A 131,548-nucleotide genomic window follows, 5' to 3' on the forward strand; every position below is an offset into this window, starting at 1 on the left:
ATGGGTTCAAAGCATCTGATGCCAATAAAATGTGATCACTGTTTTAATATAGAAGTCCACGTGCATTTTAAACTAGGACTTTGATCCACTCCATGATGGCTTGGAGCTCAGTTAAACTGTCCTAGAAAGCTGTAAACACTTAACAATTGATGCATTGTTTAGCCTCATTATTACTCGAACTCAAAGAAAATGGAACTCAATTTTACCACTCTGCCAGCCATAATATAGAGTTGGCTGGCTCTCTGCCACTGAGCTATAACAATGCCATGCTGTGTTAAAGAACGTAAAGCATGAATTCAATCATGAAAACATCCAGCAGCAGAATGCAAGGTCTTAATTAAAATTCCAATATCGCATTTTACAAAAGATACTATTTTAATTCTGATCACTCTATTCATTTAAAGTTTTCTAAGCAGTTTTAATGAGTATCAGTAAGAAAATTGTGACAAAAGTGTGCTTTGGAAAATATTTTCCCGAAGAAATGTCACAAGAGTATGTAAACTGAAATCCTGTGCATGATTCCAACAGCTGCTTTTATTACCATATTACCCACCATACTTTGTTTAGATGGAGTTCCCAATTAAATTACTGATTGACAACGAGTGAGATAAACATCAAAACATACAAATGCAATTAATTATGTATTATTTCTGGCTAGAAGTATGTTGCTTCCATAAGACCATAAGACATAGGAGCGGAAGTAAGGCCATTCGGCCCATCGAGTCCACTCCGCCATTCAATCATGGCTGATGGGCATTTCAACTCCACTTATCCGCATTCTCCCCGTAGCCCTTAATTCATTGTGACATCAAGATTTTATCAATCTCTGCCTTGAAGACATTTAGCGTCCCAGCCTCCACTGCACTCTGCGGCAATGAATTCCACAGGCCCACCAGTCTCTGGCTGAATGTCTCCGCGTTTCTGTTCTGAATTTACCCCTTCTAATTCTAAGGCTGTGTCCACGGGTCCTAGTCTACTCGCCTAACAGAAACAATTTCCTAGCGTCCACCCTCTCCAAGCTTCCTTCTGATTTTGTAGGAGACAACAGTAATATTGAGAAATTAATGACTATAGTACGCATTATTTAATTCCATTTGAGACTCTTCAGATAATGAAACCATCCATGCAAGATCACATGGACTGCAGTAATCTTTGGAGCCAGGATACCATCACTTTGTCAAGGAGAGCTAGAGTTGGGCAATTGGAGACCAGGAGTGTGTATGATGTGAATAACTGGGGCTCATCATTTTGATAGAGCTGGGCACAAGCAATACCGCCCTCAATATGTTTGCCAAAAAAAACCCCAGCCTGGGCCTTGCGCTTAGGGACAAAGTTCAACTCCTGAAATGTGGTTGTCCAAGAATAAGAATCCAAGTCTCTGTTTTGACAGAATGCATTCTGGATGATATATCATCCTGGGTCACACACTGACCCTCCCACACAGGCACTACAGCATTGAAGAATAACATTGAGCAATGTACAAAAGGCCATAATTCAGGATAGGGTAGCTGTATCATGTGGGAGCCAGCTGATCCCAGTGTGAATGGCAGTGATCACATCTGCAGCAAGCGTTCATTGCTGGAAGAACTCTGGATCAGAATTGATGATCTGGAATCTGAGCTTCAAACACTGGCACAGCCAGGAGGGGGAGAGTTACCTGGACGCTTTGTTTCAGGAGGCAGTCACACCCGGTAGATTAAGTTAAAAATCACACAACACCAGGTTATAGTCCAACAGGTAGATTAGGTAATTCAAATTCAGTTAATGATCAGCAACAACTGTGACTGTAAGTGAGGAAGGTAGGGGGTATTCTGATTTCAGGAGTGGAGGAGCCTCAGTCGTTGACCTTGTCCAACAGGTATGAGATTTTTGCTCTCTGTACAGATGAGCAAAAGGGCTGTGGACAGGATGAGCCAGCTGACCATGGTGCAGAAGGCCATTCAAGAGGGAGGAGCAAAAAGACAAGTAGTTGTTTTAGGGGATTCTATAATTAGAGGGACATATAGTATCGTTTGCAAGCTGGATCAGGAGTCCCGTATGGTGTGTTGCCTGCCTGGTGCCTGGCTTGAAAGGATATTGGAGCGGGAGGAAGAAGACCCAGTTGTTGTGGTCCACGTTGGCACTAATAACATAGGCAAGGCTAGGAAGGAGAACCTGTTTGGGGATTATCAAGCATAGCGTCAGAGATGTACAGCATGGAACCGGACCCTTCAGTCCAACCTGTCCATGCTGACCAGATATCCCACCGCAATCTAGTCCTACCTGCCAGCGCCCGGCCCATATCCCTCCAAACCCTTCCTATTCATATTCAGATCCCCCCCCCCCGGTTTTGGAACCGGGGTGGGGGGTGGGATCTGTACCAATGGGACGGTATCCACCTGAACCAACCTGGTAAGTGTTCTAGCGAAAAAGATAAATAGGGTGGTCACGAGATCTTTAAACTTGTGAGTCGGGGGAATGGAAAGGGAAAGCAACAGAGTATGGAGTCAAGTAGAAGGATATGCAGCAGGTTAGCATATGAGCAGGGTTTAAGTTCAAGGCAGACTAGGAATGTAGCAAGAAGGAAGGATAGCTTAGGACATATTACTAGAGATGTTGGAAATCATGAGGAAAGGAAAATTAGCATTAAGGTGCTTTACCTGAATACTTGTAGCAATCGTAACAAAGTAGATGAATTAATGGCATAAATCATCGTGAATGATTATGACGTGGTAAGCATCACAGAGACATGGTTGCAGGGGGTTCAGGACTGGCAGTTAAAAATCCAAGGATTTACAACTTATCGAAAAGACAGGGAGGTGGGCAGAGGGGGGTGAGGTTGCCTTGTTAGTTAAGAATGAAATTTAAATCTATGGCACTGAATGACAGAGTCAGAGGATATGGAGTCTATGTGGGTGGAGTTGAGGAACCACAAAGGCAAAAAAAAAATCATAATTGGAGTTATGCACAGACCTCCTAAGTGGTCAGGACCAGGGGAGCAAAAGATGTCCCGAGAAATAGATAGGTCATGTCAGAAAGACAAGGTCACCGTGATCATGGGGGACTTCAATATGCAGGTGGACTGGGTAAATAATGTTGCCGGTGGATCCAAAGAAAGGGAATTAATGGAATGCCTACAGGATGGTTTTTTGGAACAGTTAATGATGGAGCCCACAAGGGAGCAGGCTATTCTGAACTTTGTGCTATGTAATGAGCCAGACTTTGGAAAAGATCTGAAAGTGAGGGAACACTGAGGAGGCAGCGATCATAATATGGTAGAGTTCAGTCTGCAGTTTGAAAGAAAGAAGGCAAAACCGGATATAGTGGTGTTACAGTTAAATAAACGTAATTATAGGGGCATTAGAGAGGAATCAATGAAAATCGACTGGAAAGAGTTTCTGGGTTTAATTGAGGACACAGTACAGAGGTTCATCCCAAAGAAGAGACTCAGATTCAATTCCCGCCTCAGGCAACTGTCTGTTTGCACATTCTCCCCGTGTCCGGGATTTAAATCTTTCCTCTGGGTGCTCCGGTTTCCTCCCACAGTCCAAAAATGTGCAGGTTAGGTGAATTAGCCATGCTAAATTACCTGTAGTATTAGGTGAAGGGGTAAATGTAGGGGAATGGGTCTAGGTGGGTTGCTCTTCTGAGGGTCGGTATGGACTTGTTGGGCCGAAGGGCCTGTTTCCTCACTGTAAGTAATCTAAAAAAAAGAAAGATTATTGGGGGCGGGGGGTGGGGTAGTGGATTAGATGGTCATGGCTGACAAAGCTAATCAGGAAGTATATCAAAGAAAAAGAAAGAGCCTATAAATTGGCTAAGAGCACTGGGAAATCAAGATTGAGAAGACTACAAAAACAGAGGAAAACAACGAGAGAAATAAGAAAGAAGAGGACCAAATATGAAGGTAGGCTTGTCAGTGATATTGGAAATGATAGTAAAAGTTTCTTTCAATATATAAGAAACAAACAAGAGGCAAAAGTAGACGTTGGACTGCTCCAAATTGATGCAGGAAGTCTAGTGCTAGGAGACAAGGAAATAGCTGAAGAACTTAAATACTTTGCATCACTCTTCACAGTGGAAAACATGAGTAATATCCCATCGATTATGAGAGTTAGGGGGCAGAGTTGAGTATGGTAGCCATTACAAAAGAGAAAGTGCTAGAAAAGCTAAAAAGTCTAAAAATGGATAAATCTCCTGGTCCCTATGGGCTACATCCTAGAGTTCTGAGGGAGGAGTTGGTTGTGATCTTTCAAAAGTCACTGGAATCAGGGAAAGTCCCAGATGATTGAAAAATCACTGTTGTAATCCTCTTGTTCAAGAAATGGTCAAGACAAAAGATGGAAAATTATAGGCCGATTAGCCTAACTTTGGTTGTTGGTAAAATTCTAGAATCCATCGTTAAGGATGAGATTTCTAATTCTTGGAATTGCAGGGTCGGATTAGAACAAGTCAGCATGGATTTAGTAAGGGGATGTTGTACCTGGCAAACCTGTTAGAATTCATTGAAGAGGTAACAAGTAGGTTAGACCAGGGAAACCCAGTGGATGTTATCTATCAAGACTTTGAAAAGGCCTTTGATAAGGTTCCTCATGGGAGGCTGCTGAATAAGGTGAAGGCCCATAGTGTTTGAGCTGCTGGCATGGATTGAGGATTGGCTGTCTGACAGAAGGCAGAGAGTTGGGATAAAAGGTTCTTTTTCAGAATTGCAGCTGGTGACAAGTGGTGTTCCACAGGGTTCAGTGTTGGGCCGCAGCTGTTCACGTTATATATTAATGATCTGGAAAAAAGGACTGGGAGCATTATGGCAAAGTTTGCCAATGATACGAAGTTAGATAGACAGGAAGGTAGTACTGAGGAAGTGGGAAGACTGCAGAAAGATTTAGACAGTTTAGGAGAGTTGTCTAGGAAATGGCTGATGAAATTCAACGTGAGCAAATGCGAGGTCTTGCACTTTGGAAAAAAGAATACAGAACTATTTTCCAATGGTGAGAAAATTCATAAAGCCAAAGTACAAAGTGATCTGGAAGTGCTAGTCCAGGATTCTCTAACGGTTGATTTGCAGATTTAGTTCGTGGTTAAGAAAGCAAATGTAATGTTATAATTTATCTCAAGAGGGTTGGAATATAAAAGCAACAATGTGCTTCTGAGACTTTGGTGTGGTTGAGGAATACCTTTTGACAGGCTCACTTGATCAGTCTACCAAATGTGGTGGCGGATTGAGTCCACCTGAGTGGAGGAGACAGCAAGAATGGTTAAGGCTGGAGAGATGTAGAAAAGGTAGAAGCTGAAAGAGAGGTTAAATAGGAGGTCAAGGGAGATGAAGGGAAACCAAAGTGCAATGAGTTGTTGGAGCAATAGGCTGCAAGGGTAACGGAATGCTGTTTGTGGACCAGGGAGACTGCATGGGAATGGGTGGAGAAGGAGAGACTGCAAGGGAATGGGGGAGGAGAGACTGCAAATGATTTGGGCAGAGGTGGCTAGAGGCAAGAATAAGTAGCAGCAGGTACACCGCAATTCAGGTGAGGGTGGGATAGGAGACAGCATGGCTGCAAGATAGGTGAGATAGAGAGAGGCTTGTTGCAAAGAAGAGATAGCAGTTTTAAACCAGTCAACAAAAGTAACATTCCAATAACTGGATTTGTAATCCAAAGACTCAGGGAATGTTTTGGTGATTTGGATTAAAACTCCATTATGGTAGGGGGTGTTACTTGAGTTTAATAAAATCTGGAATTAAAAGGTGTTGAATGATGACTTGCATTGTTGACGATTGTCATAAAAACCCATCTGGTTCACTACTCTGATGCCATTCTTACCAGGTATGGCCAAGATGTGACTGCAGATTAACAGCAGTGTGGTTGACTCTTAATTGCCCTCTAAATAGACTAGCAACACACTCAGTTTTGGGCTGGCACGGTGGCTCAGTGGTTAGCACTTGCCTCACAGCACCAGGGTTCCAGGTTCGATTCCAGCCTCGGGTGACTGTCTGTGTAGAGTTTGCACATTCTCCCTGTGTCTGTGTGGGTTTCCTTCCAGTGCTTCGGTTTCCTCCCAAAGATGTGCAGGCCAGGTGAATTGACCATGCTAAATTGCCCGTAGTTTTAGGTGCATCAGACAGAGGGAAATCTTTGGAGGGTCGGTGTGGACTTGTTGGGCCGAAGGGCCTGTTTCCACACTGTAGGGAATTTAATCTAATCTAAAAATGCTTAAAGCCTCCAAAGAAAATGAAACCGAAGGACCACCTGGCATTGACCTACACACTGAAAATAACAACAGCAAGCTCAGCCCTGTCAGAGCTGCATAGTCCTCCTTACTAACTTGTGGGAGCTAGAGTCAAAGTTGGGGCACTGTCTCTCAAGATAGTGACAGCTATGTTCTCAGAATCACACTATACCAGGTTCCACACACCAACACCATCCTTGGTTATGTCATGAAATCAGTGCAGCACAGGTGGCAGTGCAGCAGTACAAAGGAGAGAGAATGTTGCTCTGGAAGTCTGCAATGTTAACACTGGATCCCATTAAGTTTCATAGCATCAGGCCAAGCATGAGCAAGGAAACCTCTAATTACCATATACTTCCACACGCTTGCCAACGGATCAGTATTACTCCATAAGGATGAACACTTGGAGAAAACATAGGTGGCAAGTGTCCAAAATGTATTCTGGCTGGGGGACTCAAACACTCATCACCAAGTAGCTCAGCAGCAGCATAATTGACTAAGTTGGTCAATTCCTTAAAAGACAGTTGTAAGACTGGATCGTCAGCAGTTGGTTAGGGAACCAAGAGAGTGAAAAACCATCCTTTAACCCATTCTCACCAATGTGCCTGTCACAGATGCTTCTTTCCATAATAGTACAGGTAAGAGTGCCAACCAGTCCTTGTGCAGAGCAAGTCCAAACTTCACATTCAGGATAGCCTTCAAGGTAATGTGACACTATAACTATACTAAATACGATTGGCTTTGAACAGATCGCACAAGACAATCAGAGGTACTGTGGGCAATCAGCTGCAGCATTTAAATTCCAACACAATCTGCAACCTCAAGCCTGGTGCATTCCCCACTCTAACATCATCAAGCAAGGGGATCTTAGTTCAATGAATGTATAAGGGCATACCAGGAACGGTGCCTAAAATAAGGTGTCAATCTGATGAAACTACAACACTTAGATCACATACATGTTAAGCATGAAAGCATTAAGTGATATGCAGGGTTAAGTGTCTCTACATCCAATGGATCAGATCAAAACTCTACAACTCTGATACCAGGCAAGAATGGTAGTGGACAATTAAACTCACTGACTCTATAAACATCTCCTCCTTCAATCATAGAAGAGACCACCACATCAATACACAAGTAAAGGCTGATGCAGTTGCAAAAATCTTCAGCCAAAAGTGATGAATGGATGTACCATCTCAGCCTCTTCAAGAGATGTCTAGCATTACTGATGACATTCTTTAACCCATTCAATTCATTGCACATGCTATCAAGAATGGGCCAGAGTCACTGGAATCAGAATGTGTTCTGACAATATTCCAGATGTGTGCTCCAGAACTTGCCATGCCCTTAGCCAAGCTATAACATTGGCATTTACCTGACAATATGGAAGATTGCCCAAATATACCCTGCAAATAAAAAGGACAAAGCCAAAATGGCTGGTTAATACACTATTAGTAAAGTGATAGATGACATCAATAGTGCTATCAAGCAGCACTTGCGAGGCAAAAACCTGCTTACTGACACTCAGTTTGGATTCTACCAGGGCAACTTGGCTCTTGAACTCATTACATCCTTGAATCAAACACCGACACAACATGGAGGAGATCTGGGCTTCATTAGCAGGCCAGCATTTACTGATTATCCCTAGTTGCCTTCAAGGTGTAGCCGTGAACTGCTTTCTTGAACCATTGCAGTTAATTTTGCAATGGCTTTCCCAGTTTACATATTTATAGTGTGTAGAAAATGAATGCTCATGTTGTGGCCTTAAATTTAATAGAGGAGATGCTTGTGGATATTGTTGAACTTGAATTCTGCTGCGGTACGTATCCAAATGCCCCCTATATTAACACAAATCATGTTACTATGTGACTGCATCATCTAGGAAGTCTTTGTGAGAATCAAAAAGGAGCCACTGAAAACCAACAAGCACCCCCCAAAAATCATAAAACAACCTTCGAGAAAATCTTAAGGTCATCTCTCGGTGGTGGGTGGGGGGAAAACTCCAATTCCAGTGCTGCAGTATTTCCAGTACTCTCCTCTTATTTGCTCCATGCTGGGCATTCGCAAATGTAGCTAGTTATAATTTCAAATGAGAAAATATTTACCATTCAATTGCAAAGGTTACTTTTTCTGTTACCAAAGCCCAGGTGTGGAAAGAAATAACATCATGCAAATTTATAGCTTAGTACTACTGTACTGAAATTATTTTGTCATTTTGAAGTAAATCAGGAGTCATGTGATTATAGAATATATCACTCTTAATTCAAGATATTCTCAGTTATCATGCAATGGTTGTTTGCTGTGGTAGCTGCAAGGTTCAAGTTTTATAGATGATGTAATATGGACAGGTTTAAAAAGCAGCAGAGCTGGATGAAAATATGAATGACCCAATTGTGTGTAGTTCTCAAAGGTTGTTCATACTGAAATTTCAGTACTCAAATTAGTTTGTAAATAGAACCATGGAGTGCAGAAATGTAGAAAGTATTGAGTACAAAAACCTATACAAAACATTTCAACTCCATTGTGACTGTTTTCCAATTCTCGCCACTGAAAGCATGTGAAGCAGTGGATTAAACATTCAGATAGTGATAAGGGAACAGCCGGGGCGCACAATTTATCTCCCTGGCTCTATGGCAATAAAGGCTGGCCTAGCAGCAATGCCAATATCCCACAAAAATATAAATGAAAATTACTTTGTTTACTTCTGTTGTATATGTGATTATGCCTAGGTTTGTAGATGAACAGGCTATACTCCAATTCGTTTTGCCCTGATAAACAATGTAGCCACTCAAGTGTTCACTGCTACAATTTACCATGTGGGAACCAATTGTTCTTACAGTTACTAATACACTATTTAAATAATTAATTCATCATTAAGTATTAGCTTCTAAAAAGATAAAGCTTTCTCAATGCATCCACACTGCAGTTTGCGAAAATAACTACATTCAGGTTCTAGTTAAGCATAGCTTCATTTAAGATGGCTGTTGAAAAATCTCAACTAGTCGATAAGCTATCTGAGTACTTGGGTAGACAGGATGCAGCTCTCTTCAAAAAGCTAAAATCAACGTTCAGAAATAGGGAGGTGGTGATCCTGTGACATTCTTATGTTCTATTTGAATATTTAAATAAGCAATGGGAGCATGAATCGAGCAAATTACCTTTGACCTTTCCCCAGAATTCAATAGGATTATGGATGCCCTGATTTTGAACTCAACTCCACTTTCTTGTCTGTGCCATTAACCTGTCACTTTGCAGATTCAAAATGTGTCTAACTCAGCCTTTAACATATTCAGTGACCCAACTTCCACTGCTCTCTGGGGTACAGATTTCCAAACATTACCTCAATCTTCTGTTTCAATAGGATCAGTTTTCAATTGTCTAGGAATCAAAGTTATAGGCCTGATGTGTACGTTTCCTCATTAAGACAAATCCTTTATCCCAGGAATCCGCCTAAGCCTTCTGTGAACTCCCTCCAATGCAAATATATCCCTCCTAAAATAAGGAAACCAAAACTGTATGCTGTACTCGAGACACGGACTCAAGCAAATTTGGGCAGCACAGTGGCTCAGTGGTTAGCACTGCTGCCTCACAGCACCAGCGACCCGGGTTCGATTCCAGCCTTGGGTGGAGTTTGCACATTCTCTGTGTCTGCATGGGTTTCCTCCAGGTGCTCTGGCTTCCTTCCACAGTCCAAAGATGTACAGGTCAGGTCTATTGGCTATGCTAAATTGCCCATAATGTTAGATGCATCATTCAGAGGGAATGGGTCTGGGAAGGTTATCCTTCGGAGGGTCAGTGTGGACTTGTTGAACCAAAGGGTCTGTGTCCACACTGTAGGGAATCTGATTTTTTTTTTTAAAAATCGATATCCTCTACATTTTAGTACTATTTATAATACTTCTGTATTTCATTAGGTGGAAAAGCTACTGAGCATTGTGAAAATCTGATCTGACACCATACTGGATTTACCAGTCAGTTTGTCTAAGTAGTGTAGAAAAAGGTCTTCCAGGTTGAGTGTCCCTATGCTTCTCCTCCTCCCACCCCTAAGAGTCAGATCATGTCGCTTTTCTTCCCAGGATATTGACATTAGTAGTTCAATGTTTGCAATGAATGCTAAATTATTTTGCACTCATACAAAATTTATCAATGATATCAATGCATTTATTTTTCACCAAACGCACAGACATAGTAAGTTGGACAGTAGGCCATCCAGCACTTCAAGTTTGCTCTGCCAGTGTGATCACGGCTGATTATCTAAATCAATGTCCTGTTCCCACTTTTTCTTCATATCTGTTTAAACTCTTTATAGAATTAAATCTTTCACCTTCTGCAAAACATTCAATGCTTTGGCTTCAACAACAGTGCGGCAGAGAATTTCATAGCTTACCAGTCTCTAGGTGAAGAAATTTCTCACACCTAAATGGCCTACCCTGAGTCCTTAAACTGTGACCCCAGCTCTGGACTTCCCGGTCATCCGGAACATCTAACCTGCAATTAACTGGTTTAGTCCTAATAGAATTTTATATCTTTCTAGGAGATCTCCTCATTCTTCCAAACTCCAGCAAACATAGACCTAACCAATCCAGTGTCTCCCTATATGTCAGTCCTGCCATCCTAGACATGCATGGTACAATTAAGATTTCAGACTATGTGGCATTTCTGGCCTGTACTTTATTTAATTATTCAAATGGTGTTACTGAGTGAAATACAGGTATGGCACCTCAAGTAAGACTATGTTGGGACAGAAACCATGCTAATCGGGGCTCAGTGGTTTGCACTGCTGCCTCACAGCCAGAGACCCAGGTTTGATTCCAGTCTCGGGCGACTGTGTGTGTAGTTTGCACATTCTCCCCATGTCTGCATGGGCTTTCTCCCACAGTCCAAAGCTGTGCAGGCCAGATGAATTGGCCATTGTAAATTGCCCATAGTGTTCGGTGCATTAGTCAGAGGGAAATGGGTCTGGGTGGGTTACTTTTTGGACTTGTTGGGCCAAACGGCTTGCTTCCACACTGTAGGGGCATCTAATCTAATCTAATCTAATCTAATCTAATCTAAATTTCGAGACACAACAGTTTTCACTGGCAAACTCTGTTGCAATATTGTAACAGTCCCAAATCAGATGCTCTTCCAAATGATAAAACACGCAAATGCATTAAAATTTCGTTTAGGAATTAATAGATCTGAAACATTTAAGATTAAATGTTCTGGCCCTTAAGAGTTTGATTGGAGGAGTGCATTTGAGATTCACTTCAGCAATTAAATCAATAACTCACTTTTAATCAGCAATTATCGCAAAAATCAATCTTGATTATATATAAAATGGAAGGTCAGTTAACACTTCTTTATAATAAGAACATATCATTTGGCTCAGTTACACACAAAATAAATTGCAATTCATACTGAAGTAGAGTATTTGCTTAGGAATTAATCAAATTTAAATAAAAAAGTTGCACTATACTGTTCTTCAATATGGAAGTGTTCCAGAGCCAGAAGCAAAAAGAAAAATAAGCCAAAAAGGATAGACAATTATTACTAAGCAGACATGTTGTCTCTATAGTAAATTTTATTCACAAAAATGAACCATACACAAAGACATTTATGCCAAAGAAAATGGCAATAAATACAAAAATGAGGAGAGATTCCTACATGGATAAAATATGGCACATAAGTAAAATACATTTAATCTAGAGCAAAAATGGGAAAAAAGCACTGCATTTCATAAAGTCCCTTTTTAGTACAGAAAGCTGTTCAATCAGGTAACTTTGCAAATTATTCCGGTCACTTTATTTGGTTAAACATAATGAGAAGAATGATTTCAATTTTCAAATACATATTTTTGCCTCCACACAGACAACATCCCAATGGTACTAAACAATGCATTACATTGAGGTGTATTGTTTTAAACTTAAACTTAAACTTATTACCCTACATATTGCATAACTAGATTTTTGTCTTAAAAATTCAGGACGTAAAGGTTTAAGGCGGGATCAGATTTTAAGATTTGTAGCCCAGTACTTTAATTTTGATCCCATTGTAGTTTTGAACAGGCCCTTTTCTTATTTGCAGCTGTCATGTGCCGTTTCATTTCTAACCTTAGAAGAAACCATTATCCACGAACAAGACATTCTTCATAGTTTTTATTTTACGTTGTGCATTTGAAATGGAATTGGTCCCATACAAAAACAGTTATGAGAAGTTAGAGCAAAACTTAAGACTAAAGGATATGACAAACAGCTGGCTGTAAATGCAGATTTAAAATGGTTTCAGCTCTTAATATTTGAAACTACATCATAGCTGATAGCAACTTGGTGTAGCAAATGTAGACTGTGTTTCCTCCCAAAACCCAAATCAAACATACTATGCAAGATGACAGCAATTAAAGTCAAAGCAACAATTTTTAATTGTAGAAAGGTGCCAGGTATTTCTAAATGCTGATTTTAGTTTTTTTCTTTTAAGTCCAAGTGAAATAGAATTGTCTCCAGTAGTTAGAAGTGGTAATTACTGTCACCAGCAAGTGGCAAGTAAAAGGGATAGAAAAGCAAGACAGCAAATACTGCTTTTATGGATTAGCTGTGCAGAGAAAAAGGCAGCAATCCAATCTTTTGGACCTTTAAATTCATGGAAGACTGTGTAGCAAAACCAAAGCTGTCTAGCTAGTTCACAAAAGGCATAATGGGTCATAATACTGCTTTTTAATAATCAACACCGTGATCGGAATAGTCACCACGGTAATCTCCTTGGTACTCATCCTGATACTCTAGGGGATAGTCATCAGGGTATTCACCTTGGTAATCTCCATCACTGTATTCTGAACCATTTGTTCCCTGGCTTCCATTGTGGATTATAGGCTCAGTTGGTGTGGCACAATATTTGGAGTCGTACACCTGCCGTCCAAGGCCATATACAGTCATGCCTGTTTGAGAGGCCCCTTTATTAGTGCCCATCTGCAGCGATATTGTCGAAGTATCACATTTCTCTGTTGACACCTTTTGGTCATAGATGTGTCTTCTGGTACCTGGGGCTGTCATACCAGCCTAGAAACAGTAGAAGACATTGGAATTATGCATACAAACATGGCATCAATATAGTTGTGAAATAAGTGGTAGCCACAACTATGAACTGCAACATGAACATACTGGCAGAAAAATCCATGATTGCCAAAGCTAGAAATACAACATCTGAATTTTCCCAAATTCCCAGACTTAGGTGCAAAAGTATTCTGCCATCAATCACTGCTTTTCATAAATAGTTCAATAAAACATTGTGTAAAGATTACTTAACACACTCACGCACACAATCATTTCGAAGCTTAAATGTTTGGAATGGAGCTCTCAAAAGATGAGTAATCGCACATTAGGCTTTGAATATAGCATCATCATGACTGTCATTGGAGTCTATTACAAATATATAAACTTCAAAGGATTCAAATTTCTTGCTGTCCAAGAAGCTGTAATAAACCTTGGGATGAAAGAGTGGAAGAAATCCAAACAGAAACTGAGCACATTACTAACAGCGCATTTTCCCAGTTTAGCAGCGCTTCTCTTTGCAGGCAAAGGAGGTGAGGTGGGAGGGTGAAATCTAAATGAAAGAAATGGCTCCAGTTAACTGCCATCATTATAAGCAGCAGTATCAACCGCCTGGAGACTGACCAAACCACGAAGGATTGGAAACAATGTTTTCAGGCACGCAAAGACCCTTCAGCACTCATATACAGTAAATACTCCACTTCAGCTCAATACAGTAAAATCTACACTTACCTGCAAAGAAAATTGCCTTACAGAGTTGGACCGAAGGGTCTGTTTCCGTGCTGTACATCTCTATGACTATGACTCTAAAATGCCCAATTCACATCATTCCCTGAAACATAAAAATTCTAACACCATCTCAAATTGGAGACTGCTCGGGAAAATTAAAACTCATGTGGCAGGGGAACATGCGAGTTGGATGCAAAATTGGCTATGTGATAGTAAGTAATTAAGGTTATGGCCAACAGGTGTTTTTGTAAATGGAAATCGATTTCCAGTGGTGTTCCACAGGGGTCAGTATTAGGTCCCTTGCATTTTTGCTTATTAATTTATCATTTAGACTTAAACATTTTAAGCATTATTTGGAAATTTGCATATGACAAAATTCATCATGTGGTTGATAAAAAAGTGGGTAGTTGTTGACTGCAGAATATCAATAGTTTGGTTTCATGGGTGAAAAAGTGACAATGGAATTTAATCTGGAGAAGTACAAGGTCATGCATTTGGAAAAGCAAATAAAGCAGAAGTGGGACGGTGTTCAGATCAGTAAGGGGGAGGGGGGAATGAGCCCTTGCAGTGTATGCCCACAGATCCCTTAAGGTAGCAGATAGGTGATAAAAGATGCAATATGGGATGATTTCCTTCATTGAGTGAGGTATTGAATATAAAGCAGGGATACAATGCTGGAACTAAATAACACTATGGTTAGGCCACAACTGGAGTTGTGTGCAGTTTTGGTCACCATACTCAGGACGTATGTAACTGCTTACAGTACAGAACAGGGGAGATTCACAAGAGTGTTGTTAGGGGTTGAAACCTGCAACTATGAAGAAAGATTGGATAGACTGGGTTGTTTTTCTAAGAACAGAGGCGGCTAAGGAGTGAATTAAGTGAGGTGCACAAAATAATAAAGGGCTTGGATACAGCAGACGGGTGAGTCATATTTCCTCTAGTGGAAAGGACAGGTCAATTACTCGGAGGCACAGGTTTAAGACGATTGGTTGAAGGATTGGAGAGAACAAGGATAAATCTTGTACAGAGAAGGTGGCGGGTTTCTAAAGTTCACTGTCTAGTTTGGTGATTGATGTGAAAACCCACAACTCATTCTTAACAAAAGCCTGGATCCACACTTGAAGCACTGTAACCTGCAAAGCTATGGACCAAGTGCTCTTAAGTAGGATTAGAATAAGTTTATTTAGATGAGACACATACAGCCTGAACAATCTCTTTCTATATCATAATTTTTCTATAGTTCTATAATACATCAACTATAATACATAACTTGCATTTCAAGATATCTCAGTTAAGCTGACAAAGCTAAGTCAGAATTTTAGTTTCACGTGTTTTGCAGGCACATAAATCACAACCCTGATCACAACATAGATTGATCAGAGTTAAAAATCACACAACATCAGGTTATAGTCCAACAGGTTTAATTGGAAGCACTAGTTTTCAGAGCTCCGCTCCTTCATCAGGTGGTTGTGGAGGACGCAATTGTAAAACACACAATTTATAGCAAATAACCTGGTATTGTGTGACTTTTAACTTTGTACACCCCAGTCCAACACCAGCGTCTCCAAATCATGACTATATTGATCAGTTTTTTTTGCGGTCTGAATGTTAGGTGTGGACCATACATGCATCATTTTAGACAGGATTATACTTTAAAAATGAGACCGACATCTCCTACACAATAAAGCTGCAGAATGGAATATAAATATATGCAAATCTCACAAAAATTAAATACTAATTAACAAAATCATCATTCTTCACCTTTCCCTGCCTGACAGCAAAGTTCCAATTTCACTGAAGGATTTCACCATTCAGCAGTAATTATCACAGTGTACAAAGAGGAGTAATGTGCACAGCCCTCCTTGTGGGGGGGGGGAAAGAGGGTGCAGGTTGGGTAAGGAAGTTACCAACTGTTCATAAGGTCCAGATGTGTTGCACTCCAATGACCGGAACAGTTTAAAATTAGACTGAAATCAACAGTCAGCAAGTAGAGCAGAGAATGTAGCACCAGCAATTTCCTACTTGCTCATTTGAGTATGGAGTGGAGAAGTCTCTGGAGCCATCAGGATCCACAGCTCAGCAGCTTTTACACTTCCTGCATCATTTGCAAACATTCAGTTCTGATGAAGGGTCACTGGAACCAAAATGTTGACTGTTTCACAGATGCTGTCAGACCTGCTGAGTTTCTCCAGCAGTTTGTTTTAATTCACAAATCTAGTTTTGTCAATGAAGATTCCTACCAAACATCTAGTATCAACAGCATCATCCTTCAGTGGTTCTTATTGCAAAGAGTGGGAGAGCAGATGCTGGGATAAAGAGACATCTTGGTGTGAAAGTAAAAAGCAGTTACTGAGCAGGTATACAGAAAGTTTGTAACAAAGAAAGGTGTATGCACCATGTTATTCAAAAGTGGGTTGCAGTCAGTTTTAACTGCAGCGTGTCATAAAACTGAAACACACTGGGTAACTTACCTGACTGGCACCTTTGTTTGTTCCCATCTGGAGGCTTATGGTTGTTTGATCGTAAGGTTTTTCGGTATGAGTCTTCGGATCATAAAGGTGTCTTCTAGTCCCATAGGCAGTCATACCTGCTTGGCTAGCACACTTGTTGGTTCCCATCTGAAAACAAGTAAGTTTGTTTAATGTTACAAAAAAAGAGAACATGTGCCTTAATACAAGAATGTCATCTACATCTCAGTTGAATTCAGACAACATTAATCTGATAGCAGGATTCCAAAGAACCATGTCTGGAATTTTGCTGAGCCTGATCCACTGGTCAGAAAACCAGTAGGGGGAACTCACTGAATTTCCTCAGGGCAGAGTAACAGAAGAGAGTGAAAGTAGCCTGTCAGAATCAAGTGGACATGAATGGGCATCCATAAAATAAAGTCCATGCCATTGCCATTGTCACCTGCAAGAATGGTGGCAATGGATAGCAATGCATCTGTCAGGTGACCAGGCCATCACCTTGGATCCTCCAGTCAAATGGTGGCACGGAAGGGGGTGGCAAGGTAGGAATAATCAACAACCATATAGATCAAAACTGAGGAAACAGATCTGACATCAGTGCTTTTCAAAGATTTTCCCCCTATGTGCTCACGTTCAGACTTTAAAGAATGGGATATTTTTGTTTGGTGGTGGTGATGGAGATGGAGGTGGAGGAAGAGTGATGACAGTAGAAAGATATTTAACAGCCTTCCTTCTCACAGGCCTTTTTGCATCAGAAATAAGGCCTCAAAGTTTGATCAGTTAGGCTACGCCCATTACTAAACGAGTACTGTGCATCAATATTCACTAAAGAGAAGGAATTGGTTGAAGATGATCTCAGTGAATGGAGTGTCAAGTTTCAAATCAAAATTTCTATTAAAAAGGAAAAGGTTTATGCATCTTAGAAGGTATTATGGTAGATAGGTCCCTGGGTCCCGACAGAATCTGAAAATATGGAGGGAGGCAAGAGACCAAATTGCTGGAGCATTGACAAGACATCTTCGTATCCTCTTTGCCCACAGGTGAGGTCCCAGAAGACTGGAGGATAGCCAGTGTTATCCCATTGTTTAAGGAGGGTAGCAGGCTAATCCTGGAAGTTACATGCCTGAGAGTCTCACGTTGGTGGTAGGGCAATTATTAGCAAAGATTCTCAGGGAGAAGATCTACACACATTCAGAGCAAATGGACTTTAGCGATAGACAGCATGGCTGTGTGTGGGGGTGGTTGTGCCTCACTAACCTGAACGAGTTTTTTTTGAGGTGACAACAATTAATGAGGGGAAAAGCGGTTGATGTTATCTACATGGACTTCCGTAAAACCTTTGACAAGGTCCCTCATAGCAGACTGGTACAAAAGGTGAAGTCACATGGTATCAGTGATGAGCTGGCAAGATGCTTACAGAACTGGCTTAATCACAGGAGATAAGAGGATAGGGTGGAAGGATACTTTTCAGAATGGAGGGCTGTGATAGGTGGTGTCCCATGGGGATCAGTGCTGGGACCTCTGCTGTTCGTGATCTATATAAATGATTTTGAGGAAAATGTAGCTAGTCTAATTAGTAAGTTTCCAGACGATACAAAGATTGGTGGAGTTGCAGATAGTGAGGAGAATGGTCACAGGATACAGCAGGATATAGATCAACTGGAGGCATGAGCAGTAAAATTGCAGATGGAGTTTAATGTAGACAAATGTGAGGTGATGCATTTTGGAAGGACAAGTACAAGTTGAAAAGTTTATACTGAATGGCAGAACCCTTAGGAGTGTTGATATGCAGAGGTGTGCAGGTCCACATGTCACTGAAGGTGGCAGTGCAGGTAGATAAGGTAATAAAAAAGACCTATGGCATTCTTGCCTTCATTGGAAGAGGCATTGAGTAGAAGGATAGACAAGTTATGATGCTGCTTTATAGAACTTCAGTTAGGCTACACTTGGAATATTGCATAAGGTTCTGGTCACCACACTACCAGAAGAATTTGGATGCTTTGGATAGGGTACGGAAAAGGTTTAACAGGATGTTGCCTGGAATGGAAGATTTTAGCTATGAAGAAAGGTTGGATAGACTGGGTTTGTTTTCACTGGAACGGAGGTTGAGGGGCGACCTAGTAAAAGTTTACTAGATTGTGAGTGGCATGGATAGAGTGGAAAGTATGAGGCTCTCTCCCCAGGGTGGAGGAGTCAATTACTAACAGACACAGGTTCAAGGTGCGAGGGACAGGGGATGTTAACAAGAGATTTGCGAGGCAAATTGTTCACACGAAGGGTGGTAAGTGCCTGAAATGTGTTGCCAGAGGTGGTGTTGGAAGCTCACAATAGCAGCATTCAAGAAACACCTGGACGAATATATGAAGAGGAAGGGAATAGCGGGGTACAGATCATGTAAGTGAAGACAGGTTTAGTACAGAAGGGCAAAATGGGGCGATGCAGGCTTGGATGGCTGAAGGGCCTGTTCTTTTGCTATATTGTTCTTTGTTTGTTACTACAAACATACAAGGATTTTATAGGGCTTTGTAACTATTAACACTTGAGCAGAGCAATGCAGCCACAGTGGCTAGCTTTGAGCGCACCAGGGGTTAAAATATTTTTTATTCATCAAGGACCCCTCGAGATTTTCTTGTGGGCTACATTTTCATTCTCCCTAGCTCCTTTATTAGGTGATACAGTCACTTCTTTATATGTGCTAAGAGTATTTGAACTCACTCAGAAGCAGAATTAGGAGAATTTAAAAAAAACATTACCACACAGTTAAAACTCAAAACCATACCAGTGCATTTAAATTGGCATATGATAAGAAGTACAAGTTAGCAACAATTAAAAAAAAAGACAGCAATACACAAAATGCCATCTCTGTAAACATGCTAACTATGCACTGGGGAGGTTACAGGTGTACAATTGCATGTTTATTTCTAACAGTCACTGGACTCCCCCCTTGCTTGATCTCACCTTTTCCAATGAGCTCTGCCCCACTGGGAGAGAGAAATACCTTGCAAATGCAAATAATCAATGGTTACCTGAAGTCCAATTACACTTTGTCCAGCTTTCAGTTTTTCCTCCTTGAAGTGCCTTTCCTGTTTATCTGCATATTTAACGCCAATGTCCATTCTTGTGTGAAAGCCTTTCGTTTTTGCCTGCTCAAAAGAAATCAAATATGGTGACATTAAATTCAAGCCTGAAGGTAACTGTCAATTCAAACAATGCTTCCTGCTGAACAGGATTTGAAAAGCAACTTACAAACATTAACAGCAAAGTTACACATGGAAATGAAGACTAAACAAAAGGAGGAATTAAGTCAAACAAATACAATTTTGCAAAGTAGTTGTTTGGCAGAACTGCTTCAGAATCTTCAGGTTAACTCCAGTAATGAATCAGTAATATTCCTGGTTTATAAATCAAAACTTATCTTAGTTCAATCAAAATTACACTTTAATCTCCCCCAGTGTTCTCTACCACCTTACTACATGTTCTCTAAATTTAAGATTAGATTAGATTACTTACAGTGTGGAAACAGGCCCTTCGGCCCAACAAGTCCACACCGACCCGCCGAAGCGCAACCCACCCAGACCCATTCCCCTACATTTACCCCTGCACCTAACACTACGGGCAATTTAGCATGGCCAATTCACCTGACCTGCACATTTTTTGGACTGTGGGAGGAAACCGGAGCACCCGGAGAAAACCCACGCAGACACGGGGAGAATGTGCAAACTCCACACAGTCAGTCGCCTGAGGCGGGAATTGAAACCGGGTCTCTGGCGCTGTGAGGCAACAGTGCTAACCACTGTGCCACCCACAACTAACAGAAATATTCTTTTTGCGAAACTACTTAGTTAAAAACCTAATAGCAACTTCCTTAGATAGACTTTGAAAGTAGAAATTTCAAACTTGCAGATAACACGGATTTATTTTAAACAATTGTTGTTAATTGATGTTTAATTGCCTGCCTCATTTTAAGCAAATATTAGAACACAATTAGGTTTTCTTAGTCACCCAATTCCGCCTGCTTGTTATGATCCCAGCTGAAATTACTACTGGACAAGTCAGATCTCAGAATGAAATCTGGCTTGGTAGGTCATATCATATCTACTTGCTTGTTTAAAAACAATGACTGCAGATGCTGGAAACCAGATTCTGGATTAGTGGTGCTGGAAGAGCACAGCAGTTCAGGCAGCATCTGAGGAGCAGTAAAATCGACGTTTCGGGCAAAAGCCCTTCATCAGGAATAAAGGCAGTGAGCCTGAAGCGTGAAGAGATAAGCTAGGGGAGGGTGGGGGTGGGGAGAGAGTACAATGGGTGAGTGGGGGCGGGGGAGGGTGGAGTGGATAGGTGGAAAAGAAGATAGGCAGATAGCACAAGTCATGGGGACAGTGCTGAGCTGGAAGTTTGGAACTAGGGTGAGGTGGGGGAAGGGGAAATGAGGAAACTGTTGAAGTCCACATTGATGCCCTGGGGTTGAAGTGTTCCGAGGCGGAAGGTGAGGCGTTCTTCCTCCAGGCGTCTGGTAGTGAGGGAGCGGCGGTGAAGGAGGCCCAGGACCTCCATGTCCTCGGCAGAGTGGGAGGGGGAGTTGAAATGTTGGGCCACGGGGCGATGTGGTTGATTGATGCGGGTGTCCCAGAGATGTTCCCTAAAGCGCTCTGCTAGGAGGCGTCCAGTCTCCCCAATGTGGAGGAGACCGCATCGGGATGAAGGGCTTTTGCCCGAAACGTCGATTTTACTGCTCCATGGATGCTGCCTGAACTGCTATGCTCTTCCAGCACCACTAATCCAGATATCTACTTGCTTGTCATTTAATATGGCAATCTTTCTCTGAAACGTGAACACGACCGCAAATTTGTTTTCAACAATAAAACAGAAGGTTGAAGACCAAGAAAAATAAAATTAAGATCAACTGAAGCCAAGCTAAATAAAGTTTAAAAGTTGTCTAAACATGGCAAGACAAAATCCTATCTATACCACAATATCATCGCTGGACAGTTACTTAAAATCCACAGAAATTTTTCTTCCCTGTTCAATCTGTAGATTTGACCCAAATGCATTTCATTCCTGTCCTGTAAGCTGCAAAGTTTTTTTTCCCTGGAACTCTCAAACATGTAATAGCATAAGATTTGCTCAGGCTTTCAATAATCTGCAGAGTTCTAACCCAACACTCCTCACCAGGATGTTTCACAAACTACAATCTTACACAGAGGCAACTTATTCCCATAACTGTTATAAAGAATCTCATCTTTTAGGACAGACTATTCAACTTCAATCATCTGCTTCCAACTGAACCAATTTTTTGAATTAAATTTAAAACAAGTTGCTCAACCTAAATTCTGTTGAAGCTAATAGATTAAATGTGTTTGCTCTCTTACCATAAACGTCAGGAGTCCTTGCTGCTCTCTCTGACATATACAGGGTTTCAGGTAATGGTTTCAGAAAGGCTGACCCCATTAAAAGACCATTACAAAAATAGCCAAACTAATTTAAAACCCAAACCCCTAAACATGTTACATAAAAATCTTAAATCTTTCACCAGACCTTCCCAAAAGAGGAAAAATTTATATTTTGAGACAAAGTTTCATTTTCCAGCATGGGTTCAATTCCCAATCTGTCGGAGGTTACCACGAAGGACGATTTCTCAATCTTTCCCCTCGCCTGAGGCATGGTGACCCTTGGGTCAAGCCATCACCAGCTGTTGGTCTCTAATGGACAACAGCCTATAGTCTGATAGGACTATGGAGAGTTACATCAAATGAATTTTATGGTAACCATATTTTTTACAAAAGTCCATTTGCATTCCATTTCCTTCATACTTGCTCTTGATAAAGTGTCCACTGTAACACTGATTTTTCCAGGTGCACGAGTGATTTTTTTAAGTTGTATGGCTGAATGACTAAGTTTCTTTGAAGCAACTTCAAATTTCTGCTTTCCAAAAAAAGGTTTTGGCCCAAATGGATGAGAACTTCTCCCGCATTGCTGGGAATGCATAGTTCACAAACATAAATCAACACAAGACTGTCTCCTTCACAACCAAATATTTTGGTTGTCATGAAGTCAGTTTCTTAGAAAAACTGATATGTCGTTCGATTCCCATGTCATCATCTCGTAGTAAAATTACATCTGCACCATTATCGATGATATCAAGTCAATTTGAATATATATTTCATGTATATTCTAGCACTGCCAACCAATGGTCAGCATAGCGTTCAAGTTGCAAAAGATACTGACATTCAAACTCCCTTTCACAAATTCAAAGGAGCCATGACAATGAAGAAGTTCAGAACAAACATTCAATAATACTTCACAAAATTTTAATCTTGTCCTAGGCACAATAAAATCCAAAATAGCCCCGACTTGCAATTCTTTTGGTGCTGCTTGGCTTTGTGTAACAGTCTGGCCCAAGTCATCTTTGCTCGTACAAATTCACTCAGTCAGATCTTTAACCAAACGTGATCTTTGTAGCTGATCTAAATAGGTTTCCCCAGTTTGGCAACTGGTTGTATTCAGGCAATTGAAATCACGCAATTACTTTACTGTTTAATCATAAGGATGTTGCGAGCACATATTTTACCTCAAATTGCCTGACTTTTGCACTTTTGTTACAAAAGTTGACATCTCTTTGGTGCTCTCAATGGAACTTTGCCTGCGTCTTTTTAGCAACTTGGTTTTGGTGATGTATTGTGCACATAGAATTCTTTCAACATAGTCCTGCAATTATGAAATTGTGATAAAAACAGCCTGTACTTTTTGTGTTTACTTTGCAATAATATCTTTCTGAATTTCTGCTGACTCATCGGTTTTTACACCATCAGAGATGAGATTTGCCAATGACTTAGTTGTATAATGGCATTGTTCACCATAAACTTGAGCAAATTTCTTTTGACTTGAATCTGTAAAATGCTGTTTTATAAGTACTCATTCTCAATTCTGATATTTTTATTTCACTTGCATTCACTACCATCATAATATCTCTAACAGATTAAAATGAGACACTTGCCAATTATTAGCTCTGCCCAGAATACTCACTACATAATTCACAATGAGTCTCTGATTTCATAAGGTTCAGTGAATTTTGCTTTTGAATAGCTCCCAGAGAAATGTGTTAGTAGTAACACCAGCAACAAAATTTCAAACTTTGTTCTTTTTATCTGCTCTAGATTTCATTGTTTACTGAGCACTTTTCAAACACTTCTCCATCAATTTTCATGCTTTGGACAATTTCTCCCAAACTCAAAAACACAGACTCTAAACATAGTCTCTAAGTTTTTGTTTTATCAATTTAAGTGGTCTCTTCATGTCCACATTAGTCCAAAAGGAATGAATTTGGTAGACTTAAGAGCATGTCGAAGGGTGAACAGTAACAAGGGGATTTCTGTATCCCAATTGTTAGGGTATCAACAGCAATAAGCTCTAATCAACGCTGTCAAAGTTTGATGCAATTGTTTCCATGCAGGAGATTAAGATTGTGGGTAATGAGCAGATGATGCAAATTCTCATTCCTAAACTCGTCATCATTTCTTTAATTAACGGTGCTGTAAAATCTGAACCATAATCTGATGCTTTCTTTTGGGTAATTCAGATCTTGCATAAAAAAAACTAACTTATCCACTGTGATTTTTGTAGCAACTTTTCCTAAAGGCACTGCTCCAGAAAGTTTTGTTGAAATGTTCAGAACCATTAAAAGATACTAATTCATATTCCTTGTTTTAGATAGGGATCCTAAACAAGTTATAGGACTCTGCTAAATGGTTTCTTTGAAAGCTGGTGACAGAGTTAAAGATGTAGGTTTAATTGAAATTTCCCCATTGTTTGACATGGCATGGCAAGCAAAATCTGACCACAATTTTATGCAATCCTGACCAATAAGAATGTTTAATATTTAAGCATGTGTTTTCCTAAAATCTCACTAAACTCCACTGGAATTTTGTGAGCCATTTTGAAGATTTTATAAAACTCAGATGGAACTTCCATCTGGTGGACCACTGCCTGGTAGACCCATGAGTTTCTCATCGACAGATGGATTAGGTGGTCTCTATCTCCTCATTAGTATTTGTCTTTCAAGTAATGCTTGGCTCTGACTCAAAAGAATTCCAAGTGGGTTGTCTGCTATAACTCAATTCAGGAAAGATTTGCTACATTTCTATTAAAGAAGATGGGTCAAACACATTAGTCTCACTTTTTACCTGCATCTTTTGAGTTAAATTCTCAAAAGTATCCAATAACAAATTCCAAATCATTTTCTTGTCTCGGATTCCTTTTCTTCCTGTTTACATCAGTAAACAATCCAGGAGGTTCTTCCTGTAACACATCTTACCTCCACTGGTTGTTCCACTACTCTCCTGAGGCACATATGCTTTTGTTAAATTCATTTTTGTGGGATGTGGGGGGTCACTGGCTGGCTAGCATTTATTGCCCATCCCTAGTTGCTCTTGAGGTGGTGGTGTGCTGCTTTCTTTAACTGCTGCAGTCCACCTGCTGTGGGTTCACCCACAATGCTACTAAGGAGGGAATTCCAGGATTTTGACCCAGTAACAGTGGACAGCGAAGGAATGCAGATATATTTCCAAACCAGGATGGTGAGTGGCTTGGAGAGGAACTGGATATCTGCTGCTCTTGTCTTTCTAGATGGAAGTGGTTATGGATTTGGAAGGTGCTGTCTGAGGATCTTTGGTGAATTTCCGCTGTGCATCTTCTAGATAGTGCACACTTCTGTTACTGAGCATCGGTGGTGGAGGGAGTAGATGCTTGTGGATACAGTTCCAATAAATTCTACCACAGAACACACCAGATGGCCTCCTTCTTTAGAGACCGTAATTTCCCTTCCCACGTGGTTAAAGATGCCCTCCAACGCATCTCGTCCACATCCCGTACCTCCGCCCTCAGACCCCACCCCTCCAACTGTAACAAGGACAGAACGCCCCTGGTGCTCACCTTCCACCCTACCAACCTTCGTATAAACCAAATCATCCGCCGACATTTCCGCCACCTCCAAACAGACCCCACCACCAGGGATATATTTCCCTCCCCACCCCTTTCCGCCTTCCGCAAAGACCGTTCCCTCCGTGACTACCTGGTCAGGTCCACGCCCCCCTACAACCCACCCTCCCATCCTGGCACTTTCCCCTGCTACCGCAGAAACTGTAAAACCTGCGCCCACACTTCCTCCCTCACCTCTATCCAAGGCCCTAAAGGAGCCTTCCACATCCATCAAAGTTTTACTTGCACATCCACTAATATCATTTATTGTATACGTTGCTCCCGATGCGGTCTCCTCTACATTGGGGAAATTGGGCGCCTCCTAGCAGAGCGCTTTAGGGAACATCTCTGGGACATCCGCACCAATTAACCACACCGCCCCGTGGCCCAACATTTCAACTCCCCCTCCCACTCTGCCTCCCACATGAAGGTCCTGGGCCTCCTTCACCGCCGCTCCCTCACCACCAGACGCCTGGAGGAAGAACGCCTCATCTTCCGCCTCGGAACACTTCAACCCCAGGGCATCAATGTGGACTTCAACAGCTTCCTCATTTTCCCTTCTCCCACCTCATCCTAGTTTCAAACTTCCAGCTCAGCACTGTCCCCATGACTTGTCCGGACTTGTCCGTCCTGCCTAGCTCCTTTTCCACCTATCCACTCCACCCTCTCCTCCCTGACCTATCACCTTCATCTCCTCCCCCACTCACCCATTGTACTCTCTCCCCACCCCCACCCTCCCCTAGCTTATCTCTTCACGCTTCAGGCTCACTGCCTTTATTCCTGATGAAGGGCTTTTGCCCGAAACATCGATTTCAAAGCTCCTTGGATACTGCCTGAACTGCTGTGCTCTTCCAGCACCACTAATCCAGAATCTGGTTTCCAGCATCTGCAGTCATTGTTTTTATCTGGATGGTATCAGGCTGAGTGTTGTTGGGGCTGCACTAACCTAGGCAAGTGGGGAGCATTCCATCATACTACTGACTTGTGCCTTGTAGATAGTGGACAGGTTTCGGGTGTCAGAAGTTGAGTTACTCACTGTAGCATTCCTAGCCTCTGACCTTCTTTTAAAGCCACTGCATTTATGTGGTGAATCTAGTTGAGTTTTTAATCAATGATAACTCTCAGGATGTTGATGGTGGGTGGATTCAGTGAAGGTAACGCCATTGAATGTCAAGGAGCAGTGATCAGATCGTCTCTTAGAACATAGAACATTGCAGCGCAGTACAGGCCCTTCAGTCCTCAATGTTGCGCCGACCTGTGTAAGCAATCTAAAGCCCATCTAACCTACACTATTCCATTTTCATCCATATGTTTATCCAATGATCATTTAAATGCCCTTAGTGTTCCACACCCCTACTACTCGAAGTAAATAAACTACCTCTGACATCTGTCCTGTATCTATCACCCCTCAATTTAAAGACATGCCCCCTCATGCTAGCCATCACCATCTGAGGAAATGGCTCTCACTGTTGCGGATGAGTTGTAGGATGGTGCTCAGAGGAAGGCAGGTACTCTCACAATAAATTGGTGATGGTCAAAGCCTGGCATTTGTGTGCATGAATGTTACTTGCCACCTTTTAGCCCAAGTCCAGGTCTTGTTGCATTTGGACATGGACTGCTTCAGCATCTCAGGAACCATGAATGGTGCTGAACATTGTGCAATCAGCGATGAACATCCCCATTCTGACCTTATGATGAAAGGAAGGTCATTGATGAAGCGGCTGAAGATGGTTGGGCAGGACACTGCCCTGAGGAACTGCGGCTTGAACCTGCCCAAAATTTTCCAAAATCAAATCAATTCCATATACAGGAATTTATTTCACTACTCCAACTATAGCTTCTCCAGTTATTAACTCACACTTTATTCCAAACCTGCATAATTGGACTAGTTTTTAAAATCTGCATATACCTCCAAATCAACATTTCTTCTCTCAGTAAACCCTCTAGAAGGCAAACATGATCATAATCCAGCAACAGTGACTGACTGGCACCAATGTGCATCAACTTAATGGGAGTAATAATTCTCTTTTTGCAATAAAATAGTCAGAACCTCCGGTGATGGGTTTCAATTTGAAAACTATTTTCCTAATATCGACACGACTGTCCAGAGTCATCCTTCTCTCAGAAATGTTGCCATAATTCCACAAAACCAAGGGTTGCTCTCTCAATAAAGAGACCAGGGGACTAGGGATGGACATGAGGGACAACACATCTCAGGTGAAAGGACAGGTTGAGAAAGGAGAGTCTTTTAATGGTAACCTCAGCTGATGCTGAGCCATAAAGACACTAGTGCACAGTTAGGCCATTCAGCCCATCAAGTCCGCTTTTCTATTCCCTCTGGACTTGCTTTCTTGCCGTAACCTTTGATCCCTTTATCAATCAAGAACCTGTCCATCTCGTCTTAAATGACCTGGCCTCCACAGCCTTCTGTGGCAATGAATTCCACGGATTCCATAATCTGCTGAAGAAATTCCTCTTCATCTCAGTTCGAAAGAGTTGTATTTTTTAATCTGAGGCTGTGCCCTCAGGTCCTAGTCTATCCTACCAGTGGAAACATCTTCTCCACGTCCACTCTATCCTGACCTCAGTATCCTGTTGTTCATGATTTCAATTGTCAGCCATGGTTGTCTTGCCCTCCCTTAGTTATACCTTGGGATAAATTTCTGCTGTGTCTCCCAAATTACTCCCAGAAACTCCTGCCATTGCTGTTCCACCATCTTCCCTGCTTAGTTCCCCTTCCAATCAACTCTGGTCAGCTCCCTCCTAATGTTTTTACTGTTACCCTTGACTCAACTGTAATACCATTATATCTGATTCAAGCTTCTCCCTCTCAAACTGCAGGGTGAATTCTATCACTTTATGGTCACTGCCCGCTTAGGGGTCCCTTCACCTTGAGCTGCCTCATCAAATTTGCCTCATTACACATCACAAAATCCAGAGTCGCCTGTTCCCTAGTGGGCTCCACCACAAGCTGCTCAAAAAACAAACCAACACGATTTTTTCCCCAGTCCACCTGCATTTTAACGTTCCCTATGATTATTATCATAGCGCCCTTCTTACATGTATTTGCTATTTTCTGATTTCTTTCCTTCCCCGCATCCTAACTACTGATGGGGGACCTGTACACAACTCCCATTAGGGTTTTTTTCCCTCTGCAGTTCCTCAACTCTACCCACACAGTCTACACCTTCCAAATTTATATCGTTTCTTGCTTTTAATTTCTTACTTCAACCCCACCACCTCTGCCTTAACTCTGCCAATCCTTTCGAGAGGACATGCATCCTTGGATATTTAGATCCCAGTCCTAATTTTAACAACTGAAACCAGTGAACCCACTGAATTTCTTCCATTTTTGCAAATTTGACAAATATTTTATTAGATTTCTTTCAGAGTCCTAAATTTTTAATTTGATAAACTTCCAGTATAGCATTTTTAACAGTTTCATAATCACTGTTCTTCTGACAAACTTACACACACACATAAACATACAAAGTCATATCAGTACTTGTCAAAACACTACAGCATTAAAATCCAATCATTTTTTTGTGATCTCAGGTGTCCAGCTACTTTCTTAAATGAATCTTTTAGAATACAGAAGAGTGCAGAACAAGTACAGTCCCTTTAGTTCACCACATCTGTGCTGACCATGATGTGATTCTAAATGAACCCCATTTGCCCGAAAAGGGTCCATATACCTCTACTCTTTGCCTGTTCATGTGCCTGTCCAAATGCCTCTTAAAACTCAGCTATCATATTTGCTTTTACCACTTCTTCTGACAGTGCATTCCAGGTTGCTATCACCCTCACTTGCCTCACACATCTCCTTTCAAGTTACTTTCCCTCACCTTAAACCCATGCCTCCTAGTATTTGATATATCTACCCTGGGAAACAGACCCTTGAAAATCCATCATATCCACATCACTCAATTTTACATACTTCCATCAGATCACCCTCAGTTTCTGACACTCCTGTCAGAACGATCTAAGTTTGTCCAAACTCTCCTCACAGTGAACACACTCCAATCCGGGTAACATCCGAGTAAGCATCTTTTGCATCCTCTTTAAAGCCCCCACATCGTTCCCATATTGTGGTGACCAGAACTGCACACAACATTCCAAATGTAGCTTAACTAAAGTTTTACACAGCTGCAACATGACTTGCCAAATTCTGCACTCAATACCTCAACCTATGAAGGGAAGCATGCACGACACCTTCTTTACTACCTTATTCACTTGTGTTGCCACATTCAGGGAGCTTTCAATATGACCCCAAGATCTCCCTATATATCCCAGGACCCTGCCCATTGACTGCATACTTTCCTCTTGCATTGACCTCCTAAAATGCATCACCTCATCTCTGGTTTAATCTGCATTTTCCTGTCTAGCTTTCCTACTCATCTGTATCCTGCTACATCCTTTCTCACTAAACACAAATCCACCAATTTTCATGTCAAAGTCATCCTCAATAAATCTAGGCACTAATGACAAATTCATAATTAAAACCAACATCTCATTGGAATCAGAGTCACCTTCTAAACAACTGCCTCTCGTCTTTCTTTACTTAAATCAGCTTGTTTAATTTCTCTCTCTCTTTGGAGGCAAGTTTTTAAAATTCTATTCACACTAGATTTTTTCCCCCAATCTTCTCTTTCCAACTTGAGAATTTTCAATTCAATGTCCCTTTCCATTTTCCCACTTATCTTTTCATTCCTCTTTCTCAAAGATTTATAAATACAAAATCTATTATTGTATCTTAGCTAATTATAGCAGTGACATTTCAATTTTAGGTTTTCATTCCGATTATAAATGCTCAGTAATCTCCATCTCCTTCCTAAAAGATTTTGATTTTATTTCTACCTTCAGTTTATCTACTCACTCTCTCGTTTCAAATAATCTATTATTACATCATCTACAGGTTGTTCTGCTATAACGCACGTTTAGTTAAATGCAAATTTGCTGTAACACGACTATGAATTGGGACACTGCTTCTAAAGCTAACACGTGTGTTGGCTGTAACACAATTGCATCGCCAACAGTTTAAGTGCTGTTTCTAAAGTGCGATTTTTTTAATAATGCGGGGTTGCACAAGAATGCAACCATCCCGTTATAGAAGAATTACTTGTATTTCAAAAAAGCACAAGCAACATTCAAAGATATTTTCAAAATCTATTAAATAAACTTGACCAGACAGCCGTTTATGTGCAGAATCTCCACGTATTTGTTTCTGTAAATTCTATGGACTAGACCAGACCCCTCAAAAATATTTTAAGAGGGGAAAGTAGACCCCCAACTTTTTCTTATTTTAAAGGTCGGTGTGAAATGCCGTGCTCCAGATGTGATTCAACTGGTCAAACTTCTCACAGTCAAGCAAAACACAATTTATTTTAACACTATAGTTAAAGTATAAACAAAAGCAAGAGGAATTTAGAATAATCTAATTATTGGACAACTTAACCGAATAATAGATTAATTACATATTACTAATTAATTGTTTCAATATAGTAACATCTCAAACACACCCCTTGGCAAAAAGGCAAATTCAGACATAGATTCTTGCATGTAGATCTCCAATCCAGGAGGGAAAAATCATCAAGAAAAATCTCAGAGAAAGTAGCAGCTAGGAATCATTCACTGAAGTTTCCCATTCTTCTGAGACCCCAAGCAGGTTCTGACTGCTGAAAAAATCAAAACCCAGTAATCCTGATCTATGAGAGCTAGCCACACCCATTCAAGCTATTTAAAAAACCCAAGGCCTCAAGTTGTTTACTCTAGTAGTACTGGTCAACTGCTCAGTGTCTCTGCCTTTACAACCTCTCAAAATAAAGGACAAAATTACCTTGTGAAGTGACAGCATCGTCACACCCCTAAGTGAGAGTGACTGCCCTTGACATCAAGGCCACTTTTGACTAAAGTGTGGCATCAAGGAGTCCCAACAAAACTGGAGTCAGTGGACATCAGAAGAAAAACCTTCCACTGGTTGGAGTCATATTTGGCACATAGGAAGGTTTTTGAGGTTGTGGAGGTCAGTCATCTCCGCTCCAGGACATCGCTACAGGAGTTCTTCAGGGGTGTGTCCGAGGCCAAACCATGCAATTCACCTGCAATTTCAACAATCTTTTGCCATTAAGGTAAGAAGCGGGGATGTTTGCTGATGTGTGCACAATGCTCAGTATTTTTGGCAACTCCTCAGATACTGAAGTAGTCAATGTCCAAATGCAACAAGACCTGGCCAATATCCAAGCTGAGTCTGAAAAATAACAAGAACATTTGCACCACACAACTGCCAGACAAGGACCATCTCCAATAAGAGATTATCATCACTGAATCTCCCATCATCAGCATCCTGAAGGTGGCCGTTTAAATACAACAGCAACAAAAGCAAGTCAGCGGGTAGGTATATTTCAGTTAGTAGCTCACTTCTTGACTCCCTGTCCATCATCTACAAGGCACAAGTGAGTGTGTGATAGAATACTCTCCACTTGCCTGGATGAGTGCAACTCCTACGGGACAAAGCAGCCTGCTTGATTGGTTCCACATTCAGAAACATTCATTCCCTGCATCACTGATGCTCAGTAGTAGCAGTCTGTGCCATCTACAAGATGCATTCCAGAAATTCACCAAGGCTCCTCAGATAGCATCTTCCTTACTCACAACCACTTCCATCTAGAAGGAAAAGGACAGCACATACATGGGAACACCATGATCTGGAAGTTCCTCACCAAGCTACTCACCATACTCACTTTGAAACATATCACCATATCTGCAATGTCATTATATCGAAATCCTGGAATTCCTTCCCTCAAAGTATTGCGAGTCTAGTGACAGTACATGGACTGCAGCAGTTTACCACCACTTTCTCAAGAGCAATTAGAAACTGGCAACAAACGCTGACCAATACAATGATGCCCACGTCCCACGAGTGAGTGAATCATGCAAAAATGAAGAGTCCTTGTCTGTTACAGCTCATGGCTTAATATTTTCACTCTCCTGTTATTAAACCACCACAATATAAACAGACTTCCAATAATACCCCAGGGGATCTTGCAGTTACCTGCTCTCTCTGAAACATACTGGTTTCAAAGTCATCATTGTTGAAAGACTTTTTAAAACCCCTTCACAAAAATAGAACCACCATCCATATGTACTGGTTTAAAATTTAAACTCTTTAAAAAAAAAAGTCACACACCCCATTTCACTTGCTTCAACTACATATATTCTCTTCTGCTATGAATTATGCACCTATCTTGCTTCCCTTTAAAACTCAATACTATTCTACTTAACTAACCATGTGTACATAGCCCCACATTTTACCATTCCTGGCTAAATAAATTTTTCCCGCGTTCTCTATTGGACTTATTATTAATATCTTCTATTTACAGCCTCTAATGCTGGACCTTCTCAACCTGGAAATATCATTTTTCAACCAGTCCTTCAAATAGCTTTAAGACTGACATGGCCTCTGAGGTCACTCCTCAGTCTCATCTTTTCTACAGAAAGTAACTCACCCTTTTCGGTGTTTACTGAATATTCTAATCTTTCATTTATGGCATCATCCTCACTAACATTGTTTGCTGCTGTAGCACCTCTATCTTAATTGAACACCATCTCATTAAGGTTCTACACATGTTTAATATGAAATGCAGGGACTCTATTCCTCTAGAAATGAGGCCCATTATTATCGCTGTATTTTTAAGGTTTTTTAATATGTGTGTGGCTATTAAAAATACTTGCAAATGTGCAATCCTAGATCTTTTTACTCCTCTACTTCGACCACTCAGATAATTGCATTCCAAGGATGGCGTGGTCTCTGCATTCCTCTTACTAAAATTAATGACCCCACACTTGCTAATTTGTATTTACATGCCCATTATTTAACATCTTGAATTTTGTAGCAGTCCCCCCTCAGTCTTAAACATACTAATTTGATGTGAATTGTAAATTTTGAAAATATTGATTCCTGTGAGACACCATTTCTCTCATTCTCAGTACAATCAACTCTTCTGGAGACATTAAGTTGAAACATTTTCAGTTGATCTTCATTTCTAAATCTTACAGGCAACTAACACATTTTAGCCTCATTAAAATGGCTTTGTGTTAACTGAATGCAACGCTATATACATCTATAGTTTAAAAAGCACAAGTAACTTATGATTAGCTACCGCCCATTCACATCTAACTGCATGCTTTCAGTAGTCATGCCTTCCATACTCAAGTACAGATATAATGTGGGGGTGCCGGTGTTGGACTGGAGGGTGGGGGGTAGAAAGGTCTAAAGTCACACAACACCAGCTTATATTTCAATAGGTTTATTTGAAATCACACGCTTTCAGAGCACTGTCCTCTGTCAGGTGGAGTGAGCACCCTGGCACAGACTTTATAATTGAGGCAAAGAGATAATTACAAAACAAATTAGTATAATATGGTGCTAGAGACAAACCAAAAGACTGGAATAACATGCTAGGTATAAGAGTTGAATGCAGAGGGTCCACACCTAGCATGTTATTAGAGTCATTTGGTTCGTCTCCAGCAACAACTTAATATATAATTTCTTTCTGCCTCAATTAATCAAATTATAGGTCATCCCTTCACTTGCTATTCAACTTTTGACACTTTACTCACACTGTCTGAAACTCTTGATTACCTGCAGAGACCTATTATTCAGCCCGTCGACACTCCACTCATCATTTGCATGATCTTTTGATCTCTGATTATAAAGTCTGCGCCGGAGTGCTCTCTTCACTTTAGGGCAGTGCTCCAAAAGTTTGAGATTTCAAATTAACATGTTGGACTATAACCTGGTGTCATGTGACTTTTGATCAAGTGTAGATATTAAGTGTTTCAACACTTTTCCTGTAACAATCAAAACCAAAAAAGTGGGAAACAAAAATACTTAAAAGGCTCGTGAACCAAAACAAATCACAGCTTAGTTCTTCATGATTCTGTAATACAAACACTGAGTCAGGAAAATTGAAAGAAATAAGGATCATGCAACACCACTGTCAATTAGAGAAGACTGAAGTGGGAGAGCCGACGGGAACATAGGGAGAGGTGTGTTTAAGATGGTGATGACAGCAATTATCCAGAAGAGAAACAGATTTTAATCCATCTGAAGATGAGCAATTCTGATTTTTATGCTCCAACATTGTAGGATTACCAGTGCAGAAAAGCGATTACTTAAGAAAATATGAGAGAGAGAGTGAAGCAAGAGAGAAATCAACAGCACAATGAAGAAACCAGATGCACCACAGGAACATTCAAGCCTACACACGGAAGAGGACACTTTCTAACAATTTTTAAATTTTCAGTATATGCAGACCGAGGCATTATGATACAAGTTTAATTTTAACCCTGGGATACTGTGCCAAATTCTATAGCTTTCAACAGCATTAAGAGGTGAAAGCCTCTGCTGTTCTGGAACACACTTTGTAATTTATTGCCACATAACAAGTGTCAATGAAAGGATCACTGTCCACAGATAAGATCGAAAGCTTGTTGGAAAATCTTCAGCTTTTCAGTGCGCAATGGGGTAAATCAGAAGATTGTCATTTACAAGATCCAGTTGGGAACCAAACCTAGGGGAAAACAAAGATTTATGTCATGGTTGGCACACAATGGTGACACCAAGAGACCTGCCATATCAGCATCTGTGCACACCTTTCCTAATGTAAATTTTTCTATCATTCATTCAGGAGATGTGAGCATTCCTAGCATTGGCGTGACTGGCACTATTGTCGATGCACAGGCAGCCCTTGAAATATGATGGCAACATGTCATGTGTGTTATGGACCAGACAAGATAGACACACATACACCCACTGCTCCCAAGAGTACTCTAAGGACATAAACCCAGACCCTAACTTTTATATTTAAAGGCAAGTGTAAGGTGCTGTTGTTCCACATATGATTTGAGACTTTATGCCAAACACTTTATTCTCACAACATAGATAAAATACAAACAAAAAGAAGAACTGGCAAAACTAACTCGATGGAAATATTTAACAAGGTAATATGCGATTCAACCACTAATCATCAATTGTTCCAATATAGACAATATCTCAAACACACCCTTGGGCAAAGCAATTTAGCAAAACAGTTAATATTATCACTTCTTATGCTTTTTTTTGTTTAAAATACAAATCACCTAGGAATACCTACAAGCGGTTTACTTACTGCCTTTCTCTTTTTGGGCAGAGAAATTAGAAGTTTGGAGAGTTATTTTTTAAATGAAGCTTGACGAGAGGAGGCAGAGGATGTTTTCCCTTGTGGGAGACACAAGGAACAGAGGCATAATCAGAATACAAAATCACCCATTTAAGATAGAGATGAGGATTTTTTTTCCTTAGGTGATCAATCTGTAGAACTCTTCACCACAGATGGCTGTAAAGACCAAGCTACTAAGTATGTTGAGATAGACAGATTTTTAGTCAATAAGGGAAACAAAGGTTATGGGGACAAGGAAGAAAAGGAGAGCTGTGGATTATCACATCACTCATGGTACCACTGAATGGCGAAGCAGACTTGGTGGGTGGAATGGTCTACTTCTGCTCCTACATTTTATGGTCTCGGTGAGTTGCTGTAGTACGCTGTGGAAACTGAACATGTTGAGAGTACATGTTGAAGGCGGATGCAGTGCCCATCATGGGCACTGCCTTGTCCTGGACAGTACCAAGTTTCTATTGGGTCTCCATTCATTCATGCAACTGAAGAGTACTCTATCATGGGTTAATCATCAACCCTCCGTGCAGGTGACCAACACTACTCACAAAAAAAGACCAAACTTTGGAAAGTTGGGTGGAGCACTTAAACCACATTCTCAAAATTAGCCTGAGCTGTTAATCAATGAAAAAGCAATTAACAACCTTCCACAGGGCACCATTAACTGCTTTCTTGATAATCCTCCAAGCCTGTTAGATACAACAAATGAAATCAAATTCCTTTAGCAAAGAGTGTCTATAAAGCTGGACATTAATGCCTGGTCAAGAATCTCAACTTCTTTGACTTACACGTGAAGCAACAAACCATTGTGCAAGAATACAATGAGGCCTTCATTGTGCACCTGTGTAAATAGAAAAGAACAATATAAATTTTGCAACTGGCAGAGAAATCTTCTTCATCATCCTGAAAATCACCAGAATTCGTTGAACAACTTAGTGCAACGTCTCGACTAAAATCTGCTGCCAAAGAGTCAGCAATGTCTAACAAAAAAGCTGGAGGAACTGCTACTTGCAAAAAGACAACTCTGTGAGTAGTATCAGAAAGCAGAACAAGGATAATGACACCACATTGGTTGGCCTGACTAAGGCTTCTGACAAATGCATCGTGAGAGCCTTTGAAAGATTATGAAATCTAGCTCTGATGTGGAGGAACCGGTGTTGGACTGGGGTGAACAAAGTTAAAAACTCTCAATGCCAGGTTGTAGCCCAATAAGTTTATTTGAAAGCAAGAGCTTCAGTTGAAGCAGCAACGCACTGAAAGCTAATGCGTCCAAATAAATCTATTGGACTATAAGCTGGTGTGAGATTTTTTAAAAGAAATTTGGCTACAATGATACACTCACTTCCATGGTTTGGCAGTTCTGTGACAGCATTTTCACATGTCATGGAAGATGATAAAACCTTGTGACCAATTCCCAGCCGCTAACGCAAGTGATAGAAATGCAGGTCCCTTTAACACTCAAAAAGGAAGACGCCAATGTCTTTGAGATCTGGTGTTGCTCACATGATTTTGTATTTAAAAGGTAAATCCATCCCCAGTAAGAGTGCTGACTACTGGATGGGAAAAGATGAACTGACTATTTTGCCAAAAAGCTATTGTAGATTAACAATAAAATCCTTGTAAATCTCAATCTTTCCCTGCCAAATGCAATTTATGGATATTGTTATTTGAAACAAAGACAGCAGAGGGTTAATCTCAATCTCCTTGGCTAGAAAGATGAAGAAAGTAGAAAGTAATCCCTTTTTTTTTGGCAGCCCCTTTGTAGTTTTCAGAAGTGAAATGACCGAGTCATACTGCAAGATCACAAATTATGATTATCCACTTATGTTTTCAAAACTAGAGCCATACAAGCGTATGGGGACTCGGGTCACTTCTCTATCAAAGAGACAGAAAAATAGAACTTTACCTTTACAGAATTAGGCATGAAGCATCTCCGGAACTAATGTAACAGACCTTGATACTGAAGCGGGATTGGTGATTCTTATGAGGTACAGACATGGAGAATGAACAGGTACTGGCACTTGGTAATGCAATACAACGCACACTTCACAGGACCCAGACATTACAGTATTCTGCTGAGGAAATCTGGGGCTTCTCATAGAAAAGTAAAGAAGTGTTCTTGATATCTGCAGAGAAACTGCTGACTGATGATAGAAGGATCAGATGGAAATTGGACAAACATTAAGATTCCCTTCAAGAACAGACCTGATATATTAAATATCAAAGACATCATCTATTGCAGGGGTAAGTGCTGCTTCAGCTCAAGGATTTTAATGAAGTAGTAATGATGAACCTGAAAATATGGAAGATTTGAATGCTTCTGTATTACATTCTGTAAAGATGACAATCAGGTTTAGCATGTCCACCGTGACAACCATAAGGATAGGGACTATAGTGGACATAGTCACTGAAGTATAGGTGAACACTGGCCTTAGGATATCAGCAGAATGCTTACTGGAAAACAGATGAATTTAGGAAAAGTGAGATTTAAGACATGTGCAAGAACATCAATCTTATAAGAATGCACACTCCTGCAGAAAGTCTGTTAAGCAATGACTTTTGTGAAAGAAGTCATGCAATAACTAATAATATGTTGCACAAAATACTGACAGAACATCCAAATTTTAAGTTACAAACAAACCAGCACGGATAGTACATGTAAAAAGATTCCTTAAATCATTGGGGTGGGGTGTGTATAGCCCATACCAACTCGTACACAGGCAGAATCCAAAATTTACCTTCAATACAGCATGACGATCCTACTGCACAAGGAGGAACAATGATCAGCTTAACTCACTGCATTCATCTAAATGCATTACACCACATTAGAAAAGAGTATTAAAGCAGAGGCATCAGAGAAATAAATAGAACAGCATTCAGACATTGCATCAAACCACCTAGGGGAAATTTCAGATCTGGTAACCTGGTTTCCGACAAGAGAGAAAGACCCAAAGAATGGAATGGGTCAGTAATGGATCCGGGCATGCCATGAACAATTTCTTAAGGTAAAATGGAAAATTAGACTATAAAAGGTGCATCCCTTTTAAGTAGTGGGGATGAGTTTTGAATTTTCAGCCTCTTAAAATGTTGAAGGTAGTGTTAATGAAGTACCACGTACTTCACATAGAAGAGTTGTACGATTTTGAACCAGAAGGGCAGAACGTAAGAACTCAGGAAACGCATACATACATGCACTGACCACGAAGAACATGAGAAAATAATCCTATGTAGGGATTGCTTGCCTAGAGCAGTTTACCAGCCTGCAAGGTCATATGACTAGGAGTGGCTACAATAGTGGGGCATGCAGTACAAGCTACAGAAAAATATAAAACTGGCTAAATGCCCAAGATAGGGGACGAGAAGTGAAGGCCATGACTGTGACCAAGAACTAAGAAAATGCAGTTCCAGTGCTGATTCAGAGGATACATTTGAGGAGGAAAAGGTCACGATCTGTAAACAGAATTTCTTGTCAATGCCTCAGTGATCATTCAAAGATTTCAAAATGAGAAAAGACACCACAGACAAGATGAACAGGTAGCACTGGTAATGAAGAATCTTCTTGGGCAGTGGATAAAACACTGAAACCCCATGATTGGGTGATGCTCTAGCAGAATGCAAGATAGCTTGATTTATCAGCCTGAGCTAAGAGAGTTACAGAACCAGAAATACTTCAGAGCCTTGATAAAAGAGGTCATTCTGCTTTATCATACAAGTGGATCTTGTAAGGAAAAGCTTCCAGTAGAAGGGACCGATAAGGTTAAGAATAGGTTTGCACTTACAACCTTTTAGGTTGGGATATTTTGGTAAAGAGAAATTACCAATAAACTTGCCTATGGATGGGAAATGGTAATTTTTAAAATCTTCTGTTGTTTTAACAATTTTCTTGGAATATCAATTTCATAGTGGAGTTTCTTTAGAGTAACTTGTTCGAGTGGGGTATTCTTACAGCCCCCAAAGCAAGCTTCACTTACAAGTTCTGATGTTTGACTTCGAATCCTGGGATAGGCTCATACAGCATTGCTGCATCTCATACAACCAAATAAAATGAAATGCAGCCTCCCTCAAAAACAAGCGTAGATCAGATGCAAACATAAAATCGTTGGAAATGAAAATGCAGGCCATGTACTTATCACACCTCAAATGACTGGTGTAGCCTGGCCTATTTTCAGCATAACTTTTGAGGCACAGGTTGACATTGACAATTAAGTATCTTGACAAAAGAGTCAGCTTTGAAACCATCGTTGATATTTTTATTGAAGTGGTCCTACTTTTTAAAATTGCCATCCTATGCTATTCCATCCTTTCCAAGTCATTTCTCTTGTGCTACAACCAGCTAATTCCTCTCACCCTCTCAAATCGTCCCCACCACCCATTTCACACCTCCCATGCATCCAAAACCCCTTCTCAGTCCCCTATTCCTCCAGTCAACATAAAATTTGGTTATTATGCTACCCTCGTCTTCTGCTGTTTTCTTCTTCCAAACTCTTACTCCATTGTCAGCAACCATCAGCAGCTACATATGCTCCAGTCAAAATCACATCAAAGCACCTATACTTCAAAGCAGTGACTGCTAACTAAAGTTCCAAGGAAAGTAAAGCCATATATTTTCAGTATCTGCAGACATTAGTTCCAGCCTTGTTTCTTCACAGTGGAAGACATGAGTAATATCCCAATAATAATGGAGAGCCAGGGGGCAGAGTTGAGTATGGTAGCTATTACAAAAGCGAAAGTGCTAGAAAAGCTAAAAAAGTTTAAAAATTGATTAATCTCCTGGCCCCGATGGACTATGCCCGAGAGTTCTGAAGGAGGCGGCTGAGGAAATAGCAGAGGTGTTGGTTGTGATCGCTCAAAAGTCACTGGAGTCAGGGAAAGTCCCAGATGATTGGAAAATCACTGTTGTAACCCCCTTGTTCAAGGATCAAGATAAGATGGAAGACTATAGGCAGATTAGCCTGACCTTGGCTGTTGGTAATATTCTATAAACCATTGTTAAGGATGAGATTTCTAAATTCTTGGAAGTGCAGGGTTCGATGAGAACAAGTCAGCATGTCATAGAGTCATAGAGATGTACAGCATGGAAACAGACCCTTCGGTCCAATCTGTGCACGCCGACCAGATATCCCAACCCAATCTAGTCCCACCTGCCAGCACCTGGCCCATATCCCTCCAAACCCTTCCTATTCATATACCCATCCAAATACCTCTTAAATGTTGCAATTGTACCAGCCTCCACCACATCCTCGGTAGTTCATTCCACACACGTACCACCCTCTGCGTGAAAACGTTGCCCCTTAGGTCTCTTTTATATCTTTCCCCCTCTCATCCTAAACCTATGCCCTCTAGTTCTGGACTCCCTGACCCCAAGGAAAAGATTGTGTCTATTTATTCTATCCATGCCCTCATACTCTCATGCCCTCAAGGTCACCCCTCAGCCTCCGACGCACCAGGGAAAACAGCTCCAGCCTGTTCAGCCTCTGCCTATAGCTCAAATCCTCCAACCCTGGCAACATCCTTGTAAATCTTTTCTGAACCCTTTCAAATTTCACAACATATTTCCAATAGGAAGGAGACCAGAATTGCACGCAAAATTCCAACAGTGGCCTAACCAATGTCCTGTACAGCCGCAACATGACCTCCCAACTCCTGTACTCAATACTATGACCAATAAAGGAAAGCATACCAAACGCCTTCTTCACTATCCTATCCATCTGCGACTCCACTTTCAAGGAGCTATGAACCTGCACTCCAAACTTTATCTGCCACTTCTCAGCCCACTGGCCCATCTGATACAGATCCTGTTGTAATCTGAGGTAACCCTCTTCACTGTCCACTACACCTCCAATTTTGGTGTCATCTGCAAACTTACTAACTGTACCTCTTATGCTCGCATCCAAATCATTTATGTAAATGACAAAAAGTAGAGGGCCCAGCACCAATCCTTGTGGCACTCCATTGGTCACAGGCCTCCAGTCTGAAAAGCAACCCTCCACCACCTCCCTCTGTCTTCTACCTTTGAGCCAGTTCTGTATCCAAATGGCTACTTCTCCCTGTATTCCACGAGATCTAACCTTGCTAATCAGTCTCCCATGGGGAACCTTGTCAAATGCCTTACTGAAGTCCATATAGATCACATCTACTGCTCTGCCCTCAATCTTCTTTGTTACTTCTTCAAAAAAACTCAAACAAGTTTGAGAGACATGATTTCCCACAAGCCATATTGACTGTCCCTAATCAGTCCTTGCCTTTCCAAATACATGTACATCCTGTCCCTCACGATTCCCTCCAACTTGCCCACCATCGAGGTCAGGCTCACCGGTCTATAGTTCCCTGGCTCGTCTTTACTGCCCTTCTTAAACAGTGGCACTGCATTTGCCAACCTCCAGTCTTCCGGCACCTGTGACTATCGATGATACAAATATCTCAGCAAGAGGCCCAGCAACTACTTCTCTAGCTTCCCACAGAGTTCTCGGGTACACCTGATCAGGTTCTGGGGATTTATCCACCTTTAACTGTTTCAAGACATCCAGCATTTCCTCCTCTAATCTGGACATTTTGTAAGATGTCAAGATCTAGTTCCCTACAGTCAATATCTTCCATATCCTTTTCCACAGTAAATACTGATGCAAAATATTCATTTAGTATCTCCCCTATTTTCTGTGGCTCCACACAAAGGCCGCCTTGCTGATCTTTGAAGGCCCCTATTCTTTCCCTAGTTACCCTTTTGTCCTTAATGTATTTGTAAAACCCTTTGGATTCTCCTTAATTCTATTTGCCAAAGCTATCTCATGTCCCTGTTTTGCCCTCCTGATTTCCCTCTTAAGTATACTCCTACTTTCTTTATACTCTTCTAAGGATTCACTCGACCCATCCTGTCTATACCTAATATATGCTTCCTTTTTCTTAACCAAACCCTCAATTTCTTTGGTCATCCAGCATTCCCTATACGTACCAGCCTTCCCTTTCATCCTGACAGGAATATACTTTCTCTGGATTCTTGTTATCTCATTTCTGAAGGCTTCCCATTTTCCAGTCGTCCCTTTACCTGCAAACATCTGCCTCCAACCAGCTTTCGAAAGTTCTTGCCTAATACCGTCAAAATTGGCCTTTCTCCCATTTAGAACTTCAATTTTAGATCTGGTCTATCCTTTTCTATCACTTTTTTAAAACGAATAGAAGTATGGCTGCTGGCCCCAAAGTGCTCCCCCACTGACACCTCAATCACCTGCCCTGCCTTATTTCCCAAGAGTAGGTCAAGTTTTGCACCTTCTCTAGTAGGTACATCCATATACTGAATCAGAAAATTCTCTTGTACATACTTAAGAAATTCCTCTCCATCTAAACCTTTACAGATAGCTGAGATCTCCTTACAAGTTTGTTTCTCAATTTCCCTCTGACTATTGGGGGGGGGTCTATAATACAATCCCAATAAGGCGATCATCCCTTTCTTATTTCTCAGTTCCACCCAAATAACTTCCCTGGATGTATTTCTGGTATTTAGTAAGGGGAGGTCGTGCCTAACAAACCTGTTAGAATTCATTGAAGAGGCAACAAGTAGGTAGATCAGGGAAACCCAGTGGATATTATCTGTCTAGACTTCCAAAAGACCTTTGATCAGGTGTCTCACGGAAGGCTGCTAAGTAAAGTGAGGGCCCATGGTACTTGAGGTGAGCTACTGGCATGGATTGAGGATTGGCTGTCTGACAGAAGGCACAGAGTTGGGATAAAAGACTCTTTTTCAGAATGGCAGTCGGTGACAAGTGGTGTCTCGCAGGGTTTGTGTTGGGGCCACAGCGGTTCATTTTATATATCAATGATCTGGATGAAGGGACCGGGGGCATTCTGGTGAAGTTTGCTGATGATACGAAGTTAGGTGGAGAGGCTGCAGGAAGATTTAGACAGCTTAGGAATACGGTCCAGGAAATGGCTGATGAAATTTAATGTGAGAAAATGTGAGGTCTTGCACTTTGGAAAAAAGAATACAGACATAGACTATTTTCTAAATGGTGAGAAAATTCATAAAGCTGAAGTATGAAGGGATCTGGGAGTGATGGTCCAGGATTCTCTAAAGGTTAACTTGCAGGTGGAGTCAGTGATCAAGAAAGTGAATGTAATGTTGTCATTTATCTCAAGAGGGTTGGAATATAAAAGCAGCGATATGCTTCTGAGACTTTATAAATCTCTAGTTAGGCCCCATTTAGAATACTGTGTACAATTTTGGGTCCCACACCTCAGGAAGGACATACTGGCATTGGAGTGTGTCCAGCAGAGATGATCCCTGGAATGGTAGGCTTAACATACAATGAACGGCTCACGATCCTGGGATTGTATTCATTAGAGTTTAGAAGGTTGAGGGGAGATCAAATTGAAACTTACAAGATAGTGCATGGCTTGGAGAGGGTGTACGCTGGGAAATTGTTTCCGTTAGGCAGGGAGACTAGGACTTGTGGTCACAGCCTTAGAATTAGAGGGGTGAATTTAGAATGAAAATGAGGAGACATTTCTTCAGCCAAAGAGTGGTAGGCCTGTGGAATTCATTGCCACAGAGCGCAGCGTAGGCTGGGTGCTAAACGTCTTCAAGGTAAAAATGGACAAATTCTTGATCTCGCAAGGAATTATGAACTATGGGGACAGTGCGGGTAAGTGGAGTTGAAATGTCCATCAGCCATGATTAAATGGCAGAGTGGACTCAATGAGCCGAATGGTCTTACTTCCACTCCTATGTCTTATGGTCTTTCACTTACTGATTTTGCAAGTGAAATGTTGCAAGCTAGGAGCAGAGAGTTGAAGAACAAGGAATGGCAGCAGAGCGGGAAAAATCAAATGAGAGTGCCACATCAGGCTGGCTCTGGAGGTTCATGGCCCTTGAGGCTTTGACAGCAGTGGGGAAGCCAAGTATGAGGCTTGCCCAGCCTTTCAAGTATAGAACATTCAGTGAGCCAGAAAGGGAGAAAAACCATAAAAAAGAGAGAAAAGCCAGAAAGGGAAAAAAAAGGCCATAAAATTAAATCAAAACACTTTCACCGCATTTCAATTTAGCAATTCAAATCACACGAATGTGAAAAGCTCGCTTACACTCCATACCAAAACATTAAAACACTAATATTAATTTTAAGTGATCTGTGCTGCATTAAATCCACCAATTAATAACCTCCTAGAATGGACTGCACTTACCAGACTAGCAAGTGCCAAAAGTGTTGTCTGGACTTGAGTCATGTTCCCATTCTCAAAAAGATCATTTGCTTCAAAAATGTCATGTGGCTTCATCCCATAAGACTGAATGGCTTTAATAAAGTTACCAATATTCTCCAGCTGTAGAAAAATAAACCAAATTGTTAAATGATATAGAATGTATAGCCACTTTGAAAGATCTACAGTTTTACTAATATCTCAAATTCTTTAAAATTCTCATCCTTCTGAAAGCACTGTTAGTTCAGGCATGATTCATTCCATGCCACTACAGTTTAGTTGGTGCCTCTTGAAAAATATCTGAAGGTTATTCAACCATAAAGATCACCTCATAAATTCCAATCAGGCAATGACATCAAAATCTAGTACTGTCAATAGGAATCATTCAAAGATCCTTGAAGAGATTTATCAATTACGGGATGCAGGATTTTAACTACAATGTAAGGTGAAAACTTGAAACAAAGGAACTGGAGGGGGATTGCACTGATATGCATAAGACAATAACAGGCTTATATATAATGGACAAGGAAAAGGATGAGAACACAAAGTCCAGAGGGCACAGATTTAATATTTGAAAAGACATGGAGGGGAGTACAAAGAACTTTTAATTAAACACAGCAAATGGCAAAGGCCTTGAACTTCCTCCCCATGAGGATTGTGGAAGTTGGGATCAATGCTGAAATAAACTTGCAAGACTAGGAGACCCTTTTAATTCTTTCCCCTCTCACTTTAACTCTGTGCCTTCTATTTTGGGACTTCCCTACCCTTTGCTATTCACCTTATCCATGCCAGTCATGATTTTGTAAATCTCTAAATGGTCAGCCCTCAACCTCCAACACTTCAGTGAAAAAAGTCCCAGTCTATCTAGCCTTTCCTTCTCACTCAAACTCTCCAATCCCAACAACATGCTGGTAGATCTTTTCTGAACTTCTCCAATGTAATAATATCCTTCCTTCAATAGAACAACTAGAACTTGACACAGTCCTCCAAAAGTGGACTTGACATAGCTGCTCCACAGAAAGTAGCAAAATTATGATTGACTGAAAAGCCTCCTTCTGTGCTATACATATCAACTGCAAGACTTTGTTCACACTTCATTCCAAAACACCAGCTTGCAGGGTGGCAAACTATACTGCTAACCAAAGTATGGTTACAAATGGATGGTAGCGCTATTTCAAGAATCAATCATTTTATAACCTCACAGCTCTGCACTAGCATACAAAACAAATCAAAACAAAATTGGGTATTAAACCAGGTAATTAAACAAAATTGCTTCCTTTCCCTACTATTAGCCCAGCAGCTGTATGGAAACTTTTGAACAATATCAGAAAAATAATTTGAAAATGAATTAACTAAGCAAGCTTAGCACTCATTTGGGATATAACTCTCTGGGTATCCAGTACCCTGTCCAGTTGACAGTCCAACAGCCAGTGCCAGCAGCTTATTCAAACATATCCTAGAGAATATGTCATCCAAACTAATTTTGAGAGAACAGCAGGTTAGAAGTTTGTCAAGGTCATCACTACATATTTTAAGATTAAACTCAGGATGGGATTGCAATTAAAAAGTTTTATTTCTTACCTGGTGCCAGTTTAATTTGGATTCATTTATTTTCTTGATTGAATTGGGTTGCAACTTGTTCATGAGCCTGAAAAATTGATTGAGAATTTAGTACAGTTTCTGACCATTGGAACGATTCAATTATGCAAGAATGCCAAAAATTTTAATTTAAAGACCTGATGGACCTTTCCAGAGTCGCTGATCTTCCCTTTGTCATACTATCAATTGACTGCATTCCTTTGCTCATTTAACACATTCCAAAATACTTGCCTTCAAAACGATGTTATACTGCTAATCAGCAACTTCATAGAAACACAACGATCAGTTCAAACATGATCATAGAACTACAAATGATTGGTCATCCAACTTTAGGAATTAATTTGTTTACAAATAAAACTGGACTAGTAACCAGATATCCAGTAGGATACCTAACCAGGCTGATTACCAACCTTATTATTATTGCAGTTTTTCTGGCTTTGTTATAAGAAGAATGTCAAGAAGCTGAAAACGAACCAATTCAGAAAGGGCAATACCTCAAAGCTAGAGGTAAAACGTTCAAATGGTGCAATTTGTTCATGTGCATTTAGATTGGTTTTACTACAAGTAAAGGAGATAAATCGTAAATAACTCCACTAAGAAATAAAAAGTCTAACTGTCTGAACGTCAATTAAAGTGTTCAGATAATTCTCCAGAATTAGGCATTTCCCAGCCACAGTAAAAAATAAATTTTGACTTTTTGTGTGCTAACAAGAAACAATCCTGATACGTGCAGTTTCAACCAAGAGAAGGAAACTGCAGAGTTTCAATGAATAAATTGGAATGCTGATGTGGTTTCTTCAAGCACACTGGACATATCCAAAGCCAACCTCATTGACAATAAAAATGATAGAGGCATCAGTTATGGATATTCTGGAAAAGACGCATTTGAGATATTACTGGCATGGGCGACACGGTGACTCAGTGGTTAGCACTGCTGCCTCACGATGCCAGGGGCCTGGGTTCAATTCTCGCTCGGGCAACTGTCTATGTGGAGCTTGCACATTCTCCATGTCTGCTTGGGTTTCCTCCGGGTGCTTCAGTTTCCTCTCACAATCCAAAGATGTGCAGGTCCAGGTGGACTGGCCATGCTAAATTGCCCGTAGTGTTAGGTGCATTACTCAGGGAACGGGTCTGGGTGGGTTACTCTTTGGAGGGTTGGTGTGGACTTGTTGGGCCGAAGGGCCTGTTTCCATACTGCAGGGAATCTAATCTAACCTAATGAAGTCCTGATTAGAGTAAACTAAACTTGAAGAATTTATAGGTTTTCCATCAGAACTCCTAGGGAAGCTGCTGTGAGCAACTCAAACCAATTTCAAACAGCACACCCAGATGTGCAGATCTACTTTGTCCATCTCACCAATGTAAATATCACAGTCTGGTGCCGGTGTGGGGAACTCTTGCCTACTTTAGAATAACCGTAACTAAAGAAAACAAGTACGTTCTAAATGCTGAAACAACTTTACAGGTCAAGGCAAAGCATCCAATGTGGCAAAGGCTCGCTATATTAAAAAAAACTTGCATAAATCTTCACCTACATTTCCTTAATGATGCGTCACTACCGCCAAAAACACATGTCCAGTGGGGAGATGGAGACTGTTTAGATATAATGTACTTAAAGCTCAGTTAGTTGTAGGTTGAAGAAAATCAGCAGGGAGTTTCATGACGAGGTGTGAAGGGGTGAAATTTAGGCCCAGAGTCTGGGAAAGGACTTTGCATATTTAAACAACCTTCAATTAAGGGACCCATTTTTTCAATCCACAAATAATTCACAAAACAAACTTTTGCTTTGTCAATTGTTGATTTCTCTTCTACCATTTTAATAATCTCACTATGGAAACCAGTCTAAAATTAACACGTACACATTTTACTAGGGATGGTCACTAGTCACCTCTCCTTCCAATCAAGTTATTAGCTGGCCTATAAACACATATGTTCAACGTTCCTTTTCCAACCTGACCCCCAGTTCATTGTGCAGTATATTTGTTAGAACACTACATCACTGTACACCAATCAGCAGCAGTGAAGAAATTACAGGTAATGTTTTAGGTGTACTGGATTGTAGGTTTGCTCGCTGAGCTGGAAGGTTCATTTTCAGACTTTTCGTCACCATACGAGGTAACATCTTCAGTGAGCCTCCAGACGAAGCATTGCTGATGATTCCTGCTTTCTATTTAAATGTTTGGGTTTCTTTGGGTTGGTGATGTCATTTCCAGTTCTTTTTCTCAGGGGGTGGTAAATTGGGTCCAAGTCAATGTGTTTGTTGATAGAGTTCCGGTTAGAATGCCATGCTTCTAGGAATTCTCATGCACATCTCTGTTTGGCTTGTCCTAGAATGGATGCGTTGTCCTAGTCAAAGTGGTGTTCTTCCTCATCTGTACGTAAGGATATTTGTGAGATGACTGCCAGACTACTCAGACCCCTTGGCATCATGGTAGCCCACAAACCCACCAACACGCTAAAACAGCAGCTAATGAACTTGAAAGACCCTATACAGACATCAAGCAAAACTAATGTCATTTACAAAATACCGTGCAAGGACTGTAACAAACACTACATTGGACAAACAGGCAGAAACCTAGCCACCAGGATACATGAACATCAACTAGCCACAAAACGACGTGACCCTCTCTCACTAATATCCTTACATACAGATGAGAAAAGACACCACTTTGACGGAGACAACACATCCGTTCTAGGACAAGCCAAACAGAGATATGCATGAGAATTCCTAGAAGCATGGCATTCCAACCGGAACTCTTCTCAAAAAACACATTGATTTGGACTCGATTTATGACCCCCCTGAGAAAAACAGGAAATTACATCTTAATAGGAAATTACATCACCACAGGAAATGACATCACCAAACCAAAGAAACCCAAACATATAAATAGAAAGCAGGAATGATCAGTAATGCTTCATCCAGAGGCTCACTGGAGATTTTACCTATTATGGTGACAAAAAGTTCCAGCTCAGTGAGCAAGCCTACATCCAGAACCTCAACCTAAGCTACAAATCTTCTCAAAACTCGTACCAGGTGTATCTTGTGTATTGTTAGTCAATAACTTAACTGGCTATGAGAAAAACAGGAATTTGAGCAAACTTACAAAAACAAATGTTCTTATTTCAGAATTCCAAATTTGTAATCTGCCCTTTTTACTTTTTAGTAGTGCCATTTATTCATCATATACAAAGTTCTAATCAACCTGTTCTCTTTTGTCTCTTTTACATGGCTGAACTGGACAGCTATTCTTTGAACGAACTAGTAAATTTGCATTTTATTAAGTATCACCTAGGCAGCTAGTGCTAGCAATCTTGCTTTGAGTTAGGCTGATTTGGGTAAAGTTCCTCTTGAAAGACAGGCACAATACTCAGCTGTCATTCTCGTGTAGTAATGAAGAAGTGTTGCACTATTTAAGGTGCTGTCTTCTGGATATGATGTGAAAAATGGACCTCATGCCTCGCCCCTTAAATCAATATAAATAATCCCATGGCATTATTCAAAGAACATAATGGAAGTGCTTCTGATCTCCTGGCTAATATTTATCCCTCAACCAAAAACTAAATAGATAACCTGGTTATATATTTCAGAGTTAGTTGTGCAATCTTGCTGCACATGCAATAATTGCCATATTTTTCTATATTATAATGTCAACTACACTTAAAGGTAATTCCTTGACTGTTATGTGCTATGAGACATCCTGGAGGTGGTAAAAGGCACTATATAGAATACAAGTCATTCTCTCTATTGTTTATATTCAGTCCCAATTGTTTAAAATGGTTAAAACATTTATGAACGTTGATTATAGTAAAGCAAGTGCAAATATCTAACTGAAAGTTTGCTTCCTGATTCAAAGAATGTAACTTTCCCCCACTAACATACTAATGGATTCTCCTATTCACAGTTGCATTGCTTCTGACGTATAAGACGTCACCAAATCTTTGACTGGTAACCTAATAATTCCACTGTTGGTAAACAATCCCATTCCTAGAGCTTCCAATTTTAAATCACTCACACATCATCCTAGCAATTTTATACTCTATTATCCATTATGCTGAATGCGATCTTTGGAGATTGAAGAAAGAAACTTCATATTTGAGTACCTCATTCACATCCATCCAGTCTTTCTTTCGAACTTTGTTTGTTAACCACCAAAGCTCCAAGCAATCTTTTCATAGAGATCCCTTCCCACTGCCTGAATTCAATAATAACTTTTACTGCAAAAGTTATTTTCAGCTTTCATCCAAATCATCCAGGTTCCCTTTCCCCAGTTACGTGTTTCCCTGTCATCAGCTACTCCATCCTAGGCTGCCTACACAACTCTGCCATCATAAAACCATGTTATTTTGCGTTTTTTAGAAAATTATTGTCAGATTCATCTTGGATTACTTCCCCATCACTCTCACCATCCATTATTATCAACAGACAATAATACAATTCTCATGAAAAGTTCAATAAAAATGGAAATTCTACCTTCTCTGGCCATCCACATAACATTACTGCCAGTGTTTACCAGTCCAACTAAGTACACTTTACTGTGCCATCAGAGAGAGCTTTTTTGAATTCACAGAATGGTAAACAAGGAGGATTGATATGTAAATACAGGAACTTATTATGTAAACTAAGGCTTTATTTCCGAGAACAGTGGTCAGACAAACTACTTGAATCTGCTCCAAAGCCCTTTAAGACATCTTGAGCTTATACAAGTTGCCTGAAAATTGCTAGTTCTCTCATGCTTTTCATCAATCGAGCAGAAAATAAGAAATCATACAACAAAGAAAGCTGGAAATACTCAACAGACTCGGACATTTGTGGAGAGACTAAAACCAGGAGTGAATGTTTCAGGTCAACAACCTTTCATCAGAACTCATGGTTTCCAGCAACTGTATTTGTTGTGTTACGTATGATTAGTGCAAATTTAAGTCAGAACTAGAAACATTAATACTTCTGAGGTGAGCCCAAGGGAAATTGCACCAGAGCTAAGTGCAACATTCACAACAGCATAATCCACACCAATGAGAACAAGACTTAGTAAAGCAGTCAGCTACTCACATGCAAAGTATTACACCATCCTTGAGGCTAAGTTGGAAGTTCTCACCCAAACGTCTGCCTGTAACTTCTTCAATCCAGACTCTCAATTCTTCCTCTTTCTGAGGGTCATATTTCTGAAGAATCTAAGAGGAAAAAAAATCTATGATAAGAACAAAGAACTGCGGATGCTGGAAATCAAACAGAAACAGAAATTGCTAGAGAAACTCAACTGGTCAGGCAGCTTGTGTTAAGGGAAAACAGAATTAACGTGGAGTCCCATGAACCTTCTTCAGAACTCTACATGAAAGTCACATTACCACAAAAATCAAATGTACATTCGAGAATAATAAATATCGCGACCTGATTTTGAGATTTGTACAGTGCTCCAAGCCTACTCAGGTTTTCTATACAGAATTGCAATCATGCTAATTATTGGCATGATTATTGCTAATCATACTTTACCTCATGGAAAAAGATGGCCATGGCTGACTTGCACAAGCTGAAAAGATTAAATGAGGGACCCCCCCCCCCCCTCTCAAAATGCTATTCCAGTTAATTTAATGAAAACTGACAGATTTTGTTCATAAAGCCTTTTAATTCAACATATTTTGTTTAGATTTCGGAAGGAATGTCTCAAAGAATCCAAAGTCTTAAGTTAGATTAGGTTTTGCGTGAAGAACCTTAGCTACAAGTTGATGTAATGAATGAATAACAGTAGACAGTTTCCTTTTACAAGTTCAAGTTCATGGCTAGGCTTTAATTAATATTGAGAATTTCAGCTATCTTCCTACTCTGAGGAGGAGATGGCACAAGATCAAAATTGATCGAAACACTCCATTATGTACACAATGGTACAAGATACAACATGCTCTTTGACCGCACCATCTAAGCCTGCAACCCCTGTCACATGGAGTACAAGAGCAATAGATGCTTAAGAATACTACCACCTGCAATTTTGCCTCCAGACTCGGAACTAAATCATTGAACTAGTGATACTGAATAAATAAAATCCTGGAACTGACTGTTGGACAATAGCGACTCAGAATGGCAGTTTCACCTTAACTCTTCAAAGTAAATCCAGGGCAAGGCTTGGGTCAACTCATTTCTGGATTGTGGAATTTCAGGATTTAGAATAACATGAGCATTCCAAACGATAAGTGAGCGACCTGGTTACAAGTAGTAATCAAGTCATAAGAATGAAAAAATAGAAATCAGTAACGAAAATGGTTTAATTATTCCAAATACTGCATATTTCATTTCCATAATATTGGTACTGTACTGAAATATTGAAGATCATCAAGGGAACAGCTGATTTCACGTGGCCCAAAATTTCAAAATGGTAGCAGAGTCAGATGTTCCAGCCAGAGCTCCATAAACGGCGACATCACAAACTTTTCACTGCACTCATTCAAATGCATGTGACAATAAAGTTAATTCAAGTCAATCAATACTAATATGATTCGGAGATGCCAGTGTTGGACTGGGGTGTACAAAGTTAAAAATCACACAGGTTATAGTTCAACAGGTTTAATTGGAAGCACACTATCTTTCGGAGCGACACTCCTTCATCAGGTGATTGTGGAGGGCTCGATCATAACACAGAATTTATAGCAAAAATTTGCAGTGTGACGTAACTGAAATTATACATTGAAGAATTGATTGTCTGTTAAGCCTTTCATCTGTTAGAATACAGTGATAGTTTCACTTCTTTCATGTGTAAATCACAAAACCCTTTTTTTAAAAAAGTTAAAAATCACACAACACCAGGTTATAGTCCAACAGATTTAATTGGAAGCACACTAGCTTTCGGAGCGACGCTCCTTCATCAGGTGTGTGTCTATAAGGGTGTATGTGGGTGTCTGTGTGCGCGTCTGTGTGTATCTGTGTCCGTGTGTATGTGAGAGTGTGTGTGTGTAGGAATATCTGTGTGTGTGTGTATGTAGTGCAATGGTGATCACCTGTAATGTGACATGAACCCAAGGTCCCGGTTGAGGCCCTCCCTATGGGTGCCGAACTTAGCTATCAGCCTTATAGACACACAGACTCCCACACAAGCACCCCCTCACAGACTTAAGACACTCTGCACTCACTACACACACACACACACACACACACACACATTCTCACACTCACAACCCCCACCCCAGACAGACACACACACAGACAGACAAAGACCCACATGCACACACATATTTTGTGGGGTGAAGTTTTTTGGTACTTTCAGAGTTACATTGCACTTTGCTCAAAAACCACATACATTCATGTAGAACTCTGAGCTCAAAAACTGCATGAATTTATGTAAAACTCTTATCTCACTTTTTAGATTGGAATCAATCTAAACATCAGGTCATAGACAGAGAACACAGGGGGCTAACACCTTCAACATATTGTCTAGCTATCACCATTGTTAACAGCTAACCCGAGAATGCAACTTTGTGATTTTTAACTTAATATTAATATGATCAGGCTGGGTAAGTAGGATATGGTTACTTACTAAACATTCAATACAAAAACTGAGAACAATTTCCCTTCTGCAAAGACTGACAGTTCAACAAAAGTATGAAAAGGTTTTGATTGTTAATTTTTACCCAGTTAGCTAATTTACTGCTCTCCATCTTCATTTTCCTACAGCTTTACAACCGAACCATCCAATGACTGTTACAAAACAGTTCACAAGAATAACCCTACATGTCATAAAAAGTATTATTTCACCATTGCTTTGCAGCAACAAGCAGCAAGTCCGTCAGCTGCATGGGCCGAATCAAAATAAAATTGAATTGAATTGAATTTATTGTCACTTGTACAGAGGCACTTGAAAAGCTTTGTCAACAATATATCTCAAATCAAGAGGTCAAAGGATCTCATCCAAAGAGATCAGATTTCATCTGCTAACTGATCAACAGCACATTAGGAAATGATGCATTGTTTTCTAACAAGCATTTACAAACATTTATAAAGAAATACACATTCACTTCCTCAGTTAGCCTTTGTAGAACATTCCAAAGGAGAAAGTGAGGACTGCAGATGCTGGAGATCAGCGTCGAGTGTGTGGTGCTGGAAAAGCACAGGTCAGGCAGGCAGTATCCGAGGAGCAGGAGAGTCGACATTTTGGGCAAAAGCCCTTCTTCAGGGATTGTACAAGAACATTCCCAGTCTCATTTCCATTTTTACATATTTATTGCAAAGCCGAAAACCTGTGTTTGGCTAGGCAAAAGGAAACTTTAGCTGATTGCAGGTGATACGTTCCTCAGCATTCACTTAAGCTGTCACTACAGACACATATATTGCAAGTCAATATTATACAGATTTTTCACAAAAGGTGTCTGTTGAACAAGATTAACCAGCTGACTTCCAAACTAGACAAATGCTGTTTGGAACAGAATGTGCCAATATTCATAATTTCAAAGAGGTTGCCAGACAGTATAATTCTTATACATTCATGTATTTTCTTCATATCTCAATATTTTAACATGGATCAATCCCTTAAAAAATGAAAAAAGCTATATTAACAATGAAACTGCTGGTGAGAATTTCAATGGCTGGATTTTCTAAGTGTAATGTTAGTGTCACACAGTCAGAGTCATACAGATGTACAGCATGGAAACAAACCCTTCGGTCCAACCCATCCATGCCGACCAGATATCCCAATCCAATCTAGTCCCACCTGCCAGCACCCAGTCCATATCCCTCCAAACCCTTCCTATTCATATACCCATCCAAATGCCTCTTAAATGTTGCAATTGTACCAGCCTCCACCACTTCCTCTGGCAGCTCATTTCATACCCGTACCACCCTCTGCATGAAAAAGTTGCCCCTTAGGTCTCTTTTATATCTTTCCCCTCTCACCCTAAACCTATGCCCTCTAGTTCTAGACTCCCTGACCCCAAGGAAAAGACTTTGTCTATTTACCCTAACCATGCCCCTCATAATTTTGTAAACCTCTATAAAGGTTTCCCCTCAGCCTCCAACGCTCGAGGGAAAACAGCCCCAGGCTGTTCAGCCTCTCCCTACAGCTCAAATCCTCCAACCCTGGCAACATCCTTGTAAACCTTTTCTGAACCCTTTCAAGTGGCCCAACAAGTCCACACCAACCCTCTGAAGAGTAACCCACCCAGACCCAGTCCCCTATCCTATTATTCTACATTTACCCCTGACTTATGCAACTAGCCTAAACATCCCTGAACACTATGAGCAATTTAGCACGGCCAATTCACATGACCTGCATATCTCTGGATTGTGGGTGGAAACCAGAGCACCCAGAAGAAACCCACGTGGACGGGGGAGAATGTGTAACCTCCACACAGAGTCACCTGAGGCCGGAATCGTACCCAGGTACGGTGAGGCAACAGTGCTAACCACTGAGTCACTGTGCTACCCATAAGCTGTCAGCAGTCACCATTCTCACCCTGGGAACTAACTGGAATATCACATAAACAGCTAGAGGCAAACTGATTCATTCCCACTGTCTTGGAAGTTCCCATTGTTAACTGTATCAATTGCAACGGGTAATTGGGATAAACAATAAATGCTGTCCTCATTAGCGACATCCACATCCCATAGGAGAATAAAAAAAGTTGAGATTAAGTATTTTGAGGTGGAGGGCAATGATTGGATAGTCACTTTGAAAATGTGTATGGGTATAACCAGGCAGAGAAAGAGTTAAGTTCTGAGTTTTGAGAAAGAAGAGGTTCAACTGAACATGACTCAGATCAGATAAGAACTTGCAGTTAACAATGGGGTACTGGAGGCAAGGGTAATGGGTTAACAAGGTGGAAAAGCATTAATTACGTAGAGCCATTGAACAACATTGGAAGCATTCAGTATGTAAGGACAGTTTGACAAGGTGAAAAGTATTCATTATGTGAAGCCAGTTAAGGTCAAGAACATTCACTGTATAAAGCAGATGGCTTAATCTTTGCTATTATCACTTGCTGATTGTAATGGTCACCCAATTAATATGCATGTTGTCTTATATGGATGCTCCTCCATATAAAATGACTATATAATTCATTAAGAAACTGCTATTCCAGAGAAGACCATGAAGTCGTGTCCCTGTACATATGGGTGATTGTTCTTTCTCCCTTCAGGGCCCGGGATCAAGATAGAGGTAAAACAAAACTGTGTCTCTGAGCGTTTTGCTTCTGCCGGCGGGCGGGCGGGGGTGACAACTTGAGTTCATTTAAAGAAATACTAAGGAGTTCTTGTGATGCACCAGTAGCACTCCTACCTGGGAGCCACAAGTTCCACCTGCCTTGGAGCTATGTCATAACCTGTTTGGACAGACAAGTTTTGTATAAAAACACATTTACTGATCTCAAATCATGGTGAAGCTAGGCGGTATACACCTGCAATGATTCAATCTATACCAAGACCAGTTCTGTTGTTTCTTTCAAAACTAGCTACCAATCTTTAGAAGTCAGTCAAGTAGTGAAAACCTTCCATTAATGTTACTAAGAGGCAACTGAAAATATTGCACCTTGTATTGCAGGATGTAGTTGGTTTGGCTTTTAAAGAACATATCAAGACATAACTTTAGAACAATCTCTGGCCCAGAAACATTTTTGTGTTTCTGTAAAGTCAAATTATCCATTACGCTAAAAGTGCCATTGCTTTAATGTAACACCATATTTTAGTCTACAACATGCAATTTCCAATCTTTATTTTGCTACCTGTAAATCAAAGAAATTTTGGAAGAGATTCAATATGCTTTCCTAACAGCAAGAAATCCATTTACACTGTTTGGTGTTATCACGGATGGTAATGTCTAATTTTCCAAAATAGTCTAAAACTTGGACTTATACTGAATACTTCGTTTCCTCTTCCAATTTAACTCTAATCAGGCTCCACCACTGTATTACTGTTTCTCTGTGCAGAGGTAATTTTACCAGCTTTGTCATCTAAGAATTGGAGTGGAAACATGAAAACAACTTCATTCAATTAACATATCTCCTACATCACCTATGTGTATCTTATGATTGCGACAGCAAATCAGAGATCCTGACATGTTCCCTTCAGTTTTAATCGTGCCCTCCAGCATCCCCTAGACAATTTTATATTGGAATGAATTTTCAACCTGTCATCATCTACTCAAAACTGTGAATTTATTGCCTTCATTATTTAATTTTGCCCCCTTTCACAGTACTGATATGATTCAAGTTAGAAGTCACATGATACCAGGTTATTATCCAACAGGTTTATTTGAAATCACAAGCTTTCAGAGCACTGCTCCTTCCTCAGGTGAAATGGAAGAAAGCACACAGGCACAGAATTTTCATGCATAGACCTCCATGATATGATACAAGAGCTTTGGCAGCAGCAGATACATGGGAACACATACAAGCTCCCCATCAAACCATACATTATCCTGACTCGAAGCTAAAAATCAGCATTACTTCATTGCTGCTGGGTTCAAAACCTTGGAAGTTCTTCCCTTTGTAACAGCACTGAGAGTGTCCCTCCACCACAGCAGTTCAAGATGGTAGCACACTACCACCTGCGCAAGGGGAATTCCAGATGGACAATAAATGCTAGCACACATCATATGAACAGCTTTAAAAAAAATACAAAATCTAAAGCTTAAGGCTATGTAACTATTCCCTGCTTCAATTTTTAAACCTCCCTTTTGCTGTAAGCTAATGGCCACAAAACCTTAAAAGTTCTCTTAACTCCTCTTACCACCACTTGAAAACAACTGCTAAGTCATTTTTAAAACAAAATTCAAATCGTTCCACATAAACTGATAAAATACTCAACATAAACATAGCCAGTTAAAGTGATAAGACTAGGTTTGTTGGACTGATACAACGTAATTTGCTAAAGTCATAGTTCTCCTTTCCACAAGAGTATTAGAACAGTCTGGAAACAGAACTAATTGGAATAATAACTAGACTCCACATTTGCACCAGCTGGTAAAGATATATAGATCACTACATTTCTATGTTTAACAAAATGTCAGAAAAGAAACAAGTTCTGTTTTCCATTCAAGTTCACCATTAATTATCATAAAGAAATCACAGCTCAAATTATTTTATATGTTCTGAAAAATAGGTGAACTCAAGACTTGTTTTCGTACATTTTTTAAAAAATTGAACACATGCACACATAGACACAAAAAAATTCAAGCTCCCATGAAGTCGAAGGAGTTATTAGAGATTTCTATGATTTGTCATTTTTAAAATTCTATTAACAATTTTTGTTTGGAGCGGTGAACTTGGAGTGTGAACTGTGAGTTAAATATAATTTTTGGACTGTGAGTAACAGCTTGTGTTAAAACAAAAACAAACAGGCCAAACAAGCTTTTGTTTATTCGTCAGATCAAGCATGGAAATTAATTACAGGTTCGTTCATAGAATCAAAGATGAACAGAACGGAAATAGACCTTTCAGTCCAACTTGTCCATGCTAACCAGTAAAACTGCTTTTAGATTTTTTCCTAATCAACCCGTTCAGAAGTGTTTTTATGCATGCCTGGAGCCAATGGGACTTGAATCCAGTGTCCTAAGGACTGGACCACTGCACCACAAGAGACACCCTGGTCAAAAGATTCCGCATTTTCTGTCACCAGGAAAGAGTATTACAAATAAACAGAGAGCAGAAATTGGCTATTATGGAGGTCAGAAACCTGAAAATTGTAGTCTGGAAAAGATCTTGCACAAGCAGATGGCAGATGTTGAATGATAATTGGGACTTTGTGGAGATGGTCAGTCTATCAGGAATTGGTCAGAGCTTGAATTGAGTTTGGACTACAGTCTTAATGAAAAAGGACTCTGGCTGCTGATGCCACAGCATCAAAAGCTCCCTGCCTAAAAGCTCCATTGAAAGGTCCCTGCCTAAGATCCCTAGACTCATAGAAACTTAGTTTTCTACTCTTAAGTTACATGTGATGTGGAGGAGCTGGTGTTGGACTGGGGTGGACAAAGTTAAAACTCACAACACCAGGTTATAGCTCGACAGGTTTATTTGGAAGCACTATTCTAAAAGAACAACCAGTTGATGAAGAAGCAGCACTCCGAAAGCGAGTGCTTCCAAATAAACCTGTTGGACTGTAACATGGCATTGTGTGACTTTTAACTTTATTCTAAAAGATGAAAGGCTTAATAACAATCTAGGTATGTTGAATATATAAAATTTCAGTTGTATGACTTTGTAATCTTTTGCTATAAATTCAGTGGCATATGGTGTTGCTCCACAGCTACCTGAAGAAGAAGCAGCACTCCGAAAGATGGTGCTTCTAAATAAACCTGTTGGACCATAACCTGGTGTTGTGCTTTTTAACAAAGTCATATGTATTACTGCCTTTATTAGAATGAATTGTAAAGTGAATTGTGATTATGACAGAGATCTTCAGCAAGTCAACCAAGAAACTATCATTTGTGCCTGTGGAACAATGCATCACACTTAAGTACCTTTCAAACTGAGCAGTTTTGTTATTTTTGTTTGTTTACCCCTTAACTCTTTGTTTGTTTATCTTTTGTATTAATAGGCCTGAAAATAAAGGTTTGAGTTTTTAGAATACTTTGTTTAATTTTGCTCTACTGAAAATATTGCATTGTTAATAATTTGCTCAGTCTTTCGTTTAAGATACAAATTGGTGTCCAGTATTGATTCTCTCAGAATCGGAAACTGCTTATTCAAAAATTTGGTTAGGAACCATGGGGCTTAATTTTGAGTTTTTGAAGGTTTTAATTTTACTGTGTTGTGAACACAAAGCCGGAAAGGCTGATTTGGTTCAACTGTGTCCATAACTATCAGCAATTGGAAATATTAAAGTGTATTCACAATTAAGAATACTTCACCTTGGAAACTGGTCCAGTGGTATAATTTGCAAGAAAAATTATGAGGAGAAACAGAATTCATAGGTAGTTTTGGAATTTTGAACATAGAAACATTTTGAATTCAATAACCTGGAGCAAAAGTGTTGTGTATTTGCCTTTTAGACTAATCACATGATATTATGAGGTCATCATCAGCCATTTAGGAAGAAACAGCTTAATCTTGCCTTGCTGCTTGCAGAATGAACATTGAGTCATAGAGATCACAGCACGCAAACAGACCCTTCAATCCAACTCGTCCTAAATTAATCTAGTCCCATTTGCCAACATTTGGCCCATATTCCTGTAAACCATTCATATTCATAAGCCCATCCGGATGTCTCTTAAGTTTTGTAATTGTACCCGCCTTCACGACGGTCTCTGGCAGCTCATTCCACACGTGCACCACCCACTAAAAGTTGCCCCTTAAGTCCCTTTTAAATCTTTCCCCTCTCACCCAAAACCTTTAGTTCTGGAGTCCTCCCCACCAGAGGGAAAAGATATTGTCTATTTACCCTATCCATGGCTCTCATGATTTTATCAACCTCGATAAGGTCACCCTTCAGCCTCCAACACACTAGGCAAAACAGCCCCCGTCTATTCAGCCTCTCCCTATAGCTCAAAGGCTCCAGCTCTGACAACATCCTTGCAAATCTTTTCTGAACCCTTTCAAGTTTCACAGCATCGTTCCAATAGGAGGGGGACCATAACTGCACATAACATTCCAAAAGTGGCTTAACGAATGTCCTGGACAGCCACAACATGACCTCCCAACTCCTATGCTCAATGCTTTGAACTATAAAGGTAAACATACAGAACACCTTCTTTACTATCCTATCTACCAGAGACTCCACTTTCAAGAAACTACGAACCTGCATTCCAAGGTCTTTGTTCAGCAACACACCCTAGGACTTTACCATTAAGTGTATAAGCACTGTCCTGATTTGCCTTTCCACCTCACACTTATCCGAATTAAACTCCACCTACCACTCCTCAGACCATTGGCCCAGCTGACCAAGATCCCGTTGTACTCTGGAGGTAACCTTTTACACTGTCCACTACAGGTCCAATTTTGGTGTTGTCTACAAACTTACTAACTATACCTATGTTCACATCCAGATCGTTTATATAAATGATGAAAACCAATGGAACCACCACCAATCCTTGTGGCGCACCACTGGTCACAAGCCTCCAGGCTGAAAGCCCAACGCTCCACCAACACCCCACCTCTCTCTCTGACCTTGGAGTCAATTCTGTATCCTAATGGCTAGTTCTCCATGTATTCCATGTGATGTATCCTTGCGAACCAATCTACCATGAGGAACCTTATCAAATGCTTTACTGAAGTCCATATAGATCACATCCACCACTCTGCCCTCATTAATCTTCTTCATTACCAAGTTCGTGAGACGTGATTTCCTACAAAGCCATCCTGACTATCCCTAATCAGTCCTTGCCTATCCAAATATATGTAAACCCTGTCCCTCAGGATTCCCTCCAACAACTTGCCCATCACCGATGTCATCATCTTAATAAAGCTGCTGCTGTTTAATACTTCAACCTCTTGGTCCTTCTCAAAACCATAATACAGAGTACAAAAAAACTGCTTAGAGTAAGGTAAATTTTATTGGTTTGAATTAAAAGCAGAATTATGATCCTCAGGGCAGATCTTGGGTGCACTCAAAGAAAAATCAAAAGATACCAATTTTGCTCCACAAAATTGGAGCTGTAGTGGACAGCTGGAAAGGCTACTTCCAGAGTAGAATGGGATCATGATCAGTTGGGCCAATGGTCTGAGGAGTGGCAGACTGAGCTTAATTCAGATAAATGTGAGGTGCTGCATTTTGGAAAGGCAAATCAGGACAGTACTTATACACTTAATGGTAAAGTCCTAGGGTTTGTTGCTGAACAAAGACCTTGTAGCAGATACAGGCAGCAAGGAGGGAAACAAAAGTGAACAGCGCAGAAAAAACTTGCCATGTGCTTCACCATGAAGGAGCACTACAACGAGGTGCCCTAGTTGGACGGCAATGTTTGAGTTCAGGTAGACTCAGAAAAGAAGCAGACAACCCCAAGAATACTTTGTTTTAAACTGGAAAAAGCAAAGTACTGCTAAATTTTATGTGGTGCATTGTACTTTCATACCTTTCCCATTTCAAATAAATAAAAAAGGGAAATGTTGGTGCTGTAAGATTGTATGAGGCAAGTACATTGAGCAGGAACTCTCACACAGGAAGACCATCATTTTGATCAAGCTAACCAAAAGGGAGCAAATATCCTTTTCCATGTGTTCCTACATATTATGGGGGAAAAAAAATTAATCTTTGGAGTCTGGTAGAACCAGAGAAGATGGGTTTGAAAACTTCTAAATAATTAGTAAAGGTAAAGTTGCCATATTCTTATCAAACCATAGGACTGTTCTCTCAGACAGAGCCGACTGGTGGTGGTTTAACCTGGACGTCACCACACCTCAGACGTGTGAAAACATTGAGGAGAGTCCTTCATGGGAACCTCAGCCATTGCAGGAATTGAGACCATGATGTTGGCGTTACTCTGCATTGCAATGCAGACATCCAACCAACTGACCTAACAGACCCAAAATGCTACAGAAGAACTTTTTACCAAAGTCACTAGTGACTGTCAAAAGGATCAGATTCAACATATGCAAACAGCATCACAGTATCTATCACCCAGTTCTTGTTCTTGGAAATTTATTAGAATTTGCAAATCCAGAGACAACTTAAATTATGCTATCAGAGACAGACTGATGTTAAGCAATTCAGAAGAGATTACTGACAGAAAGAAAGTAGATTTAAAGGAAGCAAAACAGCAGTCTCAATGTGACTAGCAGCCAAGGAAGCTCAACAAATAAGTTCAACCATGAACGTTCACAAAGTGGCAGCTCAGAGCCATGCACCAATGAAAACTCAAAACTCCCAGAATGGAAGAACAGGTCACAGAGCACTGAATTGCTGGTATAAAGATGGTCTATGCAGAAACTGTGCCAAAAAGGTTATATTAAATGGATGAGTTTGAGGAAAAAACATGAACAACATTGAGAAAAATACAGAAGAGTCATAGACAGGAAGTCACAGTTATACACCATTAAAACAGAACATTTGGTCCAATTAGTCAATGTTGACCAGATATCTAAACTGATTGAGTCTCATTTGCCAGCACTTGGCCCATATCCCTTGACACTCTTCCTATCCATGTGCTCATCCAGATGCCCTTTAAATGTTGTGAACGTATCTGCTTGCATCACTTCCTCTTCAAGGAAGCATCAATGTCTGTGTGGATAAAGTTATCCCTCAGGTCACTTTTAAACCTTTCCCTAATCACCTTAACCCTATGCTCTCTAGTTTTGGACTTCCTTAACCTGGGGAAAAAACACCTTGTCTAATCACCCTGTCCATGCTCCTTACGATTGTATAAACCTCTATAAAGGTTACCCTTCAGCCTCCAACATTCCAGGGGGGAAAGAAAAAAGTCTCTTCAGCCTCTCCCTATAGCTCAAATCCTCCAATCCTGGCAACATACTCTTTTCAGAATTGAGCTAACCAATGTCCTGAACAGCTGCAACGTCATGTCTCAACATCTATGCACAATGCACGAACCAATGAAAGCAATCATGCCAAATGTGTTCTTCACCGTACCATCTTGCCTACCTGCAACTCCCCTTTCAAGGAACTATGCACCAGCACTCAGAGGTCTCTTTGTTCAGCAACTCTGCAGGGCTGTACCATTAATTGTACAAGTCCTGTCCTGATTTGCTTCATCAAAATGCAACAACTGACATTTATCTAAATTAAACTCCATCTGCCATTCCTCAGCCCATTAGCCCATCTGATCAAGGTCCTGTTGTATCTTGGCAATCTTCTTCACTGCCCACAACATGACCAATTTGTACAATCTACAAACTTACTAACCACCACTTCCTATATTCACATCCAAATCATTTATATAAATAATGAAAAGCAGTGGGTCCAGCACCGAACCTCGTGATACACTGCTGTTCACAGACCTTCAGTTGAAGAAAAACCACCTTCCACTACTCTCTGTCTCCTACCTTCAAGCCATTTTTGTACCTAATTGGCTCCTCCCCCTGGATTCCATCAGCTGTACCATGAGGAAACTTGTCCAATGCTTAGCTGAAGTCCATAGAGACAGACATCTATTGTTCTATCAATCTTATCACTTCTTCAAAAAAAACCTCAATCAAGTTAATGAGATATGATTTCCCATGCATTGTTTTTACCTCTGCATAAAGCCATGTTGACTCTCCCTAATCAGTCCTTGCCTTTCCAAATATATGTAAATCCTGTCTTTCAGCAATCTCTTCCTTCACTTCCCACAAAGTTCGAAGGTACACGTGAACAGGTCCTGGAGATTTATCCACATTCATACATTTTAAGATGTCGAGCACCACCTCCTCTGTAATAGGGACACTTTTCAAAATATTACTATTTTCCCACATTTTCTGGCTTCCATATCCCTCTTCACAGTAGTACTGATGCAGAATACTTGTTTCATATTTCACCCATCTCCTGTGGTTCCACACAAACAGCTTTGTTCATCTTGAAGGGTCCCTATTTTCTCCTTAGTTACTCTTTTGTCTTTAATTTATTTATAGAATTTCTGACTTCTCCTTAACCCTATTTGCCAAAGGTAAGTCATGTCCCCTTTTCCCCTCCTACTGATTGCCCTTTTAAGTATACTCTTATTGCTATTATACTGCTCTAGGGATTTACTCAATCCCAGGTGTCTATATCTGACATATACCTCTTTCTTTTTCTTGACCAAAACCTCAATTTCTATCATCCTGCAGTGCTCTTCACCCTAACTGAAATATTCTGGTCTATGAACCCTCCTTATCTCGTTTATTAGGCCTCCCACTTTCCAACTATCTCTTTACCTGTGAATAGCCTCTCCCAGTGAGGACTGCAGATGCTGGAGATCAGAGTTGAGAGTGTGGTGCAGGAAAAGCACAGCAGGTCAGACAGCATCCGAGGAGCAAGGGAAATCGACGTTTCAGGCATAAACCCATCAGCCCTCATTCCTGATGAAGGGCTTATGCCCGTAACATCGATTCTCCTACTCCTCAAATGCTGCCTGACCTACTGTGCTTTTCCAGCACCACACTCTTGACAATAATCTCTCAACGTTTGAAAATTCTTGACTATTACCAATACTCCAATTTAGAACATTAACTTTTAGATCAGGTCAATCCTTTACCACAACTATTTTAAAACTAACAATTATGATTACTGGTCCCATTTGTATTTTTCTGATAATCGAGCATGGTTTTGTAGTCATCATTAATTCCTTAATTCCAGATTTTTAATTGAATGCAAATTCCACCATATGCCGCGTCAGGATTTGAACCCAAATCTCCAGATCATTAACCGGGTCTCTGGCTTAACAACCCAGCAATAATACCACTAGGTACATTGCTTCCACATTACAGGTCCCTTTAAAGGGGTTGTATCAATACAAATGTTCAGTTGTACAGTCAGTCAGTCTGAAGATCTGTCCTTATACACTGGTAAAGGGAATTTCCCAGCTTTATTGAGTTGAACATGGATGGAGAAAATCAAACTCATCTGGGTTGAAGTAAATTGCTTGTCAGATTCTGATACTGATCTGGCACAAATTCTAAAGATACACTCCAATTTTTTTCAATGGAGAATTTGGAAACATGAAAAAGATCTCTGTAAAATTGAAAATCAACGACAAGACTTGAGCAAAATGGTACAAGGCTAGATTAGTGCCTTATGCTAGATCAAAGGTGGAGGCAGAATTAGACAGGCTGGGAGGCCTGGAACCCACAAATGAGTGATCAGGCCACATCTATCATACCAGTGACGATGGATTTGTATGCATTGCTGGTGATTTTAAGGTCATTATTAATCTGGTAGTATTCTTTGTTTTTAATTGATAATCTATTTGCTGGACTAAGTGGAGGTTGGCTTTTCAGTAAAACTGACCTTAGACAAATCTACCTGCAGATGAATGTAGGTTCTGTCAAATATCGCTGTGACTCAATCATAAGATATAAAGACTACTGAATTACAAGAGAATTCCATTTGGAATCTAAGCTGCACTTGTATTAATTCAACATGCTATAGTGTCCAGGGCTGTGCGGGATAATAGGGTTAGCTAGGAAAATGTGGAATAACAAGGATAGGGCAGGGGAGGGGGGTAATGGTTTTTGGCCGGTGTGGGGAGGTGGGGGTTCAGTGCAGATTTGGTGGGTCGATTGTTCCCTGTCTGCACTGTACACATTCTTTGATCCAACTTTAAGTGGATTGGAAGGAATTCAGTGTTACCTAGCAGCTATTTCAATCATGGGGAGAAGCAGAAAAAAAAGTATTTCCACAAATTAGACAATACTTTAAGATTGGTTTATTTAACAATGACTAGACATTTACCCAAACAGATCATTGGTCACAATATTTCAGCCTCACACAGGGATATCTTCTCTAGCTCAGAGCTGTATGCATAGGTCAATGTTGTTGCTATCAGCTCAAACTTACACAATTAAGTATCAGCATCAGTGAGGATAGCACAGTAGCTCAATGATTAGCACTGCTGCCTCACAACACCAGGAACCTGAGTTTGATTACACCCTCAAATGAGTGTCAAGCTTGCGTATTCTCCCAGTGTTTGCGTGGGTTTCCTCCCACAATCCACAGATTGCCCTGGGACATGGAAGCTCTTTGCAGGGTTGGTATGACTCAATGGGTTGAATGGCTTACTTCCACGCTGTAAAAGGTTCTATTCGACATACACTGGATTGCTAACAGGTTCTCTAGATTACCTTGCCAAATGAGTTAACAACAAATGGTCCTTATGCAGACTGTTTCTTCTTCAAACAAGTAGAGAACATTCAGGCAGGACTAGTTAAAAAAATTACACTAGAAATAATCCATGGTATGTCATGGCAAGGCCACAGAAACAAGCTGTGCATGGCGTTCTGGTCACCATCTCTGCATGGAAAAAGCCAAAATGAGCCCAATAAAATTAAGAGAGAGAAGAAAAACTTTCAACACACAAAGCATAGGAAAAATGCTACATTTTGACTTGGGGGTAAGCAAAAATTGCAAATCATGGCCGAGAACAGGATCATTATTCTTTCAGAGTTCAACAATAATCACACATGGGCCAACACACACAGATTCAAAAGAGAATTCCAGTACAAATTAGTTTTGGGCTACAGTTTTGATGAAACTAAAGAGTAGCAATGGTTTAAGGCTGGTAACAACAAAAGTTTGCTCGACATGCCCGAAATAGACATTGTCTATTCAATAATTTCTCACTCAACTAGAAGGCTGTTTATAGCTCCGGGCTATATTGGAAGCAGCACAGTAAATTGAAGCAAGCTTAAATTCAGAATTCTCTAAAGAGCAAACTCTTCACTTTGATTATTTTTTAAGACAAAGAAAAATGTTGAGGGGAAATCAGATGCCTTGGAGGACCAAAAGAAAAAAGTCAACGGATGTGTTACATCCTGGTGTGCCTTCTATTTGTGAACAGCCAAGGCTTTTGCTAACTGAAAATCACACTCTCCTTGAACCTGCTCAGAGGATAGCATGATTCAAATGTGGACTGCAACAAATATGTTGTTAAGGATTCTAATTTGCAATTTTCCCATCCTCTGCCATAAGAGGTTTACAACAAGTATTTTAATTCACTGTTCACCAACATTGTCAGTGCAGTCTCGATCAACAGAGGCTGCCCGCTCTCTCTTGCCTTGTTTGTATGCTGCATAGAGCCATTTGCTGAGTCCATCAGGAAGGATGCGAGCCTGAGAGGGGTGACTATGCCTGACAGCGAGGGCCTACAGGTTAAGGCCTCCCTGTACATGGACGATGTTGCCGTTTTCTGCTCGGATCCGCTGTCCGTGCACAGACTCGTGCATCTGTCATCAGTTCAAACGGGCCTCGGTGGCCAAGGTAAACAGAGGCAAGAGCAAAGCCATGCTCTTTGGGAACTGGGCTGAGCAATCCTCTATCCCCTTCACCATCAAGACTGACTACCTGAAGGTGCTGGGTATTTGGTTCGGAGGGGCTGGGGTGTGAGCCAAGTCTTGGGAGGAACGCATCAGTAAAGTAAGGCAGAAACTGGGCAAATGGGAGAAACGGTCGCTCTCCATCACAGGTAAAAACCTGGTCATCAGGTATGAGGTATTCCCAGTGTTGTTATATGTGGCACAGGCCAGGCCTTTTCCCAGAACCTGTGCTGCCGCAGTCACAGGCAGAATGTCTCATCACCAGAACTTTCCAACAAGCACCAAGACATGGCTTGGCTGGTGGCAAGAAGGAATCTGTACGTGAGATCCTTTACGCGTGCCCAGACTCTGCCACACCGCACGCTGCCCTCGAAATGGCTGTGGAGGGAACGAGACTGTCACACACCTCCTTCAGGAATGTCCCTATGCAAAGGAAGTCTGGAGGGGAATGCAGTGGTGTTTGTCAAGGTTCGTCCTGAGCAGTTCTGTGACGTCAGACTCAGTGCTCTACGGTCTGTTCCCCGGGGACACACTGAGTTGATCATCAACTGTACCTGGAGGATCATCAACTCAGTGAAAGACGCTCTTTGGTGTGGCTGAAACCTGTTGGTCTTCCAGGTGAAAGAGGTGACCCCGACTGAGTGTTGCAGACTGGCACATTAAGGTTCAGGACTATGTACTGAGGGATGCGCTGAAGCTTGGGGCAGCTGCCGCCAAGGTGCAGTGGGGAAAGACCACCCGGTAAGGTCTACCTACCGAAGAACAACAGGGGGCCCACTCAGTAATTGGGCTCCGCTGACATCTCAGCGAAACACCAAGAGGCTGGATGGTTAACATACAGACTTGTAAATACAACTGACTCAGTCTGTCCTCTGTATGCAAAGGCACGTATATATGAATGGCATCACTAATTGTACAGATATCAAAATATTTCTATGAACAAAGTAGATTTTTGAAATAAATTTAAAAAATTTAATTCACTGTTCACTGCTTGTAAACTAATCTCCAGGATAGCTTTTCAATTGTCCCAAGTGATTCTTTCCAATGTTACCAAGACACAAAGCTCCATTTTGCATCATCCAGCTTGCATATTCCAGTATTTCAACACATGCCACACATTGAAATTGTACCTAGAAAGTGTAGTAGAAAATATCTACTTCAAACAGGTTCCTTCTCAAAATTTGAAAAATTCAATTGTATCATGATTTCCAATATTCACAAACCAAAACTAAACAAATCATTGCTGCCCACTTAAAAACAGTTCACCCTGTAATCAAGGGCAGCCAATTGCAAATGCGGAATAGAAGAAATTCACCAAGACAAGTTGTTTCAACAGAAATTAAACTGATTGATAATAAGCATATCCTAAAAGAAAATTATATGATCTACCTTTTGCACAAACACTGGCATTACCTTAGTAGTAAATTGAAAGGCACTGTTAAGTTGTATGATCCAACACTGAAGTGGAACGTGAATCCATGACTTGACACAGGAACAGCAGTATCACCAGGCACTTCCTGATGAAGGGCTTTTGCCCGAAACGTCGATTTTGCTGCTCCTCGGATGCTGCCTGAACTGCTGTGCTCTTCCAGCACCACTAATCCAGAATCACCAGGCAAGTCACTCAGTGCAAAAGTCTGTATTATTTCATAATTCATGCTCCAAAAAAACACAGAGCCACGGACTCCAGCTTTGGATTCTAGGTTAGGATGAACAAGCTTGTTAATGCAAGATTGCTATTTAGATACAAATGGAGCCATTGCCAGTATCCTATGGGATTTGACGAGAGGGGAGAAAAATGGACAGAGGCCACCCTTTCTGCAAAATTAAAAAAAAACCTTTCCCGATCCTGAGCATCACTTGTTGAACAACTAAAAATATTATAGAGTAAAACTGGCTCAGCCAAAATTGTCTGAGCAGTTTAGTAGCCTCTTGGTTGGCATTAAAACAAAATATACATGTACAGAATGCACTTTTTACATCCAATCTCTGGCCCTTAATGTCTAAAGAGCAAGAATTTCATGCAACGGTTTGCCTTAAACTGAATTTCTCTTCACAGCCAATGATTAAATTGGAATGGAGTCTCATTTGTGGCAACCCAAGTCTCATACTCACCACCTCCCTCAACTATGCTATTCTAGGAACAGACCTTTGCGAATACCTCAAGTTACTCCTCTGTGGACCGAACACTATAATTGCGACAAGATTATACCAAAATGTTATTCTTCACAGGAAGATCCAGAATTTCACACGAAGCCAGAAAATCAAAGTTTAGTCCATAATATCCAAACAAACAATTTTAAGTTGATGCGAGCAGACCCCACAGGACTGAGCAGGAGGCAGCTTTCCAAGTTCTCTCATTAATAGTTAGCATCGTAAATAGCTGTAAAACATATCTGGTGATTGACTTCATTGCTGGGAGTCAGATCTTGCTAAATGACTGCCATCAACATTCCGGGGGTTAAAACAGACAAGAAACGTGACTAGGGTTTTTGCCCGAAACGTCGATTTTGCTGCTCCTCGGATGCTACCTGAACTGCTGTGCTCTTCCAGCACCACTAATCCAAAATCTGGTTTCCAGCATCTGCAGTCATTGATTTTACCTGAAGAAACTTGACTAGACCAGCTAACGAATGCAATGAATACTACAGGAGCAGGCCAAAGGGAATTTTCAGCATTTCACTGCCCGATTCCCCAAATCTTCTGAATGTATTAGAAGTACAAGCGAGGAGTGTGATGTAATATTCACTTATTTGCCTAGATCAATGCTGAATAATTTCAATACCCAGTTTCAAAACTATCCACTTATTCAGTGCCCCATTCACCACATCTAGCATTCACTCTGTCCACACAGGCACACAGTGGTTGTGAATCATTAAGATGCACTGAAACAACTCACCAATGATACTTTCCAAGACAGAAAGCAAATACAGCAGGCACTAAAGTACATGACCACCTGCAGGTTCCCTATCAAATTTTGCTCTATCCTGACCTGGAAAAATACTGTCATTCTTTCATGTTACCACATCAGAATTCTGGAAGTCTCTTCATAACAACAGGTCTACCGATACAGCATAGACTGCAGCAGCTCAAGGCATCAGCTTCATCAATGCTACCATCTTCAAGGCCTTGGAAAGTATAGTCATCATCCTTCTTTAATTACAGCAGTTTCATGTTGTGTAAGCACACACCATGCTGCTGGGAAGTGTGTTCCAGGATCTAGATCTTGGGACAGTGAAGTAACCATAATATAATTCCAACTAAGGATGGTGGTGTAGCTTCAAGGTGTGGGTTTTTATGCATCTGCTGCCCTGGTCCTTCTTGGCAGTAAATGCCAAATGGTACAAGGTGACATTTTGGGAGTTTTGGTGAGCTGCTGCCGTGCTTCTTGTACATGGTGTATTCTGCGTGCTGGCAGTCAAGGAAGCGAATATTTAAACTGGGGAATGATGTGCCAATCACTGGATTTTGCTGGAATGGTAGCGTCAAGTTTTGAGGGCTGTTGAAGCTGCACTCATTCAGGCAAGTACAGCATATTCCATCAAACTCTTAAAATGTGCCTTGTAGTTTGTGAACAGGCTTTGGGGAGTCAGGTGGCAAGAGTTACTCGCCTAAGAATTTCTGGTTTCTAATCTGGTCTTTAAGACAAGTATTGATATGGCTGGTCCAGATCAGTCTCTGGTCACTAGAGATGCCCGGGGGTCGATAGGGGTGGATTTAGCAATGTTAATGCCATTAAATACCATGGGGCAACAGTTAGGCTTTCTTTTGTTGGAAGTAAAATTACTGAGCAATTGTGCAGCACAAATGTTAGGTGTAACTCAAGCCTGGATGCTCCAGTTTTACTGCACATGGACATAGATGGAGTAGTCATGATTGGTACTGTAATCTATATAACTATCAGTAGTGTACATCCACTTCCGACTTTGAGAGAAAGATCATTGACGAAGTAACTGAAGATGGTTGGTCCTCCCACACTCCCGGAGGATCTTCTGCAAAAGTTCCTTGGACAGAGATGAAAAGACCTACATGAACTACACGTAATTGTCTAGGTATTGTTTGTATCAAGTACAACTGCAACTAGTGGAGGCCTTCCCATTGATTCTCAATGACTCTTTGTTGGGGCTCCTTAATGTCATACTTTGTCAAGAGTAAGTCCTCTCACCTTCCCTTTGGAATTAAGCTATTTTGGGCACATTTGGTCAAGGTTTGAATGGACCTGGCAGAACTTAAATTGAGCTGGAAATGTGTTGCTGGAAAAGCGCAGCAGGTCAGGCAGCATCCAGGGAACAGGAGAATCGACGTTTCGGGCATAAGCCCTTCTTCAGGAAATGATTTCCTGAAGAAGGGCTTATGCCCGAAACGTCGATTCTCCTGTTCCCTGGATGCTGCCTGACCTGCTGCGCTTTTCCAGCAACACATTTCCAGCTCTGATCTCCAGCATCTGCAGACCTCACTTTCTCCTCAAAGAACTTAAATTGAGCATCAAAAAGCAGATTAGTCTTTTATAAATGCCACTTCACAGCATTATCAAACACACCTTCCATCTTTTTGCTGATGGGACTGTAATTGGCCAGATTGGATTTGATCTGATCTGCTGCATACTCTAAAATTGAAACATAGCATAAAATAAATGCTGAATCAGAGTCATTGAATTATACAGTACAAAAAGCAAGCGTGTTAGCACAACTGTGGATCAATGGGCAGCCAACAGTCTACCGATTCAGTTCACACAATGAGTGATGTATCGGGCAAAATAGAAATACAGGGAGCTCTTCGCCAATTTGAGTTAGCATTGACAACAAAACAGGTGCAGGAGAAAACTGGGAGGGGAAAATAACATAACTTGAATTAAATTTTCGCAATGTATTTTTCAACTGGATAACATAGTAAAACATCTTTTAGAATGACAGACTCTAATTAATTTTCAACGCATTAACAAAAAGTAGGTATTTTTACTTTAGTGAGGATTCCTTTAATTCATGCCCTCTGTATTAAAGATTCTTAAAAGTCAAATTGCAACCAAAATTGTGAGTCAAGCCTAACTTGAAACGAATGTTGAAAGATCTGCTGTTTGAATTCCAAGCAGAGGATCTACTGAATGATGCCAAGATGCCTTCATATAAACATGTTGCGAGATTCTCTCAGATATTTGCATGACCAGCAATTACTACACAAATTAACCAATTACTTAAATCCTCAACAACTGCTTAAGTATTCAAATAGATTAAACCGTTCATATCACTTTGAGTTTAGACATTTGGGGGAAGATAGTTCAGGCTAGACAAGAAATGAAGTTTTATCAAAGAGATGACAAACACTGTATTATACTTCTATCTATATGTACATAATTTCTATTCACCTGCTTGTTAAAAATCACACTTCAAAAATATGCACTTCATAACTGAAGCCTGAAATCTGACAAAGTCCCATTCATCACAGGATAGATCCAGAACCCAGAATAAAATGTTAAACAAAGTGTTGTTCTTTCAGGTAAATTGTAGACCATGTGTAAACAAATTCAAGGTTAACAAAGGAACAAGGTTTTGAATCATCATCTATTAAAATAATCTGAAATTGCAGGTTAAGGGAGAGCAAGAGCAAGAGCAACAGCAAAGGAAGATAGGACTAAGACAAATGTTCCACTCCAAGAAACGTTTAGCCACCATTTGTAGCATAGTGTGTGAAAAAGATTCAACACCTAACCAAATGTCATCGAGTTAAAACATACAAATGGATTTGATACAGTTGAGACTTTGATTGGATGAAATGTATTTTAAGTTTGAGATCCCAACGAGTAGCTCAAAGTAAGCTGATACGCCTCATCCTCGTCACCATTATACGCCTCCACAACCTTTCTCAAGTGTATTTACCAGACCATCAATTTTGTACCTCAATCTCTGACCTCACATGCATCCTCTCCCTCACCTACACCTTCCCCAGCAGACCTTTCTGGTAATATGACACCTCACTCAAATTAACACTTTTCAAACTCCTTCACCTCAGAAGTCTGTTTAAAAAGCCTGATCCCACTTTTGTGCATTTACTATAGCTGTATATCTACAGCTCTGTCTTTTTCCTACATTAAGAGCAATCTGATAACTAGTACAATAAACACTACACCCATCACTTACATATCTAAATGGAAGCTTTCTGCTTTGTTTTGTTCTATTTTCATCAGTACTGTTCTAACAAAAAAAACTGATTTCAGATCAATCCATATTCCTGACGTTAGTTCAAAGGGAGAATTCAAATTATTCAAGAACTGAGCAAGTGATCTAGAACACTGTCTCAGTCACAATTCTAAGCTTTGGTTGTTTGAATCACAGAATCCCTACAGTGCAGAAAGAGACACTCTGAAGAGTGTCCCACCCTGACAAAGCCTCTCATCCTATCACCTTAACTCCACATTTACTAAAGTTACCCACCTAGCCTACACATCCCTGGAAGCTATGGACAATTTTACCAAAGCCAATCCACCTAACCTGTATATCTTTGGTTTATTCCATCATATTGTAAGGAAGAAAGTGGAGTACCTGGGAAAAAAAATCCACATAGACACAGGGAGAAGTTGCAAGCTCCACACAGCTGCCTGAGGCTGCAATCAAACTTGGGTCCTTAGTGTTGTGAGGCAGCAGTGCGAGTCAATGAGCCACCATGTCACCTGTCATGCAGAGTTGAAAAATGTGGTGCTGGAAAACACGGCAGGCCAGGCAGCATTCGAGGAGCAGGAGAATCGACGTTTCGGGCATAAGCCCTTCTTCAGGAATGAGGATGGTGTGCCAAGCTGGCTGAGATAAAAAGGTAGGGGTGAGGGGCGCTGGGAATACGATAGGTGGAAGGAGGTGAGGGTGAGAGGCTGGAGAGGGGGTGGGGGCGGAGAGGTAGATGCACCCCCCCCCCCCACAGGTCATCTACCTCTCCGCCCCCACCCCCTCTCCAGCCTCTCACCCTCACCTCCTTCCACCTATCGTATTCCCAGTACCCCTCCCCCAAATTCCCTCCCCCCTACCTTTTATCTCAGCCCGCTTGGCACATCAGCCTCATTCCTGAAGAAGGGCTTATGCCCGAAACGTCGATTTTCTGCTCTTCGGATGCTGCCTGGCCTGCTGTGTTTTTCCATCACCACATTTTTCAACTCTAGTCTCCAGCATCTGCAGTCCTCACTTTCTCCTAGTTGATCCACCCTGTCATGCATTTCTGATTGCTGAGAAGTATATACCTCTCAAGAGCAATACATATTATTGCCCAAAGAACTGACCTATTAAAAGCCTTACTATTGAAAACCCATGTATGCACCATTTGAGTTTGGATTAGGTTTCCTGCCCGGGGCCGTCTCAATTGATTTAGATTATATTTTCATACCAGAGGTTATTTCTAAAGTGTATTGTTCATTTCAAAAAACACATTTTTCAATAGTAAAGTATTAAACCACCGTAAAAGGAACAGCAACTCCAACAAAAAATTCCATCGCTTGCCAGTGTAAATGATGCAAATCACCCTTCCTTTAGCATTCTACAATATTAAAAAAACAAAATCAATGAGAATGGTAAATCAGTACCCACAGGAAATAATTACGTCTGAACAGCTGGAGTTCATTCCATTTGGCACAAGGTACTGAGTTACAACTGCTTTTGTGGCACTCTCGTAGAGGTCCATAACACTGAGCCAGAACCCACAAGTTCAAATTGCACTTGTCCCAGCGATGTATCATTACATCCCTGAACAGATTGATCAAAAATACACACACAGATTTACAGAACAAAAGGGCTCTTGTGGCATAGTGGCAACGCCCTACCTCAGATCCAGGGGGCCTGGGTTGAAGTCTCACCTGTTACAGAGCTGTGACATAATATATTAGATTAGAACTTGTCTAGCAATGCCAACAGTATTTGTCTTCACATGGCAAGGATACACAACTTTTAAACTAAGCTTTATTGGAAATAATTATGAAAATCAAACTTTAATCTTTACTTCCCTCTGAAAATATTTTCATTGGATGATTTTTCTAAATATTCAATTTGTTGTATTGCATCTGAATAAGGAAGATTTGTAACATGTATATTGTGTTTCACAAGCAGGCTACTCTATTGCAAAAAAGATAAAACTCAGATGTCTTATTGTCTGAATCATACAACAAGCATACTTTAATCAGCTGTACACATTACTTGAACTTACCAATTGTGCTCGTCACTCAAAATTCTACATTAAAAAATGGTTCTATGAACTAACGAATGCTGTCATCTAATTACTATTCCAAATCTAGATATTCTAGTATTACTTACCCAAGTTATAGTTGAAATAAATTTTACAGAAGAACTCGAAGTTTGCTTCACATATTGGCAGGGTGGTTAAAAAGGCATTTGGCACCCTTGCTTTCATTGTTGAGTCCTTTAAGTATAGGAAGTGGGAAGTCATGTTGAGGTTGTACAGGACATGGGTGAGGCCTCCTCTGGAATAGTATCCAGTTCTGGTCGCCCAATTACAGGAAGGATATTATAAGACCATAAGACATAGGAGTGGAAGTAAGGCCATTCGGCCCATCGAGTCCACTCCGCCATTCAATCATGGCTGATGCGCATTTCAGCTCCACTTACCAGCATTCTCCCCGTAGCCCTTAATTCCTCTAGACAACTAGAATCTATCAATCTCGGTCTTGAAGACATGACAACAAGAATCTATCAATCTCGGCCTTGAAGACATATCAAGCTGAAGAGGGTTCAGAAGAGATTTGTCAGGATGTTGCCAGGTATGGAAAGTTATGAAGAAAGGCTGGATAGGCTGGGACTTTTTTCACTGGACTGCAGGAGGTTAAGAGGCAACCTGATAGAAGTTGATAAAATAATGAGAGGTATAGATAGAGTTAATGATGGTTGTCTTTTCAAGGCTTGGGAGAATTTCAAGACAAGGGGGCACACTTTTAAGGTGAGAGGAGAGAGATTTAAAAGACAGGTTTTTTTTTAAAACAGCCGTGTGTCGAATGAACATCCTGAGGAAGTGGTGGATGTAGGTACAATCACAGTGTTTAAAAGACATTTGGACAGATACACAAATAGGAAGATTTGGAAAGGTATGGGCCAGCAGCAAACTAGTTTAGTTTGGGATTATGTTCAGCATTGGCTGGTTGGATCGAAGGGTCTGTTTCCATTTTGTATGACTTTATGACTCTAAATCGCTTTAGAATGCAGAAATCATTATTCAGGTTTATTCATGGTAATCACATACAAAATAATTCAGCTTACAACGATTAGAATAGACACGTAGCTGATTTCAAGTTCTTGTATATGTTTGCTACCAAAGAAATTAAAACATCCATTCCATTAATTCTGTGGAGGGTTAATTTCAATCTGAAAACTCTCTTCCAGCATTACTTGATTAGAGGCACAAAACTGGCAGAAGTATGTTTTGTTGCTCAAACTAACAAGAAAATGCTCTTAGACACAACTAATGAAAGTGATTTTAAAACCATTTCACAGTGTCCAAATACTTTAAAACAATCATAATTCATTGCAATTATGGGTTTGAATGCAAGAAAGAAAAAACAGATTTCAAATTTAGGTGAGGTTTTCACCACCTCTGAATATCTAACATACTTCATAGCCAAATGTTGTACATGACATGCAGTAGGTTTGCTATGGTCCTCAATAGCTGTGGAAATTCCCTATGTCTGCTTGGTCCATCATAATAAAGAGAAAACACCTACTGATCTAACTACAAGAAGCTTTTGCATTAAACAGGAAAGAGGCTTAATGCGATGCTAGCAATTAGTTACATTGGCAAAATAGACTTTATTACAGAAATTAAGAGGAAGACCTGGATGAAGGAATAAGACCTAAGCTGTTTGGCCTTTCAGTCCACATGACACAATGGATAGTGCTGAAAGCAGTCCACAATATTCATCATTTTAAACCCTTACAATTCTTATTCAGAGTCAATGAATTAATATCAGAAAGGACCAAAGTATCTTCATTTCTCGAAACACATTTTATGATATTCATAACTGCCAACAATCAGATTCTTCTTCCCACTCAATGATGCAACCTCCTCACACTCTGTTTGCTTTATGTCTTGATTGCCTCCAGATGGAGCTCTACTGCCTTCAGGTGTAAATCCATAGCATGGCATTCCCACAATGCATCAGGCAAGTGTGGCATTGACACTACTTTTTAAAATCACTCAACTATGTCCTCAGGACTTCAGACTTCAGCTGAAGCCTCCAGCTCTTCTCACTGTCTTAGATTTTCTCCTAAGCGCACATGCTAACATTTGCCAGAACTAGACATGGTATCTCCCATGTTGATTACAAACACCTTTGGAACATGAACACATACCTTTTCAAGATGACAATTTTCTACTGTATTACTTTTCAGTTAATAACCAAATGAGTATTATTTGAGAAGTGGGAGTATTTGTGCAATACAAGGATACAAGAGAAAAGTAAACATCCAAAGTAGTAGAAAGAATGCAATTGGGGAAAAGAAAGAATCACAGAACAAGACTGGAAAGAAGTGGAACACGGACAATGAACATGCAGCAGGTAGAAAGAATGAGGGTATGCAAAGGAAAAAAATAAAAACACATTTATTTAAAACAGATTTGACCTATTGCAGAGCAAAATATTATTTCTTTAACTAAATGATATTCTCTCTTTCACCCCCACATCCTTCCATCTCTCTTCAGACTCCATGCCCTGAGAGTGCATTGGTAATTTTGATTGGTCCATGGTAATGCTTGGCAATGTACAACAGTGGTTTGCCATTGCCTTCTGCAGTATGGCTGACCATGAAGCTGTCCTAGGGGAGAAAGTGAGGTCTGCAGATGCTGGAGATCAGAGCTGAAAATGTGTTGCTGGAAAAGCGCTGCAGGTCAGGCAGCATCCAAGGAACAGGAGAATGCCCGAAACGTCAATTCTCCTGTTCCTTGGATGCTGCCTGACCTGCTGCGCTTTTCCATGAAGCTGTCCTAGTCTAACCAGCAAAAATTATATCTCTATGGCTCTAATATTGGATGTATTTACAACTGCTACAGATGGGTGGAACGGTGGCTCAGTGGTTAACACTGCTGCCTCACAGTACCAGGGTTCTGGGTTCGATTCCCGCCTGTCAGTGTGGAGTTTGCACATTCTCTGTGTCTGCGTGGGTTTCTTCCCGGTGCTCCGGTTTCCTCCCACACTCCAAAGATGTGCAGGTCAGGTGAATTGGCCATGCTAGATTGCCCACAGTAGTTAGTCAGGGGTAAATATAGGTAAGGGAATTGCTTTTGGGTGGGTTTCTCTTCACTGTAGAGAATCTAATCTAATCTAATTAATGGATACAGTATGTATACATCTTTTGTGGCCACAGTCAGGGAGTTGAACCCAGAGTTTCTAGCCCACAGAGAAGAACACTACCAAGTGTGGAACCAGATTTCTCTCATCCAAAAGTAGCATTAGATATCAATAAATATCCACTTCAAAATCAACAAAATGAATGTTAATTTTACTCTGTGTACTTAGTTTCTGACTGGCTAGTACTTTTGTAACATAAGGTGGCCCTGATTTTAAGTATTTCGAAAATTTAAAAATTCAATAGCAAAACATTTCAAAAACTGAGAAATGCCAGAAGTACTCAGGTCAGGCATCACCCATGGAGGGAAACAAGTGAAATGTCTCAAAACTAACAAAAGGCCACTAACCTGAAATATTAAGAGTTTCCAGCTGCTCGCCCTGCTATGTCCTTCCAACATTTTCTGTTTGAATTGCAACAAGAATCCCTTGAATCTTTCAATGCATTCCACAAAAAAATTAACATTTCTTTGCATTCTGACCAATTAACTGATGACCTAAATTAGGACTTGGATTGTATTCAGGGATTGAAAAGTTATTCAAAGAGAGGTTTCCAATTGCCTTATTTCCTATGAATCACATTTTGAAAATGGCATATGGATAATTAAAGTTCAAAATGACCTTTAATTAAGGTCAGTGATACTTAAAACCATTGTGAGTTATATAATGGAATTTTCATGCTGCTTTCCGAAGAATGTGTAATTTATGTTGCCAGAGTTTTGGGTAATAAACATTTGTATTATCGCTTCGATGACTAATGCCTGTGGAATATTAACGTGAATCTTTCCAAGACTGTTTTTCCCATACATGACTTTTCACAAAGCAGTTTCTCTTTTTTTGATAATGGGTGCAGAACCGAAGGATGCTGAGAACACCTCACACAGTTCATTGAGAAAATAGGGATTTCATCATGAGTTCACAAATGGAAAAATTTAGTCTGATCCACCCTGAGAGTCCTGGATTTAAGCCTATTTTGTTTTGTCCCTTCCTTCCCCTTTCAACTGTTTGAGGTCACGATGAGAAAGTGACCATCACAAATAGAATATGAACAGTCAAGGGAGTAAAACCCGCGCAGAATGTGAAATTCCAGCTTAATTCTTACAAAATGTTAAAATCACATGAAATAAATAGTAAACATCAATAATATTAATCAATGTAACATAACTACCAGATAGAAAGGAGCTACATTTCACAAATCTGATAGTTTTAAGTTTGGGAACCTGCAAGTGAAGGGAAAAAAAAAGATCTTCCTGACATTGAGAAAATTTGAGACATGCACTCAAGAATGATTAAATCTTCCAGGTTTCTACAGGTTCTATGCTCTATTTAAGTATTTGTAGCACATATTAATACAATGCATAATTCACACAACCAAAGGCTTTTTTTTGGAATACTGCATGCAATTCTGGTTTTGTTGCTATAGGAAAGATGTTGTAAAACTTGAAACGGTTCTGAAAAGATTTACAAGGATATTGCCAGGGTTGGAGAGTTTGAGTTATAGGGAGAGGCTGAATAGGCTAGGGCTATTTCCACCAGTGTATCGGTATCTGAGGAGTGACATTATCGAAGTTTATAAAATCATAAGGGACATGGATAGGGTAAATAGGCAAGGTTACTTCCCTGGGATGGGGGAGTCCAAAACTAGAGGGCATAGGTTTAAGGTGAGAGGGGAAAGATTTAAAAGGGGCTTAAAAGTGGTCAAAGTTTTCACATAGAGGGTGGTACGTGTATGGAAAGGGCTGCCAGAGGAAGTGGTGGAGACTGGTACAATTACACGGCTGCACGGTGGCATAGTGGTTAGCACTACTGCCTCACAGCGCCAGAGACCTGGGTTCGATTCCAGCCTCAGGCAACTGTCTGTGTGGAGTTTGCACATTCTCTCCGTGTCTGCGTGGGTTTCCTCCGGGTGCTCCGGTTTCCTCCCACAGTCCAAAAATGTGCACGTTAGGTGAACTGGCCATGCTAAATTGCCCCTAGTGTTAGGTGAAAGGGTAAATGTAGGGGAAAGGGTCTGGGTGGGTTGCTCTTCGGAGGGTCGGTGTGGACTTGTTGGCCCGAAGGGCCTGTTTCCACACTGTAAGTAATCTAACCTAATTGACACAACATTTAAAATGCATCTGGATAAGTATATGAATAAGAATGATTTAGAGAGATATGGCCAACTACTGGCATAAGGGACTCGATTAATTTAGGATATCTAGTCTGAATGCACGAGTTGGACCACTGGGTCTGTTTACAAGCTGTACATCTCTATGACCCTAACCTCCAATAGGGAGGGGTATGGTTACAAAAGTGGACAAACACACAAAGTTAACATTTAAAAGTAAAGCTGACCACTCCTCCCTGATTAGAGATTTTGTTTTGAATTGTGATGGCACCTACAAATGACATCAGTTGCAAAAGATAATAAATATCAACATAACAAATATGGTCAGAAGGTAAAGGAGAACTCAATAGTTGCCCTGAGACAGAAGGGATTAGGTGGGCAGGAATAGCATGAGTATAGAATGGGAAATTGGGATGGGGGTTCAATGGCATGAAATGGATTGAATGGAGAATGGGGTAAATGGAATGGAGAACGGTAAAAGGGATGGAGCAGCAGGAATGGGACTGATCAGATGCAAGGTGGATGAAATATAATGAAATGGAGATTTTAACAAGCCAACTTCCAGTACTCTGGCACCCTCCCTGACTCCAGTGATTCCTCAAAGATCATCACCATTGCCTTTACAATCTCCTCAGTTATCTCATTCAGAACTCTAGAGTATTGGCATCAGTTACAGGTAAGTAATCCACCTTCAGACTTTTCAGATTCCCCAACACCACTTCCTTAGTGACAGCTACTACACTCAGTCTGCCCTCTGTCTTGAAGTTCTGGTGTGCTGCTGCTGTCTTAACATAGAACATTACAGCACAGTACTGGCCCTTCGGCCCTCGATGTTGCGCCGACCTGTCATACCAACCTGAAGCCCATCTAACCTACACTATTCCATGTATGTCCATATGCTTGTCCAATGACGACTTAAATATACTTAAAGTTGGCGAATCTTTTACCGTTGCAGGCAAAGCATTCCATACCCTTACTACTCTCTGAGTAAAGAAACTACCTCTGGCATCTGTCCTATATCTACCACCCCTCAATTTAAAGCTATGCCCCTCGTGCTCGCCGTCACCATACTTGGAAAAAGGCTCTTTTACTGTGAAAACTGATATGTTTTGGTATGTTAAAGAATTAGGGATCACATAACCGCATCATTCCACAGTAAGACCATAAAATACAGGTGCAGAATTACATAATTCAGCCCAGAGTATACTCCTACATTAAATCGTGTTTATGTTTTGCAACCCCATACTTAATAACGAACTCTGAAATTTAAAACAGGTCAGGCTAACTGGTCTTTAGCTTCTTGTCTTCAGCCTCCCTCCCTTCTTAAATAAGGATGTTACAATCACCAATTTCCAATACTCTGGCACCCTCCTTGACTCCAGTGATTCCTCAAAGATGACCACCATTGCCTCAGTTATGTCCTTCAGAATTCTGGGGTATAATGCATCAGGTGCAGATGATTAATTCATCCTCAGAATTTTCAGATTCCCCAAAACTTTCTCCATCGTGACAGTTACTACATCCAACTATGTTCGGTCTTGAAGTTTTGGTATGTTGCTGGTGTTTTCTACTGTGAAAACTGATAGAATGTACCCAGTCAATTCCCTCTGCCTGTTCTTTGTTCCTCAATACTACTACTCCAATCTCATTTCCCAGCAATCCAATTTCCACTCGTCACTCTTACCTTTTACATATCTAAAAATATTCTTGCAATCTTCTTTTCAATCATGAGCTAGCTTAGTCTCATATTTCATCTTCGCCCTTCGCACCCCCCACCTTACTGCAATTTTAATTATCCTCAGCTGGTTTTTAAAGGCTTTCCAATGCTCTGGCTTTCCACTAATTTTCACTGCATTGTAATTTTTATCTTTCATTTTTGTGCTGCCCCCGACTTCCCTTATCACCCATGGTTGTCTAATCCTCTGCTTTGTATGCCTCTTCTTTCTTGGGATGAATTTCTGCCTAGCTTCCCAAATTATTCCCCCAAAACATCTGCCACTGCTGCTCTACCATCTTCCCTGCTCAGCTCCTCTTCCAATCAACTCTGGCCAGCTCATCCCTCATGCCTTTGCAGTTACCTCATTATATGTTGGAGTGTTTCGATTTCAAGATTTAAACCTTCCAAGCATTTCAAGTTGTTAACGAGACAATATTCCTACAGAAATGATTTCAAATTTGGACACATGCTGAAGTGGAGAATGGACCAGCCTTTCTGATTAATCTTGTCTTATCTGATCAATTTTTAAAATCTTTTACAGGGAAACCAACATGTGCCATACATCGAGAAACAAACTTAGATTTGCATCAAGGCTAGAGACAAAGTATATCCCATAAAGAATCAAAGCAAAAGTGAAATCCAGTGTGAAAGATTGGAGAGATAAGATTAGATTCACCACAGTATGGAAACAGGCCCTTCGGCCCAATAAGTCCACACCAAACCTCTGAAGAGCAACCCACCTGACCCATTACCCTACTGTATACATTCCCCTGACTAGTACACCTAACACTATGGGCAATTTAGCATGGCCAATTTTCCTGACCTGCACATCTTTGAATTGTGGAAGGAAACCAGACTACCCAGAGGAAACCCACGCAAACATGGCGAGAATGTGCAAACTCCACATAGATGGTTGCCCAAGGCAGGAATCGAACCCAGGTCCATGGCACTGAGAAGCAGCAGTGTTAACCACTGAACCGTCATGATAGTAACAGACAGGACATGAATCTTGCAAGAATTTTCACTTAAAGCAAGCCACACGATAATTGATGCTGCGGAGCAAAACAAAATTTAAATCAGAATTAAACACAGCAGATCACAGTTCCCACATAAGGTACTTGTGGAGGTCAAGAATATGGAACAGAATCCATTGTGATACTCCCACTTCAAGTAGACCTTTGGGACTCACTGGAATGCTGACACGCAAATGACTGCCACGTAGAAGCTAGATACTGCAACTGAACTGCACACCGTAAATACACCCGGAGAAAAAGTAGAAAATAAGTTAAAGTGTCATAGAGATGTACAGCACAGAAACAGACCCTTCGGTCCAACTTGTCCATGCCGACCAGATATCCCAACCCAATCTCGTCCCACCTGCCAGCACCCGGCCCATATCCCTCCAAACCCTTCCTATTCATATATCCATCCAAATGCCATTTAAATGCTGCAATTGTACCACCCTCCACCACTTCCTCTGGCAGCTCATTCCATACACATATCACCCTCTGCGTGAAAAAGTTGCCCCTTAGATGTCTTTTATATCTTTCCCCTCTCACTCTAAACCTTTGCCCTCTAGTTCTGGACTACCTAACCCCATGGAAAAGACTTTATCTATTTATCCTATCCATGCCCCTCATGATTTTATAAATCTCTATAAGGTCACCCCTCAGCCTCCGATGCTCCAGAGAAAACAGCTCTAGTCTATCCAACCTTTAAGTCTATAGCTTAAATCCTCTAATCTAGGCAACACCCCTGTAAATCTTTTCTGAATTCTTTCAAGTTTCACAACATCCCTTTGATAGGAAGGAGACCAGAATTGCACAATATTCCAACAGTGGCCTAACCAATGTCCTGTACAGCCACAACATGACCTCCCAACTCCTATACTCAATACTCTGACCAATAAAGGAAAGCATACCAAATGCCTTCTACACTATCCTATCTACCTGTGACTCCACTTTCAAGGAGCTATGAACCTGCACTCCAAGGTCTCTTTGTTCAGCAACACTCCCCAGGACCTTACCATTAAATCCTAATAAGATTTGCTTTCCCAAAATGCAGCACCTCACATTTATCTAAATTAAACTCCATCTGCCACGCCTCAGCTCACTGGCCCATCTAATCAAGATCCCATTGTAATCAGAGGCAACCTTCTTTGCTGTCCACTACACCTCCAATTTTGGTGTCATCTGCCAACTTACTAACTACACCTCTAATGCTCACATCCAAATCATTTATCTAAAACATAAAAAAGTAGCGGACCCAGCATGGATCCTTGTGGCACTCCCACTGGTCATAGGCCTCCAGTCTCAAAAACAACCCTCCACCACCACCTCATTCTTCTACCTTTGAGCCAGTTCTGTATCCAAATGGCTAGTTGTCCCCGTATTCCATGAGATCTAACCTTGCTAACGGGTTTCCCATGGGAAACCTCATTTAACGCCTTACTGAAGTCCATATAGATCATATCCACCACTCTTCCCTCAACTATCTTTGTAACTTCTTCAAAAAACTCAATCAAGTTAGCCAAGAAAACTAAATTTGGAAAAAACTCAACATTATTATTACACTGTAATCAAATAAAATTTAAGTTATGCAAAATTACAAGAACAGAAAAAAGCCATTTAACATAGTACATTTGAATGCATTTTCAGCAGCTTTGATAAACAGCCATGTGCATTTTATTGAAGTGCTACAGAACAAAGCATCTATTTTCCAATGTTGTCAAAAGACTGACGCATGGGTTCAAAATACTATACAGAGAGGTTGAATCTCCAGACAGTATTACCTTTGTAGGTCACACAGACAGCTGAAGTAAGATTTTCCATTCACTCAAATAGTTCTTCAGACATGTTGTTAGAACAGTTTCTTACACAGTGTCTGGCGTGTGTCCAAGACCAAGAGCCTGCCACCAGATGTCTTGATTTGCAATGGGGTAACATAGAATGTTGTTGTTTGTGCTGAGTTGGAGAAGTCATTAGTCACTACAGAATAATTGGAACTGAAGAGCCCAGAACTTCCGCTAACCTTTAGGTTAGAGGCTGATCTAGTGCATTAGAAGTTGAAACATCGCACGGTGGCACAATGGTTAGCACTGCTGCCTCACAGCGCCAGAGACCCAGGTTCAAATCCAGCCTCGGGCAACTGTCTGTGTGGGGTATGGGTGGGTTGCGCTTCGGCGGGGCGGTGTGGATTTGTTGGGTCGAAGGGCCTGTTTCCACACTGTAAGTAATCTAATCTAATCTAAATTTTCCGTAGTGTTAGGTGAAGGGGTAAATGTAGGGGAAATGGTCTGGGTGGGTTGCTCTTCTGAGGGTCGGTGTAGACTTGTTGGGCCGAAGGGCCTGTTTCCACACTGAGTAATCTAATCTAATTTTATCAGTCCATCCTGATGAAGGGCTTTTGCCCGAACATCGATTTCTCTGCTCCTCGGGTGCTGCTTGACCTGTGCTTTTCCAGCGCCATACTCTTGACTGTAACATTTAAAAGGCTTTTGGAAAGGTACCTGAATAGGAATGGTTTAAAGATATATGGGCCAAATGCAGACAACTGCAATTGGTTTAGTTTGAGAAACTTGGTTGACATGGACATCTTGGACCAAAAGATCTGTTTTCATGCTTTTTGAGTGTATGGCTCCATCAGGATTTTGTGGTTACACATGTTTAACGTGTCCATGTTCTAACTTCAGTCCGTTGGAGTATTGGATATATTTTGTTTCCTACAGTTATACAGTCACTTCGGGAATGTACTTAACAGCAACTAACCTAGTATCAGTACTGAGATTTTTGAAAAGGATAGTAGTTGACTCATATGTATCTGCTTCTGAGGTTGAGAACAGCACCTTTAATTTTATGATTCATAGTTTATGATTTTAAATAGTCAGATAAAAGTAATAGATATGCAAGACCAAATGGAGTTCTCATTGATGGACTGTATTTGGAGGTTTCCCATATTTTCTGTTTAATTAGATTAGATTACTTACAGTGTGGAAACAGGCCCTTCGGCCCAGCAAGTCCACACCGACCCTCCGAAGAGCAACCCACCCAGAACCATTCCCCTACACCTAACACTATATGGGCAATTTAGCATGGCCAATCCATCTAACCTGCACATTTTTGGACTGTGGGAGGAAACCAGAGCACACAGACACGGGGAGAATGTGCAAACTCCACACAGTCACCTGAGGCAGGAATTGAACCAGAGTCTCTGGCGGTGAGGCAGCAGTGCTAACCACTGTGCTACCGTGCAGCCGTGTAATTGTACCAGTCTCCTCCACTTCCTTTGGCAGATCTTTCCAAACACGTACCACCCTTTATGTGAAAATGTGGCCCCTTTAAGTCCCTTTTAAATCTTTCCCCTCTCACCTTAATTTTTTGCAACTGATATCATTTGTAGATGCCATTGCAATTCAAAACAAAACCTCTAATCAGGAAGGAGTGGTCAGCTTTACTTTTAAATGTTAACTTTGTGTGTTTGTCCACTTTTGCAGCCATACCCCTCCCCGTTGGAGGTTAGGGTCATAGAGATGTACAGCTTGTAAACAGACTTAGTGGTGCAACTCGTGCATGCAGACCAACTATCCTAAATTAATCGAGTCCCATTTGCCAGTATTTGGCCATGTCTCTCTCAACCCTTCTGGTTCATATACCTATCCAGATGCCTTTTAAATGTTGTGTCGATTAGATTAGGTTACTTAGTGTGGAAACAGGCCCTTCGACCCAACAAGCCCACACCGACCCTCCAAAGAGCAACCCACCCAGACCCTTTCCCCTACATTTACCCCTTCACCTAACACTACGGGCAATTTAGCATGGCCAATTCACCTAACCTGCACATCTTTAGACTGTGGGAGGAAACCGGAGCACCCGGAGGAAATCCACGCAGACACGGGGAGAACGTGCAAACTCCACACAGTCAGTTGCCTGAGGCGGGAATTGAACCCGAGTCTCTGGCGCTGTGAGGCAGCAGTGCTAACCACTGTGCCACCGTGCCGCCCACAAGGGCTTTTGCCCGAAATGTCGATTCTCCTGCTCCTTGGGTGCTGCCTGACCTGCTGTGCTGTTCCAGTGCCACACTCTCGACTCTGATCTCCAGCATCTGCAATCTTACTTTCGCCTTTTAATGTTATAACTGTACCTCCATTTACCACTTCCTCTGGAATCCATTCCACATACAAACCAACCTATGTGCAAAGAGTTACCCCTCAAGTCCTTCACAAATCTTTCTCCTCTCAACTTAAAATTATGCCCCCTAGTTTTGAACTCACCCACCCGAAGGAAAAGATCTTTGCTACTCACCTTATCTATGCACCTCATGATTTTATAAACTTTTAAGGTCATCCTCCAATCTCCTATGCTCCAGTGAAAATGTCCCAGACTATCTTTATAATTTTATAACTGAAGTCCTGGCAACATCCTGATAATCTTTTCTAAACCTTCCCCAATTTAATAACGTCCTACGTATAGCAGGACAACCAGAACTGTACACAGCACTCCAAAACAGGCTTCACCAATGTCCTGCACAACCTCAACATGAGCGTGTGTGCTGACTAATAAGACTGAAAAAGCTAAATTTTCAAAGCCTTTCATGTTATGAAGCATGTTGTGACTGGGGTCGTTGCAGAAGAAACTTTTCAGAAAGATAAAGTACAGCTTAGTACCTTGGTTATAATATGAACAGCAGTCAAGATTGAAGTAAATATATTACAGAGCCTTAAATATTAGACTCAAGTAATAATTTTACAAATCTTGCAAAGTTTATCTGATTTGATTTTTATCTGTTGAATTAGTTTAACTTACTTTGGGGTATCTATATTTATAAACTATGACAACATCTGTACAGGGTAAAAATGCCACAGTATCTATCTTATCTTCTACACCATCTATTTGAAACCTGCCTGATAATTCTCTTACTGATCTAATTACCACATTACATATTTCATTCGGGTTATTTACTTTGTGTAGCTATTGATGACTTGGCAGATATCAGAAGTTAGCAACACAAAACTACAGGGAGTACTGGGGATATTGCATAACGGATTCAATACTTTTACTATTTTAATTTTAAAAAAATCTTTGGGAGACGGTTAAGAAAAGAAATTATGAATATTCTTAGAGTCATAGAGATGAACAGCATGGAAACAGACCCTTTGGTCCAACCCGTCCATGCCGACCAGATATCCCAACCCAATCTAGTCCTACCTGCCAGCACCTGGCCCATATCCCTCCAAACCCTTCCTATGATATACCCATCCAAATGCCTCTTAAATGTTGCAATTGTACCAGCCTCCACCACATCCTCTGGCAGCTCATTCCATACACGTACCACCCTCTGCGTGAAAACGTTGCCCATTAGGTCTCTTTTATATCTTTCCCCTTTCACCCTAAACCTATGCCCTCTAGTTCTGGACTCCCCGACCCCAGGGAAAAGACTTTGTCTATTTATCCTATCCATGCCCCTCAGTTTTGTAAACCTCTATAAGGTCACCCCTCAGCCTCCAACGCTCCAGGGAAAACAGCCCCAGCCTGTTCAGCCTCTCCCTGTAGCTCAGATCCTCCAACCCTGGCAACATCCTTGGAAATCTTTTCTGAACCCTTTCAAGTTTCACATCTTTTCGATAGAAAGGAGACCAGAATTGCACGCATTATTCCAGCAGTGGCCTAACCAATGTCCTGTAGAGCCGCAACATGACCTCCCAACTCCTGTACTCCGACCAATAAAGGAAAGCATACCAAACTCCTTCTTCACTATCCTATCTACCTGCGACTCCACTTTCAAGGAGTTATGAACCTGCACTCCCATGGTCTCTTTGTTCAGCAACACTCCCTAGGACCTTACCATTAAGTGTAGAAGTCCTGCTAAGATTTGCTTTCCCAAAATGCAGCACCTCGCATTTATCTGAATTAAACTCCATCTGCCACTTCTCAGCCCATTAACCCATCTGTTCCAGATCCTGTTGTAATCTGAGATAACCCTCTTCGCTGTCCACTACACCTCCAATTTTGGTGTCATCTGCAACCTTACTAACTGTACCTCTTATGCTCGCATTTATGTAAATGACAAAAAGTAGAGGGCCCAGCACCGATCCTTGTGGCACTCCACTGGTCACAGGCCTCCAGGTGTGACATCAAACTGAAAGTAAAGCACCTAATTGCACAAAGACAGGTGGCAGATCAGAAATTGGACAGAATGTAACAAACAGCAAAGAATGACCAAAACATTACAGTGTAGACACAATTGATGTAGGGTCTCTTTCTATGCTGTAAAACTGATCTAAAAAGAGAAAAGTTAGAATACATGAGGAAAAACTAGCCAAAACCACAAGTAAGAGTTTCTATAAATATTTCAAGAGTTAGTAAAGTGAGTATTGGTCCGATAGATAGACTGGAGAATTAATAATGGAAAATAAGGAAATGGCAGATGAACTGAACAAGGTATTTTGCATCAGCCTTCATTATGAAGGATACAAGTGACATGCCAGAAACAGAAACAAAAATCAGAAAATGGAATGGAGGAAGGAACTCAAGAATACCACAAATCGCCAGAGAAGTTACAATGGATAAATTATTGGAGCTGTAGGCTGACAAGTTCCAAGGCTTTGATGGACTTCATATAAAGGTCTTGATTCAGAAACAATTTCATTAAATTGCAAGATAGCAAAAATAACACCTTTCTTCTAAAAGATACACATAAGGCAGAAGACTCCAGAGCTATTAACATCTATTACCTGAAAACTATCAGAAGCTATCAAAGAAATTACAGCACAGCATATGATAATCAGGCAAAGTCAATATGGTTTTGTAAAAGGGAAATTTATCGGGAATTCTTTTGAGGTTGCAATGTATTGTGGATAAAAGGGAAATGGTGGATGTATTGTACTTAGATTTCAAAAAAACATTTGAAAAAATGTCCCATCAAGTTTATTGAGAAAAATTGAAGCTTGATGTTGGAGGTAGCTTATTTACAATCGAGAGAACATTGGTCAGCTCGGAGAAAGGAGTAACCATGAATGTCTCTTTTTTAGGAGAGCAAGATGTTTATTGCCAAGGATTGAGTGATTTTCTTCAGTACGAGTGCTTTTTTTTAAGGCAGTGATCGACATTTCCTTATTCAGGAAGCAGGAGAAATTTTGTTTAGGTGAAGGAAGAAATGTGGATGAGATTACAACTAGGTGAGGCATGGCCAGCAGTGTTCCTCAATTCAAATGTGCTTCACAGACTCAGCCAAGCTTCAGCAGGTAGCTTATGACAAAGCAATGAAAGTGTCACCAGCAATGCTTCAAAATGCTTCAAATTCAGTGGCAAGAAACGTCATCCAACAGCTTATTCTTTTCCAATCCAAGGTACCCAGCAGTGAGACGCTAATCACGGAACATCAGGTCATCAGGCAGGATACATTCAAACATTTGTCACCACACTCCAAGAGCAACTGTTCTACTTGCAACTCTTGTCACAGCAAGATAGTAGACATACGATAGGGATGTTCTCAAAAGCATCCTGAAGTTTCGTCTGGTTCGTCTGGTTTGTCCTTTCATGGTATACAAGTTTAATAGATAGTATCTTGCAACATTAGAGCTTTATCGGTGTAAGGGTCATCGAGATGTACAGCACGCAAACAGACCCTTCATTCCAACTCGTTCATGCCCATCAGATATCCTAATCTAATTGAGTCCCATTTGCCAGCACTTGACCCATATCCCTCGAAATTCTTCCTATTCATATACCCATCCAGATGCCTTTTAAATATTGCAATCGTACCAGCCTCTGCCATTTCCTCTGGCAGCTCATTCCACACACGCATCACCCTCCAAGAAAAAGTTTCTTTTTTATATCTTTCCCCTCTCACCCTAAACTTATGCCCTCTGCTTCTGGACACCCCAGGGAAGAGACCTTGTCTATCTACCCTATCCATATTGTTCATGATTTTATAAACCTCTATAAGGTCACCCCTCAGCCTCCGACACTCCAGGGAAAACAGCCCCAGCCTATTCAGCCTGTCCCTATAGCTCAAATCCTCCAACCTTGGCAACATCCTTGCAAGTCTTTTCCGAACCCTTTCAGGTTTCACAACATCCTTCCGATAGGAAGGAGACCAGAATTGCACGCAATATTCCAACAGTGGCCGAACCATGTCCTGTACAGCCGCAACATGACCTCCCAACTCCTATACTCAATGCTCTCCAATAAAAGAAAGCATACCAAACGCCTTCCTCACTATCCTATCTACCTGCGATTTATGAATCTGCACTCCAAGGTCTCTTCGTTCAGCAACACTCCCGAGGACCTTACCATTAAGTGTACAAGCCCTGCTCTGATTTGCTTTCCCACAATGCAGCACTTACCTAAATTAAACTCCATCTGCCACACCGCAGCCCATTGGCCTACATGATCAAGATGGGCTGCAGAGTGGCAGATGGAGTTTAATTTAGATAAATGCGAGGTGCTGCATTTTAGAAAAGCAAATCTACACAGCAAATAGTTAAAGAATTGGCGCACAGTGATCCTTCGAGAAATAATGACCACATTCTAATAAGCAAATCCAACTGAAAACATATGATGTTAAGCTCAAGCGAAGGTCCAGCCTGGAAAACGACAGCTTCCATTAGCTGAGTAGATTGCATCTCTAAGTCAGACAAGGGTAATGGAGAACTGGCGAAGTGGGCTAAGTGAGGCAAATCATAGCGTCAGGGTCATACAGCACGGAAACAGACCTTTTGGTCCAACTTGTCCATGCTGGTTTCCCAAACTAAACTAATCCCATCTACCAGCGTTTGGCCCACATCCCTCTAATCCTTTTCTATTCATGTAACTATCTAAATGTCTTTTAAATGTTGTAACTGTACCTGCATCTACCACTTCCTCTGGCAGTTTATTCCTTATGTGAACTACTTTTTGTGTGTAAAAGTTATCACTCAGGTCCCAATCTTACCCTCAAGTTTTGAACCTCCTTACCCTGGAGAAAAGACCTTTGCTATTCACTTATCTATCCATGATCTTAATCATTGTTGGAGCAGGTTCATCCAACCAAATGGTCTTAGGAAGCACTAAATACTAAGTGGTTTGTAAATCTTGACTTGTGGTGACCTTATAATCTGGAGTCTATCAGCTGCAGAATCAAAGTTTCATTTGCTGACTATTTTTTGTCCAACTGGGTTTCTAGCCCGATTCAACTTATCAGAATTTTGTTTTGAAAAGCACAAGTAACAATTTTAGAAGGAAGAAATTTAGTGGGACATCTGGTTTTCATCTCTCAACTTCAATGCCAGGCAGTCATACTGTATCAAATAATACTGCAATAATAAGTGCTCCCTTCAAGTTCAACTTTTTTATTATATTATCTATAAAGATGACCAATAAATTTAGAATACTGAAAAAGTGTCTGGTAGTCAAGATAAAAAATATTATGATCAATTTTTCATGACGTCAAAACAATGATATGCTAAGAACTGATTTCTAACTTAAGGCCCCTCTAGAATAATAGGAATTAAATTCCCAAGTTGAATACTGTTAATAACCGATATTTATAGCACGGATGAACATTTTGCCAAGAATAAATCACAATTTTAATTAGCTAATTTAACTTCACTATGAAAGCCAAGCACTGACTTTTCACTCTCCTAACTGTAATAGTATTTTCAAGTTTTGTTTAAATCAACAGGTCTCTGAACTTGTTGCATTTTCTGCACGTTTAAAAAAAGTTTAAGCTTTGTTTTTCACTTTCTAGTTGGAACACATTATTTCCACAGACAATGTTAGTTGAGTGGTGCAGAAAATCGAGAATAAACTGTCTTCACAACATCTGCAATTCCATCTGCCATATGATATTCTTCCAGTCTGCTGATGGCAGAACATTCTGGAAACTCTGCATTCTTCTCATGGCACCATTGAGATTTAGTTTAGTACCGTCACTAACTTCAAATACATTCCTTACATTACTTGTGGCATTTTTATTATTCTGAAGTCTTTTCTAGATTTTCAGAATGGCTCATCAGACCAAAAAGATAAAATTTGTACAGACACAAAACATACAGAATTTAAACCTAAGATTCAATGCCACATGCACATAAAGAGACTGAAGCAGTCCATGTCAAAATGTAGCAAGACCTGGACAATTTCCAGGCCTGGGTTAACAAGTGGGAATTCTTATCACACAAGCACCAGACAACAACCATCTGCAATAATATGGAAACAATTACTGGGCATCTTCCTGAGATATTTGTATCATTGGCAGGCATGGGTAAGGTGCCAGAAGACTGACATTGGCTAACGTGGCGCCATTATTTAAGAAAGGTGGTAAGGAAATGCCAGGCAAGTATAGACCGGTGAATCAGACAGTGGGTGAGTTGCTGGAGGGGATTCTAAGGGACAGTATTTATATGTATTTGGAAAGGCAAGGCTGGTCCTAGGGAACATTGCTGAACAAAGAGACCTTGGAGTGCAGGCTCATAGCTCCTTGAAAGTGGAGTTGCAGGTAGATAGGATAGAGAAGGTGGCGTTTGGAATGCTTTCCTTAATTGGTCAGAGAATTAAGTACGGGGTTGGGAGGTCATGTTGCGGCTATACTGGTCATTGGTTAGACCACTGTTGGAACAAAGCGTGCAATTCTGGTCTCCTTCCTATCAGAAAGATGTTGTGAAACTTGAAAGGGTTCAGAAAAGATTTACAAGGATGTTGCCAGGGTTGGGGGATTAGAGCTATAGGGAGAGGTTGAATAGGCTTAGGCTGTTTTCCCTGGAGCATCAGAGGCTGAGGGATGACTTTATAGAGGTTTACAAAATCATCAGGGGCATAGATAGGATAAATAGACAAAGTCTTTTCCCTGGGGTGGGAGAGTCCAGAAGCAGAGGGCATAGGTTTAGGGTGAGAGGGGAAAGATATAAAAGACACCTAAGGGGCAACTTTTTCATGTAGAGGATGGTAAGTGTATGGAATGAGCTGCCAGAGGAAGTGATGGAGGCTAGTACAATTGCTACATTTAAAAGGCATCTGGATGGGTATATGAATAGGAAGGGTTTGAAGTGATATGGGACGGGTGCTGGCAGGTGGGACGAGATTGGGTTGGGATATCTGGTCGGCATGGACAGGTTGGACCAAAGGGTCTGTTTCCGTGCTGTACATCTCTACAACTATATGAGGAGGGATAGTCAACACGACTTTGTGCTTGGGGAAATCATGTCTCACTAACTGGATTGACTTTTTTTGAAGAAGTGACAAAGAAGAGTGAAGAAGGCACAGTGGTGGATATGGTCTATATGGACTTCAGCGAGAGGTTCAAGATTCCACATGGAAAACTGGTTAGCGCGGTTAGACTGCATGGAATATAGGGAAAGCTAGCCATTTGGATACAAAATTGGATCAAAGGTAGGAGGCAGAGGGTTGTAGTGGAGGGCTGCTTTTGTACTGGAGTCCTGTGACCAGCAGTTGCCACAAAGATCAGTGCTGGGTCCACCATGTTTGGTCATTTGCATAAATGGTTTGGCTGTGAATATAGGAGATATGGTTAATAAGTTTACAGATTACACTAAAATTGGTGGTGTAACGGACAGCCAAAGTTACCCTGAGAGTACAATTGGACCTTGATCAGATGAGCAAATGACCGTACATGCAGTTTAATTTAGATAAATGAGGTGTTGCATTTTGGTAAGGCAAATCAGGGCAGGACTTATACACTTAATGGTAAAGTCCTGGGGAGTGTTATCAAACAAAGAGACCTTGGGGTGGAGGGTCATAGTTCCTTGAAAGTGGAGTTTCATGTAGACATGGTAGTAAAGGAGATATTTAGTACACTTGCCTTTATTGGTCAGCGCATTAAGTATAGGAGTTGTGATGTCATATTGCAGCTGTACAGGATATTGGTTAGGTCACTTTTATATTACTGCAGTCAAATGGCAAGCTATTAGAGAGTATTCTTAAGGCTAGGATTTAAGGGCATCTGGAAAAGCATGGCCTAATTAGGAGAAAGTGAGGATTGCAGATGCTGGATATCAGAGTCGATAGTGTGGTCCTGGAAAAGCACAGCAGGTCAGGTAGCATCAGAGGAGCAGGAGAATTGACATTTCGAGCTGAAGGGCTTATGCCCAAAACATTGATTATCCTGCTTCTCGGATGCTGCCTGACCTGTTGTGCTTTTCCAGCACCACACTCATGGCCTAATTAGGGATAGTCAGGTCATGTTTTCCTAACTGAATTGAATCTTTTCAGGTGATGACAAAGGTTATCGATGAGGATGAAGCATTGGATGTTATTTACATGGATTTTAATAAGGCTTTTGACAAGGTTCCTCATGGTTGGGTGATCCAGAAGACTAAGGTGCATAGGATCCATGGTGACTTGGCTGCATGGATTCAGAATCAATTTGCACGTGGAAGGCAAAGGGTAGTGGTGGAAGGGTGTATTTCTGATTAGAGGTCCATGACTAGTGGTGTTTTGCAGGGATCCGTACTGGGACCTCTGCTATTTGTGATGGAGACAAGTGACTTGGATAAAAATGTGGATGGCGCGTTAGTAGGTTTGCAGATCATAAAAGATCAATGGAGTTGTGGATAGGTTAGAAGGTTGGCAAAAAATACAGCATGCTATAGATCAGTTGCAGATATAGGCAGAAAAATGCCAGATGGGAGTTTAATCCAGCTAAGTGAGGTGCTGCACTTAGGAAGATCAAATGTTAGTGGCTGGACCCTGACCAGCATTGATGTACAGAGGGATCTTCAGGTTGAAGTTCAAATCTCCCTGAAAGTGGTCATGCAAATAGATAGTGTGGTGAAGACAGCATATGGCATGTTTGCCTTTATTGGTCAGGGAATTTAGTGCAAGAGTCAGGATGTCATATCGCAGCTTTACAAGACTTTGGTTAGGCCATACTTCGACTATGATGTTCAATTCTGGTCGCCACATTACAGGAAGGATGTGGAGACTTTAGAGAGGGTGCAGAAGAGGTTTCCTAGAACGGCGCCTGGATTAGAGGGTACGAGTGTTACGGGTGGCAAGAAAAACTCAGGTTGTTTTCTCTGGAGTAGCAGAGGCCGAGGGGAGACTTGAAGAAGTCCATAAAATGAGATGCAGAGAAATGGTTGACGGTCAGAATCCTTTTCCCAAAGTTGAAATAATATAATACTCAGGGGCATGCATTTAAGGAGAGAGGGAAAAGTTCAGAGAAGATGCATGGGGCAGGTTTTGTTTTGGAACACAGTGATAGGAGTCAAGAACACACTGCCAGGGGTGTTGGTGAAGACAGATACGAAAGGGCCATTTAAAGAACTTTTAGATGAGCACACGAATATACAAGGAATGGAGGGTTATGGACGAAAGGCAGACAGAAGGGATGAGTTTAATTTGGTATCACATTTGGCACATCAGTGTGGGCCAAAGGTCCCGTTCCTGTGCTGTATTGTTCTAACTCTGGTCTCCCTGCGATAGGAGAAAGTGAGGTCTGCAGATGCTGGAGATCAGAGCTGGAAATGTGTTGCTGGAAAAGCGCAGCAGGTCAGGCAGCATCCAGGGAACAGGAGAATCGACGTTTCGGGCATAAGCCCTTCTTCAGGAATGGGGGCTGAAGAAGGGCTTATGCCCCATTCCTGAAGAAGGGCTTATGCCCAAAACGTCGATTCTCCTGTTCCCTGGATGCTGCCTGACCTGCTGCGCTTTTCCAGCAACACATTTCCAGCTCTCCCTGCGATAGGAAAGATGTTATAAAACTTAAAAGGGCTCAGAAATGATTTACAAGGATGTTGCTTGGGTTTAAGCTATAGAGAGGGGCTGAATAAGCTGGCACTATTTTCCCTGGAGCGTTGGAAGCTGAGGAGTGACCCTATAGAGGTTTATAAAAACATGACAGCACGCATAGAGTGACTACACAAGGTCTTTTTCCTAGGGTACAGGAGCTCAAATCTAAGAGTCATAGGTTCAAGAGGAGACGGGAAAGATTTTAAAAAGGACCTCAGGGGCAATGTTTTCACACAAAAGGTGGTGCGCATATGGAATAAGTTGCCAGAGGCGGTGATGAAGGCTGAGGTAATATTAAAAGGCAGTTAAAAGGCATCTGGATAGGTACAAGAATAGGAAGGGTTTAGAGGGATATGGGCTAAATGCTGGCACATGGGACTAGATTAATTTAGGATATCTGGTCCGCATGGGTGAGTTGAATCAAAGGATTTGTTTTCATGCTGTACATCTCTAGGTCTCTAAAAGAGAATCTAACCACCATCACTTGACGTTCAATGGCATGATCATTACAGAATCCCTTGTAATCAACATCCTAGGATTACCACTGACCAGAAACTGAATTGAACTAAACATGAGGATTTGAGATACAGGGAGAGGTTGAATAGACTGGGGCTGTTTTCCCTGGAGCGTTGGAGGCTGAGGAGTGACCTTATAGAGGTTTACAAAATTATGAGGGGCATGGATAGAGTAATTAGACAAAGTCTTTTCCCTGGGGTCGGGGAGTCTAGAACTAGAGGGCATAGGTTGAGGGTGAGAGGGGAAAGATGTAAAAGAGACCTAACGGGCAACTTTTTCACGCAGAGGGTGGTACGTGTATGGAATGAGCTGCCAGAGGATGTGGTGGAGGCTGGTACAATTGCAACATTTATGAGGCATTTGGATGGGTATATGCATAGGAAGGGTTTGGACGGATATGGGCCAGGTGCTGGCAGGTGGGACTAGACTGGGTTGGGATATCTGGTCAGCACGGACAAGTTGGACCAAAGGATCTGCTTCTGTGCTGTACATCTCTATGACTCTATGGAGGGTCGGTGTGGACCCGATGGGCCAGGGGGCCTGCGTATGCACTGTACAGATTCTGTAATGATTCCATGATTTGTTGGCAATATCACTGTCAACTGTTTCTGCATCTTATTTTGCAGTTTTTAAAAAAATATAGTGATTAGATCTCTCCAGTTGAGGGAGTTCATCAAGTCCTGAAAAAATTAATTGCTTGTTAACTGAATGGATGTTAGAACAGAAAAGGGTGGCAGTTGACCAGCTGGTCAGTCAGCATCCATGGAGAGAACAGGCACATTCATATTGTGGTGGTAAGAGATGGTCAGGAATGTTTCTCTCAAAGTGCCAACAAAAAGCTGGCATATAGGATATTTGTTGGAGACTCGCTTGATGTTAGCTTCTGTGCCTGCTGTGAATGGGCAGGCAGGAGGGAAGGTTTAGAAAGGGACCAAAGGGGCAATGTTTTCACACAGGGGGTTGCGTGTGTATGGAATGAGCTGTCACAGAATGTGGTGGAGGCTGGTACGATAACAGCATTTAAAAGGCATCTGGATGGGTAGATGAATAGGAAGAGTTTAGAGTGATATCCGCCAAATGGTACAAGATTAGGTTAGGATAATTGGCCGGCATGGATGAGTCGGACTGAAGGGTCTGTTTCCGTGCTGTATATCTCTATGACTCTATGAAATGAATACCTTGGCTACAAGGTTGGTCGGTGGCTATGAACCCTGCAATGAATAACTCAACTCCCAAAGCCGACTCATCATCGAGAAGGCACATGTCAGGAGTGTGATGGAACATTCCCTACTTGAACAACACTCGAGAGGTTTGACTCCATCCAGGACAAAACAGCCTGCTACATCCGTAACCATTCAGGTGCAGGGAGCTTTCAGGATGGCAACAGAATGTTGATATTTATCACAAGACGATTTGAATACTGGAGTAGTGAAGACTTGCTTTAATTGTACAGGAGTTTGGTTAAAAATTTGGTTAGAATACCACGTGTTGTTTTCGTCTCATCTCAGGAAAATATTATTGTCATAAATGGATTGTGACATAGGCTCACCAGATTTGTTCCCAGGATGGCAGTGTAATGTTAAAAGATTAAATGGACATTAATGTAATATTAAAGGGATAAACTGCACTGACTGATCACTGTGGGAGTGGGTGGGGATGACATTCATGCAGGAATGCAGATGACTCCCACTCCATTTAGACAATCAGTTGTTACTATTCCTCTACTATTATCCAATTAAACTATCGTTCAATCTCTTCCATTCAGAAATGCTTTCATAGCCATCCTCTGAAGTTAGGGCATATCACACCTACAGTGTCTTGGGAAGTCAAGAAATCGTCCGCATAATGATTTGCCAGGAATAGGACATTTACATTATCTCTGAGTATGACCTCATCCTAACATTGTACATGGAATAACGTGACTGTGTGGGAGTGGCTGAGGGTTGTCTTGAGTGGCATGTGACTGTGGGGGAGTGGCCAGAGTATCTGTGAGCATTACCAACTGACCTGTATAAAAAGGGATGTGTTTTCTTTGTTCAGTGCCTCTTTTGCCTCGAATTTGCATGCGTGCGAGGAGGGTCAAAGGGGTCACCTAGCTTGGACAAGTGTCATCCTGTTTCCTCATCCCCGTATCAGTCGAAGCAAATACTCAAAGACACAGTATGGCTTTATCTTTATTCATCTTTATTCCACATCCTGGAGGGAGAGAGAACGATCGCACATGTGCTCAGAGACATGAGTACTCGGTCTTCTCTCGAACAGCAGATTCTTAAGGAATTATTATAGTCACTTACATGGAGCAGCTTCCAAATAAGGCAACATTATTAATTTAATATGGGGCACTGTTTGTAGAGGAATAAGACAGTGTTATTTTCTGGGTCTGTAGATTGTGAAGGAGCAAAAATGGCCTTTGCAGTGATATGTACTTCTTGTCAGATGTGGGAGTTTAAAGAGAGTTTAAGGGTTACTGCGGATTATATCCGTCATAAATGCTGTTGGATGCAAATCTTATCAGATCGAGTGGATCAGTTGGAGAGACAGATAGAAGTGATGAGAAATTTGCAACAGCAACAGTATGTGATGGATGGCAGTTATAGGAAGGGGGGAAATGTCTCAGATACAGTCACATAGATGGGTTAACTCCAGGAAGGGTGAGAGAGGTCGGCACCTAGGGCAGGAGTCTTTTGTGGATCTACCCATTTCAAACAGGTATGCTGTTTTGGAAAATGTAGGGGGTGATGGATTCTCAGGGGAACATAGCACGAACAGCCAAGTTTCTGGTATCGAGACTGGCTCTAAAGCAACGAGGGGTACATCGGCTTCCACGAGATCAATTGTGTTAGGGGATTCTGTAGTCAGAGGTACAGACAGACGTTTCTTGGCCAGCAGAGAAAAAGCAGAATGGTGTGTTGTTTCCCTGGTGCCAGGATCAAGGATGTCTCAGAGAGGGTGCAGAATGTTCTCACGGGGCCAGCAGGGGGTCACTGTCCACATTGGAACCAACGACATTGGAAGGGAAAAAGTTGAGACTCTGAAGGGAGATTAGAGAGAGTTAGGCAGAAATTTAAAAAGGAGGTCCTCAAGGGTAGTAATATCTTGATTTCTCCTAGTGCTACAAGCTAGTGAGGGCAGGAATAGGAGGATAGAGCAGATGAATGCATGGCTGAGGAGCTGGTGTATGGGAGAAGGATTCACATTTTTGGATCATTGGAATCTCTTTTGGGGTAGAAGTGACCAATACAAGAAGGATGGATTGCACCTAAATTGGAAGGGGACTAATATACTGGCAGGGAAATTTGCTAGAACTGCTTGGGTGGATTTAAACTAGTAAGGTGGGGGGGGTAGGACCCAGTGAGATAGCGAGGAAAGAGATCGATCTGGGATGGGTACAGCTGAGAACAGAAGTGAGTCAAACAGTCAGGGACAAGGTAGGACTAATAAATTAAACTGCATTTATTTCAATGCAAGGGGCCTAACAGGGAAGGCAGATGAACTCAGGGCATGGTTAGGAACATGGGACTGGGATATGATAGCAATTACGGAAACATGGCTTAGGGATGGGCAGGACTGGCAGCTGAATGTTCCAGGATACAAATGCTACAGGAAGGATAGAAAGGAAGGCAAGAGAGGAGGGGGAATGGCACTTTTGATAAGGGATAGCATTACAGCTGTGTTGAGGGAGGATATTCCCAGAAATACATAGAGGGAAGTTATTTGGGTGGAACTGAGAAATAAGATAGGGATGATCACCTTATTGGGATTGTATTACAGACCCCCTAATTGTCAGAGGGAAATTGAGAAACAAACTTATAAGGAGATCTCAGCTATCTGTAAGAATAATAGGGTAGTTATGGTAGGGGATTTTAACTTTCCAAACATCGACTGGGACTGCCATAGTGTTAAAGGTTTAGATGGAGAGGAATTTGTTAAGTGTGTACAAGACAATTTTCTGATTCAGTATGTGGATGTACCTACTAGAGAAGGTGCAAAACTTGACCTACTCTTGGGAAATAAGGCAGGGCAGGTGACTGAGGTGTCAGTGGGGGAGCACTTTGGGGCCAGCAGGCATAATTCTATTCGTTTTAAAATAGCGATGGAAAAGGATAGACCAGATCTAAAACGTTGAAGTTCTAAATGGGAGAAAGGCCAATTTTGACGGTATTAGGCAAGAACTTTCAAAAGCTGATTGGAGGCACATGTTTGCAGGTAAAGGGACGACTGGAAAATGGGAAGCCTTCAGAAATGAGATAACAAGAATCCAGAGAAAGTATATTCCTGTCAGGGTGAAAGGGAAGGCTGGTAGGTATGGGAAATGCTGGATGACTAAAGAAATTGAGGGTTTGGTCAAGAAAAAGAAGGAAGCATATGTCAGATACAGACAGGATAGATCGAGTGAATCCTTAGAAGAGTATGAAGAAAGTAGGAGTATACTTAAGAGGGAAATCAGGAGGGCAAAACAGGGACATGAGATAGCTTTGGCAAATAGAATTAAGGAGAATCCAAAGGATTTTTACAAATATATTAAGGACAAAAGGGTAACTAGGGAGAGAATAGGGCCCCTCAAAGATCAGCAAGGCGGCCTATGTGTGGAGCCAGAGAAAATGGGGGAGATACTAAATGAATATTTTACATCAGTATTTACTGTGGAAAAGGATATGGAAGATATAGACTGTAGGGAATTAGATGGTGACATCTTGCAAAATGTTTAGATTACAGAGGAGGAAGTGCTGGATGTCTTGAAACAGTTAAAAGTGGATAAATCCCCACGACCTGATCAGGTGTACCCGAGAACTCTGTGGGAAGCTAGAGAAGTGATTGCTGGGCCTCTTGCTGAGATATTTGTATCATCGATAGTCATAGGTAAGGTGCCGCAAGACTGGAGGTTGGCAAACGTGGTGCCACTGTTTAAGAAGGACGGTAAAGACGAGCCGGGGAACTATAGACCAGTGAGCCTGACCTCGGTGGTGGGCAAGTTGTTGGAGGGAATCCTGAGGGACAGGATGTACATGTATTTGGAAAGGCAAGGACTGATTCATGATAGTCAACATGGCTTTTTGTGTAGGAAATCATGTCTCACAAAATTGATTGAGATTTTTGAAGAAGTAACAAAGAAGATTGATGAGGACAGAGCGGTAGATGTGATCTATATGGACTTCAGTAAGGCGTTCGACAAGGTTCCCCATGGGACACTGATCAGCAAGGTTAGATCTCATGGAATACAGGGAGAACTAGCCATTTGGCTCAAAGGTAGAAGACAGAGGGTGGTGGTTGAGGGTTGTTTTTCAGACTGGAGGCCTGTGACCAGTGGAGTGCCACAAGGATCGGTGCTGGGCCCTCTACTTTTTGTCAATTACATAAATGATTTGGATGTGAACATAAGAGGTACAGTTGGTAAGTTTGCAGATGGCACCAAAATTGGAGGTGTAGTGGACAGCGAAGAGGGTTACCTCAGATTACAATAGGATCTGGAACAGATGGGTTAATGGGCTGAGAAGTGACAGATGGAGTTTAATTCAGATAAACGCGAGGTGCTGCATTTTGGGAAAGCAAATCTTAGCAGGACTCATACACTTAATGGTAAGGTCCTAGGGAGTGTTGCTGAACAAAGAGACCTTGGAGTGCAGGTTCATAGCTCCTTGAAAGTGGAGTCGCAGGTAGATAGGATAGTGAAGGCGGCGTTTGGTATGCTTTCCTTTATTGGTCAGAGTATTGAGTACAGGAGTTGGGAGGTCATGTTGCGGCTGTACAGGACATTGGTTAGGCCACTGTTGGAATATAGCGAGCAATTCTGGTCTCCTTCCTATCGGAAAGAATGTTGCCAGGGTTGGAAGATCTGAGCTACAGGGAGAGGCTGAACAGGCTGGGGCTGTTTTCCCTGGAGCGTTGGAGGCTAAGGAGTGACCTTATAGAGGTTTACAAAATTATGAGGGGCATGGATAGGAAAAATAGACAAAGTCTTTTCCTAAGGGTCAGGGAGTCCAGAACCAGAGGCATAGGTTTAGGGTGAGGGGGAAAAATATAAAAGAGACCTAAGGGGCAACTTTTTCATGCAGAGGGTGGTACATGTATGGAATGAGCTGCCAGAGGATGTGGTGGAGGCTGGTACAATTGCAACATTTAAGAGGCATTTGGATGGGTATATAAATAGGAAGGGTTTGGAGGGATATGGGTTGGGTGCTGGCAGGTGGGACTAGCTGGGTTGGGATATCTGGTTGGCATGGACGGGTTGGACCGAAGGGTCTGTTTCCATGCTGTACATCTCTGACTATCTATATTGACTGGATGACCATTACAATCAGTGAGCATGAACAGTAAAGATCAAGTCATCTGTCGTTATACAATGAATGTTCTTAACCTTGTTAACTGGCTTCACACAATGAATGCTTTTCATCTTGTTAACTGACTTTACTTAATTAATGCTTTCTCATCTTATTAAATGGCTTTATATAAGAAATGCTTTTTCACTTCGTCAACCCACTACCTTTGTCTCCAGCATCTCATTGTTTACTGCAAGTTCTTACCTGATCCAAGTCATGCTTGCTGAGCCTTTGTCTCACGTTACCCAAAACCTAACTCTTTCCCTACCTGGTCATACCTTATTCACTGTCTCACACACCTTAATAAACTTTAAGTGTTTGCAGAGGCTGGTGTGTGAAATCTTGGGGAAAGAACCTAACAGAAGTGTCTTATGGACAGAGATTGGACAAAGTGGGCTGGTATTCTGAGGTTTAGATGACTGAGAGGTGATCTCATTGAAACTTAGAAATTAAATTCTAAGAAAATAAGATGAGTCCTTCTTGTAAAGTTGCCAGCCCAAAGTGCAGTGTTTGCATATTAGCCTCCAAGTAAGTCCCACTTGTAATCGTCTCATCCTTCCAAACAAAAAGGATGACTTCTGATGAGTACATCCAAGTGTCGATGGTGGAAGAGGAAAGGAAGGCAGGAAGGAACAAAAACAATTTTACCCATTTTGTGTTTTAAATAGATGCTGTACATGAACTTCCTAATCATATCATTTTTTCTAAAACTTATTTCTCCACACTACAATTGAAGGCCCAACATTACAGAGGTAGGGGTGCAAGTTGTTTTTGTCTGCCTCTTAGGCCAACCAAGGACGGTGTCATTTTCAAAACCATGAGTACATTAATGGCTTCAAGTGTAGCTGTTGTAATGAACATTAAGATCTGTTTTTTTTTCTATCCAACCATTGATTCCATTGATGGAATTATTAACATTCCTTTTGGCAAAGAAAAGTGAAACAAATGTCTGGCACTCACTCACCACTAACAAAAAAGCTAAAGTTAAAATCACCAGTCCTACCAGATCATAGAGCTCCTCTCTGATTAGATATAGATAATTGGTGGTCATTTAATCACAGTCACCACACTGTCAGGGAAAGTTCAGGAGAGTCCTTCATGGTAACCTCAGCCAGTACGGGAATTGAACTCATTCTTTGCTACCACTCTGCATTACAAACCATCCACCCAGCCAACTGAGTTTACCTACCAACTACACAATATGTATTCTAAAAAATTCAAAATTACAAAAAAATGGCACAAATCACACAAGGGGTAAAAGTGCAGAAAGAGACCATTTAGCTATCATGCCTATACTAGCTCTCTAAACGAGCATGTTTTAAGTTTGCTCGCTGAGCTGGTAGATTTGTTCTCACACGTTTCATCGCCATGCTAGGTAACATCATCAGCGAGCCTCCAATGAAGCACTGGTGTTCTGTCCCGTACGCTACTTGGATGTCTTGGTCTGTTGTGATGAGCGATATCATTTCTGGTTCTTTTCCTGAGATGTTGGTAAATGGGGTCCAAATCAATATGTTTATTAATGGAATTCCTGTTTTAATGCCAGGCCTCTAGGAATTCCCATGTGTGTCTTTGTTTAGCCTGTCCCAGGATGGATGGATTGTCCGAGTTGAACTGGTGTCCCTCTTTGTCTGTGTGTATGGATTCTTGTGATAGTTGGTCATGTCATTTGGTGGCTCGTTGGTCCTCATGCATCCTGGCAGCTACTTTCCTGCCCGTCTGTCCAAAGTAATATTTGTTGTAGTCCTTGCTGGGTATTTTGTACATGATGTTCACTCTGCTGGTTGTTGGTACGGGGTTGTTTAAATTCGTCAGAAGTTGTTGGCAAAGCCAGATTTGTTGCTCTTCCTTAGTGGGCAGCATGGTGGCACAGTGGTTAGCACTGCTGCCTCACAGCGCCAGAGACCCAGGTTCAATTCCCGCCTCAGGCGACTGTGTGGAGTTTGCACGTTCTCCCCGTGTCTGCGTGGGTTTTCTCCGGGTGCTCCGGTTTCCTCCCACAGTCCAAAGATGTGCAGGTCAGGTGAATTGGCCATGCTAAATTGCCCGTAGTGTTAGGTAAGGGGTAAACGTAGGGGTATGGGTGGGTTGCGCTTCGGCGGGTTGGTGTGGACTTGTTGGGCCGAAGGGCCTGTTTCCACACTGTAATGTAATCTAATCTAATCTAAAAAAAACAAAAAAACTGCCTATGAGTGGTGATGAAAAGCTGCCTTCTTAAACTGCTACACTTTTGGTGATGCAAGTACACCAACAACATTGTTAAGGAGGGAGTTTTACGTGGCTTAATGATGAATACTCAACCAGGTTTTAACATCCAACTGTGGTAGCTCGATGGAATTGACTCATCTACTAGGCCATTTCAAAAGAGCAGGTAAAGGTCAATCACTTTGCAGTGGGTTACGGGTAGACGAGACCAGGTAAGGATTGCAGATTTCATTCCCTAAAGGATATTTGTGAACCTTAAGGATTGTTAAAGACAAATCAGTTATAGCTTCATGATTATTAATGAGACGATTACTTTATCCCAGATTTGTAAACTGAATTTAAATGCCCCATCTGCCATGGTGAGATTTGAAGTGATGTCTTTTGATTTAGAATTCAGAAATACTAGTCCAGCAAGATTATCACATCCCTTAAAGTACAAACACAAAAAACATAGTTGTGAGGGCAGAAAAAGACATTTTTAGTTCAAAACTTATCAATTTGAAAGCCAATTTATTAGTATTTTACTTTAGTGATTGAATTAGGAATCAGTAGAACAGAACTAGATGCAAGGTCAATTTGTTTTTCAGCAACTCAATGCTACTCAGTATTCTTCATGGTACCCTTAAGGTGTAATGATTTGGAGGTGCCGGTGTTGGATTGGGGTATACAAAGTTAACAATCACACATTATCAGGTTATAGTCCAGCAGGTTTATTTGGAAGCACTTGCTTTAGGATCGCTGCTCCTGATGAAGGAGCAGCGCTCCAAAAGTTAGTGCTACCAAATCAACCTGTTGGACTATAACCTGGCATATGAGATTTTTAACTTAAGGTGTAACATACTGGATAACGAAAGAGTTAAAAAAAAATTTTCTACTTTGGTGTAAAGTTCATTGAGTGACTTTAGTCTAGGATAGAGGTGATAGTAGATATCAGCAAATAAACTGTCATTATGCATGAAGTCATTGTTCAGTACAATTTAATAATTGATAAATGTTGACGAGGTGATAATCAGCAAATTGATAAGTAGGAGAGCACTCTTCAACGTTCCACCTCCTCCATTCTATGAAGAGATTACAAATGAAATGAAGGTAAAATTCACACAGGTAATCGTCCAACAGGTTTATTTGGAGCACTAGCTTTTGGAGCACTGCTCCTTCATCAGGTAGCTGTGATGAAGGAACCTTACGTTGCCTGATTTTTAACTTTGTCCACCCCAGTCCAACACCGGCTCCTCCTCAAATGAAAAGAAAGCACTGTCTTTTTATGTTAGGTTATAAGTGTAATTATTACAATCCTTAAAACATTTTCAACATGAAGAACACATACTCAAAAGACTAGTTTCTGTAATCAGGAAAGTGAGTGCTTTCATCAGGGCATGAATTCTAAACAGAAGTTTACAGTTTACTGTAATTTTGGCATAATAACCACCTTATTTTCTCTGCACTCTTCACACAACATAGCTCAAGAAACACAAGTTACAAAAAGGCCTACAAGCAAATTTGACACCTACGCTTCACAACAGACCTTTCCACATTGCTGGCTATGTGGGAAGACACTTCTAAACTGGCTGTAGACAGCAGCTGTGTTAACTCGGGCAAATAATGCTACTACATCACTAACATTTGACAAAATAAGTGGAGACTTTTGCAAAGAAACTGTCTCTTAAACCTTATCGTTCAAAATACATTTTACTCACATGTTTTAAATTACCAAAACACAATGAGAAAGAATGCAAAAACAATGCAGTAACAAAACCAAACTTGAGAGCCCAACCAAGCCCTAATTAGTGGGAGCCAGATATATAAACAAAAAAAAAGCCAGAGAGATTTGGTCAAAAGTTCAAACAATCAACAGATTTCAGATTTTCCTCTGGCAATGGGAGCAGTGAGATTTAAAAAAATAACAGATTTTAAGAGGCTGCAGGAAATAAACTTCTTTCTTTCTTAACTAAATAGCAAGCCACCTAGACATTTGAAGCTGGGTAGTACACACTCCCTATTTCACAATCCAAATCAGGGCTGACACTTTAGCCTTTCTCAGTTTCGTGAAAAAAGAGCAGCCACTCAGATGGAGCGCTAAAGCAGAACTGATCCATGCAGAGGCAGAGATGGACAGTCACCTTTCACTTTCTTGTTCTTACATAGTACAGTTTTAATCCCGTGTAAAGGTTTTAGCAGCAAATGTAGGAATTACTTTGACAAGGGTGTTTCTCTTCCCGTACCATCGCCCCAAAAGATTATTAACCTGATCTGATAATCATTTCAAGCACTATATCAAAGAAAATATTTATTTCCATTACACCTTTTAAGCTTAGAAATTACCATCAGCTGTATTATTTTATCCTACTTGCTATTTCTGTGTCAGTTTTCACCCACTGGTAAAACAGGATCTTAAAATTCCAATGAATGCATTCAGCTTACATTCACTATGTTGGCATAGCAATTTCAGGTATTGGTCTCAAATTGAGACTATATTGAATATTTTTAGAATAAAGATCTTCATAAATTGATTGACACAGGGCATTAAAATCTTGAGAAAGATGGCAGCCAGCAACACTTCAACCTCATCTTATGTGACACCTGGGTATTGAACAGTGAGGTGTAGCCTAACCTCCCCAGCAGCTAACATAGATCAGCAAGCACAAGTGTGATTGGAGAACAGGGACTTGAGACAGTTGGGGCATAATTTTTGGTGATCTCAAGCCTACAGGAAAGAATGTAGGAGGTTCAAAGTTTGGGAGAAGATTTGTAGCTCGGGTGCTCGTTGTTGTGGTTCTGTTTGCCGAGCTGGGAATTTGTGTTGCAGACTTTTCGTCCCCTGTCTAGGTGACATCCTCAGTGCTTGTGTGATGTTTCCTCCGGCATTTATAGTGATTTGTATCTGCCGCTTCCGGTTGTCAGTTCCAGCTGTCCGTTGCAGTGGTCGGTATATTGGGTCCAGGTCGATGTGCTTATTGATTGAATCTGTGGATGAGCGCCATGCCTCTAGGAATTCCTTGGCTGTTCTCTGTTTGGCTTGTCCTATAATAGTAGTGTTGTCCCAATCAAACTCATGTTGCTTGTCATCTGAGTGTGTGGCTACTAAGGATAGCTGGTCATGTCGTTTCGTGGCTAGTTGGTGACCAGCTATCCATGGTAGCCACACACTCAGATGACAAGCAACATGAGTTTGACTGGGACAACACTACTATTATAGAACAAGCCAAACAGAGAACAACCAGGGAATTCCTAGAGGCATGGCTCTCATCCACAGATTCAATCAATAAGCACATCGACCTGGACCCAATATACTGGCCGCTGCAGCAGACAGCTGGAACTGACAACCGGAAGCGACAGATACAAATCACTATAAAAGCCGGAGGAAACATCACAGAAGCGCTTCACAGGAGGATCCTCAGTGCTTGGGAGGTCACCTAGACAGGGGACGAAACGTCTGCAACACAAATTCCCAGCTCGGCAAACAGAACCACAACAATGTGGGAGGTTCACTAGACCTACACTTAGAACAGGTAAAAGGGCTTTTGCCCGAAACGTCGATTTTGCCTGTCTTCGGATGCTGCCTGAATTGCTGTGCTCTTCCAGCACCACTGATCCAGAATCCTACACTTAGAACAGTTTGAAGTCTACAAGTAACAAAAATAAGGATCAGGCTTTCAGCAGATAAGGTGAAGGGAGATACAATCAGACCATATTATGGAACTGAAGATGAATAATCTTATAGATGTCACATACATGCAGCCAAAAATTCACTGTACAGTCAAACTGGCCACCAAGGTTGCAAACTGTCAACTTCAGCTTCATAACAATGCCCATGGGTTAAATGGAGTCAGTCACTTAAAAACAATCTGCACTGGGAACCAAAGATAACCATTTTGTTGCACCATCATTTTGTCGCAAGAAACTTCTGATGGTCCAGTAATGCATGCTGAAGAAGCTTTTGAACGATTTAGAAAAGAGAGAGATTGGAGAGAGAGGGGTGATGGAAAGAGGTGAGTAATGTCATCATGCATGTAGAATCCGACATGGTCCTTTCACATGATGTTGAGGGGCAGCGAGCACCTGAGAATTAGAAAGGGACCAAGACTGCTTGGGAAGAGAACCCATTGCAGGAATGTTCTCATGAGGTCAACCATGGTGTAGATAGGTCAGGAAGGGCAAGGAGGAATAATTTATCTATGTCAGTCATGCAAAATGTAATTTACAACTATGACAGAACTGACTGGAAGAGTTAAACAGGATGCCTGAGAAAGGCATGGAGGAAATAATATTCAAAATGTCTGTGAAGAAAAGGAGGTTGGAGATGGTGTAATACTTTGCAAGGATGGGCAATGTGTTGTTTTTTTTTAAAAAGGAGACTTTTCCAGTGGAGGGAGCAACCTCAGAAAAATAGTTTCTTTGAGCAGAAAAACAAACACTTCATATACAGGCAGTCCTCAGGTTGGAAACAGGTTCTGTCCTGGAGCCTGTTCACATGTCAATTTGTATGCAAGTCGGAATACAACACAAGGAACTGTAAGTGCAGGAAACGTTCGAACGTCAATCTTTAAAATTACATCCCTGCATGAGATTGCATTCCTAAGTGCAAGCTTCATAAAATCGAGGACTCTCTGTATTTGGACAATCTCTCGGTATACAAAAATCTGAATGACAGAAAGTGACCTTGGAATACTATGTACACTAGGTCACCTGGTTGGTAGGAGAATAGTGAAAGTAGTAAATTTAGGATAGATATTTGGTAAACTGCATAGTAACAATGCAGACTAGAAACACAAACAGAAAATGAGTATACCATTCAGCCCTTTGAGCCTGCTCTGCCATTCAATACGACCATGGCAGATCTTCTGAGTACCCTGTTCCTGCTTTCTTGCCATATCTTTTGACCCTTTGAGTCCCAAAAACTATATCTAAATCTTTGTGAAAACATTCAATGTTTTGGCCTCAACTACCTTCTGTGGCAGAAAATTCTACAGACTCAATACTTTCTGGGTTAAAAAATGTATCTTCTCAGTCCTAAATGACATTTCCTTAGACTGTGTTTCCTCGGTCCTGGACTTCCCAGATTATCAGGAACATCCTGACTGCATTCACATTGTCTACAAAATTCTATGAGATACTACCTCATTTTTCAAATTGCCAGCAAATTTATCCAACTAATTTAGCATCCTATCATGCATCAGTTCTGCCATCCCAGCAATCAATCTGGTAAATCTTTGTTGCACACTTTCCATAGCCAGAACATCTTTCCTAAGATAGTGAGACCAACATGACACCGAACAGTCAAGGTATGGTTCCACCTGTATATTGCAACAAGACATCCTCCTACCTGTATTCAACACTATGAAGGCCAAAATATCATTTGCCTTCTTCACTATTTGCATGTTTATTCTCATTGCATCATCCCCTTTCTACGTGTATTGAGAAATAATAATTTGCTTTTTTGTTCTTGCTACCAAAGTGGATAACCTCACATTTATCCATGTTATACTTCATCTTCAGATGACCACCTATACATCCACTATCTCCATGGATATCACCAAGTACTCTGATATGTAATTATCACAGCCTGAGGATTCATTGACTTTTAATGTCAATTTCCCCACCAATACAGATTTCCTCTGCTTTCTCCCTCTCTCCAGACCCTGGAATTTTACTTATTGCCTTTTTTCCCTATATTTAATTGGACTGTCATTTCTCTGTTCCCAATTATAACCTCACTGTTTCTGACTGTAAGATTCGATAGAACCTGCTGAATGAGAGACTGAGCATGCTGACATGACTGCACACAAAACCCATTTGACTTCTGTGAAGTTCTTATAAGGCAATTTGCTCTGGATGATATGCATCTTGATATTAGTGGCACTTTTAGAATCCACTGTTTCCTTTACAATATAACTCGCCCAGTACCAGTGCACATCACAGACACACACAAACAAAGTCCAATCACATTATTCTCATTAACAAAATGACTGCAGGAGTAATGGGACCAATGGAACAGCCACTATGGACCGCCTTCACATGATGGTGGAGTGGCTCACTTGCTGGGAGCCATGAACTCTCAAAAAAGTGAACGGATCTTAGAAAAGGTAAAACAATAGCAAGGATGATATTTTTATTCTGAAATCACTCACTGTGATTTACCCATTGTCCCGTTCCTCAAAAATCAGCTGATAAGCAAAATGCTAAGATCAATAGATTACTGGCAAAAACGAGTACAGTACTGCACTGGCTGAAGAATACCTGTATGTGATCCTATATTACAGCCTCCTTGGTCTTTATAAATCAGATTTATCTATGATCCATGTCAAATCAGAAACGTCAAGCAATTAGATGATCGATGTAAATTCTCAAGTTTACAGATTAATGCATCGATTTATCATTACAGTTATGCTATAACTGTAAACATTAACTGTGCGAAACAAACTTCAGCGACGTGCCGGCATTTTCACAGCTTCGGACTGAAGTAGTCGCCGAATCCCTTTGGATCAACAGAAGAGCAAGTGCAATCCACCAATAAACAGCACTAAATCAAAACTCAATACTGAGAACAACCCAACACTCTTCGGCAACCCTGCCGTTTACTCCGTTCACATTTCGCTCTTTCGCCCTCCCGACCTCTGGTTATGCTGGGGGGGGGGGGGGGAGGAGAGAGAGAGAGAAAAACACACGGACTCAGGTCACGTCGACGATTTTTGCTCTGCACTCCCCGAGGAATTTGCTGCGAAAACATCAAAGAGCCCCAGCGACTTCAGACAATGGAGCTGCAAATGGAAGAGACCCTTCCTTCCCCCAGCGAGTCTCCAGCATTGTGAACCTATACAACCCCGACTTCCAACACTCGCCACGGACAAACAAAAAAAAATTAAAGAAACGCGACGAGCGGCTCTTTACCCCCACCATCCCTCCCCTTTCTCGTTAAACTAACAACGAAAATATTTTTCTTTTAAATGCCCAAAGACTTCGGTCGACCGTTATATTTTCTTTTGCGCTGCAAGCGATTGTGGGGAAGGGAGATTGAAGGAGAAGGAAAACTAGGTTTTTTTTTGCCCCTGCGACGCGAGAACACACACCAAAAAAAAAGTTGCAGGACAGATCGCGTCTGCACCGAGGTTGAAATTAAAAAGAAAACGGCAGCCGGGGGGGGGAGAAAGAGAGACCGTTTGGATCGATCAACGGCGAAGCAAGGGGGTCGCGTGCCCCTGTTACCTTGTTCCGCACTTCGGCGGTGAGCCCGTACGCGGGACCCCGGTTGAAGTGAGCCATTCGTGCGAGGGGACGAGACGCGGAAAGAGAGAGAGAGAGAGCGCGCGCGCTGGCTCCTGCAACTGCGGCCCGACCGACGACGAACGACCGTTACTGCTCGAGCGTCGCTTCTGCTTCACTTTCTCTCGCTCGCTCACACGCACGCGCGCCCTGCTCCCGGGCCACCGTTCCAATACCCCCTTCTCTCGCGCGCGCACTGTCTCTCTCTCTCTGCTGGTCCTGCAGCAACTCGGCGTTCCACACACTGCTCTCTCATCCAGCACAATGCGAAAACTAAACCTTCCCCCCCCCCCAGCTCTTTTGCGATTGGAGGAGTCGCCCAACCAATGAGCCTCCCCCACCCTTTGTCTCACCCTGGAAGCCCCCACCCTACCCCACCAGGAGGGGTGCCTATGGGAGAGAAGAGAAGCCTGTTTGTGTGAGACCAGGGACTGGATAACCCATCCCCCCGTTCCCCTTCCCAAAGGCACAAGGGATAATGAAAGGAAGAGGAGCCGGACATCAAACCCTCCCCGGTCCCCACATCCCAGGCTAGTAATCCTCCACTGTTTGGAGAATTAGGAAAACGCAGTCTCCTTTTCTCTGGAGAATTAAAGGGTTTTTTTCCTCTTTCTCGTTCCCTACAGTTTAAGATATTCCCGAGAGGAAAGTAAGTTTATTGTTTAATAATCTTATTCCCGGTAGACCTTTCGTTCCGTGGGTTTTTAATTCTACTGTGAATTAAACCAGTGAACTGGTCTGTCTGTTTTTTCCCTGTACAGTACGTGTCAATCGGAGGAGAACCTTTTAGATTTTGGAAGTTCCCAGGATCATTTCCCCGTCGATATGTTTACTGTATCTAACATTCACAAGTAAACTTTACATTGAGAAGAACATTGTTGTTTTATTGTGAGGCATGCGGGAAATGAATTTACTGAAAATGGAATGCTGAAGTATATTGCTATTTTACTGCTGTACCCTGCACGAGCAGGATTAAACACCACCTTGAAATGGTGTGCCTTTAATAGTCACAGAACATGTGTAACAATACTGTTTAAAACGGAGATGAGGGGAGATTTCATCCCCAGAGAGTGCTGAGTCTGCAATTGTCTGCCATAGAAAGTGGTTACAGAATCATTATGAAAACAAACCTTTTGGTGCAACTCATCCAAACCAACAAGATTTCCCTAACTAACCATGTTGCATTGCCTGCATTTGATCCATTTCCCTTTAAACCAATCCTATTCATGGACCTGTCCAAATGTATTTTAAATGTTTGTATTGGATTTACGGCTGTTGATTCCATGTACACACGACACTGTGCGTGAATAAGTTGCCCATCAAGTCCATTTTAAATTCCTCCCCCACCCACCTTAAAACAATGCCCTCTAGTTTTGAACTCCCCTACCCTTGGGAAAGGATCTTTGCTGTTCGTCTTATCTAAGCCCCACATGATTTCATAAATCTCTATTAAGTCACTCTCCCCAACATCTTACACTCCAGGGAAAAAACGTCTCAGCCAATCCAGGGCAAAAGTGAGGACTGCAGATGCTGGAAACCAGAGTCTAGATTAAAGGGGTGCTGGAAAAGCACAGCAGGTCAGGCAGCATCCGAGGAGCAGGACAATCGACTTTTTGGGCAAAAGCCCTTCATCAGGAATGGAGGTAGGGAGCCTACAGGGTGGAGAGATAAATGGGGTGGGGGGAAGATGATAGCAAAGAGTACAATAGGTGAATGGGGGTGGGGATGGAGGTGATAGGTCAGAGAGAAGGTTGGGGGAAGGGAGCAAAGAATACAATGGGTGGATGGGGGTGGGGACGAAGGTAATAGGTCAGACAGGAGGGTGGAGCGGATGGGGGGGAAAGGAGATTGGCAGGTAGGACAGGTCATGAGGACAGTGCTGAGCTGCCGATTTTCCTGCTCTCAGCCAATCCAGCCTCTCCTTATAATTCAAACTTTCCAGTCCTGTAACATCCTTGTGAATCCTTTCTGCACCCTTTCCATCTTAATAATATTTCTTTTCATGTTCCTTATCTCACTCTCCTTAACACACCTCCATATTCTGACTTGTATTTCCCTTTCCTTTATCTATTCTCCCTTACCCTCTCTATGTCTCCCTATGACTACAGTGTTGCTTTACCCTCTTCCAACCTTTAGTAATCTTCTCATTCTTATGCTCGCTACTTATCTCTATTTCCTCCTCTCAAATCTCTACCATCTCTCCAATCTTGTTTCTTTCCTCATCTCAAGCTCCATTCCCCTCTCTCATCTCTTTGACAATCACTATGAACAACTTATACTTAGGTATGGCTTTTAACATCCTCAGGTAATTGTGTTATAATCCCTGGGGAGAAACCATAAACCAAAATAGACAAATTTACTGAGTGACCTCTGAATGCAAGATGTTCACATTTTGTAACTTATACTTTAACATGAATCACAACCAATGTAGAAACATAGAGATGCACAGCCTGGAAACAGACCTTCTGTCCAACTCGTCCATGCTGACCAGATATCCCAATCTAATCTAGTCCCATTTGCCAGCACTTAGCCTATATCCCTCTAAACCCTTCCTATTCATATACCCATCAGATGCCTTTTAAATGTTGCAATTATACCAACCTCCACCACTTCCATTGGCCGTTCATTCCATACACGCATGACCCTCTGTGTGAAAAGGTTGCCCCTTAGGTCCCTTTTATATCTTCCCCCTCTCACCCTTAACCTATTCCCTCTACTTCTGGACCCCCCCAACCCAGGGAAAACACTTTGTCAATTTATCCTATCCATGCCCCTAATGATTTTGTAAACCTTTATAAGGTCACCCCTCAGTCTTCGACACTCCAGGGAAAACAGCCTCAGCCTATTCAGCCTCCCCCTATAGCTCAAATCCTCCAACTCTGGCAACATCCTTGTAAATCTTTTCCGAACCCTCCAAGTTTCACAACATCCTTCTGATAGGAAGACCAGAATTGCATGGAATATTCCGAAAGTGGCCTAACCAACAATCTGTACAGCCGCAACATGGCCTCCCAACTCTTCTACTCAATGATCTGACCAATAAAGGAAAGCATACCAAACTTTCATGGAGCTATGAATCTGCACTCCAAGGTCTCTTTGTTCAGCAACACTCCCTAGGAGCTTACCATTAAGTGTATAAGTCCTGCTAAGATTTGCTTTCCCAAAATACAGCACCTCGCATTTATCTAAATTAAAATCCATTTGCCACTCCTCAGCCCATTGGCCCATCTAATCAAGATTCCATTGTAATCATAGGTAACCTTCTTTGCTGTCCACTACACCTCCAATTTTGGTGTCATCTGCAAACGTACTAACTATACCTTCTATGTTCATATCCAAATCCGCTACAAAAAGTAGCGGACCCAGCACCGATCCTTGTGGCACTCCACTTGTCACAGGCCTTCAGTCTGAAAAACAACCCTCCACCACCACTATCCCTAATCAGTCCTTGCCTTTCCAAATATGCGTAAATCCTGTCCCCTCAAGATTCCCTCCAATAATTTGCCCACTGCCAACGTCAGGCTCACCGGTCTATAGTTCCCTGGCTTGTCCTTACCACCCTTCTTAAATAATGCTACCATGTTAGGCAACCTCGAGTCTTCTGGCACCTCACCTGTGACTATCACTGATACACATATCTCAGCAAGGGGCCTAGCAATCACTTCCCTTGCTTCCCACAGAGTTCAATGTAAATTAAACATTAATTAACTAACAATTAAACTTCTCCTTCGTCAGGTAGCTAGAGCAGCACTCTGAAAGCTTGTACTTTCAAATAAGCCTGTTGGACTATAACCTGGTATTATGTCTTTATTCATGAAGGGGAGTCTTATCTGATAGTAATCTTCATATTTTCATTACTACAATTATCATCAACTGTGCACAATTCTATAAACCCCCTCTTCCCTTAAATTACAACAGTGCCAATAGTGTGGTTTTTCATATCAACCATCAACAGCCCATTTCATAGTTTGGTCATTTCTTGTAAAACCAATAGCTCTTTAATGTCTGTGAGCTACTCACACAGCCTTCCAGGTTTTAAAACGTTCTGAGGCCAAACATTGAATATTTTCAAGAAGGAGTTAGACATAATTCTTAGGGTTAAAGAGATCAGTGGGCATGGGGGAAGAAAGTGTGAATAGGGTACTGAGCTGAATGATATTCATGATCATATGAACGGCAGAATAGGCTCAAAGTGCTGTTTGACCATTCCTGCTCCTATTTTTTATGTTTTTGTGGAGAAGACACAATATTAAGTCCTGCATGAGACAGATCCTTACGTAGAAGAATGCAGAAAAGACCAATAAGAATATACAGAGCATGCTCCCACAAATAGCAACAAGAGAAATAATGAGTTATTCAATTTCAGTAAGTTGATTCAGTGATAAACATCAGCACAAACACCAGGAAGATTTGTCTGCTTTTATTCACATAATGCCACAATTCTGCCTGAGGAGGGTAGGGTCTTAGTTTAATCTTCATACAAAAGACAATACTTGCAATAAAGTCATATGTCACTAGAGAATCAGCCAAGCTTATATAAACATCTCCTGGGGTAAGATGTAAAATTACAACCCTCTAATTAAGAGGCAAGAGTACTGTTGAACTAAATAGTTTAAAAAAATTTTTAAAAACTTAAATTCTTTGATTACTCACTGTGAATCTATAACAAACCTGAATGAATAATTAAATGATGATGGATATAAAAAACATACATCAAATTTGACAGGGGTAACCATCAATTTCTGCATACATTCTATATCAATGACTTTCTTAATTTATCATCCGACATTAACATTTTCTTGCTGATAATTCCATGTTGCCTTCCTCAAATTGCTCTGCTCATAATTAACAAATATCATTCCTCTTGCATTACAGTGTCTTAGTAGCTGCATTTTAAACTTCTCTACATTGTTATGCATGAATTCCTCTTTTTACACTCGAGATTGGTTGTAGCAGAGTTATTAAAAAGGTGATTTCTGGATGTAAGTTTGCTTACTAAGATGTAAGGCTCGTTTTCAGATATTTCATTGCCATACTAGGTAATATCATCAGCCTCCAGTGAAGTGCTGGTGTTATTTCCCACTTACTATTTGTGAGTTTAGGTTTCCTTGGGTTGGTGATGTCATTTCCTGCTCTTTTTCTCAGAGGGTGGTAGATGGGGTCCAAATTGATGTGTTTGTCAATAGAGTTCCAGTTGGAATGCAATGCTTCTAGGAAATGTCGTGCGTGTCTTTGTTTGGCTTATCCTAGGATGGATGTATTGTCCCAGCATCTGCAGCCCTCACTTTCTCCTCATATCTTTTTGTGGCTAGTTGATGTTCATTTATCCTGGTGGCTACTTTTCTGCCTGTTTATCCAATATAGTGTTTGTTACAGTTCTTGCAAAGTATTTTGTAAATGACGTTCATTTTGCTTGTGGTCTGCATAGGGTCTTTTAAGTTCATTAGCTGCTGTTTCAGTGTATTGGTGGGTTTATGGGCTACCATGATGCCAAGAGGTCTCAGTAGTCAGGCAGTCATTTCCGAGATGTCTTTGATGTAGAAGAGAGTGGCTAGGGTTTCTGGCTGTGTTTTGTCTGCTTGTTTTGGTTTGTTTTCTCAGTTTGTGTGATTTCTCAATTTACTATGTGGTTGACCATGCGCAAAGCTATATGAAAAAAACAAGCCCTTGAGTTAACACAATTAAGGAGTTAACTTTGTTGTAAAACCAGTCAGGTAAGGTAGAAAATGTACTAAAGTAGTAAAGTGCATCCTAATTTCTGCAACATTTACATACATTGGCATGCAAAATAGAACAAATTATAGGATTGGGATGAGCTGTTGGAAAAAAGCTTAGAGATAATATGGAAAAAAATAACTAAACATTCCAAGGTTCCTCTAATGATTTTGGCATTCCAGTGATATTACAGCCAGTGTAAACTGATTGTTATTCTGGTGACAGTCTCTTAAACTGCAATCCATCATTTTCCCAGAGTGAATGCTATGGCACTTTAAGTACTTTTGATCTTTAAATTATCTATCTTTGTGATATATTTTTTCTTGTGACTGAGATAGAATCCAAGCTTGAAGAAAAACTGTTGATAAAGTGCTCCTGTTACTATTCCATCCTGCAGGGCTTCTTGATGTAACTCCTCCTGTGAGGAATAAACAATGTTATATCATAGCTTTTCACAAGAAAGAGTTTGGCCTTGTGATGGCTGGCTATTGGCCATACTGAGGATAATGCATGTAAAAGAAGTAGTTTTTGAGGTTTTGTTGTCAAAAATAACCATCAAGATGCCATAGAAAGTGATAAGGGAGCCTTTAGCTCCTTTGTTGCAAAATAGATTTTGGTTGGTTCAACCCTCTGGGGGGAAAAAAACCTATGACAAGTGTGAAACTCTGCAGGGGAACTGTCCAGTCATGTTTCCTGTTAGTCCATTTCAGAGGTTTAAGCAATTTGGCCACTTTTTAAGTCAAGTGACTTCAGTCTTTTTTTAAGTGTCCTTTTTAAACAGAAAAGGTCCCAGGTATTAAATCAGTCAACGGATTTAAAGGTTAACAGTCTATATATTACAATTCCAATGACAACATTTTTGAATAGAATTTTGTTTCTCTGAGTTCTTTAAAGAAATTTTTCTCATGTCCCTAGCTTGATTATCCAACAACAATTAACTTCCCTCGTTTTAAATTCACCCAGCATCTTTTCTCATCTATAAACATCCTTGTATTAAGTTGGCCTCAACTAACACTCCGTTGATTTTCAAAATCCAAATTATTTCACAGCATTTCCTCTTTGTCCTTTGTTTCCAACCAAACTCTGTACCCACCACCAAAATCAGCAACCACCATATAACTGTTAACAGATTAAAGTTGTATTAGGCTCGGAACTGAAATTACAATCTTATATCTTCTCCTTCACAAAAGTACCAAATTCCATCTTGGGAACATCAAACACCCCTTTCAGCCTATTGCCCTGGAAATCTTCATTCATGGCTTCATAGTTTCCAGTTCCACTATTCCAGTGCTGTCTTGACTGGTGGAGAATGGGAGGTCAGCCAACTTCTGCTGATCTAAAACTTTACTGCCTTTATCCTACCTTAGACTAAACCCTTATTGTTATCCTTTATGACCTACATTGGCCTCCCAGCTCTGCCATGATACAAATTTGAAATTCATTTTCTTAGGTTTAGTTCCATCCACAACCAGATCACTCCTTATTCCTATCGCCTAGTCTTCCACAATATTCACCTACTCTCGCCAAATTCTCTATTCATCTGAACCCAGCATATGTATTAAAAATAGTAAAAGAAATAATTAAACAAATCACACGTTCAATTCTAATTAATGTTTCAATTCCCAACTACTAATTATGTCAACTGAAAGTATTAGATGTGTTGAGAGTTAAAATGTTTGCCACTACCCATTGTGAAGAAACTGAGTAGAAACTTAGATCAAAGCAAATGGGGCCCCCATTGTTTCCATAGCTACAAAAGGTATCATGGCAATGGAAAGCATGATCACTGAACTATAAAATAAGGCTCTGGAAATGAAATTTAATTCAATGGAAAAATACAATTAAGGTTGTAGGCATGATGTAAGTTTCTTAAACATTGATGGGAAATGAAAATATGGCAGGAGAGAGGAATCTTGTGTCCAACTAGAAATGGGAATCAAACAACATCAACTAAATGTGAACTAAAGAGTAATTTCTTCATGGCATTAACATCAAACTAAGGAGCCTTTTTCCATCTGGTGAAATATGTTTGGAGAATTGAGAATGGAATTGATTTAACAATTACTGTCTGCTAAACGAGAAAAAATGTGAAATGGTCAGATTGGACTTAAAAGGAAATGCAGAATGCTGAAAATCTGGTCTATTGAAGTGATTGTTTATTTCTATGTGGCTATTAAACTATTAGGACTGCTTTTAAGAATAGCCAGTTGTAAAAGATTAATCTGATGAAAAGTCATCAATCAGATGTATTGGTGTGTTACTTTATAAACTTTTGCAGTAAAAGATCTATATTAGATTTATTGAGTGTTCCAATAATTTCTGATTCTTTGTTAGAGTAAGAATGATTTTAAAATCTTTGATTTACATCATGTTTTCATTTGTCTGAATCATGAATATTGATACTGACTCAAGACCACAACCTAAATTGAATTAAAATGCCTCAATGCAAAGACTTCTCATTTTAAATATGGTGTCAATTGTTATTTTAATTATTTTACATTATTGGAAACAACAGTGTTTTCATTCCTTGCTGGGTATAGAACACACTATAGATTTATAAAGTGTTCTCAAAAATATGAATAAATAGAAATCATATGGGTTGTTACAAGTAAACCCCAACTTTCTAACAGCTTGCTTCTTTCATGCCAACATTCTGGTCACACACATTTTATTGACCCTTTAAATGGATTGATTTTTTTTAAAAAAGCATTTATCTCCCTTTATGGGAAATGGTAATTCTCCTTTCTTCAATTTATCAACAACACAAAGTAAAACTCCATGCTGTAATAACTTATCCACATTTTGTGAACAAATTTTATTTTAAAAGGATTCCATGTGAAAAGAGTCAAAATTATACAGTTCAATTTATCAAACCATACCGTAGCTATACTAATTCCAAAATATTGTCAGAGGCTATCACCATGTTACATTACAAATTGGCCCATAAAGTGCCTATTTTTCTAAATTAATTTATTTTAATCTAATTTTCTTAAAGTGGTTAAAGCCTTAATTTGTCAGTTTTCATTCATTCAGTATTTGTAGGACTACGATAATATGATCAGGCAGTAAAGTGAGGAAGGAAATGGCACTAATGACTTAAATTACATTTAACAGAAAAATTCAAATTCATGAGTTTTGATTCAGTAAATAAAAAACACTGTTGGTAATTTAAGATAATTAGCAAAAGAACTACAGGTGACTTGTCATGAATTGCAAACACCAGCAGGTACAGTAGGATTTTTCAAAGGAGATGTGTATATACTTCAAGGGGAAGTTAAAGGGAGGAGCAATGCTAATTAAATAAATTCTTCAAACGAGCTAAATAAAAAAAGGTGCAATGGACTGTACAGCCTGTTTGTATATTGTTCTATAATGATTTCATGTCAATTAAATTGTATCATTTCTTGGTAGGTTACTGAAGCACACAATACCTACAGTAAAATTTGCAATTCAAACTATCCCATATGTATTCCCAACTGGAGGAGACTGCTTATTAATATACAATCTGTGTGGAGTTAAGAAAAAACACAGATCTAAATATGATAAAGCTAGAGCACAGGACTAACTGTAGAGGAATTGAGTTCCGGAGCCCTGAGGTCATGTTGCAGTTGTATAAGACTCTGGTGCGGCCGCATCTGGAGTATTGTGTGCAGTTTTGGTCGCCATACTATAGGAAGGATGTGGAGGCACTGGAACGGGTGCAGAGGAGGTTTACCAGGATGTTGCCTGGTATGGTAGGAAGATCGTATGAGGAAAGGCTGAGGCACTTGGGGCTGTTTTAATTGGAGAAAAGAAGGTTTAGGGTGACTTGATAGAGGTGTACAAGATGATTAGGGGTTTAGATACGGTTGACCATGAGAACCTTTTTCCACGTATGGAGTCAGCTATTATGAGGGGGCATAGCTTTAAATTAAGGGGTGGTAGGTATAGGACAGATGTTAGGGGTAGATTCTTTACTCAGCGAGTCGTGAGTTCATGGAATGCCCTGCCAGTAGCAGTGGTGGACTCTCCCTCTTTATGGGCATTTAAACGGGCATTGGATAGGCATATGGAGGATAGTGGGCTAATGTAGGTTAGGTGGGCTTGGATCGGCGCAACATCGAGGGCCAAAGGGCCTGTACTGCGCTGTATTTTTCTATGTTCTAACTCAGTAATTCTTTCAAGGAGCTGGCACAGGCACAATGAACTGAATGGCCTCTTTGTGTTACATAATTCCAATTGAAAGATGCAGGGGAGCACATATAGACCTGTATTTGTGTGGTAAGAACAATGAAACTGACAATATTTGACTTCAGTATTCCTCTGAAACTAATAGCAACTTCTTAAGTCTGAACATGCACAGCTAAATACAGAAATTCAAAACTTGTCAGTGATTCTGCATATGTCCATTGGATGCATTTATGTCTGACTGCAATCAAATTAATTAAATTAATGGATGAAAATTTGTCTTTTTCCTTATTTAGTTATGCTTAAGTGGGATTCTAGGACCATAATTACCGTTCAAAAATCCCTCTAACCCTAAAAAAACTAAATTGATATTTGTGGTATATCAAATTTTCCATTGCAACTCAGAAAATGTGCTATTGTTTATGCTACTTTAGCTTCTACTTTAATCCTGCTTGTTAAATCCCAATCATTTAGCTTGTTTCCCTGTAAAAAGTAAAAGTGAAGGATAATCAGTTTTGCTTCATCATTTGCTGTCTTTGAGAATACTTCGACGTGATTGGTTGGACAACCCTTGACTTGTTACAGGTCCAACTTGTTATTAGGAAAGAGAAAATTCATGTTTCAGGATTGCAAGATCTTTGTGGGCAACGTTTTTCAAGGTCAGCACACAGCATCATCGGCCACAAAACATTAGATCATAATTTACAAGGAATTTAGTTTATAGCTCAAAACTTTTATGACATATGGGTGTTATACAATAATTGAAAACATGTTTTACAGAGCTGAAAAGTACGAAACTAATGATACAGAAAGATCATCCGAGTGAGCCAGAGACATTAAAATAAACTAATTGAAAATAAATCAGTAAGATAGCAAGACAGACACTGACTGGAGAGGTAGACAAAATATCTCCAAGGTGAAAGCAAACACGGTTGAAGGCAATGGGGAGAAAGTTTGCAAAAAAAAAATCAATTGCAAAAAATCAACATCTGGCTGAGAAACTTGCACTGAAGGAAGAAGAGGAATATTAGTCACTGCTCTTGAAAGATATGTTGAGATCATGTGGAACACAGTGGGAGCTAAAGACATGTTTTAAAGAGAAATCAGCATAGTTGTTGGAATGGTAAACCATAGGGGAGGTGAACATCTCAGTTGCAGACCAAACAGAAATGTTCACTAAGACAGTTATGCCACTGTAAAGATGATCAAGCAAAAGCCTAAAATAAAGCATGCTACAGTATGATATTGATTACAGAGACATGTGCCAAAATCGTTGTCTCAAATTATTTGGGACTCCAAACTATTAAATATGATGGAATAAATACAGAAAGAAGGTGGATTTGGATAAGTATAAGAAAATTTGTGAACATCAGCACAGACCTTCCTTCTTATGTGTTGTAATTTTTCTAACATATAGATTTTGAAGGGCAACCAGAAGTCAGAGTGATAAAACAATGAACAAGGCTATCCCTGAGAGAATGATTCCTCCAGGAAGTAGAAAAGGGAGGAAAGCTTGATGCTCAATGTGGGATCATCTACTAACGATGAAACATGTATGCTGTTTTGTTTTGATGGAATCACTGCATAACAATCAAAGTCAGAAGTTTAAATTTATGAATTGATTTTGCAATGGTGTCACAGGTTGAAGATAGATAAGTACAACAATATAAGAAATCATTGCAGGCACAATTTATTTTGAAGTAAAAGACAATAATATTTAATTTCAAAATGAAATCTATCAGAACTTTGAAGAAGAATTTGAGTACGTTGATGAAAATAAAACTTTTCCTATTGTTGAAAAGGTTAATTTTAAGAAACGAGAGGACAGTCAGATATGGGACAGCATGGTGGCTCAGTGGTTAGCACTGCTGCCTCACAACCTCGAACGACTGTCTGTGTGGAGTTTGCATGTTCTCCCTGTGTCTGCATGGGTTTCTTCCAGGTACTCCAGTTTCCTCCCATAATCGAAAAATGTGTAGATTAGGTAGATTAGCCATGGGAAATGCAAGGGTACAAGGATGGGGTGGGGTCTGGGTGGGATGCTCTTCGGGGGGTCAGTATGGAGGTGATGGGCCAAATGGCCTGCTTCCCCACAGTATGGATTCTATGATATATTCTTTATGCTGGTGAATTGCAAACGGATTCTAATCTAGGAGGTTCATATATCTTGTTGCAAATTAATATAGATGAAAAAAAATGATTGAGTATTGATTATCTCACTTAGTGAAGAAGAAAACCAAAGTTTGAATACACAAAGTAAAAATACGAAGTATGCCTATGAAGTTTAGAGTATGATACAGGGCAAAATATTCTAATAGCTGAACTTCACAAAGTATTCTGTTTTTATGCTATCCAAGTAATTAGTGTAATTAAAAAGTAATTCAAATATTTAAAGTTAATACGTTACTTAAAAGAAAACTTACATGAGGCATTTTTGGGGTTTCTTCCAAGAGCTCAGTAAATATCATTAAGATCTCAGAATTGATGCAATTGTTAAAGTAATTTGTTATCAGGTCTTCCTCAGAGATATTTCAAACCTACACCAGTGTCTTTCCTAATCCTTAATATTATTCTTTTACCTTAGTCTGGAATATAGCTGTATCAAAGTCAATAATTCTTTTTGGCCAGCTGTATTTAATCACTGTGAAAATGCATAGCTTCAGTAACTTCGGAATTTATGTAGGTATTTTGCAATGCTGCCAACATTAACACACTGTTTCAACAGCAGGCAGTCTTCAGGAATACTGTTGCTGGCTATTTCATTATCATGCATCGAGACACTGTGCACTGTAGTCTTGTTAATAAGAATGTCTCATTGCTTGGAAAACAAAAAAAAACCCAGGCTGAAAATTAGTGATAAAGGAAACTTCATAGTCCATAAGTACAGGAGTGTGCTACAGTACTATTTCATTGACAAAGTACAAAAGCTGTGAAAATTAGATTTGAACATTAATCTTATACATATGGTGTATATGTTGGCAATTACACGAACAGCTTGTATTTCCAGTGGTTCCTGATACTATAATAAAGAATGGCTGAAATGTATGCTTGACCTGCTCTACTTAGTTTGAATTTTATATGGCACTTTGGGCCCGCTTGTAAGCTTTTGCAGAACTATCTGACATCCAGAAGTTCTGTGTTATTTGCAATGATATGAATTCCTTTGATTATTGTCTTGTGTTGTAGATAGATCTAGGTCAATTCTCAGGCAGTCCTAAATACTATCCCATTAGAGTTGCATTGAGGCAGTCCAAATATTTAATTGCACAACTTCAGCCTAAAAAGATTAAGTTGAATTTGAACTGGAGGCCACAATTTATAAATTAAGATTTATATAGTTAAATATATAAAGCAGTCTTTATTTCCAAAATACCAATATTAATAATCCCACTAATATTGGGATTATCTGGAACATAATACTATATATGGTCTTTAAAGTACTTAGGTGTGATTTAAATACAAGTTCATTCCTGTTTTTTAATTAGCCTGTTTGTCCATTAACAGAGTAAAATACTGCACAAATGGCTTTAGTGCAGCAAATAGCCTGAATTGCTTTCCTACATCACTGGTAGAGACAAATTCCACCATCTCCTTCAAAGGGAGAAAAGACAAATACAGTAGTTGAATCAGGTAAGATAATAGGATTACACAAAAGTAGAAAATGCTGGAGAAACTCAACAGGCCCAGCAGCACCTATGGAGAGAGAAACAAAGTTAACATTTTGAGTCTGATAAATCTCTTCTTTGGTGTTCCAGCAATTTCTATTTTTATTTTGGATCACCAGTAACTGCAGTGCCGTAGTTTCATTTAAATTACAGGATTATGTGATTAATTCTGATTTGCTGTATCAAAATCAGTACATGATGGGCCAAATGGCTTCTATGTGTAAATACAGTTTTATAACTCCAGTGGAGTCTCTTACGACTGAAGTTCTTGAAGTGAAAGATTTAAAGAGTTTTGGAAATGGGAATATCTCCACTAGTGCAGTTTCTGCTTCTCTACAGAAGAGTTTTTCATATGTTAAGCTAGATCAACTTAGATAAAATAATTATAAAGCATTTAATAGTTTAAAAAGTAGATAGTTTTTCTTCTTATAAATCACCGCCATTGGAATGTATTACATTCCAAGAACCACCTACTTCAAGAGATATTCAGGAGAAGGAGAAAGGTCAAAGGATTCTGATGTGAAGATCCTCCTTCAGAGAAAGAATGGCCACAATGAGTAACAGTTGCTGACCTTCGGATTGCATGATTCCCACACAGACACTTTATATGTAGGCTCCAAAGCAGCTTCACTCAGGAAAAAGGCTGTAACAAATGAATGTTGGTCACAAGACTAGGAATTTACAGATTGCAAGAATATTACAGCAAATTTGTTTATAACCAAGCAAGATATGTGATCACTCCCTTCTACCCTTAATAGGTTTTCTCCTCAACTATCCATCCTATTCAGTTTCAATATTATTGTTATTCTAACCCTTGATTCCCTCTGAGCAGTCCAGTCCTGACATTCATCGCCCACTGAATTGAAATTCAGCATAAAGAAACTATTCATAAAGAGTTTAAACATTTCTAAGATTGTAACCCTTGAAATTTCCTGAAAAACAAGATTAAGACATTGTGTTGAGGCATAATATTCTAGGTAGTCTATAACTTTTTTTTTAAACAGAGCTTCAGTCATTTTTTCCAGGATGAATCTTGGACACAGCATAATTGTCAATAAAACCAACAAGAAGGCAAGAGAACATTTTCCACACAATGAGTGCTTATGATCGAGAATGCATTGCCTGGTAGAGTAATGGAAGCAAATTCAATAGAAAATTTCAGAAGTGAACTTGATATGGACTTGAAAAGGAAAATGTGCAAGGTTACAAGAAAGTAGGACTAATTGAATTGCTATATCAAAGAACTACTGTGGATACAATATGCTGAATATTTCAGAGTTGTTTAATTCTATGCTAAACAATTATGCATTTATATTCACTGGTCTTTCTATTTTCTTTAGATTAGATAATATTCAAAACATTTTTACTGATTTTTCTGGATTTACCAGTGTCCAATTTGTTCCTTAACGATGTTCTAACTATTTTAAAATAAAACAATGATCTGAAAATAAGAATCCAAATTGGAAATTGGTATGACTATTTAGCTTAATAATCCTAGATACATCATAGAACATTACCCTCAACAAAAGCAAAACATTATTTAATTTTAAAAAGCACCCAAAAACTATATAAGCAAGCTGCGTGATAGGCGACTATCTTTTGGAACAAAAACAGAAGTTGCTGACAAAGCTCAGTAGGGCTGACAGCATCTGTGGGAAGAAAGCAGAGTTAACATTCAGAGTCTGGTACATCTTCATTAGAACTGAAAGCAGCTCGTAAAATGTGGTATTTACATGAGATTGCAGGGTACGGGGTGGTGAGCGGATAGATGGAGCCCAGAGAGAGACAGAGGGATAGGAAAGGGGTGGGTAAATAAGGGGACTATTGGTACTCGGCCAGACAGAAAGAAGCTGAATAAATGATAATGAAAACTGAAAAAAGCAACTCAGGTCATGACAGGAACAGGGTGTAAGAATGGGTGGAAAAACATGGAAGGTTGGAAACAGGCTCTAAAGTTATGGAACTTGATACTGAATCCTCGAGGCTGCAGGGTTTCCAAGTGGAAAATAAGATGTTGTTCTTTAATCTTGCGCTAAGGATCACTAGAACACTGGGTAAAAACGAGGACTGCAGATGCTGGAAACCAGAGTCTGGGTTAGAGTGGTGCTAGAAAAGCACAGCAGGTCAGGCAGCATCCAAGGAGCAGGAAAATCAGGAATAGCTTTTGAGGATCCTGAAGGAGAACCGTTGCTGGTGTTTTTGAATCTGTAGTCTGTACTGTTTGCCCTGTTCGGTTCCAAACTCGGCTGGTTTAAAAGTAGTCCGGACACTGCAACAGACGAGTCGACTATGGTTGCAGGGAATTGTAGGTTGTGAGGAAGATATATAGATATTAGGAGAAAGGTATAGAGGGGACGTCAGAGGAAGGTTATTTACGCAGAGATTTGTGAATGCATGGAATATGTTGCCAGCAGTGGTGATGGAAGCAGACTCATTAGGGACATTTAAGCGACTGCTGGACATTCGCATGGATAGCAGTGAGTTATTAGATTAGATTCCCCACAGTGTGGAAACAGGGTCTTCAGCCCAACAAGTCCACACCAACCCTTCGAAAAGTAACCCACCCAGACCCATTTCCCTCTGACTAATGCACCTAACACTATGAGCAATTTAGTATGGCCAATTCACCTGACCTGCACATCTTTGGACTGTGGGAGGAAACTGGAGCACCCGGAGGAAACACACGCAGACAAGGGGAGAATGTACAAACTCCAAACAGACAGTCGCCCGAGGCTGGAATCGAACCTAGAACCCTGGTGCTGTGAGGCAGCAGTGCTAACTACTGAGCCACCATGCCCCCCACCCCAAGGGGTGCTTAGCTTAAGTTACTTTATTTTACATTCGGATTAACCCTCAGCACAACATCGTGGGCCAAGGGGCCTGTTCTGTGCTGTACTTTTCTATATTTAAAAAGGTGGATATATCGGCGTCCCTCCCCCGCAGAAGGTGACATCATCAGGGCAGATGTGACTGAGACAAAGTAACTGTGAGAATGGGATGGAGTCCTTACAGGAAGCACTTGTATTGGATATCAGTGATCAGTCTTTCCCCCAGAAATGGAAACACAGATGTTGAAGAAAGGAGGAGTCAGAGGTGGACCAGGTGAAAGTGGGGGCGAAGTGAAACTTGGAAGTGAAATTGATAAATTTGTCCAATTCCAGACAAGAGAGGGAAGCTCCAATGATGTCATTAATGTAGTGAACAAAGAATTGTGTGGAGGGGCCCAATTAGGACTGGAACAAAGAATGTTCCACATGCCCCACAAAGAGACAGGCATAAATGGGACCCATGCAGCACCATTGGCTTTGATTTGAAGAAAGTGAGAGGAGTTAAAGGAAAAGTTGCTCAGAGTGAGGATGAGTTCAGCCAGTGGAGGTGGTTGGTGGTGGATGGAGCGTGGTTCAGGCCATTGTTCCAGGAAGAAGTGGATAGTCCCAAGATCACCCTGATGGGGAATGGGTGTGTCCAGGAACTGCACATCCATTGTAAAGAGGAGGCAGCTGCTGTCCATGAACATTTTATTTTGGAAATAAAAATGACATTTAGTCAGTGCTGCCAATGCAAAATTTGTGTATGGGCTTGAGAAGGC

The 131,548-nt window shown here is 40.8% G+C and overlaps 1 protein-coding gene across 1 annotated transcript; it reads right to left on the reverse strand.

Annotated features, from left to right (window-relative positions):
- Positions 1-11,743: 11,743 nt before the first annotated feature.
- cnn3a (calponin 3, acidic a) lies at positions 11,744-114,622 on the reverse strand. The gene is made up of 7 exons (XM_043698852.2): positions 114,356-114,622; positions 51,446-51,567; positions 46,378-46,444; positions 44,782-44,919; positions 19,450-19,566; positions 16,427-16,573; positions 11,744-13,232 (listed from the first exon to the last, which is right to left on the reverse strand). The coding sequence occupies exons 1-7, from the start codon at positions 114,410-114,412 to the stop codon at positions 12,891-12,893; spliced, it is 990 nt and encodes a 329-aa protein (XP_043554787.1). The 5' UTR covers positions 114,413-114,622; the 3' UTR covers positions 11,744-12,890.
- Between the last annotated feature and the right edge of the window lie 16,926 nt (positions 114,623-131,548).

Source organism: Chiloscyllium plagiosum, unplaced genomic scaffold (genome assembly GCF_037043375.1).
Source record: "Chiloscyllium plagiosum isolate Xiang-an unplaced genomic scaffold, Cpla_swu_hap1 HiC_scaffold_9, whole genome shotgun sequence".
Classification (NCBI taxonomy): domain Eukaryota; kingdom Metazoa; phylum Chordata; class Chondrichthyes; order Orectolobiformes; family Hemiscylliidae; genus Chiloscyllium; species Chiloscyllium plagiosum.

Bases quoted from the DNA above. Each gene is read 5' to 3' on its own strand.
- cnn3a (XM_043698852.2), bottom strand. From the start codon at position 114,412: ATGGCTCACTTCAACCGGGGTCCCGCGTACGGGCTCACCGCCGAAGTG. The intron at 51,568-114,355 runs GTAACAGGGGCA...TTTTCCTCTTAG, and splicing joins CCGCCGAAGTGCGGAACAAG to ATTCTTCAGAAATATGACCC. The intron at 44,920-46,377 runs GTAAGAAATAAA...ATTTTTCTACAG, and splicing joins CCAAATTAAACTGGCACCAG to CTGGAGAATATTGGTAACTT.